The sequence below is a fragment of the Saccoglossus kowalevskii genome, chromosome 3, assembly GCF_978046115.1.
Source record: "Saccoglossus kowalevskii chromosome 3, keSacKowa6.1, whole genome shotgun sequence".
NCBI lineage: Eukaryota > Metazoa > Hemichordata > Enteropneusta > Harrimaniidae > Saccoglossus > Saccoglossus kowalevskii.
The window spans coordinates 32,498,541-32,642,719 of NC_140643.1; the positions used below are offsets into that span (position 1 = coordinate 32,498,541).

Genomic DNA, 144,179 nt, shown 5'->3' on the forward strand with positions numbered 1-144,179 from the left:
CGCACAGAGGTAAATCTATAAGTCCCTGTTTTTGGACTGCGCCCAACCGGGGACTAAAAATAGAGATTTGAATATGCAGTCACGAAATGATTAAAACCCATGGAACATGTGCACCAAATATGAAAGCAATAGAGTTAACACTTTTCAAGAAGAAGTTATGGACGTGGGACATAGGATGCAGGACGACAGATAATCACTACACCAACAGCTCTATCTATTCATGATTCCTAAGTCAGGGGTGATTATAGGTGTTAAATGATAAAATATTGGGTTCACTGTTTCCCTTTTGGTATGATTTAACTCTGTGACTTGTTCACTGCAAATGATGATAAAAATATTAAGACAATGTTGTTGAGCAAGGGTACCCTTTCAGGCAATTCTCCATCTTCCAAGATGACAACAGATATTGTTGTTGCCCTTATGGCAAGTCAATAGATGTATAAATTGATGCAGTCCAGTTTAATGAACTTTGACATGATACACAGATCGTAACTTCTGCTGTACATTAAGGGCTCCCGCAGAGCAGCAGAAAGTTTCATCTTATCACTATTGTTGTACAGCAATACTTTTATTTATTTTCTGCAAGACATTTGATTTATTGTCACGAAAAAAAAAACAATCGCCAATTCTCTGATGTTATTGATTATCCCGTGTTATTTGTGGAAAGCATACACACCATTGATATAAGGATATCACAAGTATATTATTTTTTATTATAATAATATGTATATATATGAAACATAGAAGAAATATGATAAAAATAGATAACCAGATATTAACCTTACATAACCATGTATCATGACATTGCCGTAAGGATCCCATTCCATGTGGGTTCCATGCACTTATAAATCAACTTGCTTTTACCAATATTATCACTTAATACCCCTGGATATGGTTTGACTATGAAAACAATGAGAGGTTTAATATTGTTATCAATATTAATTAATATCTATTCAAAAGTAGATAAAATCTCCTTAAAACATACAATTGGTATGAATAGGCAAGGGCACTATAAAAACCCTGAAACAAAAACTAAACATTATTATTTATGTGATCAATCAAGACAGCAGTTAAGCCATATCCCATTATCTACTTTTGATAGAATATAATTTTCGAAAAATTATTATTATATGGTCACGAAACAATCTGATCCACTGACAAGTATATCAAGTAACAGAAATGTTGAAAATGTAAAGTTGACATCGACAATGGATGACAGACAATCAGTAATATAAACAGCTCCACTCTGTCGAGAACAGAGCTAACATAACAATAAAAAAATCCCCATTAGTCAAATGTTACTATCGTTGAACATATCTAAAACAATCTTAATATTAACTCATCCTTTTAACAGTTATTTCTGGTTTGCCAATCCAAGTTCAACAAAAATGTACTACTGGTACCGATAATAATAATACTGCAGTTAAATTAATAAAACATAATTAATTGAATTTCTTGTTATGATTTCTGCAATGTAATTGAATTCATTTGCATAATACTTAAAGAATCAACTTCTCATAAAATAATTCCCACCTACATCCTACGACACTGATTTACCAAAAACTAAATAATTTACAACAGGTGATCAGACATACATGTTTGCTGGACATAATATTATGATTTGTTGTGCTAAAATGGTTTCAACTGTGTTATTCAAAAATTGTCCATGCAACTCATCTATCTCATTCCATTAAAGGGTGGTGGTTGCTGTGTATATATAATTTCATGTAAACAAACAGGGCAATGTTGACCGCAAACTATTTACACACGTTGAAAGCATGCAGACAACCACCAGCCTATAAATAAAACCTGCTACCATTAACACATTGCATGTCATATAGCCAAATGTGGTAGTTAATGTGTTAATTAACTGGACATCAATATGTTCAATACTTAATAATGTATTATACAATACGTGGGCACACTCGCAAATTATTCCCCTCTATAGCCAGCAAATCTAAACATATATTTGGGGTTGTGGTTGGCTCTTATTCCTTGTGTATAAATATCCAGCCAATATAACCAATCCAGCTCCAAAACAAAATTGTAGATTGATGTGAAAACCGAACAGATACACAGAAGCTACCACAGATATCACTAGGGCAAGTGCTGTCGTAAACAATTTCAGTATATTATCCGCATATTTTACCACCAATGCCACAAGCAGACCTCCAAATGCCTGCCAAACTACAACAAACCAAACAAGAGGAGTGTAGCCATGGAAAAACCCTTTCTCTCTGATTGCAGCTCCATCTTTTAAGAACATAGCAACAGTGCTAAACAAGATACCATAAATCCCAAGTTGTATATTCCTCAACCAAACAGATCCTGCGGTTTCCTTGAGAATTTTCTCAAAATAAACAGCAGAGAAACCAGATGACAGACACATAAGGATAACAATGAAAAGACCATATACTGTATCTTGTTGTATGTGCTCCAAGTATTTCTCAGTGTGCTGTTTATCTGTATCCTTGGGTTGTATCTGCACAACAGCAACTCCAATGAATAGAATAACCAGTGATCCCCACTGCACACGACTCAGAGTCTTCCTCAACATCAACATAGAAAACATAGCAGTTGTAAAAATCTTCATTTGCATTGATGCCTATGAACAAAAAATAGATAAAACCATGAAAATTTATTTTCATTCGCCAAAGAGCAATCATTCACAACCACTGAATTTTTGGCATAGAAAGGCATACAACATTCACCCCCAAAACTAAAACAACCGATATGTGTAATTAGCAATTTGTCAATTTATTCTTTCAATCACATGAATCTCAGAAGACATTTGATTAACCAATCAAAATGAGTATATCAGTTATAAAAATCATCATTACATTGTAAAATAAATTAAATAGGTATCATCTTTTAATGAATCAAGTGTTTTTTGAATAGATGCACATGATTTTGGTCACAGTAACAGGAATAAAAACAACCTATCTCAGTTGAGATAGCTCCACTGTTAGCAATGCACATTTCAACTGAAGATATTATTAGAAAATGAACAAATCTGAAAGAGGTCTATCTGAGGTACCTACATGTAAAACATCAAAGCAATCTGATTTGCGGTTTTTAAGTCGAAAATATCACTTTTTACCAAAAATGACAAAATATTCATCAAAATTAGAGAATTGAAGATATCATCATGAAATGAACAAATCTGAGAGAGGTCTACATGTAGTACCTATATAGACACACAATGGTCTTTTATTTACAAATTAAAGGCCATCAGCCCATAAAAGTATTTACACGTACAAGAAGAATATTCGAAAAATAAAAATACTTTACAGAATATTTAAATAAAATCACATATCTTGTTCCTAAGTTTCAATGCATGAAAGATGTATGCAGCCAGTGTTTACAACCACTGGCTGGTAGTACCTATATGTATAATAGCAAAGCAATGCTACTTGCAGTTTTTAACAAGAAGTCAAAAATTTATATCACCAAAAACGGGCAATCACTCATATGATAAGCTTGCTCGACAAAGTCGACAGCGGAGCTAAAAAAGCTAAGAAAGAACTCCTGTGTGCTGAGAGTACTGATTGCATATTTAAAAATATTTCAAAATTTAAGATTAGCCAATCACACAAGAAGCTTGGTGACTAATATTGATACTATTTGAGATGCACAAAACAAAATCAATGTGATCAACAATATTGAAGTTTATAATACAGTCTGCATTCTGATTTATTTCAGAAAATGTCTGCCCAGTTCAATTAAATCTGATTTTTTGAGGTATCACAAATTGACTAATAATTAGATAATCACGTCTGTGGATTACCCCAAGCTTCTATGTACCAAATTTCATTTGTTTTATTAGAATGTGATGATTATTTCATAAAAACTTCTGTGTGCTGAAGGTATTCAGTAACAACAAAATTGAACCTTAAACTGTACATGTATATGGCTTATCCCTAAGCATCTATGTACCAAGTTCATTGAATATTATGAGTGTATGAGATATTGGTGGAAATATTGGCTAAATAATATGCAAATAAGTCATAAATTTACATGGCTTTCAATTAAAAATAATCAGGTCTGCATATTAACCAAAAACATCTATGTTTCATTAAAATCTGTTGAATGGTACTTGAGAAACTGACAAAGTGAATAAGCTTAAAATTGGCTAATTAACAAGCAAATTAGGTTCTGATCTGTTAATTGGTTATAGAGATATCAGTGGAACAGAAACACAGACATATACACACAGACACACTAACCGCAAAGACTCCCATTGCGTGCTTAGCATGCCCAAGTCAAAAATGCCATTACTATGCAAATCAGGTAATTAGTATGTACATATTTTAACATAAAACTAATCAGGACTGTGCAGTGTCACAGGGCATCTATGTAACAAGTTTAACTGAAATGTGATTAGTACTTGAGATATCATTAGAAAACAAACAAGCAGCCTCTCGGCTGAGATAGCTCCGCTGTTAGCACTGCGCATTTCAATTAAAGAACAGAAGATATCATTAGAAAATGAACAATATGCATTGTATCAATGCAATGGGACTTGCTGTTTTCAACAAGAATTCAAAAATATAATTTTTAACCATAAATGATTGTGGTTTTTAACAAGAAGAAAATATCACTTTTTACCAAAAATGACAAAAATATTCATCAAAATTAGAGAATTGAAGATATCATCATGAAATGAACAAATTTGAAAGTGGTCCATATGTAGTATCTATATATGTAATATCAAAGCAATTGGACTTGCGGTTTTTTACAAGAAGTCGAAAATATCACTTTTTACCAAAAATTACAAAAATATTCACAAAAAATTAGAGAATTGAAGATATGATCATGAAATGAACAAATCTGAGAGAGGTCTACCCAAGGTACATATACACCAAGTATCAAAGCATTCAGGCTTGTAGTTTTCAAGAAGAAGTCGAAAAAGTAAAACATTGACACGGACGATGGAGCCGGACGACGACGGACAATCACTCATATGATAAGCTCCGCTCGACAAAGTCGACAGCGGAGCTAAAAATTATGCAAATAAGGTAATTAATATTCACAGATCTCAATCAGAAACTAATCATGAATGTGCATTATCCCAGACCATCTATGTATCTAGTTTCATTGAAATCTTGCTTAATTCTTGAGGGAAAAGTGAAAAGACTTGACATTTTCTAACTAATATGCAAATTAAGTAATTACTATACATGAATTTAAACCAAAAACTAGTTAAGTCTGTGCAATATTCCAAAAGTAAATATTGCATATTAGGTAAGTAGTATGCACGAATTGCAACCAAAAATTGAACTAGCCATGCATGGCACTGTCCCCGTTAGTTATCGAATTTCAGATATATAGTTTTATTTATACTGGTAGTAATATAGCTGGAATATAACCATGTCAGGAATATGATTACGATGATTGTTTAACATTAAAATGATTGACATTTATATCTGATTGTCAAACGAGTACTTGTCCACATTGAGAGATATTGCTCTGGAACAGCATTAATTAAAACAAAATCAGCCATTTTGAATACATGTATATATCTATAATATGATGTATAATGAATATATAAAATTTGAACATAATCAGTCAAAGCATGTCAGAGATATGGCTCTGGAAGCCCATTTTTTAAAACAAAATGGCCGCCAGTCAGCCATTTTAAATCCCATCTGAAAAATAAAATGACGTGCATCAGGAACTCGTAATGTCTAATGTTTGTTATAAGTTTGAACAAAATCCATCCATAAATGCTAGAAAAGCTTGATATTTGATGATTTTTTAGCACAAAAATGGCCACCATTCAGAAATTTTTAATAGGATCGTCAAACCAATATATCTGTACATCTATGACATGATGTGTAATGAATATTTAAAATTTGAACATAATCAGTCAAAGCAAGTCAGAAATATGGCACTAGAACCACATTCATCAAAACAAAATGGCTGCCAGTCGGCCATTTTTAATCTTATCTGAAAAACAAAATGATGTGCATCAAGGTCCTATAATATCCAATGTATCACAGTCCCTCTATCATTAGCCACTTAAACTATTGTACTGCTTGTCGCAAGTCGGGCAGATGTAGACAAAATTTCTCCGTTTAGCAGGTTCGCGTACATGTACTTTTTATATCGCCTGGAACATCGGTAGCTTTACAGGGGGGGAAAGTCTTCCTGTCCCATCACAAAATCCGAATCGATATCTTCGTCCTCGAAACCAACAAAATCATTTCCGTACTTCCACGACATGCTGCCAATGTTTTGATTCTGGTTCTGAAAACTTCTGCGCAACCGCATAATTTTCTTTCGCAAAGCATGTCGGGTAAATCATTGAACTTGAAGATGACCCCTGACAAGTTGCGTCAACTGCGGATTACGTATAGGTGTCAATGGTTTATTTACCCGCTACGCGCAATAGGACGATAGGACAGTGCTCGTTTCAAGACCGGTGATAGAGGGACTATGAATGTATATACCAAGTTTGAAGAAAATTCATCTTTGAACAGCCGAGAAATGCTTAATTTTGATGAATTTTCAGTACAAAAATGGCTGCCATTCGGCCATCTTGAATCAGATTGTGAAACAAATTGATGTGCATATGTATAATGTCATGTATGATGTACCTTGTATGTTTGAAGTTTGATTGTAATTAGTCCAGACATTTCTAAGATACAGCATGCATGCATGCATGCACGGACACACAGACGCACAGAGGTCAAAACATAAGTCCCCGTTTTAGGACTGCATCCAAACGGGGACTAAAAATAAGTCTGTATATTATTTCAAATCATGTTCCAAATTTTGTTTAAATCTGATAATTGGTTCTTGACGTATCAGTGTAAAAGACACGCATATGGACACATTCAACCTTCAAACCTGAACTCCCACAGACCCATAACACACACACACATGCACTAACAGCAAAGACTACCATTGTTCAAAACCTCCAAAAGCCCCCAAAAATTAAACAAATTATTTGGTCAGTGTGCATGTCTCATTTTTTTTGGTTTCTGCCAAAATATTGAAAAAAAAATGGGCTCAATGAATAATGTGTTTCGTGATTTTTAGAATTAGGTCTTAGGATTAGACATGTAAAGTTAAAGAATTAAAAGTGTTACAATACTCACATGATATGTAGCCACACTCAGATGACTTAACGCTTCATATATTAAATTATTTTGTAGAGCGTAAGCAAGGGCTGGTACAGATACCACTTTCAACGTGTCTAGTGGATTAGCTATGATTGTGTTGTACAAGTATAATAGGAATGTCTGAACATCGAAATATGATTGGAACAAGATGACAGTGAAACAGACTACAAGTTTTATAATTTCGGTGAGGACAACAGCAGTGGAGGCCATGTACATATGTCCCTCTGATGTTCCAGCAGTTCTAGTTTGTCGCATTACCAGGATGAGACAGGAATTCTGTATGAGTAACAGACCAAGACTTAAGTACTTCATTGGATGTGGCTCTGAAAAGAAGATGATTCGTTTGCATCATATTTCTGATATTTATATAACAAAAAATTCGTAGTATTAGGAAATGCCACTAGTGCGATATTCGATGAAGAATTGAAGAAGTTGTGTGAATTGCAAGTAGTTCACAAAATTTGAATGTGTTCTGTGATGCCATTGCTTAAAACTGATGTTCACATGCAGAAAATGGTGTTCCTTTCAAGTGTTCACAAATCACAACAGTTTGATTTTCAACTCATCAGTGGAACAGTCATGGGAAACCTAAAAATTAGTTAATTATCATGCAGTCCTATCATCACAAGTCGGTGTTAAATTGAAGTCGTCACAATGTTGTTACCATACATGCACACATACAGGCACACTACAAACTGGAGTCAACAATTAGTCAACTTCTCACCCAAGAAAAGGTGGTTGAAATTTTGTCTGAAAAAAAAATATTTGACAATTTGTTTTCCACAATGAGTTGCAACATATTTCCCCCAGCAAATTAATACAATAATATATATACTAGTATATGCATGTACTTGACAGGGTGGTGGTCATCGCGTATTTCATGTAAACAAACAATGTAGTTTATATGCATTGTGTTTGTCATTATGAATCTCACATCGAACAGGACACAGCATGATGACCACCGTCCTTTAATGAACAAATGAGAGAAAAAAGAATATTATTGACCTGCATACATTTTTTTTTCAAACACCAAAATTAGTTTAATAGTGATCCAATGAGAATGTTAACATTGAAAGTCTCCAAAGACATTTGGTTGTTCAGTATTGCATATACATATTTGTTGTATATCTGTTTCGTTATACAACTGGAAGAGAGATTACAAGATTTAACAGCAGCTTTGGTTGCTATACTGTGTCTTGAATAATAAACACAAGAAAATGTCAACAGTTCAGGTAATTGCTTTTTTGAGTGAACGTTCTATAGGCCGTCGCAATTGTTCACATTTTGTGCACATGCGCAGTGACTGGTTGGCAAGAAAAATGTATTCACATCTAAAAAAAAAATAATTGTTTTCTTCACTGCTGTTGTATTTAAATATACATGTATGTATTCCTGTTAATAAAACAACTTGTGGCAACATTGTCGAAGCAGATCTTGAGTTAGTGTTGTTCAGTGGACGATGCATGGTGATTGGCATAAATGTAAACATATGTTATCACAATGTCATATACTCGCGGCACAGAAAGTTAGCGTACAAGTAATGATAAAATAAATGTCATTGATTCATCGATGTTTACTATATGGGGACCACCATTTTGAATATGGCAAGAGACAATTTGAGAAACATGTTTTTCAGATTCCTACAAATCAGGATAAAAAAAAAAATTTTGAGCTAATCAGTGACGGCCTTAAAGTTTGATGACAATTTCGATTTCAAATACCCTGGGAAAGTGTTCTATGTTCTTTATGTAATTAGGTGTTAAGTATGCAAGAGGTTGTTCCACACAAAAACAACATATTCAGGTGAATTTTGTTAGCGGTTGGCCTAGTACAACCCAAGGGATTGTTTGACTGTGAGAGTTTGGTATTCTGATTTGTAGGAACCTGAAAAATGTGTTTCTCGACTTCTTTCTATTTAGTTTCATGCTGCATTCATTGACGTTTAAACATTTCTGGAAATAAAAATATATTATGCTTACAAACAATGACATGGGTGGAACGAACCCTGCATGGTCACCACTCTCAGCTCATTCACCCATTACCAGCAAGATTACAAGCAATTTTCTAACACATCACCTCCTGAAAGCCTGCATGGATTGCCAAAATGAGGAAAATAATAAAATAAATACTGTGGAATACTTTATTTTTGCTTGGAATTTATTTTCGCTGAAGGAATGTTCCATGAAAATAAAATCCAGCGAATATACTTTTTTCCCTATATTTCACATTAAACTCATCAAAAATCAGTGAAAATTAATTCCACACAAAACGCCCAAAAAGCCTTTTCAGCGGAAATTAATTCCAGCGAAAATAAAGTATTCTACAGTATTCTGTAAAGTACTTTATTTTTGCTGAAGGGATGATTCAGTGAAAATAAAATCCAAAGAATACCATTTTTCCTGTATTTTACATTCAACTCATAAAAATCATTGAAAATAAATTCCATACAAAACGCCCAAAATGTCTTTTCAGTGATAAATTAATTCCAGCTAAAATAAAGTATTTTACAGTATGTACAAATTACACAGCAAGCAGTTGCCAACTTACAGCTTTCATGCATTTACCATGCAGAGATTAGCATTACAGTTTAGGAACAGATGAATTGCAACAGCAGATCTTGGCCATGACATCATCTCAAAAACTCTGGAAATATAGGTAAATTCAAAGCAGTGAATATGAAAACATTGAACAGAGAGCAAATAAAGGTAGATTAATTTGCTAGCATCCTTCTGCCAATATAGTTCTGGCATATTACAAGAGTGCTGTTACTCCAAATTATTACCTCCACTGGACAATACAATGAGCATTTCTTTCTTAACACTTTTGTTTATGAGTAATAAAAAACAACAACAAGCAGCCTCTCGGCTGAGATAGCTCCGCTGTTAGCAATGCACATTTCAATTAAAGAACAGAAGATATCATTAGAAAATAAACAACATGTATAGTATCAATGCAATGGGACTTGCTGTTTTCAACAAGAATTCAAAAATATCACTTTAAAAAGACAAAAATAATCATCAAAATTAAATAATTGAAGATATCACCATGAAATTAACAAATCTGAAAGAGGTCCACATGTAGTACCTATATAAGTAATATAAAAGCAATCGGACTTGCCGTTTTTAACAAGAAGTCGAAAATATTACTTTTTACCAAAAATGACAAAAATATTCACCAAAATTAGAGAATTAAATATATCATTACAAAATGAACAAATCTGAGAGAGGTCCACATGTAGTACCTATATATGTAATACCAAAGCAATTGGACTTGTGGTTTTCAACAAGAAGTCGAAAATATCACTTTTTATCAAAAATGACAAAAATATTCACCAAAATTAGAGAATTGAAGATATCATCGTGAAATGAACAAATCTAAGAGAGGTCTACCCAAGGTACATATACACCAAGTATCAAAACATTCAGGCTTGTAGTTTTCAAGAAGAAGTTGAAAAAGTAAAACATTGACACGGACGACGGACAATCACTCATATGATAAGCTCCGCTCGACAAAGTCGACAGCAGAGCTAAAAAAAAAGCAAAAAAAACAGAAAAAATAAATTATTAAATATATTTTTTCAAAAAAGCATAGATATTTTGTAAGTAATGAACTCATAAATGACATGATTGTAAACATGTACTAATTTTCTGAAACAAGATCAGGGTGTGGTTAACCTTTTGGGCGTCAACTTATACCCCTATTCACAATATACAAAAACATTAATCAGATCCTGTAGGCAATGTAAAAGAACCCAATAAATCCTAGAAAAATACAAAAAATTTTCAAAAGATTTGATTAAAAAATGTAGCAGGGAAAATAATTACTTCCAAAAGATTTATACCTTCCAATGACGAGGTGATGCCATGGTGAATTATTAAGTATCTTATTGAAAAAGACATGAAAAGCAATATTTTAAACAGAAAATACGTTATCGATAACATATTGGTATCCATCTAATCTTTACCTGGAGCATGCATGGTCCCTTGGAATGTTCCAGATTCACTCTTGTTAAGTCCATCTTGGACTGACACTGTTATTCATGTAGATGCAAAGCGAAAGAAAAACAAATATATCACATTTATACATACCAGAGAAATTTCACTTTAAAGTTATTAAAATATTGCTAGGTATACACAGGTGAAATAAGAGAATTCCTCTTGATAGTTGATATTAAAATAAACATGATAATGTTTATTTGGGACGTGAGAGTATGACATCAATGTTTCAAGCTTCATTGTAATGAGATGATTTGTGCAAATAATTATGCAAATTAGGTGATTAATATGCACATATTTGTATTCAAAACTAATTAGGTATGTGCATAGTCTTAGAGCATCTATGTACAAAGTTTCATTGAAATGTAATGATTAGTACTTGTAATTTCAGCGGAAAAGCTAAAAAATTTATAATTATGCAAATTGGGTTAGTAATATGCACGGATATTAAACAAAAACTTAACAGCTCTGTGCATTGTCCTATGACATCTATGTACTAAGTTTCATAGTAATATGACTGTTAGTACTTGATATTTCAGAGGAAAAGCCGAAAATTGAATAATCATCATGTATTTATGTATTTTTTTATTAGACGCATAAAATACTTAGGAAAGGATAAAAAGGGTCTTACAGAAAGAAATTAAAAAACTACAATCTAAAACGAAAAACAAAAAATAAAAACTTTTCTAAAAATATAAAACAAATCAAAAACAATAAAGACAATTTGCAGCCAATGGTGAATACAGAATATAGAATGCAATATATTATGCTTTTGCATCAAGTTTCAAAAAACCAACATATGGTTCTTGAGATATCAGTGGAAGAGGTGGACACACATATACACACACAAATACAGATTAACTAAGTACAAAGACTCTGTGTGCTTTGCATACAAGTTAAAAAGGCAAACACATGTAATGCATTGTTTGCAAAAATAAGCAAGAACACTAGAAATGTACATTTTTTTGCAATTTTGTTATCTCGCAAATCGTGCGACTTCAAAACGAATCTTCATCACAATATCGCGACCACAAACCTTTTTCTTTATTTCTATAAATATTTATAAACACTGGCAGTTGAATCGACCCAGCCAATCACCGAGTGCAGGGCACAATAATGTCATTTGAAAATGTTCCAATGTTATTCCAATAGAAACCTCTTGTTTCAGTTTATAAAAAAAAAAGGGAGCAGGATTGTAAAATGTCAAGCACTTAGGGACGGATAGGGACACACAACGAGTGCTGTAACAAAGGCATTGCACAATAGAAGTGACAAATGTATCAGATGACCATATATGGTTATGTAATTCCATTATTATGCATAAGCTAAATATCTATTTAACTATTGCAGATTCTCAACCAATGTTTTAATGAAGGCATTGAACAAGAGATGAGACTGGTCATGTGATCTTATTAACATGCATAACTATATCTTGTGCATTGTTGCAGACAAATATGTATGTTAATTACCTAAATTCTCATGAAAAATTAATTAAATTTGGTGCATTTGTTTGCTGGAATAAATCACAGAAAGCAAACCAGAAATGTATACAATCGTGTTTATTCCTTTTGCTTAAAATTAGTTATAGTGTACTGTGGATCATCACAGCTATGTTTAGAAAGCTTATTGTTTAAAATACTGATTTACCCTAATTTTGCTTCACGTTCCTCCATTACCCCAGCATACAGGAAGTCTTTCTAATTTTTCTTTTCTTTTATTTTAAATCCAACAAACACAGCACTTTATTAAGCAATATTCCAGCATTGTACACACAAAAAGTGACTACTTTGCATTAATGTGATTAAAAAAAAAGTAATAAAATTGCAGTCACCTTCACTGTGACCACACAATTGGCAATAAATAATACAATCACTGGATCAAAGATGTGTAAAAATATACAGTGGCACTATCAAAATTTGAGTTTGAGTTACTAACTTGAAGCGACACAGTGGCATTGATGACCTTTGCGAAATTGTCTTCATGATTTTTTGAAGACCACTCAACATGAGGTAGAAGTGGGCGTGTCATGTCAAAAGTGGGCGTGGTCGGCCTATATCTATATATAGTATATCCAGAGAGCGGCAATGGCCTATAACTCCCAAGTTCTAAATTGAACATTAGCGGAACTTTGAAAAAATAGGATACAAGTCTTGTGACTCCGTCTCCCAGTATTTCAAACCTAAATTTTCTCACAGTTTAATGGAAGATTTGTTAAAAGTAAAACACTGCAATACATACTAATTGGTTCTCCAAGTACTAGTACTCGTAGGCAAGCATTTCATATTTTTGAAATCATGCGCGAACGTTTATTTTCTGCGCTAGAACAACAATGGGAAAGCTCCCGGGGAAAGCGGTAACCCTGGATTTCAGCTCGGGATTGTTTCATACCATTAATGATTAATTAGTTCATACAAGTCGGTTGAAATAATGCAGACACATTTTTTTTCAAAAAAAGTTTAACTGAACAGTGCCCAACATGCACGCTGCATGGAAATCTACATTTAAAGTTCCAATCCAGGGTTCTTACTGACCAGACTGTACTTACTCGATTTCGACGTGGCCTTTTGATAGGTAGCCATGTTGACAAAATGTCTGCCACAAACATGTATAATAGTCTAGACACTTGGAAACAACCATTTTATGCTAAGGATAAGCAAAAATTTCCAAGAAATGTCATCATTTTTTTTATAAAAATAATATATGTCAAATGAGACTGAGATTGTAATATTTTCATAAATCGTTGCTTATTGTTAGTACCACTCCGAAACTCAAGATAGTATAGAACCTAAAATCACCCTAATTCCAGAAATTATTTATACTGTTTTCTTAAAACTGTTCACCCCCAATTTATAATGGTCTACTCCACTAGTAGCAGTATCACGTGTTGCTATATGACCTTTCAACTCTTGCATCATGGTGATTTGACCGACCATGTGAGATTTTGAGTTTACTGATTCCTGTACTAAAACCCGTCCACATTTGATTTCAAGTAAAGATATTTGACTTACAGAGCTTAAAACATGTCGTATTGCAGAGAAGAAGGTAATTTTTTTTTTAATACTGATGAAATAATGTCAGAATGAATTGTGTTTGTGCAGTATACGTCTATGGCTTATAACCTGAATCACTGTGAAATAGTTATGAATTTATGGTATTTTTGTATTATTAAGAAACTGATTAATTAGTAATTAGAGAAAAAAAGGTAAAAAGTCGAATCTTCCTAATATTTTTAAGGTGGCACATATCTCCCCCATTTCATTTGTACATGTCCCACTTCAGGACTCTTATAGTTATTTGGGATGAAGTGTTAGGGCACAGTCCCTCTATCACCGGTCTCGAAACGCCTATTGTCTTAGGGGGGATTAGCAATAAACATCCAGTGAGTGCGTGTAGCGGTTGTTGGCGTCGCATAGTCACGTGACAGTATAGCGTCGCTTTCCATTTTGGACAACGTATGATCGAGGGCTCCGTATTTTATTCCTTGCTCTTAGCTGTAAAATTTCATATATTTAACAACTTTTTGTTATTACCGAAGCGAAATACCATTAGTTAACAGGTAAGTTATTATCCATTCTTTCATTTCGAATATTTCGTAGTTTTTTCGATCTTGAAAATTTGACCTCGATTTTCTGACCTCCATTTTGTCAAAAAGTTCATCGCTCAAAACATGTCGGTAGTTTTTCGGTTCCCTTTTCTCGCTTGATATGCTAGCAAAATCTTCAACTCGCATCGTTTTGGCGGGTGGAAGTGTATTTGCTTCGAGTGGGAGTGTTTATATCGTATTATTTTTTGTCGAATTCTTGAAAACTGTGTGATCTTGGTTATTCACATACGACCAAACATCCTGAGAATAGTCGATTGTTGCGATAATGGGTCGTGTTTTTTAAATCAGATATTCTCACGTTATGATCACTAAATTCATTATTTTATGTGCTGTTGAAGGTGCCATTCACGGTAAAAGATGTTCTGTGCTGCCAACATTTTTTTTGTGTCCCGAAAAATAGATTTTCTGTGTGTGTTTTTCGAAACTCGTGGTTCAACTCGACGCCATTTTAGATACCGAACTGTGCGTAAATACATCAACGAGAGTTTCTCGTTTCGGTTCCTTTTTTGAGAATAATACAAATCCGGTGTAGATAATAATACCCAATACTGGTTGTTATGAAGATTAACAAATGAGTTGTGGGGTTAAGGTATATTTGGGTATCTGCTGTTTCGTTATATTCGGTGAAATATCTTTGTTTACATTTTTATTTTATTTTTATATTGTCAGACGAGAACGTGCAGCTGTTGAAGCCATACAAGCTCTTAACAACCATGCCTCGTAAGAAGAACAGTTTTCGGAGGCCCAAGAGTTACTACAAGCAATTTGAAAAAAAATCCAGTGAATGTGATGACTTTTCACAATCGCATGTTACCATTGCTAATGATGCTACAATGCAACATGTAAGAATTAAATGTGGAAGTTATTATATTCCCAAAGTGCTGGAAATGCTATGTGTCTTAGTAAACAAACGGTTGATGAATTGAAAATGACTGGTGAGTTGAGTCGCACTTATTTTTATTTTATGTGAAATTGTTATTCACTGTAAAGTTTTCCAGAAATTGGTAATATGCTAGTAATTTAAAATTTATCTTACGAGTTATTTTTGTTTTGTTTTTCCCAGTGCATTCTTTTGTAGAAGTATCTAAATACCTACTAAACCATGGAGTGGATTTTATATTGAGTGAGAGGTTCCGTCAAGACCCACTACAAGCCCACTTCAGTAAGCATCGGCACAGAGGAGGAGGAGCAAATAACCACCCAACAGTTATGGCTTTTGGGTATCAAGAGAATGTCATCAGACTTCAAAAATCTTATCACATGCAGTGCATCACAGGCAATACAGGGAGACACAAGAGAAGGCCCTTACAGCATATAGTAGATGATACTCCTCCTCTTCTCTTTCCAAACAGAAGTGTTAGTATTTCTGTTTTTGAAAACAATGTAAAATAGTAAAAAAACAAGATATACTAATATATTGCTGTTTTTTGTATTTATTGTTAGATGTAAATAAGTTATAAATAAATAAATACAAATTTTAATTAATTTTGCTTTTGTGCTTTCATTGCCATTTTCTTTAAGTTGTAGGGAATGTAATCAGCAAAATATCTGAGTGCCTGCTCTTCCTCAATACTTAGTTCACTTGTGCTTGCTGCTTCAACTGTTTCAGACTGGTAGTCCATGGTGTCCCTTCGGGTTCTTGCCAACACTGCAAAGTTAAAAATGCATGTTCTGAACAGTTCATCTATATCTGTGTCACTGGGCCGAAAATCCATAAATACATTAATTATGTCATCTGTGGTTTTTCTGTCTACCCACATATTAAAAAAAGCATGCCAAACCATCTTGTGGTGTAAGGCCTTTGCAACAACAATTTGTTATACACTGCTGGGTCTGGTAAAACCTGAAACGGAAAAACTTAATTATTGCACATGGTAATTGCATTTTTTAAATTACTATATTTTTATTTTAGGATATTACAATGCTCTTCCTTCATGGATACTAGATGGCTAGTAATAATTCATATTCATAAATAATCAGGCCCACAAAAAAATTCTTTGAGCCTATCTTAAAAAAAATTATAACGTGGCTCTATGGAGATTAAACCTGTAATAAAAAAAATGTCTACCTGATCTGCTGTGTTCTTCACTGGACCTTCTTTTCACAGATTGTATATTGCCAGTTTGCTAGTGTTCAGGAACTGAAAACAATGTAATATAACCATGAAGTATACAGATTACCATAGATAGAAACTAAAACTTATAAATAAATATATTCATAATAAATCATTCATATTTTCATATTCGTCAAGACATCGTGAGGATTTTCGGTCAACAATACTCATTCACACTTTCACAAGAGGCGACAAGTTGGTAGTGATGTCGACTTCATGTTATCGTGTCTGCCCAGTTTGATTCATACACGGCGAGTCTGCCGACCCAAATAAAAAGCAATAGGCTCTTTTTCGTATAATTATTGTACTCAAATTTATTGCCTCCTCCTTGCCCAAGATATTGTCACAGGAGCGCCGTGAAACGGAAGTACATGCAATCTCAGACAACTAATAATCGTTGGAGATGCAACCAGCTGCCTGATGCAACTGTGCTAAAAATATGAAAAAAAATTCGAACAACATTTAGACCAAACATTTACTAATTCCCCTCGATCATACAGCAATAGTAACGGACATACCTTTGACGTTTGTATCATGAACATTTTTCATGTGCCCCTTGAAGCCACTTAAACTTTTGTACTGCTTGTCGCAAGTCGGGCAGACGTAGACGAAATTTCTCCGTTTAGCAGATTCGCGTACATGTACTTTCATATCGTCTGGAACATCGGCAGCATTAGAGGGGAAAAAGTCTTCCTGTCCCATCACAAAATCCCATTCGATATCTTCGTCCTCGAAGCCAACAAAATCATTTCCGTACTTCCACGACATGCTGCTCAAAAATCGACTTCCAATGTTTTGATTCTGGTTCTGAAAACTTCTGCGCAACCGCACAAATTTTTTTCGCAAAGCATGTCGGGTAAATCATTAATGGTAATGATATGCGGGTCAACTTGAAGATGACCCCTGACAAGTTGCGTCAACTGCGGATTACGTATAGGTGTCAATGGTTTATTTACCCGCTACGCGCAATAGGACAATAGGACAGCGGCCGTTTCGAGACCGGTGATAGAGGGACTGTGGTTAGGGTTAGGGTCGGTCCTTTAGAAACTCCCTACACACATACGTATAGTATTGTGGTGTAATTGGATTTTTGCTGGTGAGACACAGTTCGAGAGAATCATGGAACTATGGGGGGGGGGGTATTGAATCCCAAGTAGATAGTTTTAACCAAAGTTCCTCAACACCGAGGGACTCCATGTGTTCAATCCAGATTCGTAGTCATACCTAAATCATTTCACCCATGTGATGGTGCAATGTCAACGCCTATGTAATCGGATGACCCTGACTCAATGAATGGTCCACAGTGATTGAATACATGGCACATACTGTGTTTTTCACAATTATTGTGTTTTTTTACAATTATTGCACTATCAGCAGTAAAATTTGTTTAGTGCGATGTGTACAATAATGCGATCCATAATAGGGTATGCTCATTTATTTATTAACACACAACATCTCCCGGAGGGGATGAAAAGGGTTACATGTGGTGATGTGATCCAATTTCCAATATTTCTTCATATGCAGATCACCCATCCCTCCATAGAGCTGAAGATTAAAGATTTACTGTAATCAATATTTCTTATTGTTTAATTGTTATACAGTTAGTGGTCCATCTATACATGTTGTCAAAACAGTAGTTTGCACTTTGCAAGTATTGTTTTTCAGATATGTTCTACTTGTAGATGAGGTTTTAGTGTTTAAGTTTGAGATACGAAAGTGCAGACAACCCAAAATTGCAGTAATCAGCTTATAAACAACTGGGACTATGTGTTGTCATGGTTTTCTATAAATACAAATTATGTAGTATTGGCAACTTTCAGGTAAAGATAGAATTATATTTGTTACACAAGAAGACCATGAAGAACCAAGTACAGCTAACGTTGACTTTGAAGATGATGATGATGAGCCAGGTGAGAAAATGTGACACAAATATTTCCCCCTGTACTCTTTTCAGATTCCATATACTGTAGAATACTTTATTTTCGCTTGGAATTTATTTTCGCTATTTTCGCTGAAGGGATAAGTCCGTGAAAATAAAAACCAGCAAATTTACTTTTTTTCCTATATTTCACATTAAACTCATCAAAAATCACTGAAAATAAATTCCATACATAACGCCTAAAATGCCTTTTCAGCGAAAATTATTTCCAGTGAAAATAAAGTACTCCACAGTATATGTTTAACATATAAAGCGTTAGAGTAGTCATAACCGTCTCATGTTTAATATGGGATTCATAGCGACACAGCGCATGTAAAATGCCATGTTTATTAACACAAAATTTGAACACATCGTGCACCTTTTCATCACCATACTTTCTCGCCCAAAATTTTTCTGAATTTGTTTCTTATATTTTCCAATATTTCTGGAAGTGAACCCTAATTTTGGACTCAAAAAACACAATTTGAATCAGTTTTTACCCAAAAAATTTGCCTATTTTTGTCCCAACTTTCTTCAGAAAAAGTGTAGATGTGTAAAAAGAAAAGAAAGTGCAAACATGACTATTTTTGAATTTGTGATGTAAATAGGGAACTTGTGGTGAAAAGGTTAAGAGTAAAGAAGGTAATGTCGAGCAGATATCTGTCAGTCTGTGCGTACATGCCTGTAATTTACCAGATAGCGGTATGTCATTGGCTTTATAAACTCTGCTGCTGATGTTGTCGAGCGAAGCTTGTCATCGTCTGTCATCAGTGACAATGTTTTACTTAAGCCTGAATGCTTTGATACTTGGTGTATATGTACCTTGGGTAGGCCTCTCTTAGATTTGTTCATTTCATGATGATATCTTTAATTCTCTAATTTTGATGAATATTCTTGTCATTTTTGTTAAAAAGTGATATTTTCGAATTCTTTTAAAAAACCACAAGTCAAATTGCTTTGATATTACATATATAGGTGCTATATGTGGACCTCTCTCAGATTTGTTCATTTCGTGATGATATCTTCTATTATCTAATTTTTAGTCTCTGTTCGGACGTAGTCCGAAAACGGCGACTTATGTTTTGACCTCCGTGTGTCCATGCGTGCATGCGGACCTGTATCTTAGAAATGCCTGGACCAATCACAATCAAACTTCACACATACATGATATTATACATATGCACGTCAATTTGTTTCACAATCTGATTCAAGATGGCCGAATCATCAAAATCATTGAAATCAAGCATTTTCCGGCTGTTTACAGATGGATTTTGTTCAAAATTGGTATATACGTTAGACATTATAGGACCTTGATGTACATCTTTTTTTTTTTTCCAGATAAGATTCAAAATGGCTGACTGGCGGCCATTTTGTTTCAATGACTGTGGTTCTAGTGCCATATCTCCATCGTCCGCTTGCACGGTGTTGTTCCGTTCGGACATTCCTCCCTCTACAACACCGTGCGGTAATACCATTCATAACCGTATATGTCACGTGGTTGCACGATAGAAAGTTTACCAACCAATAGAAAGCTTTGTTACAAAGACTGCCAGAAAGCGCTTGGAGCTCTGCATTTCTGATATTTTCGGCTTCATTACTGCCGATATGTGTTGTAGTGATATCACGAGCTTTGGGGTATAACACCTACTCTTCTATAATAGTCAACAGTGGTGACAACACTATTACCACTATTATTAAGTAAAGCTTGAATAGCTTTGGTCTGAATATCAGTGAGTTGCATGATGTATGGATATTGTCGCTGTATCACCTCAACATCCAAGCCAACACAGCTTTAGCTGTGCTCAGCGACACTTATTCTCGGGTCAGGCATTTTCACCGCCTGGCAACCATCATGGTGAAACAAAGGCCAATAAATTTTCCAGAAAACGGTATTTTGGGATGGTTGTTGTCACCCCCTACATATGCAACATATTTAAATTTGATTGGAGTTCTTCAAAGTTAAGTTTGTGCTGTTTTCTCGATTTTAGCTATTTTCATCGGCTTTTTGATCAGTGCACAGCAGCTCGCGCAGAGTCCATAGAAATACATGGTAGAGTGCTACGCATCTTAAATAGCAACGTGGAGCGTTTAGTGACTTAGCTCCGCCTCGAAGATTTTGATAGCTTGGCCAAGCGCGTTGAAGAAAGAAGTTATATGATTGGCTGTTGTTAAACTGATTCTAAACTGAGAGGGCATTGTCACATACACATAATCCTAATGAAATACTTCAAGGTGATAGTCGAGTGCTTCGCCGGAACATTCACCTTGAAAATTCAAGATGCATATCTCTGACTTGCTTTGACTGATTATGTTCAAATTTTTAATATTCATTATAGATCATGTCATAGATATACAGATATATTGATTTGACGATTCTATTAAAAATAGCTGAATGGTGGCCATTTTTGTGCTAAAAAATCATCATATATCAAGCGTTTCTGGCATTTATGGATGGATTTCGTTCAAAATTATAACATACATTAGACATTACAGGTTCCTGATGCACGTCATTTTATTTTTTCAGATTGGATTCAAAATGGCTGACTGGCGGCCATTTTGTTTTAATGATTGGGCTTCTAGAACCATATCTCTTAAATGCTTTGACTGATTATATTCAAAAATTATATATTCGTTATACATCATGTTATATATATACATGTATTCAAAATGGCTGATTTTGAATGCTGTTCCAGAGCAATATCTCTCAATATGGACAAGTACTTGTTTGACGATCAGATAGAAATGTCAATCATTTTAATGTTAAAAAATCATATTGCTGACATGGTTATATTCCAGCTACATGTATATTACTATAAACAAAACTATATATCTTAAATTTGATAACTAACGGGGAATGTGCCATTGATGGCTTATGATGAATATTTTTGTCCTTTTTTGGTAAAAAGTGATATTTTCGAATTTTTGTTGTAAACAGCAAGTCTCATTGCATTGATACTATACATATTGTTCATTTTCTAATGATATCTTCAGTTCTTTAATTGAAATGTGCATTGCTAACAGCGTAGCTATCTCAGCAGACAGGCTGCTTGTTGAAATTAACCCTCTTTTAGCCAATATATATTTTGTGTTATCCTGCCGACACCATAAAAACCTTGTGAAAATAGAGGGCATTTTTGCCTGATACCTTAAAATACCATTGCCATTTTTGCACATTGTCTCTTTTGGTTTTACATCTCCCGAACTTTAGATTATGGAATATTCTTACAACTTCTTGTATGCATTATATCTATTATGATATCCTTTATGTATTATACTACTTTTATGAAATACACGAAAGGTATTTTTCTAGTCATCACTAAAAAATCACACATGGCTTTTTATGGATTGGGCCATATTGCTGTTGGTATGGATTTATGGTTTATTATGGTATTGGCTATTATGGACATTATGGTTTTTTTATGGTAAAATTTGTTACACTTGGATTGAATATGGTAATTTATGGCATTTTATTACCTTGCCCGTACCATCAAAGATGGAAGGGAAAGGTATATTAAGGGAAAAATTTTGTCCGGCGTTGTCGTCGTCGTCGTTAATAATTGTTATTGTGTGCATAATAACTTTACTAATTCTATTCCAAACTTTATCAAACTTGGTCACCTTATTCATCAGTATAAAGTCTTCCCTGAGTTTGAACAACAGATGTCCTGTATGAAAACATCATGCACAAATTGAGAAAATCTGATAAAATATTTTGACTGTTTCTACTTGACTGATCACTGGTGATACACATCAAAGGTCACTGATCTGAGTGGAAATATGCATTGTTGTATGTGTTCAATGAAGCAAATGATTTATCTTGTAATAATATCCTTGGTAATGTATCTCAGAATCCCATACTGGGTTTCAAAACCAACTCATGGAGAGATTGCACAGTCTGATACACATTTGCAAACCTACCAATAAAATCTTTACAGAAAACAAGATGTCAGAAAATCACACAATGAGGCAGTTCATATTTGTCTCAGTGAATCATTAATTTTTGACAGACACCTGTACAAAATACTTGGACTAAAGCCAGCTAAATTTTTAGCTCCGCTGTCAACTTTGTCGAGCGGAGCTTATCATATGAGTGATTGTCCGGTGTCCGTCGTCCGTGTCAATGTTTTAAATTTTCGACTTCTTCTTGAAAACTACAAGTCTGAATGCTTTGATACTTGGTGTATATGTACCTTGGGTAGATCTCTCTCAGATTTGTTCATTTCATGATCATATCTTCAATTCTCTAATTTTGGTGAATATTTTTGTCATTTTTGGTAAAAAGTGATATTTTCAACTTCTTGTTAGAAACCGCAAGTCCAATTGCTTTGATATTACGTATATAGGTACTACATGTGGACCACTCTCAAATTTGTTCATTTCATAATGATATCTTTAATTTTCTAATTTTGGTGAATATTATTGTCATTTTTGTTAAAAAGTGATATTTTCGAATTCTTTTGAAAAACCACAAGTCCAATTGCTTTGATATTACATATATAGGTACTACATGTGGACCTCTCTCAGATTTGTTAATTTTGTAATGATATCTTTAATTCTCTAAATTTGGTGAATATTTTTGTCATTTTTGGTAAAAAGTGATACTTTCGACTGCTTGTTAAAAACCACAAGTTCAATTGCTTTGATATTACATATATAGGTACTACATGTGGACCACTCTCAAATTTGTTCATTTCATAATGATATCTTTAATTTTCTAATTTTGGTGAATATTTTTGTCATTTTTGGTAAAAAGTGATATTTTCAACTTCTTGTTAGAAACTGCAAGTCCAATTGCTTTGATATTACATATATAGTTACTACATATGGACCACTCTCAAATTTGTTCATTTCATATCTTCAATTCTCTAATTTTGATGAATATTTTTGTCGTTTTTGGTAAAAAGTGATGTTTTCTTCTTGTTAAAAACCACAATCATTTATGGTCAAAAATGATATTTTTGAATTCTTGTTGAAAACAGCAAGTCCCATTGCATTGATACTATGCATATTGTTCATTTTCTAATGATATCTTCTGTTCTTTAATCGAAATGTGCATTGCTAACAGCGGAGCTATCTCAGCCAAGAGGCTGCTTGTTCTGTTATCTTGCATGTTTTATGAATCTATTCACATCTAAATGCAGCACTTTTTTTTTGCAATGAGACATTTGTTTTTATTCTAAAATATCTGAATTACTTTGAATAAAGCTGGAAATTATGTTTCTTAAAATAAGGCACCAATGTTTTTGTAAGATATTTACATCTTTTAAGAACATTCGTTAGACTGATTCCCCACTGTTGGTTCAACCCCAAAACTTGTTTGTATTCAAAATTAATTATGACAATGCATATTTATATTGAAACAAACTATGATAAAGGGAATTATATTATATAACAAAGGGCAAGGTCACCAGAGTTCAACTATGTTATGATACTTGATTGTGAAATGGTATATTATGGCTTCAGATTAAAAATGTTATGGTAATATATGGTGTCAGAGTTCACTAAACCATGTGTTACTATACCATCAAGATTTCATTAAAATTTGATACACAGGTGCAAATCTGTTTGGACTAATGACATATTTTTGCTTCTATCTGTCCAGACGTTTTTGTTTATCATATTTATACTTAGTTTTTCTTTAGCCAAAATATATCAGTGGTCAAACTGTAGAAATGTTCATTTCTTTTGATAAACAAATTCTTCTAGTGCCGCTAGTCTATAAACAAATGAAGATCATTAACATTTTCAAAATGACAGCTGTTTTAGCCCATACATGTAAAAAGGTTACTACACGGGCAGTACATGTAAATGCTAAATCTGTTGACATCATTTTGAGTTTCAAAATAATTCAGAGTTTAACAGAATTTGATCGTCGCATTTAGGTAATTATATTTTCTCAAATAAAAACCTGAAGCCATATTTTACCATAACATGGTATTTTATGGTCCAATGATTTCCTTTCCCAAGCCATAAAAACCCATATTGTCTGGCAGAATACTTATTCCTTCTGAAACCATAAAGTACCATATTTTGTGGTCCTGAGGTTATGATAAAATAAACGTGTATTCCCCAAACCATATTTTACCATAACATGGTATTTTATGGACCAATGATTTCCTTTCCCAAGCCATAAAAACCCATATTATTAAATAACTCCAAAAAGAGCTGAAAATGAGCCAAATGGAACAAAAACTACACAAACAAGTCACAAACGAATCAAAACTAACCACAAAATGGAACTCGGCCATTTTGAAAGAATACTTTGAACTGGCCGTTGGGGGGGGGGGGGGGGGCTGTTCTCATCTCCCTAATTAAGCAATGTCCCAACAACGCAGAAGTAAATAGTTCGGATTCGGAATAAATATATGTACGTATGCAAATAAATAAAAAATAAAATGATAAAGACACTAATACACAATTATAATACATCAGAAAATACATTGGTTGTTTCAAGTCATGATGAAGAAAATCATCGAGATATTTAAGCAAGCTCTCATCGATCGATTTGATAAACTCAAATTAGTATTTAAAAAAATAACGAAAAATTTTAGAATAACATAATGTTAGTGACTATTTTTTAAGAAAATTCAAAATTGTGTACCCCCATTTATAGCTTTATAGAAATAACCCTTTTTATTTTAGAATACTTAGTCATAAAGGATAACCATGTATATCACAGTACCCTAGTACATGTATATGGGCAAAAACTGCCAGTGATAGATCGAAGATTTCAATCCGCAAGATGTAAAAGCAGTTTGAGTTTATGATGACATTTTTGGGAGTCGCATACCATAACCGTTCCTACATAGTACAGCTCAACTCAGATGTTACTGTATACAGTGATTACATTCTTCATTCCAGTGCCACATATCAATTTTTTGATGATTTACAGAGCGTTACACAATGCCCCTTACCTGTTGTATAACATGGAACATCACGTTCCAACGACCCTTAGGACTAACACATCCACCAAAAAAGAAAAAATAGTAGTTCTAATTTATCAATATTACACAAGCGTAAAATAGTGTAAAAAGTGTGTAACATAACAGTTAATAAAAATAACCTTAACATAATGAAAATGACACCACCGCAGTACTGGAGTGACATCTGTTTATTACATGAGTATATTACAGTCAACCTCGTGGTTACAAACTGTGATGCAAACTATTTATCTTGACCAGAAGCATGGGAAATTTACTTCCCTTACAGTGTACACAAAATGTACTTACCAGTACAGGTTTTTTTCTAAACCGGGGAACAGAGGCGCAGCACTGGTGCCCTCTTATCGAATTACTGATTGAACTTTAAAGTCATAAATATATTTTTTGAGCCGCACACTTCCTTGCTGCTGTACAACATGAAATCTTTCTCAAATATATTTTTCTTAGTGAATCTTCCCAGCAACACCAACTGAACACCAAATATCGGATTGCGTTTTTTTTTTTTTTTTTTTTTTTTTTTTTTAATAGGCCCAAATATTAAAAGCTCACCATTTTAAGCAGTAAAAAAGTGTTTCCTCTAAAAATTAACGATCCCGGAGCGTTGTTTGATCCCCAGGGTCCCCGGGGGATAAGTGGCAACTTTGAACCTCGGGTTGATCTGTATTTGAATACAAAAGACTGAAAGAAACACTTTGATTTTTGTGTTTAATATCTAGCACAGGTTTGTACCAGATATGATATTCTTAGACACAGGTTTGCACCAGATATGATATTTTCAGACACAAGTTTGCACCAAATATGATATTTTTAGACACAGGTTTGCACCAGATATGATATTCATAGACACAGGTTTGCACCAGATATGATATTCTTAGACACAGGTATGCACCAGATATATTTTCAGACACAGGTTTGCACTAGATATGATATTTTTAGACACAGGTTTGCACCAGGTATGATATTCTTAGACACAGGTTTGCACCAGGTATGATATTCTTAGACAAAGGTTTGCACCAGGTATGATATTCCTAGACAAAGGTTTGCACCAGATATGATATTTTCAGACACTGGTTTGCACCAGATATGATATTCTTAGACACAGGTTTGCACCAGATATGATATTCTTAGACACAGGTTTGCACCAGATATGATATTCTGAGACACAGGTTTGCACCAGATATGATATTTTTAGACACAGGTTTGCACCAGATATAATATTCTAAGGCACAGGTTTGCATCAGATATATTTTCAGACACAGGTTTGCACCATACATGATATTTTTAGACACAGGTTTGCACCAGATATGATATTCTTAGACACAGGTTTGTACCAGATATGATATTATTAGACACTGGTTTGCACCAGATATGATATTTTCAGACACAGGTTTGCACCGGATATGATATTTTTAGACACAGGTTTGCACCAGATATGATATTCATAGACACAGGTTTGCACCAGATATGATATTTTCAGACACAGGTTTGCACCAGCTATGATATTTTTAGACACAGGTTTGTACCAGATATTATATTCTTAGACACAGGTTTGTACCAGATATGATATTTTTAGACACAGGTTTGTACCAGATATGATATTTTTAGACACTGGTTTGCACCAGATATGATATTTTTAGACACAGGTTTGCACCAGATATGATATTTTTAGACACAGGTTTGCACCAGATATGATATTGTTAGACACAGGTTTGCACCAGATATATTCTTAGACACAGGTTTGTACCATATATGATATTCTTAGACACAGGTTTGTGCCAGATATGATATTTTTAGACACAGGTTTGCACCAGATATGATATTTTCAGACACAGGTTTGCACCATATATGATATTTTTAGACACAGGTTTGCACCAGATATGATATTTTTAGACACAGGTTTGCACCAGATATGATATTTTTAGACACAGGTTTGCACCAGATATGATATTCTTAGACACAGGTTTGTACCAGATATGATATTCTTAGACACAGGTTTGTACCAGATATGATATTCTTAGACACAGGTTTGTACCAGATATGATATTTTTAGACACAGGTTTGCACCAGATATGATATTTTTAGAAACAGGTTTGCACCAGATATGATATTTTCAGACACAGGTTTGTACCAGATATGATATTTTCAGACAAAGGTTTGCACCAGATATGATATTTTTAGACACAGGTTTGCACCAGATATATTTTCAGACACAGGTTTGCACCAGATATGATATTTTCAGACACAGGTTTGTACCAGATATGATATTTTCAGACAAAGGTTTGCACCAGATATGATATTTTTAGACACAGGTTTGCACCAGATATGATATTTTCAGACACAGGTTTGCACCAGATATGATATTCTTAGACACAGGTTTGTACCAGAAATGATATTTTTAGACACAGGTTTGCACCAGATATGATATTTTTAGACACAGGTTTGCACCAGATATGATATTTTCAGACACAGATTTGTACCAGATATGATATTTTCAGACACAGGTTTGCACCAGATGATATTTTTAGACACGGGTTTGCACCAGATATGATATTTTAAGACACAGGTTTGCACCAGATATAATATTTTCAGACACAGGTTTGCACCAGATATGATATTTTCAGACAAAGGTTTGCACCAGATATGATATTTTCAGACACAGGTTTGTACCAGATATGATATTTTCAGACAAAGGTTTGCACCAGATATATTTTCAGACACAGGTTTGCACCAGATATGATATTTTCAGACACAGGTTTGTACCAGATATGATATTTTCAGACAAAGGTTTGCACCAGATATGATATTTTTAGACACAGGTTTGCACCAGATATGATATTTTCAGACACAGGTTTGCACCAGATATGATATTTTCAGACACAGGTTTGCACCAGATATGATATTCTTAGACACAGGTTTGTACCAGAAATGATATTTTTAGACACAGGTTTGCACCAGATATGATATTTTTAGACACAGGTTTGCACCAGATATGATATTTTCAGACACAGGTTTGTACCAGAAATGATATTTTCAGACACAGGTTTGCACCAGATGATATTTTTAGACACAGGTTTGCACCAGATATGATATTTTCAGACACAGGTTTGCACCACATATGATATTCTTAGACACAGGTTTGTACCAGATATGATATTTTTAGACACAGGTTTGCACCAGATATATTTTTAGACACAGGTTTGCACTAGATATGATATTCTTAAACAAAGGTTTGTACCACATATGATATTCTTAGACACTGGTTTGCACCAGGTATGATATTCTTAGACACAGGTTTGCACTAGATATGATATTCTTAAACAAAGGTTTGCACCAGGTATGATATTCTTAGACGCAGGTTTGCACCAGGTATGATATTCTTAGACGCAGGTTTGCACCAGGTATGATATTTTTAGACACTGGTTTGCACTAGATATGATATTTTTAGACACTGGTTTGCACCAGATATAATATTTTCAGACACAGGTTTGTACCAGATGATATTTTTAGACACAGGTTTGCACCAGATATGATATTCTTAAACAAAGGTTTGCACCAGGTATGATATTCTTAGACGCAGGTTTGCACCAGGTATGATATTCTTAGACACAGGTTTGCACCAGATATGATATTCTTAGACACAAGTTTGCACCAGGTATGATATTCTTAGACACAGGTTTGCACCAGGTATGATCTTCTTAGACACAGGTTTGCACCAGATATGATATTTTTAGACACAGGTTTGCACCAGGTATGATATTCTTAGACACAGGTTTGCACCAGGTATGATCTTCTTAGACACAGGTTTGCACTAGGTATTTTTAGTAAAAAATGATATTTTCGACTTCTTGTTAAAAACCATAAGTCTGATTGCTTTGCTATTATATATATATATATATATATATATATATATATATATATATGTATATATATATGTATATATATATATGTACTATATGTGGACCTCTCTCAGATTTGTTCATATTGTGATAAAATCTTTAATTTTCTGATTGCATTGATACTATACTATACTATACATATTATTCATTTTCTAATGATATCTTCAGTTCTTTAATTGAAATCTCAGCCGAGAGGCTGCTTGTTTATATTGCAATTTCTTTCAATTTCAATTTTTGTATTGTAGCACGTTAGTAATATATATTATATAATTATATATATACATTGTATTTCAATGCTGAGAATACATATGTTTCAAACTATAATTCCTTATCTATATTTGAAAATTGTTCTGGGGATTATTAATTTCAATGAACAATATTCAATTATCCTTCTACAACACCAATAAGATCATACTTTCAGTATGTCTCTGAGCAGTATGACAAGAATGTGTAATGCAAAGACAAAATGGTCAAATATTTGGGGTCAAAGTAAGAAACTAGGGGGAGAGCAATTTCAGAGCTCCTGCCAGAGCAACTGCACAAATCATAAGGACATATTAACAGCTCCTAAACGATGGTATTCCCAGCTCATGAAACAATAAATATCAATTCTCATCTCTGATGATGAGACCAGCTACTGCGATAAAGGATTACTCACTACAAAAGTCACTCACCAAGAAAGCCACTCATCACAAAGCTACTTAACTAGTCCTTCAAAAAAAAAAAAAAACGTTTCACAGAAAAAATGTGTTCTACTTGCTGAAGCCCATACTTATGTAATCATTTTATTGCAAGAATAACATGTCTAGCTAGAAACAAAAACGGATATTTTGTAGCCTTTTTAGTTTTTAAGTTACCGTAAAATAATTCATTTCAGCTGAAATTAATTTTTACTGACACAACATTTTGGCTGTTTTTTTTTTTCAAAGTTTATTTTCTTAGACTTTTCCCGAAGTTGAATGTGAGATTTAGGTAAAAAAGGTATTGTCACTGATTTTTAATTTTACTGATTCAATAACGAAAATAAATTCCAAATGAATATAAAGTAATTTATAGTACACAGAAAAACATGTCAGATCAACAGGTGCTTGTCAATAAACAAACCTTGACATGCCAGTCTCATAGTTTATGTAATTGAAGTGCGCCCTCATACCACATTCCTTAAAAAAAATATGGAGAAGAAAGTTCAATGGTTAACTGATCATTTTTTTCATCTACTGTGAGATCCCTCATTATTTGTGGATTTGAATGTAAAAACTGGTCAAAATTCAAAAATAGCATGGAAAATTACTTATTATTTGTGAATTTTATCATAGTTTATATAAGAAAGCATAAAATGAATGTTTATCGAAAAAAAAATGGTATTCTGGTGATACATGTATGGGCTTTGGCTGCATGCTAGTTCCAGGGCTCATTTTATTTCATAATACAGGATTGTTAACCGCAATCAAACTGTTCAAACCTGCAAAGTGTTCAGTTTAGAACAAATGTATAGAAAATTCATTCATACCCACTGTAATCACTCAAAACTAATTCTATTTTGGCAAAATAACCACAAAGTTGTTTGTCAACATGTTTTTCTTATTTAATTTTTTCATTGACCTCAGATTGACCAAGTTTTGCTGACGTGCGTGTTTCCTTTATTGGTCAGTCACCTGAGGTTGACTGAATGAATGAACTTTGAATGACTTATTCTACCAAAAGATTTATTGAAAAGTAATAGATAATAGAACAAGTAACCTGTAGAGTGCTGTGTGGGTAATATTTTTATATTGATTTTTGTTGCATTTGCAGCAAATAGTTACCAAACAATGAGAAATATATAGAATTGGATATACCTCTCAGCTGGCTTCACATGCATTGTTCAAGCCTGCCTAACCGGTGCTTACACCAGGATTTAGTTATAGCACCTAGACGGTCTGTGGTTACAGCTTCATGTTCCGAGTAATCACAAGAAATTGACATTACAATAGAAAATAAAAGACTGGCACTCCTATGCAATTAATAGCAAGTGAAATTCCTGGAATTGAAACATAGATTTTGAAGTCACTCATGTAGACATTGAATAACTTCAAGTTGGCATAAAGACGAGGTAGTTTATTTAATCAGTGCTGAACTAGAGGCTGAAATTATAATTAAGTTCATTGTCATATAATTTGTTTTTTTCAATTTCTCCTGAAGTCAAATAGAATACACTTGTGAAAGGATGTTTTGGGGGTGTAGTTTACATTGTGTATCGAGTGGTAGGGTTGGAAGTCACATAGAATTTCACTTAATTTATTTTCGATGAAAAGTTTTCAAGCATTACATGTGAATCCAATTTTCACTGTGCTGTGTCAAGTCTCAATAGAGTATGAGGGAAATTTATTTTAGCGGAAAATGTTTACAGTGAAAATTAAGTATTCCACATTGTTACATATATACTGCAGTTTAGTTTGATTCATCCCTGAAATCAAAATCGGTATTTCCACACCCCATATGCAAATGAGGTCTGAGAACAAATAAAGTAGTCCGTTCAGGAGTAGTGTTTTTTCGAAACAGAAATAAACAATATTTAGAAGTACAATATTTTACCCTTGGGTACATGAATATACTTGCCAAGTGAAATGAAATTTGAACAACAGTAACGGTACTTCTAAGCAGTCACCTAGCAATGAAATAAAATGACTTCTAATGACTGAATGTTTTTTTTGCCCGGTTTTAGTTATAAACCGACGTTAGCTCCGACGTTCATGTCCTACCATGGCAACAGCCAAAAACATATTGCTTGTTGTTTTTTTTGAGCAGAGCGGATCGCCAACCTACTGGCTTGTTTTCATTGGCAAAATCATTCAGCAACATTTTTGGCATATTAGGTGTACATCACATGGAATACTACGATTGAGAGAACTTGATGTATGTTGAGTTTTATAAACCCTGAAGGGCTCTTGGAAGATTCACCCGCAGTAAAATTAGCGATTGCCATGGAGGCGCAACCATCAACATCAAAATACCAGGAGGTTTCTGCTGGCGACGTTGCAACGTTACCCAGATCCAAATAAAGATTACCAATGCCAAATGAGCAACATTTTAACCCGTAATCAAGATTCATTCAATCCACGGCTAACAAGCAACATCACAAGTGAAGTTGTAGCGTACAGCTCAGCGAAGGCCGCTGACGACATAAGTTAGTGGAGTACTGCAGTAACACGGCATGTTTGCCTTAACCATTGTATTCAAATGAATCACGTGGTGTGCCGTTCTCCTTCAAACCCGGGATTCGATCAATAGGGAAGTTTCAGTAAAAAAAACATCGCAAATCATGTAAATTCAACATTTTCAAACTAGTATACTAAAACAGAAATGCTCAGCGATGCAAAAGAAGGATATATATTACTTTCCAGTATACACATCTCTGTTGATACTACCCCTCACATATTCTACTTCCAATTATTCCCGCGTAAAATGGACGAGCCTCTTTTCATGTTGACATTCAGAGTAAAATCGCGTGACAGGCTGTTAAAATTGGCTGTTGCATACTCTTTCGTCGATCTGGAAAATGTGTTTCATTAGCTCTCATTCAAGCAACATTGCAGATTTCCCAGTGGGAGTGAAACTATTCGACTCTGCCACTAAAAAATAGGGGTGTTTTGAGCAAAAAACGAATAACCCTGGAGTGCACACAACACACTGAATTTCGGAACAAATCTTGCATTATTTACAGCAGCAGAATACCACAAAAATATCAGACGAAACATGAAAACACTATATATTGTATTTCGGCCTGCACCCTCTTTTGCAATTCCAGGAATTTCCCCCATATGTGCATCCATTTTCTACCTTGGTATCACCCACCCCTAAAATCAAACTCTTAATACGGCGCTGAAGCGTTTGGTAATAATATCAATAACATGGATAGTACTAAAAAAAAATATTATAAATTATCTGGCTTTTTTTCATGTCTGTAGTCTAGGATAGAATATAGTTCATTGGCTTCATGTACTTGAGAGTTTGTTTTATAATTATTCTATCATTTCTATTAATAGGACTTATTCTTCCGAATGGAGAAATTAACTGGAGCTGTCCCTGTCTTGGTGGTATGGCTACAGGCCCATGTGGACAAGAATTCAAGGAAGCATTTTCATGTTTTCACTATAGTAATGCTGAAGTGAAAGGTTCCAATTGCCTAGAGGAGTTTCGGTCAATGCAAAATTGTATGAGGGAGTATCCTGAACTTTACCCTGATAAAGATGATGAAGAAGATGATGGGGTTGAAGAGAAAGATACTGTTGATATACCGAATGCTCAAGGAGGCACTGAAGAGCAAACCTCAAATACAAGAGACACAAGGAGCTAACATATATATTTAATATTTTTATTATGATTTTATGATATCATGTAATGGATAGTTATATATGTTATTTTTGTATTAGTTGGACTTGTAATCCCTTCGTTATGATAACTAATTTGAATTATTTAGAATTTCAATTGTTTTTGAAGCTGTTAATCCCTCATTTGGTTTTTAGTTACATAAAATAGGAAATGAATGACCAGTTTAGATCATCTCATGAAATGGATTATTTTTATCACTTGCATATGAGCAGCTTCTCTCGAGGTAAATCATTTTCCAAGTTGAATAAAATATTTAAGGATGTCAGATACAGTATACGTTGAAACTTCTCATTTCTTTTTCTACAATGGGAAATTATTATAATATATCAGCAATAATAACAAAAATAGAGGTCACCAACCGTTCGTCATGTACATGTATGCGTGCAGACCTGTATTTTAAATATGCCTGGACCGATTAAATTGAAACTCAATACATAATATTACACATATGCACATCATTTTGTTTCACGATCCAATTCAAGATGGCTGAATGATGACTAATTTTGTGCTGAAGTCATTGCAATCAAGCAATTCAGGCTTTCCGCAACCAGATCTTGGCTGTTTACAGATGGATTATGGAACTAGAGCTTGGTCATATATGGATGGATTTCGATCAAACTTGGTACGTACATTAGACATTATTGGTCCTTAATGCATATGATTTTGTTTTTCAGAAAATCGGATCGGATTCAAAATAGCTAACTGGCGCCCATTTTGTTTTAAGGAATTTGGTTCTGGAGCCACATATCTGATTTGCTTTGACTGAGTATGTTCAGATTTTATATAACGGTATTCATTATACATCATGTCATAGATATACAGATTCTTGGTTTGATGATCTAATTCAAAATGTTATCCATTTTTGGGATAAAAAATCATAAAACCCAGCATTTCTGGCATTCTGGAACTGAATGTTGGTCATTTGTGGATGGAATGCTTTCAAACTTGGTATATACATTGTATTATGGGACCTTGATGCACTTCAGTTTGTTTTTCTGTTCGGATCTGAAATGGATGACTGGCGTCCATTTTGTTTTTATGAATGCTGTTCCAATGCAATATCTAACAAGTTTTGACTGATCATGTTCACACTTTACGTATATGTCATGTCTCGTATATGCACAGATAATAGTTTGACTATGTTTTTAAGAAGATTGTATATTAAGCGTAAAAATAAAATCTGAAAAATCCACAAAAAATAACTATCATGTAGTGTATTATACCTTGCATACACAAAAGAATGCTGACAGTCTTTTTTTTCAACATGTGCTTCTCATTTATTTCGGTCTTACAGGCAAGATTATATTCAATGACCTTGGATTGATCAATTTTGTTAGCTGACGTGTGGGTGTTTTCTTGGGTGTGGGTGTTGACTGAATGAACTTTGAATGACTCATTTTACCAGAAGATTAATTGTTAAGTTATAAATAATAGAATAATATAAATAACATGAATAATACTAGAAAAAAATGTAATAATAAATCATCTGGCTAGTCTACACAACAAAGTTTTTGTCTGTAGTCTAGGCTACATTACAGATTACAGCCCCAGATAAAAACTATTAGAGAATATACCCGAGTCCAAAGGGAACATCCTAGGGTAACATTCTTTAAGAAAAAGGCCTCACCTAAGGGACGGGTCACCCCCAGGGTGATTATGTGCTCGACACCTTTTCCTGCCTGAGGAATGGAGTTGCCAACCACTGCTGGTACTGACACAGGGATACAAAGTGTTCCTGCTGGGGCACTGACATCGATGGCGAGTACCGAGGCGGGATCGGTACAGTCCTTAGGGGCTGAGCTGGTCCAATCCACCAAGACTTCATCGGTGGTTACGCAACCTGGGTTGGTTGTCTTCTACTGATATTAGTCAGGTGAAAGGGGCTCCTCCCATGATGATGAGATGGCTTGGATGGTTAGCTTGGCCTCCAAAGTAGACTCCCTCCTGCAGTCGCGGTGCACAACACAGGAGGAACGTTAGGGGGCAGGCTGTGCTGCCTGTCAGAACCAATCTCTCCCTAGGAGGATTGGATGGGATGGGGGAAACTCACATCAGTGGGACAGGGGGTGGATGTGTTCCATCCTTACTTTGATCTCTCCCTAAGAGGATTGGGGAGAACTGTTATCAGTGCGCGAGACTTTTGTTTTGTGTAGGGCCAGATGGGGGGCCTCTTTTGAATCCCTTTTCAACGGCACTCTCCTCTCCTACTGCCGGCGTGGAGACCACTCCCCTGGGCACCTTGTGTGCCCAAGCTGTGGAGGGGAATCAGAAGTCAATTGAAGCAATCAACCTTATTGGCCAAGGTTGCTAGCCCTTCCGGCCAGCAGTTCAAACCAAAACTGCAGTATGGCTCAGGCAATAAGTCCCCTGCTCATGACCAGAACCAGCGAGGATCAAAATGCTCTTGGTCTCTTAAGGCACAGAAGATGACCGGTAGTGAGAAACGTCAGAAGAGGTCCAAGAAACATGGCCCTGGTGGTGGATGTTATGGTTCTTCTGGGGTCCAGGGAGCCTCGAAGTCCCTTTGAAGGCTTCACCGGCTGCCTTGGCTTGGATGGTGGTACGACCCCAGGTACATTACTCCCTCCGGAGTCCTTGGGCTCCCTGTTTTTGTTCTCTTGCACTGGAGGCTGGAGGTCGGGGAGCTCAAGCAGCACACACCAGATTGATGCAGTTTCCGATTCCTGGACGCTCGCAGTAGTTTCACCGTGGTAACGGATTCCTCTCCAGTCTCCTCTGACTCCTCATCCTCCTGCTCTTCCGTCAAGGGACGAGGTCTAATCGGAAACAGTCCGGCAGGAAGTAGCCAGCCCTCTGGAGAAAATTTAGATCCATGGTTCTATTTCCACATCTTCCTTGTTCCCAAGAGTTTAGGGGTGGCATCCTCTCCTAGACCTCAGTCGGCTGAGTGGGTTTGTGGAGCTCTATTGCTTCTGGATGGAAACAAATTTGTTCATTTCATGTCAAAATGACTTCTTTTTAAAACCACAAGTCTGATTGCTTTGATATTATATATATCTGTACTACATGTGGACCTCCGAGATTTGTTCATTTTGTGATGATATCTTCAATTCTAAATTTGATGACGATGATAATTTTGGTAAAAAGTGATATTTCGAAGTCTGATTGCTTTATACTATACATATTGTTCATTTTCTAATGATATCTTCAGTTCTTTAATTGCGATGTGCATTGCTAACAGCGGAGTATCTCAGCCAACAGTCTGCTTGTTAATGAATTCCCAAGTCCATACCATGGAAATCCGCCCACCTCCCCACAAGCTTCTGAGTGACCTGCTGGGAGAACGGAGACGGGGTGAGGCCTTTCTTAGAGAATGTAACCCTAGGTTGTTCCCATTCGACCTGGGTATATTCTCGAATAGTTTCCGTCTGGAGCTGTAATCTGTAATTGAGCATAAAGAGTAATAAATTAAATTCATTATTTCCACGGATTTTCTGGTAGGTATGATTATGTAAACAAACTGGTTTGTACAACCCTACTGACTTCATGTATATGTATTTATTGGCAGTAATATTTCCTGCCATACACCTGCAACAAATAGAATTAAAAAACAAGTCCAATTGCTTTGATACTACGTATATAGGTACTATATGTGGACCTCTCAGATTTGTTCATTTCGTGATGATATCTTCAATTCTCTAATTTTGATGAATATTTTTGTAATTTTTGGTAAAAAGTGATATTTTCGACTTCTTGTTAAAAATCAATAGTTCAATTGCTTTGATATTACATATATAGATAATACATGTAGACCTTTCTCAGATTTGTTCATTTTGTGATGATATCTTCAGTTCTCTAATTTTGGTGAATATTTTTGCCATTTTTGGTAAAAAGTGATATTTTCGACTTCTTGTTGAAAACTGCAAGTCTAATTGCTTTGATATTACTACATGTGGAACTCTCTCAGATTTGTTCATTTTGTGATGATATCTTCAATTCTCTAATTAATTTATTTTGGTGAATATTTTTGTAATTTTTGGTAAAAAGTGATATTTTCGACTTCTTGTTAAAAACTGTAAGTCCGATTGCTTTGATACTATTCATATTGTTCATTTTCTAATGATGTCTTCAGTTCTTTAATTGAATTGTGCATTGCTAACAGCGGAGCTATCTCAGCCAATAGGCTGCTTGTTTGTAAATTAAATTTGCTTCCCCGCACAGCATCAGAATTTAACATCAACAAGCACCTTATACATAGAATTTTTTTTCTGATACAGGTGTGATTTACCTGGTCTTAGACTATCCAGTTTGGCGACAGGATTCTTCATGTGCCTGCCTAGCGATTCCAGACTCACCTTTGTGTCCAGTCATGACCACTCGTGCATGCCTTGTCTTGCGTGAATTGCCAAGTAGCAAATGTCACCTTTGTTTAGAATGCATTCGCGGGTCGGTTTATTGCCACAAGTGCGTGTGCTCTAATTGGGATCTGAAATCCTGGGATAGTGTCAAAGCCAACGTTTATGTTGCAGAGACTGATCATGTTGCCAGAGGTCGTGCTAGTCGCGCCATCAGTTTGGACGTCCCTACAGGCGTGACAGAGAGCAGTGTTAGTATGGGTGTGAAGTCCTCCCATTCAACTACTTTTCCTCTGGTGCTGCGGCGTCCAGGAATCTGAAGTCTCAGAGGCAGAACGCACCAGCCTCCTAGACCAGTAGACACATTTGTTAGTGGGATATAGCATATGTGTGATATTCTGCAGTGTGATCTGGCTCGCTTGGCAGGGGCTACCTATGTGCAGCGGGATGCTGTTTTGGCCAAGGGCAAGCAGATGAGACCCCCAAGTGGAGAACACACAACAGCCGGAGTCAGCACCCGCTGGCCTGAAGCAACCAGGAGGCAAGTGCCCCTACTCTCTGGCAGTGCGCCCACCAGGAAGAAGGGACTCGGTGGTTGATCCCCCAGGTCGCGGGGAAATGGGCAAGTGTTCGGTGAGTGGCAGAGTCTGAACTTTTCGATTCTTACATATCTCAGTGGAGGAGACAGTCATTCGACTACATTTTCCTCTAGTGCTGCGGCGTCTAGGAGTCTTTTGTATTACTAGTCTGAGCTTTGACAGTGTTTAAGGTTTATGACCAATTGCCATCCTCAGCACAGGGTTGACTGAGACACTAAATACGAGCGCATGAGGTTTGTGTGTCCCCCCTAGAACATGTTCAGGGGAGCTTCTGTAGACCGTTAAATGTCTTGATCAATTATTCAATTATTACCTAATAGACTCGCAACTACAATTTTAGGGTGGGTCATGTCATTGCGGGTCAAACTTTGAATGTTGACCCAGCTTGAACGGCTACAGGGATCCCTGCACATAGGCGATAGAGCAGTCTCGACTATAGATTTGCGTGGAGAAGTTCCCCGTCAGCACTCCTTGAACATCCAAGGTGTGGTCCCTCACAACCACCCCAATTTCTGTAGAGATTGGCTTTAGTCTTCATATACAGAGAAAACAGGGTAGTGAACCTAAGGCAAGATGGGCATTGACCTCTTGACCCCAGTCACGTGTTACCTGATGTGAAAGATGTAAATTTTTCTCTCCGTCATTGGCTGAATTGTAGATTAATGCCTACAGTTGAAAATAGTCATTATGACTGACCTTTTGCCTAATTCTCTAATTTTGATGAATATTTTTGTAATTTTTGGTAAAAAGTGATATTTTCGATTTCCGATTACATTGATATTATACATATAGGCTCTACATGTGGACCTCTCTCAGATTTGTTCATTTCATGATGAAATCTTCAATTCTCTAATGTTGATGAATATTTTTGTCATTTTGGTAAAAAGTGATATATTCACTACATTCAATTACCTACCATAGACTCTGGCCAGTCAAAATGACTATTTTAAACTGTCGGCATTAATCAGCGATTCTGTCAATGACGGCGAGATAAAATCTAGGTCAGGGGAAGCCCCATTACCCCAAGATTGGTTTTTCCCTCACGTCACGAACCATGTGACCAACGTAATGTGTCGACGCCACCTCACCTTAACCTTCACTCTTTCTTTATCTTCACATCAAAATGCTATTTTTGCCCTGACTACGTGCAGGGTTCGGGTTTTTGCCTTGAAGGTGTGTGTTTTTCACTGGAGTTCTGAGGCCTGGGATGTTGACCATTGTTCGCATGTCTCTTCCAGGGAACCCCCCATTCCCAGCCGCGACTCTCCCACTGATTTGGGTTCGGCCGATGCTCAGTTTAGTTGCACTGCGTCTCCTCTGGGACCTCGGGCACTGATTGCCAACAGGGATGTTGGCAGCCACTCCTCCAATTTCGGGGCAGGGCTTTTTGGTCAGGGCACACATTGTGCCTCCCCCTACTTTCAGTCAGCCAAGGTCTGTCGCATGGTATCAGACTCAGGAATCTACTCTTGAGTCCAGGTTCCGCTGTGAGTTGTGACTCACTTCTTGTCCACCCACGGGCGTCCCCAGAGGGAACCAACCCTGTCATGAGATGCACAGTCGAAAACACTCTCGCTCACATATTTAAGTTGAAAGAAAAGTTCACTCGGCGAATACAGCCAATACCTTGGGCGGCTCGTCTGAGTCTTCCATTCGTAATGACTTGATGAGCCACACCGTTGGGGGTGATGCGGAGTATCATCAATCCTAGTGATACAATGTATTTACCCCATACCTCGATCCTAAAGCAACCATTTATGGTTGCTTCATTGCTTATGGGATCACAGGTGCTGGGATCCAAAGCAACCCCATTGGCATGTCTCCCCATGTCCGGTCGAGTGCTAAGTGGGGCCCTGGTGCGCAGACGGTGTTGATGGGCAGATGTTGGTCAGCTGCAGAGGAGGTAACGCTTAAGACCCCCGGGTGGGTAAATCTTATGCAACACTTTCCGCTGGACCAAACGCTACCCGGACGGTGTGGTTTTTGGATCAGACTTCAAAGGATGTGATGAGACCAAACGCCCCTAACCAGATCCCTAAGGCTCCTTCCCAAGACCCCGGTACCACAAATTTCTGTTTGGCAAACCGAGTAAAGGGGGACGGCTGCGTTCCATGGCTGTTCTCGCAAGCTCAGCCTGAGACAAAAAAAACTCCTAGACCAGGCGACACAATGTACCAGCCTCCAGGTGACACATTTACTAGTGGGTGACTGCACAGCTACGTGCGATATCCCCAGTGTTACCTGGCTCTCCTGGCCAGAGCTACTACTGTGCAACGAGACGTGGTCTTAGGCACGGTGTGTTTTTGCCGGCAAACTGAGTCAGGGAGTACATCACCACCTAATTTACGCAGACTGGACATCTTCCACCCTCTTTGATGGGGAGATGGTGCGTGCAGTCCGGAGCTTCAGAGTGCAACAAACCAGATGGTTCAGAGCGTAACCCCTAGCCAGTTGGCCACTGCCAAGGGTAAACGGAGGACGCCCCAAGCACAGAAAACACAATGTGGAGCTAACCGCAAACCACCTTCCAGGGGTGAGGAACAGCCTAGCAGACGCCCTTTTGATTTGGCTCCGTCTCCAGAACATGGAGTGGCAGATACCCCAGTGGGTAGCCTCCAGGCTGTTTCGGCTGTGGGACGGTCCAAAGATAGACCTGTTTGCCGCACCCCGGAACACCAAGCTCCCAACGTACATAACACCCCTGCCAACTCTAGGAGCCTGGGCCTACAATTCAAGGTGACGAGCATACACTGATTGGTGTAGTGGAAGGAAGATCGATCCATACCATCCCTCTATTAGCCAGGTAGCAGACTCCTTCGTCCACCTGTTTGATGAAGTGGGTTTGTCCTACGCAGCAAACGTTGGCTACAGGTTGGCTTTGTCCCCATCCATTGAGAACAATTTGGGAACAAGACGAGCCGATTGTCCTATTATTAGGAGACTATTTACTGCTTTCCATAATCAGAGGCCGAGACCCTGAACCACCCGACTGGGATTTGTCGGTTGTGTTGTCCGCTTTAAGCAGAACGCCCTTTGAGCCTCTCTGATCAGCACCATCAGCACCACTCAAATACTGTCCCTCGCCTCAGGTAGGCGTCGGTCAGGACTGGGGGCATTGTCCTTCTCAAACGAATGTGCCGCCCTTATGGAGATTCAGGTTGTGCTAAAGGCATGAATCAAGTTTCTTGCCAAGAACCAAATCCCAGGACACAAATCTCAGCTAATCGTCATCCCCGGCTGTAAAATATTGTCGGCTCGGAGGATCAGGAGGAATTGCTTCTCTGCCCGATTTGAGCACTGAGTTGCTACGAAAACCGTACTGACATTCGAGACAGGATGCCAAGCACATGTTTTTGTGTTATGGCCCAGGCAGGCAGGATAGGCCGGCCTCCCTGACTTCCATCGCTAGGTGGATTACTACGACTGTATTAGAGGTCTATAATACTTTAACTTCCTTGAAACAGAGCTTACAGGGACACCAAGTACGAGTGCATGAGGTCCGTGCGATTGCTAACTCACTAGCGCTAGCGTCAGATGCCCCCCTTGAACATATACTGAGGGCAGGCTTCTGCAGAACGCAAAATGTCTTTATCAACTCCTACCTAAGAGACAACCAATCTATTGAGAAGGGCCTTGACCACAAGAGTTCCTGCGCAAAGACAATAAGTTGGTCTCAGCATCTTTGCATACACATTTCTCTACTTTCAGCATCCCTTGGAAGTTTCCAGTTCTCGCTTTTCGGCCTATGTCCTCATGTAGAACTGTTTCAATCTTTACTTTGAAAGCATACTACCCCCTGAATAGGGTTTGTGTCTCGCTTTCTCGGGCACACTGAACCCTGTCACTGTAGCAGCATTTTTGGCTTTTTGCACCAGGGACAGCACAGGCAAGATAAGACACCACCCTCTTTGAAGTCTTAGCTAGGTGATAGTAGTTGTAGAGTGTATCATCACGGACTGCGAAAAAAGAATTTCATCATTTTCTGTTTGCTCAGAAAACCGCCACCTATCGGCATCTGACTCTGCCTACAGTTAAAAATAGTCATTTTGACTGACCAGAGTCTATGGTGGGTAATTGAACGTAGTGAATTTAGGCAGAGGGTTCTCCTAACTTGCCTATTCACATAGTTCATACCCACCATAGACTCCGCCCCCCAAACCACCCCACTCTTTCTGTAGCATTGGTCTAGTCGTAGATGCAGAGAGAAAGGAACCAGAGTGAAGTTAAAAGTGAGGTGGCGTCGCCACATTACCTCAGTCGTGACATAAGGAGAACAAATCTTGGGGTCATGGGGCTTCTCCTGACCTAGATTTTATCTCTCCGTCATTGGCAGAATCGCTGATTAATGCCTATAGTTCCAAATAGTTATTTTGACTGATCGGAGTCTATGGTGGATATGAATTATGTGAATAGGCGGGTCCGGAGAACCCTCTGCCTAATTTCGTCTTCTTGTTGAAAACAGCAGGTCCAATTGCTTTGATATTATATACTAGTATATAGGTACTACATGTGGACCTCTTTCAGATTTGTTCATTTCATGATGATAACTTCAATTCTCTAATGTTGTTGAATATTTTTGTAATTTTGAGCTCCGCTGTCGAGTGGAGCTTATCATATGAATGATTTTCCGTCGCCGTCTGTGTCAATGTGATACCTGCTGTATATGTACCTTGGGTAGATCTCTCTTAGATTTGTTCATTTTGTGATGATATCTTTAATTCTCTAATTTTCGTGAATATTTTTGGTAAAAAGTGATATTTCCGACTTCTTGTTAAAAACCACAAGTCTGATTGCTTTGATATTACATATATAGGTACTACATGTGGACCTCTCTTAGATTTGTTAATTTTGTGATGATATCCTTAATTCTCTAATTTTGTTGAATATTTTTGTAATTTTTGGAAAAAAGTGATATTTTCAACTTCTTGTTAAAAATCACAAGTCTAATTGCTTTGATATTATATAAACTACATAGGTAATACAGGTAGACTTCTCTCAGATTTGTTCATTTCGAGATGATTTTTTCAATTATCTAATTTTAATTAATATTTTTGATAAAAACTTCTTGTTGAGAACCGTAAGTCTGATTGCTTTGCTATTATATATATAGGTACTACAGGTGAACTGCTCTCAGATTTGTTCATTTCGTTCTCTAATTTGTGGTGAATATTTCCATGTATATGGCAGGTGATTTCAACACCAGTCATGCAGGCGTTTGCTGTTGTATTTTATCTGAAATTGGAACTGTTTCTGAGACATGAATATGGCTATTCCATTCAAACTTTGAATGAAGATCATGCATATTGGGTGTAAGTCGTATTATTTTCGAGATTCGAACTAATTTTTTTTTTTTTATTTGTGTCTATGCTGATTCCTCACTACTATATTGCCTGACTCATTTGGTACTGTACTTGTTGGTATTTGGTTGACGAATTAACAATGACTATTGTTGTGCTCTCTCAAATATCTTTATTCTTCTAATATTAACCAATACAAATGTGTATTTATGCGTTAAAGGGGAGCAGAGGTGTGGCTTTTGACACTCTGTACATGAAATCTGAGATCTATGAATGAATTCTGTCGATAAAAATAATAACTTATATGTGCTGCGAAATGCCCTAAATATCGGGTACAAAACGGGCTGTGAAGCAAACGACAAACTTCCGCTTTTCCTGGCGTCATGTTGCCTCTAGAGGGCCAGTCAAATGACGTCATCAGTGAACACTGATAATTGAAGCCATTCATGCTAGTACGTCAATCCCATAGAAATGCTACTATGAAAGAGCTTGTTAACTGACTACTTAAAAGTTGAAACATGGCGAGGTGTTGTGTTATGAATGCCGTAACGATTCATGTTATGTTTCTCGAAATCCCAAATAAAAAATCACGTTGTTGGTTGCGAGAAATCGGCGGAAGAACTAACCTGAAAGTGAAGACAGTACAGCGTTCTGGCTATAGTAAACAGTGAGTGAATAAATATTCTACGGGTTAAAACTAAATGAGAAACATGCTAATATCACTTGAACCACAGTACTCATTTTGCCCAACTTCCCACTTTTTAAACGATCGCTTAATTTCCGACCGCACTGTATTTTCCGACCGGAAAACGACCACATTTTTACCGTTTTTTTTCTCTCGCTTGTATATTGAAAACACTGACCGCTCGCCCAAACACTCGTCACCGGCACAGGAGTAGTCAAAATGTTTTGGGATATACAGCAAGTGTTAACTATTATATATTCTGAACGGCTCTTCAAATCTATACCACTCTGTATCGTTCGCGAACAACTTTATCTGTGTCAAATACTAGAGCCAGTACAATATTGTAAACAAATGCCATGATATCTCAGTCATATTGCTATTGTATACACTACCTTTTTTTATTCTGGTTTGCACAAACGTTGAATAGCCGTCAAAAATTCAAATATATTTAGTTTTTAACTACTAGTATCTATAATTATATGCACGCACTTTGACCCTTTGATCTAGATTTAATTGGGATGGAATATTTTATTTTAAACAATATTCTGACGTTACTTACTGCCCCAAAAATGTTTCAACACAATTGCGGTATGACTGTCCGATTTACAAGTACATTGGGTAATATATTGATAACCATTCTCACCAATCGCTAGCTTAGGAGCGAGTAGGAAATCAAACAGCCGCAGGTCGCCCAGAAAGGACTGAGAAATTAAAAAAATTATATTTCCACAAAGTTAAATAAATCTGGCTGCATCAAAAGCTTGGAAACTAGTTATAATATTTTGCAAAAAACTTTTAAGTACTTCATTGCGTAACTTACTGCGCGGCGATGCTGACATCAAGTGTGTGTTGACCGAAGTTTGACCCCAATTCACGCACTGAACAGGCGCGTTACCTTAGCAATCTTTTTCTTTCATGCTCTGCGCGTCGATCTTGTAAAATTGTTATTAGTTCTGACGGTGCTGTACGCAAACTTGTATATTTTGAGGTCGTTTACTTAGTGCGCTGCTTTTCTAATTACGCAAATTTGTTTACAATGTTGTACCGGCTCTAAAAATTTCAACATTGTAATATATCGATTTCATAATAATTACGCAAAGTCAGTTATTTAATATTGGACACAGGTGAAGTTTCCTCCGCGAATGATACAATGTGGTATAGATTTGAAGAGTAGTTCGGAATTTAATAATAGTTAGTACCCGTTGTATCCCCAAACTGTATCACTCAAAACCACTATTTCGATCACTCCTCTGCTAATGACCAGTGTTTGGGCGACCGGTCGGTGTTTTCAATGGGTCGGTGAGAGAGAAATTACGATAAAAATGCGGTCGTTTTCCGGTCGGAAAATACAGTGCGGTCGGAAATTAAGCGATAAGCAGTCGATTAAAAGTGGGAAGTTGGGCGAAATGATTACTGTAATGATATTAGCGTATTTCTAATTTATTTTTTAACTCAATATTTATTTACTCACCGTTTACTATAGCTAGAGCGCTGTACGTGTCTTCATTTTCAGGTTAGTTCTTCTGCCGTTTCTCGCAACCAACAACGTGATTTTTTATTTGGGATTTCGAGGAACTTAACATGAATCGTTATGGCATTCATGGGCACAACATTTCGCCATGTTTCAACTTTTAAGTAGTCAGTTAACAAGGTCTTTCATAGTAGCATTTCTATGGGATTGGCTACTAGCATGAATGGGTTCAATTATCAGTGTTCACTGATGACGTCATTTGACTGGCCCTCCGGAGGCGAAATGACACCAGGAAAAGCGAAAGTTTGTCGTCTGCTTCACAGCCCGTTTTATACCCGATATTTAGGACATTTCGCAGCACATACAAGTTGTTTTTATCAACAGAATCCATTCATAGATCTCAAATTTCATGTACAGAGTGTCAAAAGCCACACCTCTACTCCCCTTTAATATGGTACTGCCATGTCATATATGTAAACATGATAAGGTATATGAAAATGGATTCATTTTAAATTATGTAATTATATTTAATTATGAAGTGGCCATAAAAACAAACCTTTTGGAAAATATGATATCAAACTCTAAAATAGCAAACGTGAGTCAGATGTGACCCAACCCACCACCAGAAACATTTCCGTCCCAGCACAACGCTCCAGAAAACAAACACCAAGTAGTCACCGCAATGGTAACGTAAGCAATTACATTTTGAAGTTGATAATAAATATACACGGATTTGAACCCAAAAACTAAGCAGGTATGTTCATTGTTCCGGATCACCTGTGTACCAAGTACATATTAGAATGTGATGATTAATTAGTGGAAAACTGAAAATTAAATAATTATGCAGATTAGGTAATTATGGTTGATGTATTTAAATCCAAAACTACTTAGAACATTGCATTGTGTTGAAGAGCATTCATGAACCAAGATTAATTGAAACAAGTTGATTAGTACTTGAGATATTAATGGAAAAGCCGAAAACGATTAATTATTATGCAAATAAGGTAACAGATATGAGCAGATTTTAATCCGAAACTGATCAGATATTTGTTTGTTCTAGAGCATCTATGTACCAAGTTCCATTGAAATGTGATGCTTAGTACATTGGATATCAGTGGAAAAGACTGATTATTATGCGAATTAGATGATTAATATGCACGATTTTTTTCTCAAAATAAATCAGGCCTGTGCATCGTCCTAGAAGACCTATGTACCAAGTTCCATTGACTGTCTAGTGGTTTTTGAGATATCCGTGGAACAGACATGCATACATGTACACACGTACCCACATACATGCATGTACACACACACATACACACAGACAGGGTAACTTCGTACACAGGTGTCAAAAATCACAAACGTTTATACATACATACATACAGACAAGCTTGTAGACTGACTTCAGATTATTATTTAATGAACTTATTAGACTTGATCACTTGATAGTATTGAACGTTCAAATGAACTTCAAGACTCAGTAAAGTTGAATGTTTTATATCTTGAACTTTTGAACTTTTGAACTAAGTGCTCGGTGTAATGCATAGAGTGTTGACCCAGTAAATGCACTGGTCGCAACTAAAAAACAAAATAGTATCATTGGACACAAACTCACGCAAAGTAAAGTGAGCGAATGTCTGAAATAATTATTAAAAGATTGATTTTAATAAAGCCACGGTCACAAATTCATATGTTTGGGCATTGCCATGGCAACGCCGGGACAGGAGTTTTTAAAAATGTTTCCACCTAGTTGCAGGTGTGGCCTGTTACCAAGTAATCGCATCACAAATAAGATTGGTTAAGCAATACTGTGCTTTTTGTGACTAGTTACACTATTAAATAATTTTAGAATTGATATTGGTCCTCTTTGTCTGTTTGCTTTGTATATAGTGGGCCATTGTCCACTACATGCCGAGGGTTAATTATAATGACCTGGATTTCAATCTCAGTGAGAGAATGTTTTGAAATCTGATATACAGTGTTGACTGCATTGAACGGCATTTTTCTTGTATTATGCCAGAACTTTTAGACATTTTTCTCTTTCTCATCAGACTGTGGTTTTTTGACATGGGTTATTTTTAGACCGATTTCGAGTTCGATTTTCAAAATTTTGAATGGCTTGGACGACACCTTTTGAGGTTTATACTTATAATTTCAATCATAAATGTTGAAATCCCCCCTTTCAAACACTTTAAAAAAATAGGTGCACATATGTATACAGATTTCCAATAAAAGTCAGAAAACCAGGGTTAGGCGGCCTTGTCACTGCCATGTCAATGTCCTATATACTGCCCTATATAGTGCCCGAAGTTGGCAAAAATACACAAGACGGTTTCGCTTTGTTTCATTACGTCACATGCACGTGTGATATGGTGTACCTGTTACGACTTGCCACTAATTACCCTCGTTTGTCTCGAATGAATGGAAGGTCGAACTGAGTTTATAAGACAACACGATCGCACTGGGACTATCATTGAAGCGCACATAAGCTGAATAGCTATTGTAGCTGTATACTCAAAACACATACAATATATTTGACAACACCACTGATATACTAAGATTATTATACTTAAATGAAATATACTTATAAAGTGAAAGCAGCTAACTATACGAATAACTAGTTGTAATTACTAATACAATGGGAAGTTAGTGTTGTGTTTCCCATGTAAATGAGATATTACAAATTGTGAATTTTTATAAACTGTTTAACAATCAAAATGGTCTTTCAGCTCACATAACTGGTCGCGTTTGCGTAGTGATACACTCTCTTTCACTGTCATTCTGGCATGTACATCATGGGCAAGCGTCGGCACAGTAGGCAGAGGGGGCGATCCCCCTCGGAAAAAAATGTTGGGTGGCCGTCGACCCTCCAAAATCAAGCTGAAACCTTTTGTGTCAGCAAAATTTGCCTCTCAAAATGCTGGAAATACCGTTTCAGAGGGTCTAGATTTCCAAATTTTTTAAGGGGGAGCTCGCCCGGACCCCCTAGTAACGTCGCGCCTTCGGCGCAAGGTTGGCGAGCAGATCTCGCCCCTCCATGCAAAGTTTTGTGCCGCCGCCTCTGTGGGCACATTCATCGAGAGAAAAATATGTCATGGGTAACCGTTCAACATGAGATTTATTAAATGAGTTGTGATTTTTCATTTGTATAGTTTTTCATATTGTAGATTCATGTTTATCCCATGCACCCGTTTCACCGTGTCGGCTTCTAAAGAATAACTGGAAATGCCAAGGCAATTTATTGTTTTCCCACCACACTATTAGGAATGCACTACAATGACCTAACACACTTTGTCGGTGTCTTAGGTGGCCATTTCAATTTTACATGAACCTGTAAAAATTTGATATAAAAAACGATATTTCCAGTTCCTTACTTTAAAACAGTGTTATTAATTTAATTACTCCTGGTGTGTCGCATTCCCGGAGTTGGTCGGTATTTGGGTCTGTGCGAGAAAGAAAAAAATACAAAGTTATACTTACTCGTATAAATATAATTTCTAAATTGTATGTCACACGATACGTATTTAAAAGAGAGAAAGGCAATTATTCACAACATATGACAGATCAAAGCAAGGTCTATGATTAAAATACCGAGAAGTGAAAAAATCTGTCTTCTTCTTCTAATATTCGATACATGAAAACGTTTCTTCACACTTAATAATGAATAACTCGTAGTGTACTCAGCTGACTCAGTACGATGGGTGAAATGCTAAAAAGAAAGCAGTCGTCATAAGGTATAATGTATGAACAATACAGGCATTGTTGTGCAAATTATGAGGTATTCCTGATCTAGACGATGAATGCAACTGTTTATTTTTTTACTTTTACGATTCATATTTTGCCTAATAACGTCAGTTTTAAAATCCTTGTGTTCTTCGGTCTTTGCATTTTAGACTGTTGTCACCTTTGCTTCAAATCGCTGCATGTCGAATGTTATGTTTAGTGTGCCCCACTTCACTGATTCTTTGCTTAACGACAATGTAACCCTGTTTTTGCAACTCAGCAATTTTAACGCCCTATCGTTGTTTGGCGCAAATCCAAAATGTTCAGCCGTAATCTAGTCTGACAGGTGTGAGTCAGGTGGATCCTTGAATGTAATTGGTCAGAATATATCATATGACACTTCGTACACCCGAGTCAAAAATCACAGAAACGTACATACATACATACATACATGCATACAGACAAGCTTGTAGGCTGAAAGGTTGACTGACTTCACATTATTAATAATGAACTTATTAGACTTGATCACTTGATGGAATTGAACGTTCAATGAACTCAAAGACTCAGTAAAGTTAAATGTTTTATAGCTTGAACTTTTGAACTAAGTGCTCGGTGTAATGCATAGAGTGTTGACCCAGTAAATGCACTGGTCGCAACTCAAAAACAAAATAGTATCTTTGGACACACACTCAAGCAAAGTAAAATGAGCGAATGTCTAAAATAATTATTAAAAGATTGATTTTGCGTGAGGCCACGGTCACAATTCATATTTTCGGGCGATGTCATGACAACGCTAGGGTAGGATTTTTTTTAATGTTCCCACCTAGTTGCAGGTGTGGCCTGTTCGTCAAGTAATCGAATCACAAATAAGATTGGTTAGGCAATACTGTGCTTATGTGACTATAGTTAAACTATTAAATAATTTTAGAATTGATGTTGGCCCTCTTTGTCCGTTTATTATGTACATGTATATAGTGGGCCATTGCCATACTGGCCCAGGGTTAATTAGAATGAAGTGGATTTCAATCTCAGTGAGAGAATGTTTTGAAATATGATATACAGTATTGACTGCATTGGACGGCATTTTTCTTGTATTATACCAGAACTTTTAGACATTTTGCTCTTTCTCATCTGTGTTTTTTTAACATGGGTTATTTAGGCCGATTTCGAGCTCGATTTTCTAAATTTTAATGGCTTGGGCGACACCTTTTGAGGTTTATACATATAATTTCAATCATAAATGTTGAAATGTAATGTTGGCTCAAAATGCACCTCGTTCCAGACAAAAAAGACCCAAATTAGGTGCACATATGTATACAGATTCCCAATAAAAGTCAGAAAACCAGGGTAAGAAGGCCTTTTAACTGCCATGTCAGTGTCCTATAAACTGCCCTATATACTAGTACTATCCGAAGTTGCTAAAAATACACAAGACTGTTTCGATTTGTTTCATTACGTCACTTACATTCCGTAGTGCGATATTGTGTACCAGTCACGGCTTGCCATAATTACCCTCGTTTGTCTCATATGTGTGGAAGGTCAAACTCACAAGTATGTACCTATTACTGCGTTAATAAGACAACACGATTGTACTGGCCTGTCAAATATACTTATAAAGTGAAAGCAGCTAACTATACGAACATTTTTGAATTGTGAATTTTTATAAACTGTTTAACAATCAAAATGGTCTTGCAGCTCACATAACTGGTCGCGTTTGCGTAGTGTTACACTCTCTTTTACTGTCATTCTGGCATGTACATCATGGGCCAGTGGCGGCGGCACGGGGAGGGGGTGTCCCTACTTCAAAATCAAGCTGAAACCTTTTGTGTCAGCAAAATGTGCCCCTCAAAATGCAGGAAATAGCGTTTCAGATGGTCTAGATTTCCATTTTTTAAGTGGAAGCATGCCACTGTAAGGCCACGCCTTCGGCGCAAGGTTGGTGAGCAGATCTCGTCCCTCCATGCAAAATTTCGTGCCACCGCCTCTGTGGGCACATTCATCGAGAGAGGACTGTGTCATGGGTAACCGTTCAATATCATATTTATTATATGAGTAGTGATTTTTAATTTGTATCGTTTTTCATATTGTAGGGCCGCGATTTGTACAAAAATACAAATTTATACTTTCTCGTATGTATATACTTTCTAAATTGTATTGTACATGATAGTATTTAAAAGAGAGGAGGGCAATCATTCACAACATATGACAGATCAAAGCAAGGTTTATAATTAAAGTACTAATTAAATATTCGATACATGAAAACGTTTCTTCACATTTAATAATGAATAACTCGTAGTGTACTCAGCTGACTCAGTACGATGGGTGAAATGCTAAAAAAAAAGCAGTCGTCATAAGGTATAATGTATGAACAATACAGGCATTGTTGTGCAAATTATGAGGTATTCCTGATCTAGACGATGAATGCAACTATTTATTTGTTTACTTTTACGATTCATATTTTGCCTAATAACGTCAGTTTTAAAATCCTTGTGTTTTTCGGTCTCTGCATTTTAGACTGTTGTCACCTTTGCTTCAAATCGCTGCATGTCGAATGTTATGTTTAGTGTGCCCCACTTCACTGCTTCTTTACTTAACGACAATATAATCCTGTTTTTGCAACTTTTAACGCTCTATCGTTGTTTGGCGCAAATCCAAAATGTTCAGCCGTAATCCAGTCTGACAGGTGTGAGTCAGGTGGATCCTTGAATGTAATTGGTCAGAATATATCATGTGACACACAAATGACGCAAATTTTTATAGAATCAATACAAATATGGTTATATAAGAACGCCAGTTTTCTCTTTTGGTATTCAGTATTGATCAAAACCTGCTTCAATCATGGCTGACCAGAGAGACACGGTTTGTATCTCATTTTAATTATTTTTTTTCAGTTCAGGTTTTCAAAATATGATTTAACTCACTTTACCATTGATGGGAGTATCATGTGGGCTCCGATATAACAAATAATTCGTAGCACATTGTATTAAGTACTTTTTTTGAGAATTCAAGTGTATACCAAGAAAGTAAGCCCGCTGCACCCTGCATGCCCCTACGCACCTCATCTGCGTAGGCACAAAATCCTCCAAACCCGTTTTTTTTTCTATACGACGCCACATAATCGGATTCTATGTAGTGTCTAGGTAATAAGCTGAATTTGATCTAGGCACAACACAACCCTATTCGATAGTTTGAAGAACAAATAGGTTACATGTTGTGCGATAATTTTTTTCTGAAGCCAGTTTGTTTTTTGCAGAGTAGGTTATTTTGGTGTAGAAAAAGTGTTAAACTTGTATTTAAAATGCTTGTAAATGGTTTTCCGAAACGACTTTAAATTGATATTCCTCTGTAATTCCGGATTGAATTTAGATCCTGGCTTATGAATTGAGACTAAATGCTGGAACTCCATGATTTGCGAGATGTACTTGTCCATGCTTCACTATTTCATTGCAAGTTTTAACTTCCTGCTGATGCCTTATTATTCTTCAAGCATTAATTGGGTCTGTGGTTAATGACGGCCATGTGAATTTCTTATATTTTCTGGATTCTAACATTTTTGTTTTTTTTGACGATTTTTCATTTGATGAATTGGCGGTAAGTGATCGCAATTTAGATTTTAGCTTTGATTCTCAAAGTTCCACATTCCTGTGGTGGCGACAAAGAATAAGATTTTAAAACGAACGCCAAAAATCAAAACCCTAGGCTCATTATGGGACGTTTCGTTTTATTGAATTACTAATTGGAAATTGAGGGAAATGTTTACGCTGAGTTTATCAGTGTTCTTGTCAAACTGTTGGTATATCGCATTGAAGAAAACGAACCATGTCCGGGAGAGGGGCTACTTCCACATTAAGTGGGTAAGGGTGTGCAGTCTTCCTCTCGTAAACCATACTCACTTCTAAACCATTTTTTTCTATCTATATACCCACTTCTAAACACAAGTATTTTCAGCAAAAAAAATGCACACCCAGCTCACAACTTTTTCAACCAGTGAGCACATCCGGACGACGCATTTTATTCAGCCTTTTCCGGTATTTGGCTTTGAATATAAGGACCTGTGAAAAAGTAAATAAATGCTACACACTTCTAAACCAAAACATTGATAAATGACTACCCACTTCTAAACCAAACCATTGATAAATGACCACCCACTTCTAAACAAAATAACGTGAAATGACACCACAGTCGGGCGGCACATACCCCTCCCCCGGGGGGACCATGTCTCATCGAGACAATAGATTGAGTTAGACCTGAATGTCGTGGGTGTAAATTGCTAAAACCGGTTTGCTGCACAAATGTTTGTCTTCACATTCTAGAAACATTTACTGCTACACTCTTCCCTGTCGACTTACCTGCTCATATTCAGCTTAGCATAATTTAAAGCGGGGGAGTTTCACCTGCGCGTGCGTCAGACGGCCATAGCGTGTCATTGTTTACAAACAAGCGTCTACCCATAAGCCTTTGCGTTTTTAGCGTGTTTTGTTATCCGGAGGGGGGGGGGCTACTTCCACATTAAGTGGGCAAGGGTGTGAAGCCCACCTCTCGAAAACCATACTCACTTTCTATTTATATACCCACTTCTAATCACAAGTGTTTTCACCGAAAAAAAACACCCAGCTCACAACTTTCGCAACCAGTGAGGGCATCAGGGCAATGCATTTTATTCAGCCTTTTCCAGTATTTGGCTTTGAATATAAGGATCTGTGAAAAAGTAAATAAATGCTACACATTTCTAAACCAAACCATTGATAAATGGCTACCCACTTCTAAACAAAATAACGTGAAATGACACTCCAGTCGGGCGGCACATACCCGTATTGCACTTCTATGGAAGTAGCCCCCCCTCCCCCTCGGGGGTTGTTATCGCTTGGAACTCAATTCCCGAAAACTGAATTTTCTAAATTATCGTCGATATGACGCTTGAATTACATAGAAATAATGTGTCAAGCTATTCTTCAAATTAATATTCACCATGCGATGCTTTCGTTTCAGTCGTCAGGGGAATGGGTCTGTCCATTATCTCAGGGGTAACTCGCTATCCAGTATTCACACGGTCTGCCTCGCATTTCGGGCAGGCAAGCGATATGATTGAGAATTTGGCACACAGATCGGAAGACACGATTTGTTCATGTATTTGACACCCATCCTCTATGATTTTCAGGGGGAGATTGGAAAGTTCACACATTGTTGCGTAGGGATAATGCACTTGCTAATTTATACATACCAAACTTGCATGACAATCAATCACTGACAGTCTAACTGATACACCAATGTAAACATTAATATAGCTCTGAGGAGTCTTAGCGGCGTCCTGTTCAGACCCATCGTCTCCACTTACAAACCGAACAGCGCTTATCTACCTGGTTTGGCAATGTTTATGTATGTTTTCGTTATTTATGATCCACGTAACTGCCATTACAGTTATATATCTATTTTTAGCTACTAATAGTTTATGCATATTTTTCCGTTTCCGAATAATTTAGTGTCAAATGTATCGATCATTTGATGATTTAATAATATTCTGTTAAAAGTGTTGTCCCACACACATATAGCTTCTCAAAGATTGTTTGGAGTTGGACATATTCACTGAGTGCTGATTATTCTTATATAGATGTGATTAACTAAAAGTAGATGATTATGAATCACTGAATATGTACATTTAGATCACGTGTTCATTTGTACTGCGTAGCTTAATCTGGTTATACCGAAAATGTGTTGTTCATTATTGTGCAATCGTTCTCATTATTGTGAAAAAATTTAAAATTAATTATTTAAATTATTTTCTGTATTTTGATTTGATTTTCTAATGTTTATTCCTAAAAATTAATAACCTATTTCTATTAAGTTGAAATTGAGAGATTGACGCCAAAAAGTGAACATTGAGAAAATTTTAAACAATTATGCAAAAACCGCAAACCCTTTGAACTTATTTTGCTCGCTGATATATTACAGAAATTCGTGTTAACTGAATTGCATTGCACTGACTCATTTTCATAATATACTTACGTAAACTCAAAATAATTTGGCAAACTTACAACTTTTGATACAGTTTAACATGTTTCTGCATACATCAGCAGCCAATTGTCAAAGTCAAAGTCAAAAAACGACCTTTTCTTGTCGACGGAGTAGCTATTTTTGTGCATCTGACAGTGACGCAAATATTTGGCATAGCGTTCACTTCAACACACATGAACACAGAAGTTCGCCCCTTTATAGAGTTGATCATAGTTCCTGGGCTCCCTGTGAGTAAACAAGTGCGCAGATGCGTCACCTTTTGTCACTGACATGACGCTAGACAACGAGCGCTAAAAACGTCACAAAGTAATGACTCAGCCGTATCTCACGAATGATATTTGAACGTCCAATTATTTAATTGAAAGCTTTGATCATGAAACATTGCAACCACATATTTTCGGTCTGGGTATGCAGCTTGTCTATTGTGGTAATCAGAAGAATATATACGCTTTCTATCATACTGAATTGGTAACACGTGTAGATCTGTGTGAGAAGAAAAAGACTTCAACATTTTATAGCGCCGCCATCGGAGACTTTCCCGGCCCAGGTGTAGGCCGAGTGGCGCCCTCGCCGGCCGAGCGGCATCAGACCACTCTAACTGTGTTAGGTTTGGAACACATGGAGGGCGCAACTCACGCGACCTTGTTAGGCTATATCAGGTGCAACTCAATCAGATTATGTGTATCCGAAATAATCCGGAGACCTGATTAAAAATGTGCAGATTAAATACATAATTTGTATAATTAGCCGCGTAAACTTAGATTTCTTGCAGTATTGTACATGTACATCATCTGTAGTACAGACCAAGATTAACAAGATGTATGCAACAATATGACATTGTTCGGATTATAAATATATAATTTGTATATTTTAGATTTTAATCACTGGAGAGGAGCTGACACCGGAACAATTAATGGTTCTTGGAAAGGGTGGTGCAATCATTGAGGTGGGTACCATAGACCACTATACCAACTCTAATATATGAGCAAAGGAACGAAATGTTTCGTTTTTATCTTCTACACCGAGTAATGCAACCTGACATATATCTTAGTTTTTTTACTCACTGGTTTGAAACTTTTATTATTTCCAGCTGTCAGCTGATGCATTGTCAAGTGTCGAACGATCGAAGGAGGTCATAGACGCTATACTCAATGACGACACCAGAGGTAAAACGTGCTTGTATTTTGTGATTTTATGAAATTATTGAAATGTTTTGATTTTATGAAATTTTGTTCCATATATTATATTATATTATATTATATTATATTATATTATATTATATTATATTATATTATATTATATTATATTATATTTTCAAGTAATATATGGCGTAAACACTGGATTTGGAGAGCTGAAATCAGAAGTAATCCCAAGAAACAAACTTTGGTAAGAAAATGATTGATGGAAAGCATACATATATATATAAATATAAATACCGAACATCATTATAATTCTGTGAGGGAACTTTATTGACACAATGAAATCATTGTATCATTCAATTCATCTTAATACTTAATGCTAAGTTCACGTTACGACCCCCACCCTTGTCTTTTAAATATAACAGAAATGTCTGCTCTACGTTGCAGTGAGCTACAAGAAAACCTTATCCGATCACATGCATCTGGAGTAGGAGAGCCGCTGAGTCCTCAAAAGACACGTATGTTGATGGCGATTCGAATCAATGTACTGGCCAGAGGAAACAGCGGAATATCTGTTGAAACATTGCAACGTTTCATAGACGCTTTCAATAGTGAGTTCCAAACATTTTAAAAACTGACAATTATAAAATTAAATATAAACTGTTGCTATGATTATAACATAATTGTTTTTCGTTGTATTTTAAGAATCCCTTTTACCATACGTACCCGAAAAGGGCACAGTTGGTGCTTGTGGTGACCTGGCGCCGTTGGCACATCTGTCTCTAGGAATGATGGGAGAAGGAGACATGTGGAACCCAGATACAGAACAGTTTGGTAATGCAAATGAGGTATGAAGTGAGTTTTTGATATTGGACTGACCCAATTATTGTATTATGAATAATATTTACAGAAACCATTGCCACTATATCTACAAATGACTTAACCACGATAGCCATCTACAAAGACCCAGGTTAACCATGATGACCATTTTTAAAGGTCCAGGTTAACCATGAGAACTATTTTCAAAGGTCCAGGTTAACCACGTGACCATCTTTAAAAGTCCAGGTTTACCACGATAACCATCTTTAAAGGTCCAGGTAAACTGTGATAACTATCTGTAAAGGTTCAAGTTAACCAAGATGGTCATCTGTAAAGATTCAGGTTAAGCTTGATAATCTGTAAAGGTCCAGGTTAACCTTGATGACCATCTGTAAAGGTCCAGGTTAACCTTTATAACTATCAGAAAATGTTTAGGTTAATCATGATAACCATCTGTAAAGGTTCAGGTTAACCAAGATGGTCATCTGTAACTATCAAAAAAGGTTTAGGTTAACCATGATAACCATCTGCAAAGGTACAAGTTAACCAAGATAGTCATCTGTAAAGATTTTAGGCTAACCATGATAACCATCTGTAATCATCCAGGTTCGCCTTGATAACTATCTGTAAAGATTCAGGTTAACCTCGATAACCATCTTCAAAAGCCCTAGTTAACCATTATAACCTTATACAAAGTTAACTACAATAATCATTTCCATTTAGGGTTTTCATCATAGTATGACTATTTGTTCTGATAGGTACTGGAATCGCATGGACTGCAGGCGATAGAACTTGGCCCCAAAGAGGTAAAACATTTCTTGCCATGCTGTTCGTATGTTCATTTTGTTCTAATAAACAGCACATTATTAGATTCAAATTACAAGTCTACATATACGTAACATCTAATGTTCACGCCAAGAGTTTTATATTTATTCACAGGGTTTAAGTCTCATCAATGGTGCCCAGTTGATAACAGCCATTGGAACATTAGGTTCGTTACTCATAATGTATTAATACATACGATTGCATATCCAGTGTCTTTCATAAATCGGTGTCGTTAAAGAGTGTTCTATCTCATCCTGACATGAACTTTGCCGATCTTCCGTATGTATGTTCTTGTTTTCTTGTTGCAGCTTTAGAAAAAGCAAAAGCTATTGCCAGACAAGCCGATGTGGTTGCAGCCATAACTTTGGATGTGTTTCAAGGCACTAATGCTGCTTTTGACCAACGTAAGTGGTGTCACGTTTAACACTGTATGTATAATTTGACATGGTGTCCGTCCGATTGGTGTGTAATTCTGCTGTTGTTTATCAATTAATGCAAATGTAAAAAGTTGAAGATAGGACTGGAAAACCTTTAAACTAAGTGAAATCTGACAAATAAATGAATGCACACTATTCAATATATATACTGTTTATTAGATTTGCCTGCAAATTTCAGTGTTGTGTTTCAAGCTGATGATGAACTTCATTTAACTATACGTTGTATATTCAGGTATCCATGATGCAAGACCACATATTGGTCAAGTGAAAGTAGCACGCAGATTTAGATCGCTCATCCATTCCAAGGTGTTTCCTTCCCAGATATTTGAGTATTATGAGTCACACAAGAAGGTTCAGGACAACTATTCGCTCAGATGTATCCCACAGGTATATATGACCGCATGTTGGCGCTACTCACTAAAACCTGAGATCAACCATGTGCAACAACTGAGGGGAAATAGTATCCATTGTTCTTTAGAGGACATATCTAGCACTGGAATCGTGCAGTTCCTCTATTGATTATATTTTAGAAGTGTGAAGTAAAGACTTTCTACAAATAAAAAATACCAACACATCTGTTAGCGCTGCTAGTTTCCATGCGTCCATAATATCATTATTAATGTTGCTCATTCAATATAATTTATAGAAATTTATATCAACAGTTCGTAAGATTGTAACAATATTATAGCTCAATTATCGTGGAATAAAGTAAGTGTTGTTTCACCTTCAGTCGCGTACATTTGGACTGTTGATACTCATAGTTTCAATTGCACTGAATTAACTACAATACAACATATCTGTTCTCCAGGTCCATGGTATTGCAAATGACACAATTGACTTTGTTTCCGGAATTCTGACTACCGAAATGAATTCTTCAACCGACAACCCTGTATCCTTTAGGTTGATCACATTGCATGCATATTTCATTTGTTAATGTCTATTTACTAACAACCACCCAAACGCACTTATAGTTCCCGACTATGAACCCCACATTCAAGATATTCAACGAATATGTATTTGTTTGTTCCAAGAACAACCGCGCAACAATAATAATGAAGTGTAAAGGGTGGTGTCAGTGTCTACATCAATAAAGAGAAAGCTGACTGAATCACTGAGTGAGTTGATTGGATTTGATAGAGAGGGTGCTTTATTGATGATTGTTTTTTTTCTTAATCAGTGTGATAGTTGGTATTCATTAAGGAGAAAGAAATCATATCAGGGGGCAATTTCCACGGAGAGTATCCGGCAAAGGTATGATTCATACTGTCTCACGTGAGACGAGATTTCATGACGGAAAAGTTTATTATTTATCAGTGTAACATATAATTTATAATAACCCTATTCTTAATTAGACGGTAAACATTGTAAAAATGATGGCCACGGTACCGGTATGTAATATCGTATTTATTTATTTATTTATTTATTTATTTATTTATTTATTTATTTATTTATTTATTTATTTATTTATTTATTTATTTATTTATTTATTTATTTATTTATTTATTTATTTATTTATTTATTTATTTATTTATTTATTTATTTATTTATTTATTTATTTATTTATTTATTTATTTATTTATTTATTTATTTATTTAATTTCAATTCACAGGCACTGGACTACTTGGCAATTGGTATTCATGAAATTGCTAATATGAGCGAACGTAGAATAAATAGAATGTGTAACCGAAGTAAGTATATAATCCTTGTATAGCACGCCATTGTGTTTGCTGAATGGATTACAACGTATTAACCCCGAATCAATTTCTATATTATTTTACAGACTACACGCCAGACGAGATTCCCGCATTTCTGGTCAAAGACAGTGGTCTGAATTCGGGTTTTATGATCGCTCATTGCACTGCTGCGGCTTTAGGTAGGTTGTTGGACAAACACACCAAAGACGATAATCGCAACATATTTCATTCTACGATTTCGTGCAAGTTAAAAATGTGCAATGATATTAATTTACACGTGACTAAAACAGTCATGCAGAATTTCATATTAATAAAAAAATATATAATATGCTTATGATTTCATTTAGTGTCTGAAAATAAAGTCTTGACGCACCCATCGTCCGTGGATTCCATTTCAACCAGTGCTGGGTCTGAAGACCACGTATCAATGGGTGGATTCTCTGCAAGAAAGGCGCTGACCGTGGTAGAACACGTGGAACAAGGTATTTACATATTTACTTTAATTTGACATTGTATGTGTCATGCCGTTTATTCGGCGATGTTTACATGTTTACAATTATAGCACCGTGGTCGTCACTTCACGTCATATTCAATATAGGTCTGATACGACGCACACAATACGTGAAAAAATGTATTTACACAAAGTGTTGACCATTGTGAGGCTTACATTTAATATATTATTTTTAACAGTTATTGCCATTGAACTACTAGCTGCTTGCCAGGGACTTGAATTCTTGAAGCCTTATAAGACTACTAAACCATTACAGGCTGTTTATGACTTGGTGCGTACAGTGGCTAAGTAAGTATTGCCTTCATTATTGTGTTTTGCTCCGATGATTTATTTGAGCGGTGTGGTCATAATGGACCATTGAAAATACTAATAATCGGCGACAGCATAAGTAAGAACAATATAGTACTGGTACAATGCAAGAGAAAGTGGGCCAGCTTAATACAACGTCGAGATATAAAGCAGGAGCTGTGATAATTAGTTTTAATATTCAAGAAATTTGCCATGCATATATCCCGACTTCATCAAATGTCACTGATATGTATTTGTAATATGGAGTTTCCATGTTTGTCACCAGACCTTGGGATAAAGATCGTTTCATGGCTCCTGACATTAATGCTGTCACAAAACTTCTGCAAGAAGAAAAGGTAATGTATTATCATTGACAATGACAATGAATTACTCATACATACACACAATGTAAATTTATTTACGTATTTATTTATAGTCCATTCATAAATGAGTTCATGTGCGAAATGTACATTAAAGTGGCTATACGGTATTTGAAAGAACGTGTGTGAACGGTGTCATGGTAACTATGAGAACAGACAATGGATAAGATGACTTGTTTGCGCATCTTCTCGGGAATACAGTGCCTGTCTTTTGCTTGAACAGGTTACACCGTGACATGAGCCACATCTTCTTTGAAAATAAAAAAAAAATAGTATTTGCATTTTGTGTAAAAGGTCACAAGTAAATCATTGGCATATATGTAGTAAAATGTCGAATGTGATTTTTTTTAGGTATGGGCGTGTGTGGAGCCATATATCCAAGATTACAATAAAACTATGGACGTAAAAGACCACAAAGAGTAGATGTATGAAGCGAAGAAGTTATTGTAATATTTTAGTGCTATATAAATATTGTGCTAATGTTAAACTTTTTTATTAATACATTCTGTAATATATATGGCTAATGCAATTTTAAATAAACAGAAATATGTTAATTACATTGATCAGATGTAAAACCGTGTGAGATTTCAACAAAACATTGTATTTATGTGTGCTTTGTGAAAGTAAACAATGAAACCAATAGATTTGATTTATATTTACATATTACATACATAACTGAATTCAGATAAAGTGATGCAGTTATTGTGTTATTTTTTAGTGTAAACATTATCAATATAAAATTATGTAATACCAAGATGGCTAATGCATTTGTTTAACATAAATGGCTAACATTTAACGTGCTGATCTGATGCCAAATGTGTTGATGGCGTATATTAAGCTTGTTGTTGATATTAAATATATGAAATGGCATTTCCTTCGTTTTTGAGAGGAGTTCAAAGGAAAAAACAGAAACTTTAACATAACTGCTTCAGAAAATACTTTATTGGATGAAGACGAAGTTGAGTAAATTCGTAATGAAATGGCCTCCAGATTTGAATTAGTCTTTGATGAATGTTGGAAATATATATGAAAAGGTTTATTGTTTATTATTATTACTGATATTGTATCGTTTTATTATACTGTTATATATATATCGTTTATACCGCCTGGGCTTGAATGTGACAAAACAGGACCTTGAACACTGTGTTATGTGCGAACGTGAGAGGCAACACCACATATTTTTATCGACCAATCACAGTGTTGTATATTTGTATCAAAGTTTTCCGCTTCATAATCCCTAAGAGGGTGTATAAGCACTCGATGTACTTGATTCAGGGCTCTTCTATGATATGTTCACGTAGTTCAAATAAACAACTAGTTATACGCTAATAAGTACGTGTCGTGTCTGACTGCTGGATATCTGATTATATAAAGAATATTACGTCCAAATATACGATTTCCCCACAATATAAAGCATATATAATCGTGTTCTAACCCTTTAGCCTTGTGAGTCTTAATTCTTAACTTAACACTTAATATGATCTTAATATTCTTAACCAATGATCTAACAGCCATAGCAGTTTGAATTCTTACCTTACATCTAACTGCCTTACCAGTCTTAACTTATTATATTATCAATACATAATAGAGGGCCTTATCCGTGCACGGGATGACTTAAGTTTAACTATAGGTTGATCACAGATGAAAGAGGAGGGTTTGCATACAGATCTGGTTCATGCCTTGTCATTTCGGATTCTGTACACAGAGACTTTACAATATCTAGCGAGAAAGGCAGGTTGTCAGACGGTTAGGTCTAATTTTTCAAGACCCCTGGGCTTCCATCTTTAGCCGAAGACAATTCAACGGGTTCAGATTGTCAACAAGTTAAATGGAATGGTAGACGTTTCATCGTGCACAAACACGTAGAACAGTTATTTTAGGAGTATCAGTTTCAAGGGATTTGCAATAATTACAAATTTGAGGGGTTGTTGAGGGGTTGCTTGTGTTCTCAGTGCCCTCTTTTGCATGTTTGAAGTTATTGCAGGAAAAACACTTGATAGGCTGTATGACGCTCTACCGTTTCCTGTCTATAGAGTTAGTTCATTGGGAATAGCAGAAAGTCTTTTTTTATAAAGTGCTCGCCAATTGTGGATCTATCAGCCCCACATGATCTGCCTGGTGTTAGGCTTGTGTTTGGCAGCAGATCAAGTCATCAAGATTTTTGACCAGATTTTGAAGACAATCTGCTGGATTGTTAAAGGTAAGTATATCATGAATTTTATTATCCACTTGCTTGATGATTTTGTTGATAATTGATGCATTTGAGGAGGATGGCATTCGTACTATTGCTATGATAGCCATGTTTTCATCTTTGAACATTCTATTGGCAGCTCACAAAACAGTCTGTTCTTCACTTGACCTAGAGTACCTATGTATAATTTTGAATTTCACAGAAATGGTTGCCTTTCAACTGGACATTGGTATGTTTTGTATATGCTGCATCTGGACGCATCTATGCATAAACTTCATCACAGTGTGCCTTTAAACAAAGATTGACGCATGGAATTGACTATGTGGAAAGTCTGTTTGCAGAACTGGATTGGAATGTATTTGTTTCTCAATGCTGAGCTGGTTGATGCATCTGATTTCAATTTTATTCAGATGCTTCATCCACAGTGAATTTGGTTTGTATAGGTTTCTTCTAGATATGGCTCAGCGAGTTGTGGCCAGTGAAAATGAAATGATACATTTTCCTTGGCATTTTTAGAGTTGTACCTTATCGTCATTGCTGCCTAGTTGTGGGATAGCTATTGATCACAGAGGCGTATTGCAAATTATTAAGGGCTTATGGGCCATCTGACATTTGCAGCCATGGAAAATAATTTCATTATCTCCACACAACAGCTACCTGTATTCAAAAATGATATTGCTATTGCGCTCTCCCATTCGCAATTGCAGATGTTCCTGTGCCAGAAACCTACAGCTCAGCTGCAGAAAAGTTTATAATACTATGACAGAACCCCACACCCTCCCGGTGGCTTTCGTTGCGTATGGAAGTTATTTTCACGAGTGATGCGGTGTATCCTGCGGCCGTACTTTCACGAGCGAAGCTTAAATCACCGTACAATATGTCTCTGACCTTTTTCTGGTTTGCGTAGGTAACGAGTGAGGGTTTGGTATTTATACTTCTGTGATGGGTATTGTTGTAAGAACGTACCATGTCATCTAATACAGGCAGAAACATTTTTCCCTTGATGGTTCTGTTGTATCTCTCCACAATGCTGGCTTTAGTCTCATTGCCTGTAGTAAAGAACTTAATGTCTTTGCTCTTGAGGTAGTTTTGAAAAAGTCTGTTGGTGAATTCAGTTCCTCTGTCCGTGTGCAAAACGTCGGGGCGATGCCCCTTTTCGAGTATTTTCCGAAATGCCTCGACCAAACTCGCCCCTCTTTTGTCTTTCAGAGGTACGACGAAAGCATATTTTGAAAAAACGTTGATACACATCAATAAGAACTTGTATCCTCTGTTGTATCTGGATATCGAGGAGAGATCGCATAGATCAGCCTCTCACTGCTTGTCCACTTGGAAAAACACCACCCTCCTTCTTTTAAAGGACCGTCTAGAGGGTTTGTGCATAGTATATGTATCCTGTTTACTCAACCACTTCTTCACGTCTGACTTGGTTATCTTTTTTCCTCTCTTTGTTTTTTTTACGGCAGCGTAAAGGGAATTCAAACCCCCGTAACTTCCAGGACTTTGAACATCGTAAAACAGTTCGTCTAGGGTGTGGTTATTTCACATGCGCAGAGGCAGTGGATACATTCGATAAACGAAAGCAAAGCGGGACAGCGTGGATCCATCACGACCGACTGCACCAAAGTGAGATTGAGGGGGTGCGACAAGGTTCTATTTAATATGTTACCCACATGTGTCGAGGATGAATGGGAGTGGAAACCACATGGGGTCCACGTCTCTGCAGAACTCTCCCCTTGAGTGTGTTGGTATGCATGTAAGACTACCGATCTGTATTGCCAACAAGATCTTGAGGAACATTTGACATTTTCATAACTTCATAGCAAATTCTCTCCAACCTGTGGGGGTGAAATTCTTCCTTTTACGCAAGAAATCATTGACTAAATCGATGGCGTGCGTGCCTGGCATGGATTGTCCATCAATAAGTAATTCACTGTTTTCACCCAAGTCGACCCGTTGGTTCTGTTTAACTTTCTGAAATAGAAGTTTTGCTTTTCTCTGCATGCTCTTGGGAACATTTGTAAGACTTTGGATGTAATTTGATCTGGCACACCATCTTTGTTGGGTTGAAATTCCCGATCAGCTACAGCGACAGCACTGGGTAATTGCTGCGTAATGGAGATTGGAATCGGTTCCCGCAACAACAAGTACTTGTGTAGAACTTGTTGGTACAGTTTGACTTTTTCGTCTTCAGGCAGCTCTTCCATTTGCGTTATGTCGTTCATGTCTCTATCCAGCGAAGTCATTGATTTCACCACAGGTCTCGTCATTTGAGCATTCTGGCTTTGGATGGTAAATAATAGCTCAGCAGGGACTAAAGCCATCTTCTTCACGGATTCCATCTATTTAAGACCGTGTAGGGGAGGGAGTATGCTCGAAATTAAGGAAGCAATCAAGGCGGCCAGGAAACCCCCTTTCTGAACCAGAATTTTTCTTTTTCTTGACTGGAGTTTTCTTATTGGACAGTGCTTGAAGATGTTTCACGTACTACGCCAATTTTCTTCTCTGACTAGGTGATAGCTGGACGTTCCCTTTCAACACATTGAGCGAGCATTCGCACAGACACTGTATCAAGTCACTAGAGGCTCCATCAATTATCCCCTTTTGTTGTTTCGAGTTGGCCTTGTGCAATACGGAGAGAAAATCAGCGTTCTTTCTCATACGGGATGACATGGTGAAATGACTGACGATGAAAGACTGTCTTTTTTTTATACCTTTCTCACGTACACTATCGGTACTTGAGATGAAAGTATGTTCGTTCGAATGCGTACTTTTTCAGGGATGTCTGGCATCAAATCCACGAGGAGGTATCCGTGATGTTCTTGGGTGGCATCAGTGAATGCCTCCTGAAGAAACTTAATGTTTCTGGGGTACATTTGCTTTGCCAGAACGTTGACTTGTGATGTGTCCCTTGGATTTTTAAACAGGAAAATGTAGTGCGTGTTGAGACTGATGATTTTCGATTGCCTGCCCTGATGAAAGAGATTTTACAAAATCAGTATCACGGATAAATTTCGATGGTGAGATCCCTTCGTGAAGAACTGGGCGATTTGTTTATCGTTACCCGTTTCTGTCAACAGATCATCTATCACCAACAAGTTTCTTTTAACCGGGTCGATTATACTACCAATATCTGGAGGTATCCCTTCGATAAAGCGAATTCGAGGCATTGTCTTCATCATTTCCAAATAGGCTGGCTGAAACTCGCCGTAGCACCAATAGATAACGTCTGGTGGTGGAGATCTGACGCTGTCACATTGTTCTAATATCTGTTTGACTAAAAACGTCCCAGACTGCGTGGGTCCGCACACGAGAGAGGTAAATGGGTGTTTCAATCTTGCATCCATGACGATATAATAGGACCTCGCTCGTTATCGCGTCTCTTTTTACGTTCTTCAATGTACTTTTTCAATATCCAGTTTAAAACAAAATAAGGCAGTGTACATAAGCCAGAATAGATGAGTTTTAGAACCATGTCCGATTTGGTAGAGCCCATGCCAATGTGATTGGTCAAGGTTCAAATGGATGAATGATGGGTGACCAACGATCTAGCTTCTATTTATATATTTTTTTGTTTTTGTTTTTAGAAGCCGTATGGGAGGGTACAGTAATCATCTTGTATCACCCGTTTGTCATACACTAAACTGTACATTTTAACTTCTTCTCTATTGAATATTCTATCTCCCTTGTGCGTTATTTTTCGAGGGTCTTTTTGTAGAGGACCGCTTGTTTTCCGAACGAGTTGATTCATGGAGTCAAAATTAATTTCCAGTTGATTTTTGTAATTGAGGGTGAACACTCTCACTTTACACACCGTTTGGTTCCCACTTTTGTTCAGTTTGTGTAGTCGGTACGCGTAATTCTTCGGTCCTCCCGATACGAAATGTGTGATGTAATTATCCGTCAGAGTTATTTATCTCGTCAAATCTCCGAGATAATCACCCGTCGGTGGATCCCATTCTCCAGCTCGCTGGATGTAAATAATGGAATCTGTGTCAAAGTACAAGACTCTACTACCTAATTTCTCCAGAACACTGTAGAGTTTAAGTCGGGCATAGCTCGTCGTCATGGCAGCCAGTACAACGTTCGTATTGGGTGCTTCAGTAATGTAGTCTTCTTTATCGCAGTGCTGGACAAGAACCATTTCGTCAGAGACAAAAGAAAGATCTGTGACGTCCTTTGTACTATCCATCAACATTTCCAACAGTTTGCCGGGCGTTTCAACATACGTGCTCTGTCCAAAGTTTGATCTCTGTCCCAGCTTTTCCCCCAGAACGAGTTGAGATTTAGCTTGGCGAGAGCTCTGAGGCCTGGATTGGTGGTTATCTTGCTTCTGTCCAAGACGATACCTTCTTTTTCGTGGTACCTTTGGATGTACATGATTCAGTCTTCCTCGGTGTGACACCACTCTGGAAAACCGGAAGACTCTTGTTTAATTTTCAGAAACATGTTGATGTACTCGGTGAACAACCCTCCTTCTCCAGTCTCGGCGTTGTATGTTGCCGACTCATTGTAATCCCAAACTTTGTATACCTTGGTGATGCGATACCCTACTTCTTCTGCCTTTTCCAATTCCGGAGTGCACCAAACACCAGTCAGCTGGCGTTCATTGACACCATGATGACATTCGTCTTGATTCAATGTTTCCGCGCATTTGGAACAGAGTGGGAACATCAGTTTGATGTTCACCCTGAAAGGTAGAACTGGTATATACAATCTCCTCGGAGGTAAAACGTCGCACTTGATAATACCGAAATAGTCTGTGGGTTTGGCAATAAAGTCTTTAGTTATGACTGTCGGGTGGCGAACTGGATATCGCGACGTCTTATTGATGTACAGGTAGAGTCTGCAAAAGTCAACATATTCTATCTTTTCGCCTTCCTTGACCTCGTAATACAGACGCAGGGCATTGGTACGACCCCCGAGAAAAGCCTCCCTGCCTCTGATAGGATTTGAGATATCTAAGCTTCCGACAAACCTCTCGACTTTGTGATTGTTCTTCATCAGGTTTTTGAAATTGCATTCCCACATGGTGACTAGCGAGTATCCTTTCGATTTCAACCACTCTTCCCTCACCAGTAGCCTTTCGTGGAGGGATGTCATACTGAGTTCATTCTTGCGATTCGTCTAATTCCTTCTGGGAAAACACTTTGGGCAACCATGGAAGTAACAACCGTAGTACTCATACAAGGTTTCCGTAGAAGCATCATATTCGTCTACGTAATAAGGTCCAATTTTCATCTCCCTTCTGGAATTACGAACATGTTGAATATGCGTGTTATTGACGTGTGCCTCGTATTCCATCCATCTTATAGCATCTGCGGATTGATTCTGGGCGCTGAGTTACCCTTTCTCAGGCACAACCCCTATTGTGTCAGATGTCAGGAAATTCTTTCGAAATATGACGTTGCACACGGAAGCGATCGTGATGCAATGGCTGAAGGGGTCAACTTTGGTGAGATCCATCATCATCGATCTAAATGCCAAACAACACTCCTCGAGTATGCGCACGTCGCTTCGACAGCACTTGAGTAGTTCTTTATGTAAATCATAAACAGAGTTCTTTTCTACTTCTCCATTGTACCATGTGTAGAATGTCTTTCTAGTCGCCTCCTTCATACCATCTGGGTCAAAATAATGAGCCCCGGGTATCGGTCCTCTGTAATTGTCTCCAGTGGTTCTCGGAAACAGGTGAGGAAAAAACCCCTTGTGTAACTTGTCTATGCAGAAGGTCTTAGGAAGTTTAGATAGAGCCATGGGCAGGAAATTCAAGCTATCAATGAATTTGATATCTGCACGACGGATTCCCACAACTCAAACACCCAGTCGGACACATGTGATCATAACAGTTAGAATAAGACTTGTCACATCGAGTGCAATAGTAGTCCTTTCCCAGAAAACCAGTCATTTTTGTGATGACATTGTAGTGTTTATCTTTCAGAAACAGATATATATGTCTTTGGAACCTTCTGCGGCATCGCCCACAAAGATGATGGAGTCAAAATGATCGTGCGACAATACGTGTATTCTGAAATCGGTTAACATGCTCTGGAATTTTTTAATCTCTTCGATGCCACATGGTCCATGTTCAACTCCGGCCTTCTGTAAAAGTTCTCTAGCTTGGACGGTTTGCATAGAGTAGTTCGCCGTTTTTTTCCTCTTTATAGAATCCCACACCGATGGTTGATTTTCGTCTTTTGTGGCGTGTGCCATGGCAACCACGATCGCTCTTGCGCAACACATCTGGTCATCAGAAACGATTTCAATGACAAATTTGGAATTTCTCAACCTGTCTGCGATCTTCGTATCAAACTGTCGCTTCCTCCCTCGTGTTTTGCCGGCACCAAGGGGCATTTCAACAGATACCGTCCTGATGGTGATGTTTTCCTCGAGGGATATATCTTGGTAAAATTGTAGAATCCTCTCCACTTTGGACATCACCTTGTTGACATTCATGTCCTCAACCGGTATAAATGGTAGCCAAATTTCGTTGTTCAAGTTGGGTACGTTTATGGAAATGCGAATTTGGTCACGTCCGTCAAGGTCAGAGGTGACCAGCTCGAGCAGTTGATGAAAAGTAGCGTGTAATACGCTATGCACTTCATTGAACGTATTGGCATTTGGATGCGAAACTTTTATGACCCAGTCCGTTCCACTCACCTTAAACTTTTTGACAAAACGTTTTCTCTTACTGACAAGATTGAAATTAATCTTGTCGGTGATATTCTCGTCACTATCATCCCTGTCAGTATCACTGTAATAAAATTCAAATTAAATAAATAATTAAATAAATAAATAAATAAATAAATACACAAATATATTAACAAATAAATAAATAAATAAATAAATAAATAAATAAATAAATAAATAAATAAATAAATAAATAAATAAATAAATAAACATACCTTACATGGTCTTTACGACCCCCACGTTGATATCCCGAGGTAGATGGACGGTTAACAGGCCCTATTGGACTTGGAGGGTGGGTAGGCATGTTCATTTCTCCATATATAGAGTACAAACTTTTCTTAGAGGACTTGGGTGTTGCAAATCCAGTACTTGTAGAACTATAAAAACAAACAACAACAACAACAAAGATTAAAGAAAAAGAAGAAAAACAAATTTCAACTTACCTCACGTTTTTTTTGTTTTATTTTTTACCAAGTATACTTATGTTACATGTGAGTCGGAACCAGATTTAATAAGACATTTCAACTTCTGATTGAAATCTGGAGTAGCTATACTGCTGGATGGAGACCATGAACTATGTAAAAAAAAATACAACATCGTATAAATAAATAAATAAATAAATAAATAAATAAATAAATAAATAAAAGAAAAAAATAAAAGAAAAAAATAAAAGAAAATAAATAAATAAATAAATAAATAAATAAATAAATAAATAAATAAATAAATAAATAAATAAATAAATAAATAAATAAATAAACCCTATCTTTCGTAGGTGATTTCTAAGGTGTGTCGTCTTCACTGAAAAAAATAAGAGTTATATTATTTTTATTATTCATATTGTTTACTAATTTTCACATGCATATCGAACAAATTATTCATATAGTATTCGAGTACACACCTGCTTATAAAACCATATTCATGTCCTAGGTCTGACAAAGTTTGAAGCTGTGAATTGCTTTCCCTGTAAATTCAAAAAGTTAAAAAACATGTTTTATTCTGTTTTATTTTTCCTCACATAAAATTGGAAAATGGTTAATAAATAAATAAATAAATCAGTTACCCTTCATCTGAATTGTCGCTTTCTTCTGTTTGTCTGAAAATGACAAGAGTTTTGAATCAGCTACAACTTTGTGGTCAGTTCAAAAAAAAAACTTACTTAGACATAAAGGGCGTGCATTCATACTCTGATTAAAAAACAAAAGATTTTTACAAGCTAAGGTTGGAAAATAACGTTGCTATGTTCAAACATGTTGGCGGGTAATGCTATACAATATGTTGAGCTTCATGACAAAATAAAAGGTCAAGTCTAGTGAAAAGACACCCTAACTAATTGGGATAACACTGCACATAATCATAGTTTTAAAGCTGGGTGGTATGCTCGATGATTGAGTCCAATCATTGATTCGCTATGTCAGGGCATTCTTTGCGAATGACCATGGTATGACATCATTTGAAAATATTGTAGTATTCGTTTTTAGTAAAAAAGTCTTTATTATTATACATTTTCTACCTACTCAGACTTTCTATTTTCTGTGCCAATTTATAACAATGTCTCTCATAGCATAAAAAGATAAGTATTCTTTAAAGACGCAAAGGCTCATTGGTAGACGCTTCCTTAGTGGTTTCAACTAAAAGTTATTTCAAAAAACAAAAAACTCACATATCCCGAATTATTGGGTAGTGTTTACAACATGAAAACAAAAAAGTAAAAATGAATCCCTTACCTTATATTATCTGTGGATGCCATTTCATTCCGTGTAACGAGTGTGGTTCGTTTAGACATACTGACTAAGCTATGAAGTCACTGGGATAAATACGCTCCAACGATTTGTGTTTTTGATAGCAGGCCTGACACCTCAAATGCCTTAGATAGCGGACATTCACAATCCCCTCCTGGATCCAGAGACAGATGTGAATCTGTTTATTTTACTATAAACATCTGTGTGTCTGTGTGGTCTATTTGTGTGATAAAATTGGATCATGAGGACACAGGTCTGACACCCATCGCTCAACACCTTAGCGAACTCAGCATTGATTTTCCCCTGGATTCATGAACAGGACATGTGTGTGTCTGTTTGTGTGATAAAATTGGATTATGACGACATAGGTCTGACACTCATCGCTCAACACCTTAGCGAACTCGACATTGATTTCCCCCCTGGATTCATGAATTGTTTCTGAATGGGAGAAACCTGTTTATTTTACGATAAACATGTGTGTGTGTGTGTAATGAATCTATAAATATATTTGACTTGGTTGGGAAAAATGTGAACATGATGTAAACATCCGGGGCAACAGAAATGGGAATTTTTTAACACGACGCGTGGGTATTGCAATAATTTTATCACTGACTAGCGTACTAGCGACATGGCTTCAAATCAGCTCAACACCTATCTCAATGATTTCTCAGGCAGTCTCCTACAGGACGCGACTTCTCCCATGTATGATCATACTCCTGGTATGTCTACTCCAGCTACAGCACAGCCCGTTGTTTCTGAAAATTCAACTCGCCGTATTAAACGGCGCAAAGTCACGAATGCGCTGCCTACACCTAAATCATCTGACAGTGGTACAATGCGTCCATCAGCTCGTGACGACTATGTAACACGTCCATCACCCGCATGCCCCCGGAGAGGTGAGGAAATTTTTACATATCTGCTATGTCCTGTCAAAAATTTGTTTGTCACGGTAAATACTTTTCGCAGACAAACTTATGTACATATTCGCGAGCACTATAACGGTCACCCAATGAAGCGCGGTGTGTCCTTAAGGATGAACCAGTTCAGAGTATTGAATGACATTATGCCGCAAATCAATCGTGCTGTCAGGTATGTTCGTTTTCATTTCAAAAATCCAAATATTCATTGCTCATTTTCCTCAACTCCTAATGTTATATAATTTAGTCCAGAGTGGACGCGACTAAGTGCAATTTTATATACTAATATTTTATATTTAATTATTCACTGGGTTTTAATTTTGCTTATTTCGCTGACTGGAAAATGTAAAATGGAAATGTGCTAAATTGAAACCCAGTGAATATATAAAAATTAGCATAGAACACTTTATCTAAACGATAAAACCGTGAATTTAAAACCCACTGAATATGCCTGAAATGGTAAATCAGTGAAATTTAAAGCCAGTGAAAATTAGTCCTTTACAGTATTTTTGTATTTTTTCACTTGTTTCAAAGAAAATCGTCGCTGAATTCGTTTGTAGACAAGTTCGCAATATCATTCAAGCCAATTGACTCGGATGTGAAATAGAGCATCCGTCACAACGCCAACATTTGTGTTTATCTTATGGATTCGCCGATAAAAATAGCCAGATCAATGAAATCCGCTTTTTTATTGACCCAGCTTTATCTGAAATTAATAGTGGTAAAATTGCCACGTGTTATGACACATTTCAACGCATTCACTCAGATTTGGTTGGAAAATTTTCCAAGCGATAGACACGTATTCTGTTTCGACGGTATAAATCTAACCCTGAAATGTGTTTAGTTTCCTGTGAAATTACGCTATCAACTTGTGAAATGGATTCCCAACTTTTTGACATTATACAACATCATATATAGAATAAGAATGTCAATCATACTTTATCAATCATTCTCTGTAGTACAGTGAAAGACACTCGGTGAGTTTCTACTGACCCCTAACCCTATTTGCTGCGCAGATGTCGAGGGGAACCTATGAAGTCAATAGCCGACTCTTTTACGCGTGATAGACATTTGAACGACCTCTATGTGAACAGATATATCGAAAACTTTATGTATATATATATATATATATATATATATATTATTTCTCTTTTTTTCTTTTTATCACAGATGAGCGATTCTGATTAGAAAAAAAAGTGTGTATTGACTTTTTGATGTTACTCGTTTTTTCTTGTTTTTATTATAATCGAATACTTATCCGCTTTTAAAAATGTATACTTTATATACTTAAAATGTCATTTTTTATTCTTATATTACTCAGTTTTTAATCCATTCTTTTTGATTATTTACTCAAACAAAAAACAAACAAAAAATGTATACTCTATATATATTCTATATCTCAATTACTCAGTTTTTAATCCATTCTTTTCGATTATTTACTCAAACAAAAAACAAAAAAACAAAACAAAAACAAATGTATACTTTATATATATTCTATATCTCAATTACTCAGTTTTTAATCCATTCTTTTTGATTATTTACTCAAAAAAACCCCCCAAAAAATGTATATTCCATGTCACTGATCTTAGTAGTTTTACCCTTCTTTGTGTAATAAACTCCCTTATTTTTCAAAATGACGTGTATTTATTAGCCTGTGTGTGTGTGTTTGTGTGTGAGCGCCCTCTATGATACATTCTGAAAAATCTTTTGTGACGTCCATGCTCGTCCAATTAAAAATAAAATTAAAAAAATCCAATTAAGAAATAATTTTAAAAAAATTATGGTAATTTATGCAAATGTATTCACGATGATCTGGACACGACCTCCTATTCACATCTATTTTATGTATGCAAATGTATTCACAATATCCCATTGTGACGTTATTCTCATTCAAATGAACCCCTTTGCGGCCATGGTCCTCATTTATGCTAATTTATGCACGAATTCCCATTGTGACGTCATTATTTATGCTCATCTATGCACGGGCACACATTGTGACGTCATCCATCCCCGTATGACATCATCGCATCCGAGTGTGAACAGCGCCCTCATGGTCGTCCCTATCCTCGGGGCGGACATCCGGGCATTTTCTACCGCCTGGCAACCCTCGCGGTGAAAACAAAGACCAAAAACTCGCAGAAAACGGTACTTTGCGATGGTTGATGAGAGTCCCCTGAACAGTGTAACAAGATTAGCCCTACGTGTGTAACATATATGAATTTGGTTGTTTCGGGATTACTTCAAAGTTGAGTTTGTGTTGTTTTCTCGAGTTTTCACCGGCTCCACCAGCATTCCACAGCAGCGCGCACAAAGCCCATAGAAATACGTGGTACAGTGGTGCGCGTCTTAGCAACGTAGAACGTCCGTGACATAGCTCCGCCCCCGAGGATAGTCCATCCTAAACTATTTCCATACCTGGTCAAATGTTGGCGCAAACCATGGATATGTTAATTAAGCATCAAAGAATATTGAATTCACTTCACACTTTTTAGCATCTCCATTTGACATAGTCAGCTGTCGTGTATTATATACTTCACCAGCGGATATCTTCTAACTGCTAAGAAAATCACAGAACTCGTAACTCGTTTTTTTTTTCTGTCACATCTCGTACTTTATAGCAAATACGTGTTGAAACACTTGATGTCGTTACTCTTTACTACCTTCTTAAAGAAAATACGTAATCTTGATTGATCCAATTGTAATTGATGCAAAATTTCCACGGATTTCCAGCATCAGAAAATATGCACAGAATTCTGTTAGTAAATCGCACTGTGTAGAAAGACATTTCGCCAGACATGTACCCGCAGAAAATGAAATATGACTCATCATCAATGTTGTGCGTGTAAATTGCAAAAACCGATTTGCTGCACAAATGTTTGTCTTCACATTTAGTTCCACACCCTTCCCTGTCGACTTACATTTGGTGCCACACCTTTCCCTGTTGACTTACATTTAGTGCCACACCCTTCCCTGTCGTCCTACTGTTATATATTCAGCTTGGCAAAATTTGAAAAATCAATATTTTTGCGCAAAGTGGAATTCCCTAAATTATCGTAGATATGACGCTGGAATTACGTAGAAATAATGTGTCAAGCTATTCTTCAAATTAATATTCACCATGCGATGCTTTCGCTTTCGTTTCAGTCGTCAGGGGTATGGGTCTGTCCATTATCTCAGGGGTAACTCGCTATCCAGCATTCACAGGGTCTGCCTAGCATTTCGGGCATGCAAGCGATATGATTGAGAATTTGGCACACAGATCGAAAGACACGATTTGTTCATGTATTTCACACCCACCCTTTATCATTTTCAGGGGGAGACTGGATTTATGCATACCAAACTTGCATGACGACCAATCACTGACAAATAATAATCAAACTGTTCTGTTTAGACCCACCGTCTCCACTTACAAACAGAACAGTGCTCATCTGTCTGGCTTGGCAATGTTTATGCATGTTTTATATCTATTTTTATATACTAATAGTTTATGCTTATTTATTTTTGTTCGTAGTAGTAGATGATTATGAATCATGTATTATTAGGTTAGTCTGGTGTCGCCGACATGGATCCCATGTACATTTATACTGGCTAGGCCATTTTGATGACACTGACATGGATCCCATGTACATTTGTACTGGCTAGCCCATTTTGGTGACACTGACATTGGATCCCATGTACATTTGTACTGGCTAGCCCATTCTGGTGACACTGACATTGGATCCCATGTACATTTGTACTGGCTAGCCCATTCTGGTGACACTGACATTGGATCCCATGTACATTTGTACTGGCTAGCCCATTTTGGTGACACTGACATTGGATCCCATGTACATTTGTACTGGCTAGCCCATTTTGATGACACTATCATGGATCCCATGTACATTTGTACTGGCTAGCTCATTTTGGTGACACTGACATGGATCCCATGTACATTTGTACTGGCTAGCCCATTTTGGTGACACTGACATGGATCACATGTACATTTGTACTGGCTAGCCCATTTTGGTGACACTGACATGGATCCCATGTACATTTGTACTGGCTCGCCCATTTTGATGACACTGACATGGATCCCATGTACATTTGTACTGGCCAGCCCATTTTGGTGACACTGACATGGATCCCATGTACATTTGTACTGGCTAGCCCATTTTGGTGTGTTGTTAAATCTTGTACAATCGTTCTCATTGTTGTGAAAATAAAAAAGTTTAAAAATTAATTATTTATATTATAGTTATTTAAATTCTATAGTTTGATTTCATTTTCAAATGCTTTTACTAAACATTAATAAACTATTAAATTGGAATTGAAAGATTTTCGCCAAAATGTGAACATGAAGACAATTTTAAACAAATTTGCAAATATAGCAAACCTTTCGAATTTCTTCTTATTTTGTTAACTCACACATTACAGAAATTCGTGTTTACTGAATTGCATTTCACTGAATCATTTTCATAATATACCTACGCAGTCTCAAAATAATTTGGCAAACTTACAACTTTTGATACAAGTGATATGACGCGATAACCGGGATTTCCCTAATTAAAATGTAAAATTGTCAATGTATGGGATATTAGTTGGTTAGAATGTATCACGTGGTACACAATGACGTAATGTCTGATTCCATGGGTATTACGATCTGGTCACTGTTTCTTGGAATTAATACTCACATTCACTACAAAAACGCTAGTTTTCAATTTGGACATTCAGACAAAATCAAACCTTGCTTCAATCATGGCAGACGACAGAACCACGGTTTGTAATTTTGTCTTTTTATTTTGTTCAGTTTAGATTTTTACAATTCGTAAACATTTCAAATTCATATTCAAAAATCAATTAGAGAATAGTTTCCGCATCTATTTCATTAGTATTTCAAACTATTAGTTCTGAGTTGTAACTGGACCAACTAGATTTCAGGACTGTGTGGCCGTCTTCCTATCATACTGTCGCAAAAGCCCTGCAAAGACAATTTCATGAGTTAGCCTGACTTCAACAAAGCCCATTCCAGCGATTACTGGCACCTGCGGACCTTACATCGTACAATATCTCCCGAAGTCGCATATCACAGTGATTTAATTTCAGCCAATGCGTTTACATGCCCAGTGATTGGGGAGGGTGCTGCGAAGGATCGACCCATTTATTGTGTTTATACCCCAGTTATGAATTGTTATCAGTCTGATTCAACACGTGACGATCGGTTTCATCAAGTTCTAATTCCAACTAGACATCATTTTATCCTTTCGCGCGTTGTGTCCCGTATCTCGAACATGCTTTGCCAAAAAGAGGACACAAGATAATTATTGATTATTTAATCAATGCTGGTCCAGATATCCCAGAGAATTTCATGGTTTTGTTGTACCTGGACGGTTAGACAAGGAGCCATGCACATAACACGTGCGCCATTTCGATCACTATAGTAACATTACCCTGCAAAACATAGTTTTTACTGAAGTCTGACATTAATAAATAGTTCGGATGTCACATACGTTCCATTTTTTCCAGTTTTTGACTCCCGTGTGCGAAGCACAAAAGGGAGTCTTTGCAGTTACCCTGTCTGTATGTATGTATGTATGTATGTATGTATGTATGTATGTATGTACATGTACTGAGAAGAGTTCCTGCAAAAATCGTTTCTTTTGCGCTTTAGCTGCACGTTTGACTTTAAATCTGTGAACTACCATATCCGTGAACATTCACCGAACATTCTGGTACGTTTTTGGAGTTTACAGATAATTTATTGACGTATAGTCGTGTTTTATCTCGTGGACCTTTTCAGGTCCGCGAACAGCTGATTTCCAATATGGCGGCCGCCATGTTGTCTTCTGATAATGGTGATAATCTGTTTACTGGATTAACACCTAATCACGGGATCAAATGCGAAGCTCTTTATGGTGTGGACATTGAAGCTTATGTACAGGCAATTGCAAACACGCTTGCACCACAAAATATTATTGCTGCAGCTCGAGTAAGTAGCAGAGTCATTGTTTTTCTTGACACCGTGAAAGCAGTTGAAAAGGTGTGCTCTACTGGTTTTGCTATTGGGCATTCTAGTGTATATGTGGAGCCCCTGGTTAAGCCAGCAACAAAAGTTGTGTTATCGGGAGTTCCTCCGTTTCTACCGAATGATTTACTGAAAACTGAACTGTCACATTATGGTCGCACTGTTAGTGCTATCAGGTCAATCCCTTTGGGCTGCAAGCAACCGACATTGAAACATGTTAAATCTTTTCGCCGACAAGTATTCATGATCTGCAATGATGGTGAACTCGATGGCGTAATCAATGTGCCATATGGGGGACAGATCTACCGTATATATTTATCAACTGATGAGGTTACATGTTATAGATGCAACACAAAAGGTCACATTAAACGAAATTGTAAAGACAACTCAAGAACAAAACAAACTTCAACAGTTGACAGCCAGATTGCAGTGGAAAGTAATGAAAACGCAAATGAATCACATGATACTAATAAGGACAATGTTTTAATACCCACGGATCATTTAGTGGATACAGAAGAAAATAAAAACCAGTCACAATGTAACGATGTAAATCAATCACTAGAAATGAACACTATTGAAATTGAAAACAACTCGATTGCCACACTTCCAGGGAAAGACAAAAGACTTGACGTGTGCATAGACGATTGTAATGCTAATGAAGATACTAAAAATAACGCCAATACTGACAACATAACTGTACCCATGGTAACTGCAACAGGTGTGCCAACTAGTGAAACAGATATTGCTGAGACTGATAACTCCACACTAACTGGAACAACTAACGACAAAGAGATGGTAGAAGCCTGCCCTTCGTTCTCAATGCCGCCGGGATTTAAATGTTCATTTACTGTCACCAGTGACGCAAATGAGGATACAAGTACAACTAAACAAGGTATTGTGCCAGTTAGAGTTGCAACAAAGGCAAAGGTACGAACGCCACCCGTGTTTTCACTACCCAGTACCATTTCATGCTCTTCATTCGCATTTTCTAACAACACAAAACGTACATCAAACGTTTCGGAAGTTTTTAATACAAAAAACACTGTTCCTGCCGATATTTCAGACGATGGAGATGACATAGAATCTATGTCTTCTGATATATCAAACGTATCCTACATTACAAATGATGAAAATACAATTGAAAATGAAAGGCTATTATCAACTGAATCACTAAAGAACTTCCTAGAAGACTCCTTCCACTCGAAACGAATTATTGAACACGCAATTGAATTTTGCCCTGACTTGAAACTTCTAATTAGATCGCTAACATGTCTACGCAAAAGTACGGAAACTAACAGTAAGAATAAGTTACGAATTCAAAGAATTACATCGAAGCTTAACAAACATTATATCGAGGCGTGTAAAAGTCGGGGAAAACAGAGTGCAGAAAGCACCAATGAAGAAATTCAAAAAACATTACACTAGACGTGGACACAATTTTAAATAAAAATGAACAGTAATGAACTGAAAACGAAATTAAATAACTGATTGATTACTACTCTGTTATTATATACGTTATGTATTATAAGTTATATATATTTGAAATCATTTATATATCATTTACATATCACGCTCGAGACATTGTACATATATATTATTTGTATTTTTCATTTTAATTGCATTGTACATTATCAATTATAGTTTTGTCCTTACCTGTACTGGTTGGAAACCACTTATTCAATTAATTATTTGTTTACTTATGTATTACCATTAATATGCAATAGTTATGTAAATATTTCATAGTACCAGATCTTATAACTCGAGAATAAATACAATATCATGTATGTATGTATGTATGTATGTACATGTACATGTACTGAGAAGAGCTCCTACAAAAATTGTTTCTTTCGCGCTTTTGCTGCACCTTTGGATTCAAATCTGTGAACTACCATATCCGTGAACATTAACCGAACATTTTGGTACGTTTTTGGAGTTTACAGATCATTTATTGACGTATTATAGTCGTTTTTTTTATCTCGTGGACCTTTTCAGGTCCGCGAACAGCTGATTTCCAATATGGCGGCCGCCATGTTGTCTTCTGATAATGGTGATAACTTGTTTACTGGATTAACACCTAATCACGGGATCAAATGCGAATCTCTTTATGGTGTGGACATTGAAGCTTATGTACAGGCAATTGCAAACACGCTTGCACCACAAAATATTATTGCTGCAGCTCGAGTAAGTAGCAGAGTCGTTGTTTTTCTTGACACTGTGAAAGCAGTTGAAAAGGTGTGCTCTACTGGTTTTGCTATTGGGCATTCTAGTGTATATGTGGAGCCCCTGCTTAAGCCAGCAACAAAAGTTGTGTTATCGGGAGTTCCTCCGTTTCTACCGAATGATTTACTGAAAACTGAACTGTCACATTATGGTCGCACTGTTAGTGCTATCAGGTCAATCCCTTTGGGCTGCAAACAACCGACATTGAAACATGTTAAATCTTTTCGCCGACAAGTATTCATGATCTGCAATGATGGTGAACTCGACGGCGTAATCAATGTGCCATATGGGGGACAGATCTACCGATCTACAGATCAACTGATGATGTTATAAATGCAACAAAAAAGGTCACATTAAACGAAATTGTAAAGACAACTCAAGAACAAAACAAACTTCAACAGTTGACAGCCAGATTGCAGTGGAAAATAATGAAAACGCAAATGAATCACAAGATACTAATAAGGACAATGTTGTAATACCCACGGATCATTTAGTGGATACTGAAGAAAATAAAAACCAGTCACAATGTAACGATTGTTAAGCGTCCGTAGGGGTTTTTAACGCCGTAGGGAAATCGGCACCATTAAACAGTGTTCTAGGTAGTCTGGTTTTGGTTGTATTGAGTCAAGCTATCCACCAATAAATGCCACAATGCAAGTCGACAATAGATAAACACAGAAATATCTATATGATAAAGTGACACATTATTGATACACCCAATTGGGAAAATAAGATTTTTGCAAGTCTATGAAATAGTTGGGGTATGTATAACTAAAAACCTGATTCCACACTGAGTATCAGATGTGTGAGATGGAACTTGTGGAATAATTTTTTTCTTTTTTTTTTTTCAAATTTTGGAAATGACCTTAGAAATACTGATACACATCTTAGCATGGACAACTGTTGAAAAACACTTTTCCAAAATTTTGTATTGACCTTTGACCTACTTTCGCAGTTACACGCATTAACATGGATGATGCACCTCATTGAAATATTGGAAATTTTGGAAATGACCTTAGAAATACTGATACACATCTTAGCATGGACAACTGTTGAAAAACACTTTTCCAAAATTTTGTATTGACCTTTGACCTACTTTCGCAGTTACACGCATTAACATGGATGATGCACCTCATTGAAATAAACCTGTTTGCCAGATGATGCATGACTCATTAATATGCTAAATGCTGGTCTAGGGTGGAATTTGGGGGCGACAATTGTCCTACTTCAATCCAGTAAATCAGCATCTGCATCATTTACAATCAGGGTCCAGCAGAGACTTAGGCAAAGTTCATGGAGATCAATTCCATCCATACCAAATAGGTTTTGCATTAGTTCTGCTCGTTTCTATCCAATTGTTACCTTACACTAGTGGTATGTACTACATTTAAATGTAATGAAACGGCACAGGTTGACATCAACAACTATTCCAATATTGCAAATAAAGATGTTAATTTTATTGAATCGCCATATTGGGCATGATATGGATAATCGATATTCTGCAGCTATGTTATAGAAACTACTCTGAGACACCAATAACAATAATATGAATAACTTTATTACACAGCTGTAAAAAAACATAACAGGAACACTCAATTAAATGGGATGCAAGGCTTTCCCATCCAACAAAATGTTTTTCATGGCATTATGTATCCTGGACACCTGGAAGACCCACTATTGACAAACAATATTACCAGTTAATATTACCAGTTTGGTACAAATGACTAATAAACTTGCAAGATTATAATCTACGAAATCCAGACAAACAAATAAAACCATATCAACCAGGGATACCAGATAATACGAGCCATCAAACCTAATAATTGCAACCCTAAGGTGTTGCGATAATGATTGACATACATGTAACTGTCACTACCAGTTTGGTACAAATGACTTATAATGCAAGAATGTACTCTACACACAAAATAATATTGTAATTATTCCAGTACTTTCATATATATCAGGGATACAATAATAAATGAGGGCAAACCCCTATGGCGTTAAATGTAGCCCCTAAGGCGTTACATATCTTATTTGTATAACTATCATTACCAGATTGGTTCAAATGACTTATAATGCAAGATTATACTTAACACACTCTTTACACACTAAATAATATTGTAATTATTCAAGTACTTCCATATATATCATGGATACCATAATAAATGAGGGCAAACCCCTATGGCGTTAAATGTAGCCCCTATGGCGTTACATATCTTATTTGTATAACTATCATTACCAGATTGGTTCAAATGACTTATACTGGAAGATTATACTTAACACACTCTTTACACACTAAATAATATTGTAATTATTCAAGTACTTCCATATATATCATGGATACCATAATAAATGAGGGCAAACCCCTACGGCGTTACATATCTTATTTGTATAACTATCATTACCAGATTGGTTCAAATGACTTATACTGGAAGATTATACTTAACACACTCTTTACACACTAAATAATATTGTAATTATTCAAGTACTTCCATATATATCATGGATACCATAATAAATGAGGGCAAACCCCTATGGCGTTAAATGCAGCCCCTACGGCGTTACATATCTTATTTGTATAACTATCATTACCAGATTGGTTCAAATGACTTATAATGCAAGATTATACTTAACACACTCTTTATACACTAAATAATATTGTAATTATTAAAGTACTTCCATATATATCATGGATACCATAATAAATGAGGGCAAACCCCTATGGCGTTAAATGCAGCCCCTACGGCGTTACATATCTTATTTGTATAACTATCATTACTAGATTGGTTCAAATGACTTATAATGCAAGATTATACTTAACACACTCTTTATACACTAAATAATATTGTAATTATTCAAGTACTTCCATATATATCATGGATACCATAATAAATGAGGGCAAACCCCAATGGCGTTAAATGAAGCCCCTATGGCGTTACATATCTTATTTGTATAACTATCATTACCAGATTGGTTCAAATGACTTATAATGCAAGATTATACTTAACACACTCTTTATACACTAAATAATATTGTAATTATTCAAGTACTTCCATATATATCATGGATACCATAATAAATGAGGGCAAACCCCTATGGCGTTAAATGTAGCCCCTATGGCGTTACATATCTTATTTGTATAACTATCATTACCAGATTGGTTCAAATGACTTATACTGGAAGATTATACTTAACACACTCTTTACACACTAAATAATATTGTAATTATTCAAGTACTTCCATATATATCATGGATACCATAATAAATGAGGGCAAACCCCTACGGCGTTACATATCTTATTTGTATAACTATCATTACCAGATTGGTTCAAATGACTTATACTGGAAGATTATACTTAACACACTCTTTACACACTAAATAATATTGTAATTATTCAAGTACTTCCATATATATCATGGATACCATAATAAATGAGGGCAAACCCCTATGGCGTTAAATGCAGCCCCTACGGCGTTACATATCTTATTTGTATAACTATCATTACCAGATTGGTTCAAATGACTTATACTGGAAGATTATACTTAACACACTCTTTACACACTAAATAATATTGTAATTATTCAAGTACTTCCATATATATCATGGATACCATAATAAATGAGGGCAAACCCCTATGGCGTTAAATGCAGCCCCTACGGCGTTACATATCTTATTTGTATAACTATCATTACCAGATTGGTTCAAATGACTTATAATGCAAGATTATACTTAACACACTCTTTATACACTAAATAATATTGTAATTATTAAAGTACTTCCATATATATCATGGATACCATAATAAATGAGGGCAAACCCCTATGGCGTTAAATGCAGCCCCTACGGCGTTACATATCTTATTTGTATAACTATCATTACCAGATTGGTTCAAATGACTTATAATGCAAGATTATACTTAACACACTCTTTATACACTAAATAATATTGTAATTATTCAAGTACTTCCATATATATCATGGATACCATAATAAATGAGGGCAAACCCCAATGGCGTTAAATGTAGCCCCTATGGCGTTACATATCTTATTTGTATAACTATCATTACCAGATTGGTTCAAATGACTTATAATGCAAGATTATACTTAACACACTCTTTATACACTAAATAATATTGTAATTATTCAAGTACTTCCATATATATCATGGATACCATAATAAATGAGGGCAAACCCCTATGGCGTTAAATGTAGCCCCTATGGAGTTACATATCTTATTTGTATAACTATCATTACCAGATTGGTTCAAATGACTTATAATGCAAGATTATACTTAACACACTCTTTACACACTAAATAATATTGTAATTATTCAAGTACTTCCATATATATCAAGGGTACCATAATAAATGAGGGCAAACCCCTATGGCGTTAAATGCAGCCCCTATGGCGTTACATATCTTATTTGTATAACTATCATTACCAGATTGGTTCAAATGACTTATAATGCAAGATTATACTTAACACACTCTTTATACACTAAATAATATTGTAATTATTCAAGTACTTCCATATATATCATGGATACCATAATAAATGAGGGCAAACCCCTATGGCTTTAAATGTAGCCCCTACGGCGTTACATATCTTATTTGTATAACTATCATTACCAGATTGGTTCAAATGACTTATAATGCAAGATTATACTTAACACACTCTTTATACACTAAATAATATTGTAATTATTCAAGTACTTCCATATATATCATGGATACCATAATAAATGAGGGCAAACCCCTATGGCGTTACATATCTTATTTGTATAACTATCATTACCAGATTGGTTCAAATGACTTACAATGCAAGATTATACTTAACACACTCTTTACACACTAAATAATATTGTAATTATTCAAGTACTTCCATATATATCAAGGGTACCATAATAAATGAGGGCAAACCCCTATGGCGTTAAATGCAGCCCCTATGGCGTTACATATCTTATTTGTATAACTATCATTACCAGATTGGTTCAAATGACTTATAATGCAAGATTATACTTAACACACTCTTTATACACTAAATAATATTGTAATTATTCAAGTACTTCCATATATATCATGGATACCATAATAAATGAGGGCAAACCCCTATGGCTTTAAATGTAGCCCCTACGGCGTTACATATCTTATTTGTATAACTATCATTACCAGATTGGTTCAAATGACTTATAATGCAAGATTATACTTAACACACTCTTTATACACTAAATAATATTGTAATTATTCAAGTACTTCCATATATATCAAGGGTACCATAATAAATGAGGGCAAACCCCTATGGCGTTAAATGTAGCCCCTATGGCGTTACATATCTTATTTGTATAACTATCATTACCAGATTGGTTCAAATGACTTATAATGCAAGATTATACTTAACACACTCTTTATACACTAAATAATATTGTAATTATTCAAGTACTTCCATATATATCATGGATACCATAATAAATGAGGGCAAACCCCTATGGCGTTACATATCTTATTTGTATAACTATCATTACCAGATTGGTTCAAATGACTTACAATGCAAGATTATACTTAACACACTCTTTACACACTAAATAATATTGTAATTATTCAAGTACTTCCATATATATCATGGATACCATAATAAATGAGGGCAAACCCCTATGGCGTTACATATCTTATTTGTATAACTATCATTACCAGATTGGTTCAAATGACTTATAATGCAAGATTATACTTAACACACTCTTTATACACTAAATAATATTGTAATTATTCAAGTACTTCCATATATATCATGGATACCATAATAAATGAGGGCAAACCCCTATGGCGTTAAATGTAGCCCCTATGGAGTTACATATCTTATTTGTATAACTATCATTACCAGATTGGTTCAAATGACTTATAATGCAAGATTATACTTAACACACTCTTTACACACTAAATAATATTGTAATTATTCAAGTACTTCCATATATATCAAGGGTACCATAATAAATGAGGGCAAACCCCTATGGCGTTAAATGCAGCCCCTATGGCGTTACATATCTTATTTGTATAACTATCATTACCAGATTGGTTCAAATGACTTATAATGCAAGATTATACTTAACACACTCTTTATACACTAAATAATATTGTAATTATTCAAGTACTTCCATATATATCATGGATACCATAATAAATGAGGGCAAACCCCTATGGCTTTAAATGTAGCCCCTACGGCGTTACATATCTTATTTGTATAACTATCATTACCAGATTGGTTCAAATGACTTATAATGCAAGATTATACTTAACACACTCTTTATACACTAAATAATATTGTAATTATTCAAGTACTTCCATATATATCAAGGGTACCATAATAAATGAGGGCAAACCCCTATGGCGTTAAATGCAGCCCCTATGGCGTTACATATCTTATTTGTATAACTATCATTACCAGATTGGTTCAAATGACTTATAATGCAAGATTATACTTAACACACTCTTTATACACTAAATAATATTGTAATTATTCAAGTACTTCCATATATATCATGGATACCATAATAAATGAGGGCAAACCCCTATGGCTTTAAATGTAGCCCCTACGGCGTTACATATCTTATTTGTATAACTATCATTACCAGATTGGTTCAAATGACTTATAATGCAAGATTATACTTAACACACTCTTTATACACTAAATAATATTGTAATTATTCAAGTACTTCCATATATATCATGGATACCATAATAAATGAGGGCAAACCCCTATGGCGTTACATATCTTATTTGTATAACTATCATTACCAGATTGGTTCAAATGACTTACAATGCAAGATTATACTTAACACACTCTTTACACACTAAATAATATTGTAGTTATTCAAGTACTTCCATATATATCAAGGGTACCATAATAAATGAGGGCAAACCCCTATGGCGTTAAATGCAGCCCCTATGGCGTTACATATCTTATTTGTATAACTATCATTACCAGATTGGTTCAAATGACTTATAATGCAAGATTATACTTAACACACTCTTTATACACTAAATAATATTGTAATTATTCAAGTACTTCCATATATATCATGGATACCATAATAAATGAGGGCAAACCCCTATGGCTTTAAATGTAGCCCCTACGGCGTTACATATCTTATTTGTATAACTATCATTACCAGATTGGTTCAAATGACTTATAATGCAAGATTATACTTAACACACTCTTTATACACTAAATAATATTGTAATTATTCAAGTACTTCCATATATATCAAGGGTACCATAATAAATGAGGGCAAACCCCTATGGCGTTAAATGGAGCCCCAATGGCGTTACATATCTTATTTGTATAACTATCATTACCAGATTGGTTCAAATGACTTATAATGCAAGATTATACTTAACACACTCTTTATACACTAAATAATATTGTAATTATTCAAGTACTTCCATATATATCATGGATACCATAATAAATGAGGGCAAACCCCTATGGCGTTACATATCTTATTTGTATAACTATCATTACCAGATTGGTTCAAATGACTTACAATGCAAGATTATACTTAACACACTCTTTACACACTAAATAATATTGTAATTATTCAAGTACTTCCATATATATCATGGATACCATAATAAATGAGGGCAAACCCCTATGGCGTTAAATGTAGCCCCTATGGCGTTACATATCTTATTTGTATAACTATCATTACCAGATTGGTTCAAATGACTTATAATGCAAGATTATACTTAACACACTCTTTATACACTAAATAATATTGTAATTATTCAAGTACTTCCATATATATCATGGATACCATAATAAATGAGGGCAAACCCCTATGGCGTTAAATGTAGCCCCTATGGAGTTACATATCTTATTTGTATAACTATCATTACCAGATTGGTTCAAATGACTTATAATGCAAGATTATACTTAACACACTCTTTACACACTAAATAATATTGTAATTATTCAAGTACTTCCATATATATCAAGGGTACCATAATAAATGAGGGCAAACCCCTATGGCGTTAAATGCAGCCCCTATGGCGTTACATATCTTATTTGTATAACTATCATTACCAGATTGGTTCAAATGACTTATAATGCAAGATTATACTTAACACACTCTTTATACACTAAATAATATTGTAATTATTCAAGTACTTCCATATATATCATGGATACCATAATAAATGAGGGCAAACCCCTATGGCTTTAAATGTAGCCCCTACGGCGTTACATATCTTATTTGTATAACTATCATTACCAGATTGGTTCAAATGACTTATAATGCAAGATTATACTTAACACACTCTTTATACACTAAATAATATTGTAATTATTCAAGTACTTCCATATATATCAAGGGTACCATAATAAATGAGGGCAAACCCCTATGGCGTTAAATGTAGCCCCTATGGCGTTACATATCTTATTTGTATAACTATCATTACCAGATTGGTTCAAATGACTTATAATGCAAGATTATACTTAACACACTCTTTATACACTAAATAATATTGTAATTATTCAAGTACTTCCATATATATCATGGATACCATAATAAATGAGGGCAAACCCCTATGGCTTTAAATGTAGCCCCTACGGCGTTACATATCTTATTTGTATAACTATCATTACCAGATTGGTTCAAATGACTTATAATGCAAGATTATACTTAACACACTCTTTATACACTAAATAATATTGTAATTATTCAAGTACTTCCATATATATCAAGGGTACCATAATAAATGAGGGCAAACCCCTATGGCGTTAAATGGAGCCCCAATGGCGTTACATATCTTATTTGTATAACTATCATTACCAGATTGGTTCAAATGACTTATAATGCAAGATTATACTTAACACACTCTTTATACACTAAATAATATTGTAATTATTCAAGTACTTCCATATATATCATGGATACCATAATAAATGAGGGCAAACCCCTATGGCGTTACATATCTTATTTGTATAACTATCATTACCAGATTGGTTCAAATGACTTACAATGCAAGATTATACTTAACACACTCTTTACACACTAAATAATATTGTAATTATTCAAGTACTTCCATATATATCATGGATACCATAATAAATGAGGGCAAACCCCTATGGCGTTAAATGTAGCCCCTATGGCGTTACATATCTTATTTGTATAACTATCATTACCAGATTGGTTCAAATGACTTATAATGCAAGATTATACTTAACACACTCTTTATACACTAAATAATATTGTAATTATTCAAGTACTTCCATATATATCATGGATACCATAATAAATGAGGGCAAACCCCTATGGCGTTAAATGTAGCCCCTATGGAGTTACATATCTTATTTGTATAACTATCATTACCAGATTGGTTCAAATGACTTATAATGCAAGATTATACTTAACACACTCTTTACACACTAAATAATATTGTAATTATTCAAGTACTTCCATATATATCAAGGGTACCATAATAAATGAGGGCAAACCCCTATGGCGTTAAATGCAGCCCCTATGGCGTTACATATCTTATTTGTATAACTATCATTACCAGATTGGTTCAAATGACTTATAATGCAAGATTATACTTAACACACTCTTTATACACTAAATAATATTGTAATTATTCAAGTACTTCCATATATATCATGGATACCATAATAAATGAGGGCAAACCCCTATGGCTTTAAATGTAGCCCCTACGGCGTTACATATCTTATTTGTATAACTATCATTACCAGATTGGTTCAAATGACTTATAATGCAAGATTATACTTAACACACTCTTTATACACTAAATAATATTGTAATTATTCAAGTACTTCCATATATATCAAGGGTACCATAATAAATGAGGGCAAACCCCTATGGCGTTAAATGTAGCCCCTATGGCGTTACATATCTTATTTGTATAACTATCATTACCAGATTGGTTCAAATGACTTATAATGCAAGATTATACTTAACACACTCTTTATACACTAAATAATATTGTAATTATTCAAGTACTTCCATATATATCATGGATACCATAATAAATGAGGGCAAACCCCTATGGCGTTAAATGTAGCCCCTATGGCGTTACATATCTTATTTGTATAACTATCATTACCAGATTGGTTCAAGTGACTTACAATGCAAGATTATACTTAACACACTCTTTACACACTAAATAATATTGTAATTATTCAAGTACTTCCATATATATCATGGATACCATAATAAATGAGGGCAAACCCCTATGGCATTACATATCTTATTTGTATAACTATCATTACCAGATTGGTTCAAATGACTTACAATGCAAGATTATACTTAACACACTCTTTACACACTAAATAATATTGTAATTATTCAAGTACTTCCATATATATCATGGATACCATAATAAATGAGGGCAAACCCCTTATGGCTTTAAATGTAGCCCCTACGGCGTTACATATCTTATTTGTATAACTATCATTACCAGATTGGTTCAAATGACATATAATGCAAGATTATACTTAACACACTCTTTACACACTAAATAATATTGTAATTATTCAAGTACTTCCATATATATCATGGATACCATAATAAATGAGGGCAAACCCCTATGGCGTTAAATGCAGCCCCTACGGCGTTACATATCTTATTTGTATAACTATCATTACCAGATTGGTTCAAGTGACTTATACTGGAAGATTATACTTAACACACTCTTTACACACTAAATAATATTGTAATTATTCAAGTACTTCCATATATATCATGGATACCATAATAAATGAGGGCAAACCCCTATGGCGTTAAATGCAGCCCCTACGGCGTTACATATCTTATTTGTATAACTATCATTACCAGATTGGTTCAAATGACTTATAATGCAAGATTATACTTAACACACTCTTTATACACTAAATAATATTGTAATTATTCAAGTACTTCCATATATATCATGGATACCATAATAAATGAGAGCAAACCCCTATGGCGTTAAATGTAGCCCCTATGGCGTTACATATCTTATTTGTATAACTATCATTACCAGATTGGTTCAAGTGACTTATACTGGAAGATTATACTTAACACACTCTTTACACACTAAATAATATTGTAATTATTCAAGTACTTCCATATATATCAAGGGTACCATAATAAATGAGGGCAAACCCCTATGGCGTTAAATGAAGCCCCTACGGCGTTACATATCTTATTTGTATAACTATCATTACCAGATTGGTTCAAATGACTTATAATGCAAGATTATACTTAACACACTCTTTATACACTAAATAATATTGTAATTATTCAAGTACTTCCATATATATCATGGATACCATAATAAATGAGGGCAAACCCCTATGGCGTTACATATCTTATTTGTATAACTATCATTACCAGATTGGTTCAAATGACTTATAATGCAAGATTATACTTAACACACTCTTTATACACTAAATAATATTGTAATTATTCAAGTACTTCCATATATATCATGGATACCATAATAAATGAGGGCAAACCCCTATGGCTTTAAATGTAGCCCCTACGGCGTTACATATCTCATTTGTATAACTATCATTACCAGATTGGTTCAAATGACTTATAATGCAAGATTATACTTAACACACTCTTTACACACTAAATAATATTGTAATTATTCAAGTACTTCCATATATATCATGGATACCATAATAAATGAGGGCAAACCCCTATGGCGTTAAATGTAGCCCCTATGGCGTTACATATCTTATTTGTATAACTATCATTACCAGATTGGTTCAAGTGACTTATACTGGAAGATTATACTTAATACACTCTTTACACACTAAATAATATTGTAATTATTCAAGTACTTCCATATATATCAAGGGTACCATAATAAATGAGGGCAAACCCCTATGGCGTTACATATCTTATTTGTATAACTATCATTACCAGATTGGTTCAAATGACTTACAATGCAAGATTATACTTAACACACTCTTTACACACTAAATAATATTGTAATTATTCAAGTACTTCCATATATATCATGGATACCATAATAAATGAGGGCAAACCCCTATGGCGTTAAATGTAGCCCCTATGGCGTTACATATCTTATTTGTATAACTATCATTACCAGATTGGTTCAAGTGACTTATACTGGAAGATTATACTTAACACACTCTTTACACACTAAATAATATTGTAATTATTCAAGTACTTCCATATATATCAAGGGTACCATAATAAATGAGGGCAAACCCCTATGGCGTTAAATGAAGCCCCTACGGCGTTACATATCTTATTTGTATAACTATCATTACCAGATTGGTTCAAATGACTTATAATGCAAGATTATACTTAACACACTCTTTATACACTAAATAGTATTGTAATTATTCCAGTACTTCCATATATATCAGGGATACCATAATAAATGCTGAAAACATAGCTTCTACAATTGTTAAACAATTGGAGAAGCTATGTTTTCAGAGCAAGTACATGTAATTTGAGGAGCGTGGTCATTATTGCTAAAAGCATATCTACTCATTTCAAGGTGTGATCCTACCACATATAAACTAAATTGGCCCAATGGTTGCTGGGATAAGAGCAAATAATTGCATATTTTTGGGAGGATGTGGTCATTATTGCCAAAAGCACATCTACTCGTGCCAAGGTGTTATCATACCAAATATGAATAAAATCGACACAGTGGTGGTAGAGATAGCAGCAAATAACTGCCTTGATCTAATTTGCATACTTTTGGGAGAGTTTGGTCATTACTGTCAGAAGCACATCTACTCGTGTCAAGGTGTAATCCTACCAAATACCAACGAAATCAGCTCAATGGTTGCTGAGATCAAAGGAAATAACTGGATTTAGCTAATTTGCATATTTTTTGGGTAGGGTAATAATAACCTAAAAGATGACTTTTGATGACAAGGAAGCTATTTTGAAATTGGGTTCTGAAAATAACTGCATTGATCTAATTTGAACAGGGACTAAATATTTTACTTAAATGACCCAATTTGGGCTGCCATCATCAGTAAGAGGATGGCTATAGAAATGTAGATCATAACAGTTATTTTCATTACAAGCAAATGCATCTTTATGCATAAAATAAATCCTTTATGGCTGCAAAAAGGTTTGGAAAAAAATAAAATCCCTAGCTAGTTTACTGGAAACAGAGATTTCCTTTGGCCTAATAATGCATAAATATACTGTATACACCAAAGCAAGTTACACAATCATGTTGTCAACTAATAAGCACATTTTTCTGTCTCTTCACATAATTTATCTGCATCTTTTAGAGATATGTTTTTTTGTTTCTTCACTAACAGTGCAATGACCTCTTTCACCAAGACATCTGCAATGAACCTTACAGCAAAACTGAAAAGAGAAATGTTTATAAAAATTGATTAAACATTTTAGGGTAACCTGTAAAAATCAAATATGATATAATATTTGTAATTAACAAGGTTTACATACTGGATAGGAGACTTTTTAGCTTCTTTCACCATGAATACTGTTTTTTCTGTAGTGCATACCATAGAAGTGCTTGCATCAAATATGCTGAAATCAAAACCAAAAGTTTTTCAAACGAACACTCTACATCTTTATATGAATATAGCACAATTTACATACACATACCTTTTGCCCAGTCTCTTTTTCACTAGGTGCTCTTTCATTAGACGCTCTTGAACTTCCTCATAGGCCTGCAATATATGCATATATGAATATACTTTCAATTTCTGTGTAAAACACAGAACCTTGTTAAAATAGCTCTACAGAATAAAGATCGATACCGCCCAAGGTCCTTGCATCGCAAATATGAAACAAAGAAATAGTCCAAAATATCAGGTTTGACTCAAAAAGACAAAATTATTTGCCAATTATTTCTCTCTGGTAGACTACATTACAACTAAGGAACAACTGACTTGATTGTAATAGTTTTTGATTTTTAAGAAAAATAATTTGACACACAGGTCGCAGATACATGTTCAACAAATTTCAGTGCATTTTCTGTCAAACGAGTTCAGAAAAAAGAGAATAAATGAAAGATTCTGAAGAAATTTGTAAAAAATGAAAAATGGATATGCACAGATTTTAGCAATTAAACTAATATAAGTAGTTAAAATGACTCAAATGAGAAATACACTGCCTCAATAGGCACAAACAACTTTTCTCTCAACCTCTCAACTCACCTGAATGGATATATGGTTCATGCCATATCCATATTTGATAAGGGCTCTTCTCCCACCGTAAAGTTTCTGATAATTCTTTAGAAACACTTTATGTCTGTCTAGGTGATCATCACACCTACTATAATTACACTGAATGACTTTATTCGTGTGTGACAATATGTCTACACACTGTGTGGATAAACAAAAATTAATCAAGGAAAGCTGAGAAAAGAATCCCATGCATAGGAGATAAATAACAAGCAGACTGAGTATTATTTTACATGCGTATTATTTGATTGGAATACAGTTAAAATTCATTTTATTTGGAGAAAAATGTAGCTGCATGCGTTTGAAACATTGGTAAAAGCCAACTTTGATCTAATCACAAACAATACAGCATTTTCAAAAACATAATGGCTGCCAGTTAACCATCTTTTATAGGAGAATAGAAAGGAAACTTGTATTCCAACTTATATGATATACATGTGTAAAACGTGAATGAAAATGCATAATATACTGGTGGTCAAAATGCAACATGACAACGCCCACTACTAATCACCACTCTCCATGCCACAAAAGCGTGATAAACACAGGTACCAGTAATAATAATAACAAAGGCACATCAGACTACTGACTAAAATACCGGTCGCAACAATGAACGCCTCGTTGGCACGCGAAAGAAAACCATAAATCATAAAATGAACAATAAAAATCTTCCACCTTAGTATCATGTGCAACTTCAAACCAAACTAAATTAAAACCACAAGTACCGATAGAATCACTCAAGGTACAACCAGTGAGCAGACTTACAGTAGAGAGACCGAAATATTTTTTCAATAAAACAGACCGCCAGTTTTCCTAAGCGGGAGCTACAGAAATCAGGTCCAAGGTCATTGAGAAACAAAAACAACTGATTTCCAATATGGTTCGCTATGCATCATGGGTCAGGGAGTTGTGAACTTTGACCCGTAGAACCTCATTCAAGCAACCCAGAGCTAGGACACCTAAAATAAGGGGATGCAGTGTTTTTGTTTCTGAGAGATCAAGACAAGGACTTTCATTACTAGAGAAAAAAGGTAGGAAGGGGAATGCATAATAAATCAATGATTTTATATTACTTAAATGACCATTGGTTGGGTATATTGAATCTGATCTTGAAACAGATTGGTGTGCAACATGTATGTTTCAGGTTGAATGTGAATGGACAAAATGTCTCAGATATATATAGGTGAGGATGGAGTAGAACACATCGAAATGTATTCGAAAAGACTAAAAAATGAATGTGACTTAATGATGAATACATTTCATTATCAAATTCATATAAATGTCACAAGAATTAGACAACAGGCACACTCATCCGCTAATATACAAAACACTGCAATTATATATCGTAACTATAACTGTACCTCGTCATTTGTGATTGCATTTATTTTCTCACTTTGACCTTCATCTGAGACATCTTTCAAACTGTCCGACTCTGAAATGTAAACAATCTATTTGAAATATTTTTTGTTGTGTACATGTATGTAAAAAGGTAGACATCGAACACCACAACGAGAAAGTAAGTTGTTTTAGAAATATTGCGATTGAATGTACCCATAATTTTGACACGTGTGAAATATTAACCTGGTATAAGAATCTTTTCATGGACTGTTTCTTCAGGTTCTATTTTCCTGAATAAAAAAAATGAACAAAAGCTTTGATAGGAAACTGTCAATTACGTTTTGACAACATGTCTGCAATCTATGAAAAGGGGTAAACACTTATGTATGAAGCATGTACATGGAGAAACCAATTTTGTTTTTACAAACATTTGGTTAATACATTTGGACTAAACACACACAAATATGTAACAAAACCAGGTAAAAATGAAAGTATAATTTTTTTTCCACAGAACGTTCTTTCAGACATTTCTCAACAAAAAGCAAAGACGTACTAACAATTACAATTATTAAATTACAAATTATGAAACTTCTCATACTATGGATAATTTTAACTATGTGTCTTTAATGTAAACATATTTTTACAATGTTTTTATTTATTCATTCACAAGGTAAGTATATCATTTTTGTTTTTAAGTATGTGTTATTGCCATGAGTATATTGCCATACATTATTTTAAGGATAGTTAATATCAACTTAAAAAAAATGTGAAGTACCAAATTGGTGTAAACTTAAAAATATAGTTAGCCTTTACTTTTATATTTGAATAATAATAATAATAATGATAATAATAATAATATACTCACCACTGCAGCAAATCATTTTTCAGTTCTTGTCTCAATGAAGACGATTCAGCCTACAAAAATAAACACAGAATCCATCATTTTTTATCAAATCATTTTGTTGTTCAATGAGTGTTACATCAACAAATATCAAAGTTACATAAAAAGCTGCATACTACAACTCAGATATGTTATTTCTCACCTGAAAGTTTATGTCTTCACCAAGCAAACAGCATTTCAAATACTACACAAAAAAGTATAACAGAGTAATGGTGAATCTCTAAAACTTGTATTCATGCAGTATTTGGCAAAATATATTTGAACTTGGATGCTTTATACATAAATACAGAAATGTAGATATGCAAATTCAGACTGATGTGTTCAGGTAATAGAAGTTAATGAAAACTATTTTCTAGTTAAACATAACATTTTTTACTAACACATTCAATTCTTAGCAACACTATACACTGAAATTGAATATTTGGTGAACATGCAGCTTAACATACCTTCAAAACAAACACACCACAGTCACTGTCATTATTTTGGCATGGTAATCCCTAAATAAATCAAATGATAAAGAAACAAGTCATTGAAAATGACACAGTCCCCGTTAAGTTCTCTTTGTGCTCGTCATATTAAAGCGGAGGGGTTGTCGCGAGCGTGTCCTTTAAAGTTGAGTTCCAAGTGGCGTATACAACAGATTGTTTATTTACATCAAAACACGTGTTTCGTGTCATAGTAATATGGCCAAAATAAAAAAGCCGTTATTCAGCCATCTTTGATCTGATTATGAAACACACTGATATGTACAACAAACGTCACAATTGCGTGAAATTAGTCAGATCAAAACGTGTCCCAGTGTCGGTGACAGGCTTTGTAAACGGTTATGTTTTGGTTAGTAGAGTAGACATTTATGATAAACAAATACATTGTTGCAAACATAACGGCCAACCGTCCACTACATGTTATATAAATAGGTGACGGTAAATGTTGTATTGGCGACGCACATTTGTGTTAGGCTAGTTTATAGAGAGGCATAGCTCTTCAGTGTCGATAACAATGTATGAAAATAAAAATTTGATGACACCAACTAAAAACACACCACAGAGACTAAACGCCGACACAACTTGAAAAGAGCAACTGATCCAGGGGCGGATACACGATTTTTCATGGGGGGACCAAACTTTAAAATGGCCAGACTTATATTATACAAAAACAAATTGAAAACATTTTTCAACGGTTGGGGGGGGGTGTCTGGACGCCAAACCCCCCTAGATCCGCCACTTGTTAGAACACGGTATATCTCTTTCTGGAGAATGTGGTGGCCACAAAAAGGGCAGTTTTGTTCAGTTTCTGAGCTAAACGCTAAACGAACAGAAATCCTGCTGCACTAAAGAATGACCTAGTGTCAGCTGGTGTAATTTGCTCAACGGCAGAGTATATAGAATACGGAAAATTTCCGAAGCTGATTAAAGACAACGGTGGTCGCTCTAAGTACTTTTTGATTTTGTTAAAACAAAATTCCCTGGACTATTCCACACACAAAAACGCTTTTCAAAACAATGATGACTGAACACAAATGGGTGCCACACTGGGTTGCCAGACCGGGGTGCCAGGCAGCTCCAGTTTATTACAGGATTTAGTTATCGGTATATTTCGAAAATTGTTGAACTGTAACCATCCAAATCTTGTTTTTATACGAACGATCCCTGTCACATTCTGGGTTTGTTCGACACAAATGACATCACAGTTACCACTCCTTTGAGTAAAATGGTTTGTCTCATTAACCTCCGTCTTTTCGTCACTGATTGTTTTTAAAATGTAGCCAGTTTGTTGTTACAGTTATACCGGCCAACAAGCAATCGACGGCACCGAGCGTCTGGCAGGACAAACGCACAATCAATCAAACGGACCGAACGTTCCAAACTAATTTCACGCAATTATGACGTTCGTTGTATGATGTATGTGCCAAATACAAATGAAAATGGTACATAAATTGTGGAAATATAGTAGTAAGGCCAAAAAGTCAGACGGCTGTCAATCGGCCATCCTTGATCAGATTTTGATGACAAATGCATCCTAACATGTATAAAGTACATGTATGTGCCAAATTTGAATGAAAACTGACAGAGCACGTCCAAGATACCGCATAAAAAAACAAAAACAAGATGCCTGCCAGTCGACCATCTTTGATCCAATTGCGAAATAAATCGTCATGGACATGTATCCTAACATGTATAATCTATGTACCAAGTTTGAATGACAACTGACAAAGCATGTCCAAAATACAACATTTTCAAAAAACAAGATGGCTGCCAGTCGGCCATTTTGAATCGAATCGCTAAACCATTGCATGTGCATATGTCCCACATAAAGTACTAGGCACATGCAAAGAATAAACGGAATCGGTCCAAGGGATTCTGAGATATGACTCCGGACGGACGCACGGAGACCGAATTATAAGTCCCCGTTTTCGGACTTCGTCCGAACGGGGACTAATAAGTAATTACAGCTAACAATGTAATGAGTCAAATTCATTGTTACTATTATCATATTATAATATATTAACACTATTAAACTAAACATTTTTGATTTTTTTTACACAAAACAGAAAAAAAAAATTGTGGTTATTATTGTCGAATGTTTGCAGTTTTATGACCAAAACATCTGAAAATTACACTTAGTTCCTACAATTGTGTACCTTAACATAATGGTATTTCCATTTGGACTTTTCACGTGTCATGATCGTATCTGAACTTTGAGAATCTCCTGATATGTATTTTCTGAAAAAGGATAAATTGTAGTGTGTGTTAAATAACACAAAGTAGTGAATACAAATGTGAACAAGAAAACTCAAATACATTTCACATTGCTCACAAACACATTGAACTCTAGACTTGCAGCTCGAGGTTGAGGTCCCATTGCAGACACTGCAAGAACTGTTCATTGAGATTGTCTACTGACTGAACATAAAAACAGGTCTTGAACTCCGCTGGCCTAGATTCCAAAAGTGATATTTTTGGTGCCATATGATATTTAAAATCAGAATTCAAGGACTTGAAAATGAATGACCTCAAAATCACGAGGTTCAAGCTCTGATAGTACGGTACTGCAGTCCGTGATTAAAATAATACTTTAGGTGTAGGATTTCTATTATCCAGTATTTCAACAAGGTGAATTGTCAAGGCCTAATCAACAGTGAGTGCAATAGTTCATAATTGTTGAGTTTGATTTGTGAGATATCAGTGAAATATTTTTGTATCAAACTAATAATAATAATTTGTTACCCAAAGTAATCAAACATGTGAATTTTTCAAGTGTGTCTAAATTACTGTCAAGTTTTATTCAAATCCAAATGGTGGTTCTTGACATATTCATGAAAGTATAATTGCCAATAAACAAAGTAATTAAACTGATTAATATGCATAAATCTGATTTCGAAGAGAATAAAATTCGAAATGACAACTGGTTTTTGATATCAGGAAAGATTAAATCCCAATTTAGAAACTAGTTAACCCTAATATTAATATACACACAAACTTTTAACAAAAACTAATTGGATCTGGCAACTATCATATAGTATCTTACTGTACAGTTTCATTCAAATCTAATCATTGGTTAATCTAATCTGATCAGTGGAATAAGATCATACACACAGATGTACACACAGAAAGACACTGCTATGACATTAGCTCCAGTTTTTGTGCTGAGCACAATGGCAGTTAAAAATGTTCCAATATGTTAATTAACTCACCTAAGTGAATCTTCCACATAAGAATACTCTGATGAGAGGGAGTTGTAAATATCAACGACTTGCTTTTCTACATCAATTTTCTGCAATTCAATAATATAGTACATGTACATGTATTGCCATATTTGCTCTATTACATGGTTATTACTAACAGAAGTGCATCTAAACCAAATATTGCATTAATTGTGTACTGTAATGTTAAAATATCTTATTTTTAACAATAAAATCACCTCTGCCATTTACATAAGCATATACATGTCTAATAGTGCAAATACGATTATAGGTTCTAATAAATTCCTAAGTAAATCATTGGTGTGAAGTTGATTTTGCATGGCAAACTTAACACAATACTCAATAAATTACATTGACAATATGTTTCAAATTTATGTTCACAAGTATATAGATAGTATCAGTTTACAGCAAAAACCCAATGACAACAATTTCAATGATAAGTCATGCTTACAACCAATACCCAATGACTTGCAGAAGGAATATGTACAGGTACATACAACAGTTTCAGATTCCAGAGAGATAAACTCTGTAAGGTAAAAGCAGAAAAAACATTTGGTTAAATTTTCCAACAAACACCGGACACAGCACCATCCCAATAGCTCATTGGACATACAGCCTATTGAGCTAACAGGTAATCAGATGACCGATCCAAGGAAATTATTAAATATATATTCATATTACATTGTATAAACAGGTTAATTTTTCCTGAAATTCATTCATCTTATCTATAGGGCTACTTAAAACACAAATCACTCTGTTTATCAAATGACAATTCACTTAGATCTACTGTTACAAATCGCTGGCAAGATGATGGCGAATACATAGCCCTTGACACAATGGGCATGGAACCAGTCTCGTTTTAAAACACTTTTTAATAATTTCAGACTAGCAATGTATAACTTTGACTACAGAATAAACAGCTGAATTCCATTTTAAAACATTGGACTGTGGATGAATTAACACAAACTTGACTGGACAAGGATTCAGCAATTGTTACCTTAACAAAACCTATTGTACCAAACTGCGTGCACTGAATACGTTTTAAGACCAATGTATGATTTTTCACTATTTGGATCTGTTTGAAGTTGAGGTTATTATTTTTGGAGCAATTTGCTAACTAATTTCTCAGCTAAGGTTCAAGCATACTTTTTGTAATTTCAGTGTCAAGGATGCCTGCAAAAAAATCAATTTGGATTTCATTTGGGGTCCATTAATTAGAGGAATGATATATTGTTACAATCAATCACAATTTCTTTCGAGATTGAGGCTGTTAATTATAATGAAATATGCAAAGTTGGCATCAACGATTTTCCATTATGTTCACAAACACATATACTGTACAATATGCATAATACACAGTGATGTTTTACAGAATACAGCATTATTTAGATTTGAAAGTATGTACATACATTATAATACACAAAAAATAGTATAAATATTATTAGCTTTCAACCTGTTGATACACAACTAGATTAAAAAGTAAATTGTGTCATTTTGTAAATTTGACTTTGATTACGTAATTACCTTTGTGATGTAAGACTTGTACTTTGCTGCAGCTGTTCCCTTTATAACTGCTGGTATTAGGAAAGTAGAAGCAATACCAATATAGTCACAACTTCCATCCTGAAAAATGTACATTTCATGACATTTTTACAAGTGAACATATACAAATAATACATTATAAATATTAGAAAATATTGCAATAATATACAGGATATATAAACGCCAAACAAATCTAACTCTATAAATCAGATATCATATAAAAATCAACATATATTGGGATTATTAAAGTAACTGATTTCCTGTTTAACCAACTACCAGTGTACAATCCTTAGAAATGCCTACCGGTAGTTGAAAGTACTATTTCACATATTTTTTATACTCGCCTTACTACAAGCATGTGTGTGCAGCAATTGGCAGTACATGTTCATTATCTATAATAAAAGTAAAAATCAATTAAACCTTTTTTATTTGATAGTTTTCAACCCTAATCCGATAAAACAAAGCAGCAGCTGTATTATAAATTATATTATATGACAAGAAACATTTCACTTATTGACTAACATTAAATGCTCACATGAAAATATATACTGCAGTAGTAATAACACCACTCAAAATAAAATACTTACATCAGAATTTAACTGCTTATTGTCAATGATATCCTCACAACTCTCAATTTTACTATGTTCTGAAAAAGTATTCAGTTTAAAACTTGAGAATGAGTGTTATTTCATACAAATCTCGGTAATTAGTCGTGACTAGAGAACATATCATGTGATCTAACCATTTGTAAAATTAAAGTCAAAAATCGCAAATACACACTGTCATGGTGTTCTGATGATTGATCAAATTAGATTCATTTCAAATATTGCATATTTAAACAGAGAGTGAAATTTTCAAATTTAGTTAAAACATTTGATGGTTACATACCTATTGTCAATGCACTTTTGTGACTATTGTTTGTTGATAAGCCACCTGCTGCATCAAGACCACTATTAACGGAACTCCTGAATAATAAACAAATTATTATTATTGTTGTTGTTGTTTAGACCCAAGATATTCCATAATTTTGCAATCATAACTCATGTCACAAAAACTATTACATTTGTTAAACTAGTTTATTTCAAACAACCAATATTATTAATGCTTCTTTCAAAATACATCTGGCCTTTAAAACATTAAACATACAATGCATAGTGAGTACAACATCATGAAATGCCCTATGCAAATGAATAAATTGCAATGTTGATCTCCCACTCAAGCAAGTTTCAAGTGCATATTCCATTATAATTCCATATACCTTTTAGGATCAACAGTTAACCAGCTTTTAGAGAACCGTTTCTACAGTAAATAAAGGAAAGATTATTAAAAGAATTCCAGTGAATATATAGTATATAGTTGAAAAATAAGCAGCAATTACCTGAAAATGGTTCCAGTTTTGATTATTTAAAATGGTTATCTGCGATTAACATGCACGTCAAAGAAAAAAAACAGACAGGCCGATTTATGAGAGCATTTACCTTCGGTGGGAAGTTTCTCAAATCATATGTAGTCCGTTTCAATGATGGTTCTAAGACAATGAATGAAAATGGTGTGTTAAATTCAAAGAATGCAACTAAAAGCATGAACATGATGAAGCAACACATTTTGTGGTTGAAAACAATTTATGATGAGATTTTGTTTTTATTATCATTTTTTTCTGGTTTGAAATGGTATCCTCTAGTGTGATTTAAGCAGCAAATGTAAATTCCACCAATTAGTTATTCTGGATTGAATCTTGCACAACTTGACATGCATCTAACTACCAATTAACATAACACAAAACAAACTTTGAACAAAATCTGTCAAAGGATGTTATAAATGACTAGCAACACATGAATAGACAATTGTATGACAACAATTCAGTTGTTGTTGCTAAACATGATGTAAGTTATGTACAAAAACTAAGCAAATACAAGCAACACTGTACCTGAAATCTCTAAACTCATATAATGATTTTCGCTAAGGTGTCCTAACAAGAGCGTGGTATTCTCAATAGAATCATGTGGACTGAATATGATATCATAAGCATCGGATTCTGGTGAGGCAGAAGTGATTATCCTAATAGGAATTTTCAGCATATCACTTGTGGCTTGTATTACAACATGATCTGCCCATGTTCCATTTTTCGCCATCTTTGATAGATATCTTTTCCAACTTCCAATGACATGGTCCTTGCGATTTATACCTTCATACTGATATGAACAAATAAAAAACAATGTATTCAAAATTGAACCATCCACTCTGGAAGAAAGAAAGAAAGAAAGAAAGAAAGAAAGAAAGAAAGAAAGAAAGAAAGAAAGAAAGAAAGAAAGAAAGAAAGAAAGAAAGAAAGAAAGAAAGAAAGAAAGAAAGAAAGAAAGAAAGAAAGAAAGAAAGAGAAAGAGAGAAAGAGCGAAAGAGAAAGAGCGAAAGAGAAAGAGAAAGAGTTTAACATTTTCAAAAATATATCGAAAATATCAATTTTGACCAAAAATGTCAAAAATATTGAAGATATTGCAACCAAATGAATAAATATCAGAGAACTGCTTATGTTCCGATTTACTGAATCAAATAAATCTAGGTAGTGGCTCAACCTACAATTCACTGAGCTAATGATAAAGATACCTGCCACAAAAAGAAAGTATTAACAATTCAATGGCCTAATGTGAATCACTTTGACTTACTGTTGTAGGATGTCCTTTCAAATAATTAACAACTTTCTTTCTTATTCCTGCATGATTAAGAATTGGATGGAATGGGAATCTTTCTAACTGATCCTGTACTGCTCGGAAAAAACAGTTTCCATCACCAATCACAGAGTTTCGGACAAATAAACCTTCTGATCTTACTCTCTGCATCAATCTTTCTTCATGTGTTTCAATGCTTTTTAATGCCTCAGAAAGTTCATGAAGATAGGCAGCTGCAGAATATGAAACAAAATAAGGAGCAGTCACTAAATGATATTGGAATATAGTGACGTTAAAAATAGCAATCAAACTGGGCTTAGTCTGCCGTATTTTACGGAACGACAAAAAAAATTGACATGAATGCATTTGCATGTAAGACATCATACATTTTCCATGAGTCAAGTTTGAATGAGATCAGTCAAAACATGTCCGAGAAATGGCTCCAGATGGACCCCAAATAAATAGTCCCCGTTTTTGATTTTTGTGGTGCTGGTGATTACTCCTAAACTGTAGATGTGTCATTTCATTACTATTCATAAAGGTGTTCTATGCATAACAATAGGTTGATTTCTATAACACGTACCAGTATCATCACTTTTTGTTTTGAATTTGTCACTCTTATCACCATCTGTACATTTTGTGGTTACTGTTTTCTTTGAACTTTGAACTGTTTTCTTTGAATCTTTCTTAGCTGTGTGTGTAATCGTGAAAAATTATTGAGACCTATTCTTTTAAATTTATATTTCACCACAGGAATATGGTTTTGTCTGTGTCAGGATTAAACAACTAATGGAGAGGTGGGCCATGTACCATGAACCAAATCTTTAATTATTTAATTTCACCACACATGGGTTGCCCTGTTTCCTTGCAAAATCCATGAAATTATTTGACACGTTCAAATGATTGAAATTTTCACTCATAAATTTGAATTCATAATAGAAATAAATGCATGAACATGCATATGGAGCTACAAAATGTACAGCTACAGATAAAAAAAGCATTGATTGGGATTCAGCTGTCAGCATTTGTCCTTAATGAGGCCAACAAAACACAGAAATAAGCCCCTTGGACCATTTGGTTTGTTACACCCCGAAGCTCGGCGACTGCACCCGCTATCTCCCCATCAAAGAGAGTGGGCGATGTCCATTCTGCGTAACTGATGCTATGGTGTACTCCCTGACTCAGTTCGCCGCCGAAAGCACACGCGTCTAAAACCGTGTCTCGCTGCACAGTAGTAGCCCCGGCCAAGAGAGCCATATGACAATGGAGGATATCGCACATAGCCGTGCGGTGGCCTACCATTAACTGTGTCGCCTGGTCTAGGAGGCAGGTGCGTTCTGCGTCTGAGGTGTCAGAGTCCTGGGCGCGCACAAGAAAGTGCTCAAGTGTGGCGGCCACGAATTCTAAGAAATTGATGGGTCGCAACTCTGCCCTCAGGGCGTGTTGGATAGTCTCAGACTGGGTCAATGAGAATGACAATGGAACGCAGCCGTCACCCTTTACCCGGTTAGCAAAACAGAAATTTGTGGTACCGGGGTCTGGGGAAGGAGACTTGGGGTCCGGTCGGGGCTTCTGGTTTCGTCCCACGAATTGGGGTCCGAATCCGAAATTGCCCCGATAGGGTAGCGTTTGGTCCAGCGAAAGGAGTTATGCAAAAGATTACCCCAGGCTTTTGGCGTTACCTCCTCTGCGGCTGACCAATGACCGCCCCTCAACACTGTCTGCACGCTCAGCTGGACCAGGGGAGACGTGCAGGGCCCCATAGAAGGAAAAAACCTCTAGGGGCGCAGCCTCGCTGTTGCCGGTAAAGTCGGGTAACCCACTGCCTGAAAAATTTGACTGTGCAGATGCACTCTGATCAGCGGGAGGAAAACGAAATACGTTGGTTCCTCCACCATCAAACCTTTTGCTTGGTATCCCGGTACGAGTACCGGTAGCCGAGCGCGAGGACTTCTCACTCATGCCAACGCACAACACACACATACCTATGCCGGTTCCACTTGCCGAGCGATCTTTTTGCGAGCAACGCGGTCAGTCTTGGCAATTTTTACAAACCGCTGGAAAGAATCCCAGGCTTCAGAACCCCAGTGATTGCAAATATTCTCTGGGCAGACACCGGAACCCCGAACGCAGGTAATACATCGGTAGCATTTAGCATGTGGGTTCCAGTCTTGCAAGTTCCGTGTACAATGGTTGCAGGTCCGCCTCAAAAAACTGAGGGGACAATACCGGCGGCGAGCTTCTGGCATTGCCAGTGCATCTATCCATTTCTAAATACATTGTAAATAAAAGACGACATGCATGAGGGGAATGAAATACAGTTGTCAAAGGTGCCGCCATGAAACCAACAAGTGGCTACGTGGTGGCACCGGGTTTTAATTTCTTTGTTGTGGAAAAGCATAACACACAAAGGGGAAAACGACATGAGGGTAAAAAGACAAGAAAAACATATCCTACCAGCTAGAATGTCGGATGTCGCGGCTGCGGCAATGACCCACGCTAGAAACCCGGACAGGAAAAAGCAAATGAGCCAGGCAGAGCCGCTCAGAATCTTTCCCGACGAGGTGGAGATGAAAGAAGAGTGATTGTACGGCCGTCTATGGTGCTGCCATGTGGCCTCGGTCATGTGAGTTCGTGACGTAAGGGTAAAAGAATCTTGGGGTCATGGGGCTTCCCCTGATCTATCTCTCCGTTACCGGCAGAATCGCTGATTAATGCCTACAGTTCAAAATAGTCATTTTGACTGACCAGAGTCTATGGTGGGTAATTGAACGTAGTGAATATGCATTATTCACTATCCACTATGTTTTTATCTTAAATGTGTATGATTAAATCAACAATAGAAAAAAGAAAATGTTACACTATTTTTTCTGTCTAATTATTTTTTGCCTGAAGGTACCCGACTAAATTTCTAAATAATTGAAGGTAATTGATTACAGTGTGAACATTGGGGGGGGGGGTACATATGTAATTTTGTTTCTGAAAACAAAAATTATACGGCTTACCAGATCTGTTTAGCATGATTATGCTGCTTGATGCTACATGGGCCATCTTTAACAGTTCTCTTACAACAAACTTTATTCATACTATAAGTACACTTTCTACTTGCAATCTTCATACATGCTTTCTTGCATTTACATCGAACTGGATCTGCTCAAAAAGTAGAGACATAATGACAATCATTAGATGTCTTCTTCATGAGAATTTTATAGGCATGCTGTTTTTGATTAAATAATAACGCATGCATATTCATAAGAAACTTCTTAAAATTGATTAGATAATATAAGAACAACAATAATATCAACTACTAAATGTTAGTTCTGAGTAAACAAACAAAATGCAAAAAGCAGCAACATAGACAATATTTGGCCCTTACTGTTGCACAGATATCTTAGTACATGAATGTCACAACTTAAAATAGTTGGTACATAGAAATAAAATCCGACAACAACAAAAACAAGAAAAAAAGGTTACAGCTTTTAACCCTCTTCCTACCGACGCCATAAAATACCATTTGAAAAATGGACACCTATTCTGTCAGCATACTTTTCACACTAACTAGCCAAGACTTTTTGTGTAATTTCACCCAATTTCAATTTTCAATTACTGCATTTTAATTAATCAAATAGACACTAAACTTGGTTTTCCATTTAGAATAGATTATTGTCTCCTCATTTCATGAAATTCAGACACATAAATTAAATTGTACGATTAGAGTAGGGTTACAAAAATATGCTAATTAAGATAACATGACAGCTGTGAATTTTGTTAATAAATCATGAAACCAGAGAGAAAAGTGACCTTGCCTAAAAGAGTAAGTCATGGTTTATCAAGTAACTATGCTACTGGAGAATTTGAATTCTGGGGGGTCCAAAAAAATGCTACCCCCAAAATATGGTTTTGTATGGCTTGGGGTGTTTCCAGTCTAAAATCAATTATATGGTATTTTATGCGTTCAGATTGTGCAGTACGTAAGGCATTTATCTTATGGCATTATATGGCTACAGTAATAATTAAAGATATGGTACTTTATGGTTTCAGAAGGAATAAGTATTCAGCCAGACAATATGGGTTTTTATGGCTTGGGAAAGGAAATCTTTGGTCCATAAAATACCATGTTATGGTAAAATATGGCTTCAGGTTTATCTAGACATTTGGGAGAATATAATTACCTAAATGAGACAATAAAATTCTGTTAAACTCAGAATTTATTTTGAAACTCAAAATGTTGTCAACAGATTTGCCATTTACATGTACTGCCTGTGTAGTAACTTTTTTATGGGCTATAACAGCTGTCATTTTAAAATGTTAATGATCTTCATTTGTTTATAGACTAGTGGCACTAGAAGAATTTGTTTAGCAAAAGAAATGAACATTTCTACAGTTTGACCACTGATATATTTTGGCTAAAGAAAAACTAAGTATGAATATGATAAACAAAAACGTCTGGACAGCTAGAAACAAAAATATGTCTATAGTCTAAACGGATTTGCACCTGTGTATCAAATTTTAATGAAATCCTGATGCTATAGTAACACATGGTTTAGTGAACTCTGACACCATATATTACCATAAAATTTAAAATTTGAAGCCATAATATACCATTACACAATCAAGTATCATATAAAATGACATAAAATACCATATTCAATCTAAGTGTAACTAATTTTACCATAAAAGGCCATAATGTCCATAACAGCTGATACCATAATAAACCATAAATCCATACCAACAGCAATATGGCCCAATCCATAAAAAGCCATGTGTGATTTTTTAGTGATGACTAGAAAAATACCTTTTGTGTATTTCATAAAAGTAGTATAATACATAAAAGACATCATATTAGATATTATGCATACAAGAAATTGTAAGAATATTCCATATTCTAATGTTCAGGAGATGTAAAACCAAAAGGGACAATGTGCAAAAATGGCTATGGTATTTTAAGGTATCAGACAAAAATGCCTCAAAAATGTTTTTTTATGGTGTCGGTAGGATAACACAAAATATATATTGGCTAAAAGAGCGTTAACCTTGGATCTTAGCAGACTTTATCTTTGGAATAACATACTGATATTACTATTGGCTGTTCTTAGGTGATTTAATTGGCTTTGGTCTTGAGTTCTGGTAGTATACTAGTATAAGTTGCCCATAATAGACAGTTGTATGCCATATAGTCAAAGCAAAGTCTCTACTTTTTAAGGAGCCTGGACCTGGGTGAAACCTTCGCAGCTATCCGAAATTCATGAGCATTCACTCGGCCACTCAAAATGTCAGGCAACATGCCAAAAATTGTATACACCCGAGTAGAAACTGTGGTGCTGCTTAAAACCCAGTATTGCACAAAGCAATAATAACAAGCAGCTTGGTGTGATTTATTTCTTGTAGATATCACCCAGATCCTCCCTGTTTTGTTACAGTATGTTCCAGTGTCTTCATTGATCAAGTATATTAAATACATTAAATTAAAATGAACTTTAATAACTTGTTAACATTTTAAAATCCATAAATTGTCTACCTTTAGACCTGTTCTCTTTCTCTTTCGCCCTACACATACTGGTCAGTTCTGAGACTGAAAACCACTTGGTGTTTCCTGTTTGTAACTCAATTTTGTACATGGATGTGTCATCATTAAAATCAACTACTTTTCCCTGTGTCTTGTACTTTCCTGACAATTTAGTTTTTGGCTTAACTTTCACCAACACATTATCATTGATGTCATACATTGATATAGCATGCTTTGACATTTCTCTCTGAACCATTTTGTCAGATTCATTTTTGTTTGATTGAAGAGCTTTACCACGTACCACATCTGCCACTGATATCCATTCTGACAACATTTTTGAAGGTGAATTCTCCCCATAGGATCCAGGCCTGGAAAACTCCACTCTTCCCTATGAATTCCAATTGGGTTTTCAATCAATCAGTACAAGTAAAACAAGTAACCCCCCCCCCCCCACACACCAGCTGTTTACAAACAAATACCGGCACAGGGCTTGAACTTTATAAGTGTGAGGGCACCCATTTTCAAGGCCAAAAATTATAGCAGTACTTTGGTCTCATTGAAATTGTATGGCGAAAATTTTCAAATTTCAAAGGGCACCAAGGCAATCAGGTGGGGCATCTAGGCAATGGCCTCCGTGAAGTTCAAGCCCTGCAAATATGACCACACCCACACACAACGATACATGAACAAATCTGAGAGAGGAGAGAGATCCCCCTAAGAACCTGCAAATTAAATTTGAAACCCTTCTGAATTATGTTATCACAAGAATTTGCAAATATCAATTTCGGGAAAATTTGCTTGCAATTGAAACAGAATTCAAATTTGAACAAAATTAAATCAAACATTTAAGTCAAGGAAAGATATTCAAGGGAGATATTACAGTAATAATATTAGAGCTTCAATTTCACTTGAAATTACAATTAACTGTATCAAAATCTGATAAATTAGCATAACACTCCATTGCACACAACCTACCTTCTCATTTGGAATATCAGGTTGCCTTGAAAATTTATTATTTTGTCTAGCAAAAAATGCTTCAAATGGTGACATCTCTGAAAAAGTGACAGAAAGACATGTTACAGGATGTTTTTATATATACAAATGAAGAGATCTTATGACCTAGGTGCAATAAATAAATCCCCAAAATGACAAAACATTCAACAAAAAGTTGAAACAAGTGAATGAAAATTACACTGTCCACTTCTTTCAACCCTAGTTGTTATGTGCTCAACACAACATGTACCATTTAGAACACAGGCAGAACACATTCAAGGGCGATTCAGTTTAATATGCATTATATAAATAACAAGCAGCCTCTCGGCTGAGATAGCTCCGCTGTTAGTTATGCACATTTCACAAGAAATCTGTACCACAGTATAAGAAAGATGACCTGTATGCAGAGTGAATTTAAGGCATAAATTTGATGTAGGGGATATTTATAATAACAATCAAAATTTAAAGCTGTGAACAGCGTTACACAGGTTCAAGCATATGAACATGAACCAATTGAAAACCCCCATCAATTGATAGACAATCAAGAGAATTGAAGATATCATCACGAAATGAACAAATCTAAAAGAGGTCTACCCAAGGTTAATATACACCAAGTACCAAAACAATCAGACTTGCGGTTTTCAAGAAGAAGTCGAAAAAGTAAAAAGTTGGCGTGAACAATCAGTAATTTGATTAGCTCCGCTTGACAAAGTTGACAAACAAACATGTTCAACTTCAGCTTTGGAAGGGGAGATGGCCAGTTATCATTTAAATCTAAACAAATTATAAATTACTCATGTTCATATCATTATGTATTGTAAACCATCAGGTCTTTGTACAAAATCATGTATGAGAATTAATAAACATGTGTTCCTATACGTGCACCATGGTATGAGTGGGAACAAATAACACAAGTTCAAATACCAATCACTTACTTATAGCTTGGTGATATGTATTGTTGTACAGCTGTTCACATGCTGGAACACTGTCCACCCATTCTATACCTTTTGTTTCAGATAGCTTACTAAATTCATCAAATCTTAGTCGAGATTTAATGGTTCGATGGGAACGCTCAACCTAAAAGTAGTATACATCAAAGAATGCTTAGAAATTTGCAATCAATAATTTTATACTGGATTGTACCAACCACTGTTCAACAAGCAATTTATAAATTTAAAGAAGAAAAATGCTAGTTGAATTGTTTATTTACATGAAATTCAAAAATGCACTACCCGACAACAACCAACAATTCAATGTTTAACTGAAAATTACACAGAAACAGCCTGGATTGACACCGATAAACCCCCACCACCAATCATCACATACATACATACACACACACATGCATGCACACCCATATAATACATACCTTCCCCTGAGATTGAGGATGTCTACTTCGACTTCTGATCATCCGTATATTGAAACTGCTACACAGTATAGGGAGATCGCCTTTAAACTCATTGCCCTGATCACATTGAAGTATTCTGGGGGGACCATAGGAATTGTAAATGGGAAGTAGAACTTCAGCAACTGTAGTTGGTTCTTTGTTGGACAAAGCACGCAAAAATATAAACCTTGAAAATATGTCCTCCAAAGTTAGAATGTAGCGGTATGTAATGCCATTCCGTTCACATGGATGTTTGGACATATCTATGAGATCTATCTGATGAATATCCATTACAGACTGTGCTGTCACAGGTACTAAGGGTGCCTTCCCATCAAATATGGGCTTTTCTCTACCATGTGTTTTACTTTTGTTCAACTCCACTTGGACTACCTTTTCACTGATCCCTGCAAACACTGAATTGAGTCTATAGTGAATTGCACGTGCACCTGACCCTTTCATTGTAGTATGCAGTGTTTCATCTAGGATGAAGCCATGAGGGGGGATTGTCCCCCTTTGGTGTAAAAATTGAGGGGGACTTCACTTTGTCAAGGGGGGAATGGAAATTGATGACAAAACAGATTTTGCTATTAACACAGGTTACGGGTATTGTATTTTTTTATTAAAGTTGGGAGTATAACGGTAAAGTATTATTAACATAATTGTACATGTCTATCTAAAACTGAGAGTGGATTCAAGACAATACTATATTGTACCAAATGACGTTGTAATATGCAAATACAGTAAACCTATCTGAAATGCACTGAAGATTATTATTAGTTATTAGTTACTAATAACTACAGTTCCTGTGCTGCATCATGGCTAAACAGTAATTGAATTTGTGCATGGTCAATAAAATATTTTCACCCTTATCAGTCAGAGTGACTTAATGTAAATATATTTGGTACACAATATACAATAAACATAAAAGGATATGTTGGAATTATGAATATCATGGGTAAGTATATTAATGTTTCTATTCAAATAATAATTATACTGCTGTCATATTAAGAACAATTTTCATGGACCAACTTAAGTTATAAAATTATTTAACTGACAAAAAATTGGATAATAATAAACCATTAGTCAAAAATTTTATATTCATTGTATCAAATAAAAATAATTTCAATAAATTAGTATGGCAAACACAATATAAATTGTGATGACACAATATTATGAGATTTTTGAACCACTGATTTTTTATTTGCCTGCAATATCTAGGTAGAAATATGCTAATTTATTCTATTTGCAAATTTTCTCATCATGGTGAAAATACTGAAACTCAATCAATTGTGTACCACTGCTGTGCTGATTTATTTGATCAATGCTCTGAAGCGGAGAAAAACAGTCAGCCAAACTGAACGAAACAAGCTGAACGGTTCAAACAAAAACAGAGCTGTAACATAGTTGGAATGATTGACAGGTGAACGTAAACACGCAAAAGTTTGCAACATTTTATCTTTTGATCGTGCCGACTAGAAATTTGGGCACGTTGAATTGGCAACGCAACCGGTCAAAACAAATTTATTCTTTCAGGAATATGCGCCGCGATTTTTGGATTCTCCACTGGCGAAGCGATTCCTCATAATCAAAATCCTTGAGTGGGGGACCTTCAATCAGAATGGTCATCAGGCGATTCAATGCGCGCTCCTCAATTCTATTGCGTAGACACGTTTTGATTTTATTCTGGGCTGAGAAGCCCCTCTCGCAAATAGCCGTGTTAACTGGCAGCGTAACGGCAATCTTCGCTAAGATGATCAAATTTGGCACTGTTTGACGGTGGTTGTTGTTTATGAGTTTCCACAACAATGATAGGTTATCACGTGGATAAGCTTGTTGTAGGACGAGCTTTTTCACAACGGACCATTCGTGTCGGGTCTCATCAGGGACAATGATCGGGTCGCAGGGCTTGCCTTGACTGTCGTACTTCGTCTCGCCATAATGACAAATCAGTACTTCGATTCTATCATTGCCGTGGTGGGAGAGTTCGTCAGCTGGTACGAATGACAAGTCACGCATTGCGAGAACATCAAACGCCGATACTACACTGGTACTATCATTTGGAAAACGACTTTCGATGTTCTTGATAAGGTTATCGAGGAATTCGCGTTTGGTCTTCTCAACATAATCGACGTGTTGACGATTTTGTAGTTTGTGTCCCATAAGCTCGCCGTCTTCATTGATTTGCTCTTTTAATTGGGCTTCATAATACCCATGCAGAGATCCACTACGTACATCTTTCAGTTGCTGGACTGTCGTGTCTACGGTAGGTTTAATTGCCGCGACGTCTAAACTGTCCTTTTGAAATATTAAGTTCAGTTTAGTTACAATTGGAATGACATCCATCAAAAACCATGTTATGGCGACGAACTTGTATTGCGTCAGTTGCTTATGTAAACCAACCCCTTTTGGATCTTTATGTAGAACACTCTGATCGAAGTACGTAACAAGTGCGTTCCATGATCGGTAGACTGTTTGCAAAGAATCGTAAAATGCAAACCAGCGCACTGCGTGAATCTCCTTTATCTTCAGCTCAGGGCTATCAAGAATTTTCTCTATCCCCTTAAATCGTGATGAACGGAGCGAAGACTGCTTAAAATAATAAAACAAACTGGTGAGAATTTCTCTGTACTGCTTTAAATATTCAACACCGCCGGCTGCTTGGCTGGTACATAGCGCAAGTCGGTGAGCGACGCAATGAATATTTATTAAAAATGGGTTTGTTCCTTTTAGCTTGGCACTAACTCCATTATTTTTTCCTACCATTACCGATGCTCCGTCACTTCCCAGGCCCATCATTTTTCTAGCATCGAGTTCTCTTTGTTGCACTGCGACGACCAGTTTGTCGGTAATTGATGCCGCATCTTTTTCAAGGAGGTGATAATTACCGAGGAAATGAGATTCCACATCGAATCCTTCATTTACCATACGTATATACATAACCAGCCTCCCAGTCACCGATATATCAGTGCTTTCGTCTGTAAGGATGCTGAACATATCACAGCTCTGAATACGTTTCGAGACTTTAGTTGTTATAACGTCGCTAATTGTTTGCTGTAAGTCTTCGGCTGTCGTGGACGACTGATAGGTAGCATTACCGCCAACCTGCAAGTTGCCAACATGTTCGCAACCAGACTCGCGCAATAACTCTAATAATGAAGAATATTTATCGGTAGCAATAGCCTCTTTAGCTAACCAATATACGGTTTTCATTGCTGTGATAACGGCGTCTTGCTTTTTGGTAAGGACGGTAGAGACGGCTGCTTCCATGTCCGCTCGCATTATCGTAGCTTTTACAGCTTCCAAATGCAAAGCGCTGCTGGCGTGTCGTGCAACAGTCGATGTGCGGTAGTTTTTACAACCGTCGGCGTCAGTGAATGGGTTTCGCTTTCCAGATTTGAGACATATTCTGCACTTCATGCCCGTGCCATCTTTCGGTTGTTCCAGCCATTCAGACCATCCCGGTTTACTGAGCCATGACGACTGAAAATTACTTTGCTTCCCCCTTTTAGCAGGTGGCGACGACGGGTCTACACATGACTCCAGATCGAGAGGTCCTACAGCGTTGTCAGTTTCTTCGTTTTGCGTTGCATTATTTGCATCATTGCTTTCGTCGACTTCGTCTTCATTTTCATCGACGTTTTTCTTGAAAAACGTTGTTATTAGTCGACCCCTTTTCATGATATTCACGTAGTAAATAACTAGGATGCCGCACAGAAAACCAGGACACAGAACGTAAATTTGAAACTGGCGCTCAATGAAAACCAGAATCACGTCACAAGTTTAATTAAAAATTAAAACAATGATTTCACTCCCTCGGATAATTAAGGAATCGTACTTCAAAATAGTTTATTCATCACAAATTTAACAGGGGAAGCACCGTTTTTTACGGAGCGTTGATGGAATCTACTTGATAAAATGTAACAACAAAAAACACACACGCAATCACACGTAAGAGTTTATTCATCACGTACTAGTATCAACCAGGAAGGCAACATTTTTTGGAAGAGCTTTGATGGAATATACATCATAAAATGTAACAAAAACAATTCCAGGCACGTGGCATTCACGCACACTACTGCCCTGGAAGCAATTAACTTCCCTCGCGTAGGATATACAATGTTGCATTTGCAATATTACTCGTGCCCAATACGTGCTATGTAAGTGGTTCAGTCCAAAAAGTGTGTGTCAGACGCGTGTTCCGTCTCATTTGAGGGAGTGGCTGGGAGTGGTAATAAGATCGATTTTGCGCGATGATCGCCCCGTCCTCCTTTGAGTGGCGGCGCTGAGTTCAAGTATTTGCGCGAATCGCGCAATCGCGCGCCCTGGATGAAACACTGAGTATAGTAGTACATAACTACTTTGGACACATCTTCCTTTGGCACCAAAATTCTACCATTAAATAAAATCAGTTCAGTTGTTTTCCCAGTCAAAGGATAAATTGTATTATCAACAGTGTAGCCATGGTCAGCTTTGTGAAGTGTTTTGTAAACACTCCTTCTGATTGGCCCCTTTGGTAAGTCCGTCAAGACTTTTTGCTTAGACAAAATATCAAGCATGACCTTGTACTTTTCACATGTTGGAGAGATCACAGAGCCTAAATTAGGCATGCTGAAACCTAAGGGAATAAAACAAATTAGTAAACGATTAGAAAATCAAATGAACCAATAATTTCAGCAAACATGTGACAGAGCTATAGGTACCTCTCCTTATTACAAGCCTATAATGACTCACAACCTGGAGCCTGTGTTTTAGAATAGGGATATTTCACATTTTAGGGAGGTACACATTTACACTTGTTACTAACATTTATACATATTTTATGCTTGAACTCAACATTCTGGCCAATTCTCTGACAAATGTATTGTTTTAGAGGATACCCCCCTCCCTAAAAGGCATGCAATAAAAAAAAATATATAAACAAGGTTTACTTGAGAAAAAAAACAGGAAAAATAGTTGGTCAATACTTGCTATTTAAACCCTCCACTATGAATGTGATTGGTTCATTAGTGATTTGAGAACTCTAAAGCAGCCCTCTAAGTAGCTGTGGCAATCACATTTTCAGACTGGCCACAACAAATATTTTCTTGGTAGCCAGGTGGCCACTACATTTATTTTACTTGGCTACCAATACTACATATAATTTTCAAGGCTAAAAATTAACAGTAGTCTAAGGCACATAGGCTACCAGTTCTTCTCCAGGGGCCACCATTGTTGAACATTAGTAGCCCAATAGGACTACTAGAAATTTATAAAACTAGAATTTATCATCAAAACAAAGTATGGAACAACAAACTGGATATCATTCATGAAATGAGTATTGACAGTCACATCTGTTTATGACTTGAACCACAAATGTTGGCTACTAAAAATTACTATGGGCTACCAGTTTTCCAATTTACCAGCTACCAACAGAATTTCAAATATTTTGCTACAACCATACGCTGCCCCCCCCCCCGAGACTACATATGATTTTTTTCAACATAGGTCAACAAACATATTTTTCAGATATGATGGGATGTTTCTGTCAAAGGAACCAATTATAAACTGCCCAAAAATGAATTTTGGGTCATTTTGTGTGTGTGGAATAAGGAGTTAACATAAGAGTACATTAGAGTAAAGCAAATCCCTTCTCACTGGTTTTCCAGGATCACTCAGTTTTGTTTCAAAATGGTAGCGAACAGTCGGATAGTTTAGCGCAAGATGTTGTGTTGCCCGATATCTTGACGGATTTTTTTTCAGTTGTAAACGGGTACTGTCAGTGAGTCGACAGTAATCAAAGTACATTGCGCTGTTCAGGTCGACATGAATCAAACTAATAACATACTACAAAGTAATACAATGAACACGGAATATTTCGCGGGCTCGAATATTGCTTGACACAGCCCGTACCACTTGGCCTGTACTGTACAGTGCGCCCGGGACACTGCCGTTCCAGCGAATAGATCCGTCGGTCAGACAATCAGACTGATTCACTTGCCCGTTTTTCATATGCTGGAATTTCCACTAATTATGAATAACTCACCTGTACTGTGTTGCTTTATGTCACCTCTCTGTACACCTATTTTATCGTATGGCGATCTGAAATCCGGTCTGCAGGTTTCGCGTTCTGAGAAAATAAAAAAAAAATGGCGACCTTGTATGTGCGCCCTAGGTAACTGAAAACTCGTAATTCGGCGTAAATTAAATGGATAATTGCACCAATACTGTTTGAGAAGAAAAAATATTAAAACAATTGGTATACTATCTCACTTTTGGTAGAATATGTATAAATTTTCTACAAAATTGTATAATACGTTCATTCCATGCAAAATAATTACGAAAAACTAATGAAAACTTCGAAATATAATGTAATGTAGGCCCCTATGGCGTTAAAAACCCCTACGGACGCTTAACAAACGATGTAAATCAATCACTAGAAATGAACACTATTGAAATTGAAAACAACTCGATTGCCACACTTCCAGGGAAAGACAAAAGACTTGACGTGTGCATAGACGATTGTAATGCTGATGAAGATACTAAAAATAACGCCAATACTGACAACATAACTGTACCCATGGTAACTGCAACAGGTGTGCCGATTAGTGGAACAGATATTGCTGAGACTGATAACTCCACACTAACTGGAACAACTAACGACAAAGAGATGGTAGAAGCCTGCCCTTCGTTCTCAATGCCGCCGGGATTTAAATGTTCATTTACTGTCACCAGTGACGCAAATGAGGATACACGTACAACTAAACAAGGGATTGTACCAGTTAGAGTTGCAACAAAGGCAAAGGTACGAACGCCACCCGTGTTTTCACTGCCCAGTACCATTTCATGCTCTTCATTCGCATTTTCTGACAACACAAAACGTACATCAAACGTTTCGGAAGTTTTTAATACAAAAAACACTGTTCCTGCCGATATTTCAGACGATGGAGATGACATAGAATCTGTGTCTTCTGATATATCAAACGTATCCTACATCACAAATGATGAAAATACAATTGAAAATGAAAGGCTATTATCAACTGAATCACTAAGGAATTTCCTAGAAGACTCCTTCAACTCGAAACGAATTATTGAACACGCAATTGAATTTTGCCCTGACTTGAAACTTCTAATTAGATCGCTAACATGTCTACGCAAAAGTACGGAAACTAACAGTAAGAATAAATTACGAATTCAACGAATTACATCGAAGCTTAACAAACATTATATCGAGGCATGTAAAAGTCGGGGAAAACAGAGAGCAGAAAGCACCAATGAAGAAATCCAAAAAACATTACACTAGACGTGGACAAAATTTGAAATAAAAATGAACAGTAATGAACTGAAAACGAAATTAAATAACTGATTGATTACTACTCTGTTATTATATACGTTATGTATTATAAGTTATATATATTTGAAATCATTTATATATCATTTACATATCCCGCTCGAGACATTGTACATATATGTTATTTGTATTTTTCATTTTAATTGCATTGTACACTATCAATTATAGTTTGTCCTTACCTGTACTGGTTGTAAACCACTTATTCGTTAACAATTAATTATTTGTTTGCTTATGTATTACCATTAATATGCAATAGTTATGTAAATATTTCATAGTACCAGATTTTATAACTCGAGAATAAATACAATATCATGTATGTATGTGTGTGTGTGTGTGTGTGTGTGTGTGTGCGTGTGCGTGTGCGTGTGCGTGTGCGCGCGTGTGCGCGTGTGCGCGTGTGCATTTGTGCATGTATGTATGTATGTCACTTTTTTTGTTCCACCGTTATCTCAACAACCACTAATCAAATTTTGATGAAACTTGGTACATAGATGCTCTGGGATAATGCGCAGAGTTGATTAGGTTTTGGTAAAAATCTATGAATATTAATTACCTAATTTGCATGATAATTAGCTGATTTTTAGCTGTTTCAAGACTGTTCCACTGATATCTGAAGAACCACTCATTGGATTTTGATGAAATTTGGCATATGGATGCTCTGAACTAGTGCGCAGATTTGATTAGTTTTGGGTAAAAATCTATGAATATTAATTACCTAATTTGCATGATAATTAACTGATTTTAAGCTGTTCTATGACTTTTCCACTGATTTTTGAAGAACCACTCATTGGATTTCAATGAAACTTGGCTCATGGATGCTCTGAACTAATGCACAGATTTTATTAGTTTTGGGTAAAAATCTGTTAATATTATTAATTACCTAATTTACATAATGATTAATCATTTTTCAGCTTTTCTACTGATATCTCAAGTACTAATCATAACATTTCAATAAAACTTGGTACATAGGTGTCCTATGACACTGCACAGACCTGATGGTTTTTAGGGTAATATCAGTACATATTAATTACCTAATTTGCATAATTAATTAACTTTCAGCTTTTGATATTTCGAGTAGTAATGATCACGTTTCAATGAAACTTGGTACATAGTTACTTGAGGACTGTGCAGAGACCTAATTAGTTTTTTGGTAAATATTTGTGCACATTAATCACCTTATTAGCATAATTAGTTAATTTTCAGCTTTTCACCTGATATCTCAAGTACTAATCATCACATTTCAATGAGACTTGCGACATAGATATTCTAGGACTATGCAGAGACCTGATTAATTTTGAGATAAAAAATTGTGCCTATTAATTACCTAATTTGCATAATTAGTTAATTTTTTGCTGTTCTATGGCTGTTGCACTGATGTCTAAAAACCACTCATTGGATTTCAATGAAACTTTTAAATAGTACCCATCACATTTCAATGAACCTAAGACTATGCACCATATTAGTTTTTGGTAAATATTTATGCTTCTTAATCACCTAATTAACATAATTAATACTAATATCTCAAGTATTGATCATCACATTTGAATAAAACTTGGTACATAAATGCTCTAGGACAATAGACAGCCTGATTAATTTTGGGTTAAAATCTGTTCATATTAATTCTCTAATTAGCATAATAATTAATATTTTTTTGGTTCTAATCACATTCCAATGAAACTTGGTACATTGTGCAGACCTTATTAGTTTTACACCTAAATCTGTTCATATTAGTTACCTTATTTGCATAATTAGTTTTCAGCTATTCCATCAATATCTCAAGTATAAGTAATTTTGAATTAATTTTTAATGTGTCTCCAAAACTCTCAGCACACGGGAGTTCTTTCTAAGCTTTCTTTGATTGTAGTTCGGTTTCAAATGAAACAACCGCGGAAAATGGCCGTGCGTAGTGAGGAGATTGACCACAAAATTGAAGGCTGCCCGTGGCAGAGGCACTATTGCGTAAAGCGCAAAGGCCTCTGGGAAGGAGATTGGACACAACGGTGTCATTGTTCACAAACAAGCGTCTACCCATGAGCGTTTGCATTTTTAGCGTGTGTTGATATCGTCGCTTGGTCCTCAATTCCCGCGCGTGCGAAGGTGACGACCCTGTGACACACTGTAATTATATGGAAATAGTGTACAAGACTATTCTCCAAATTACTATTCATGAAGCAGTGCTTTCACTTTCGGTCAACTAATGAGGAGAATGAACCCTTATTGGGGTCGGCTACCTATCCAGTATTTCAAGCAGTCTGTCTAGTATCTCAGACATACGATCTATATGAATGGACATTAACACACAGACAGAGGGACGTGATTTGTACTGTAATTGATCCAAGCTCGCAGTGATTATCGCCTAGTGACTGCAGAATATTGCTCACGGTCTTCTGTTAAATCATTCCGAGTTTTGAAAATAATATATAAATATTTGAAAATAAATATAACATACATGTACTTACATTATTATTACATCATTGTCAGCTCTACTGAAAGGCGATACTTTCGAGAGCAGCAAGCACACAGAGTCAGAAAAACGCAATATGTGCACATAAAGCAGTCGGGTACAGAATATTCAATTATAAATTAGTAAACGGATTTGTCTGGAGTCGGTTTGTTGTGAAGTAGATCCCATGGACGAGTTATATAAATATATAAACATTTGAAAATAAATATAACATACATGTACTTAGATTATTATTACGTCATTGTCAGCTCTACTGAAAGGCAATATTGTCGGAAGCAGCAAGCACACCGAGTCAGAAAAACTTGTCAAAATTTGAAAAATCAATATTTTTGCGCAAAGTGGAATTCCTAAATTATCGTGGATATGACGATGGACTTAGATAGAAATAATGTGTCAAGCTATTCTTCAAATTAATATTCACCATGCGAAGCTTACGCTTTCGTTTCATCGTCAGGGAAATGGGTCTGTCCATTATCTCAGGGGTAACTCGCTATCCAGTACTCACACGGTCTGCCTCGCATTTCGGGCATGCAAGCGATATGATTGAGAATTTGGCACACAGATCGGAAGACACAATTTGTTCATGTATTTGACACCGATCCTCTATCATTGTCAGGGGAGACTGGAATTATGCATACCAAACCTGCATGACAAGCAATCACTGACAAATAATAATCAAACTGTCCAGTTCAGACCCACCGTCTCCACTTACAAACAGAACAGCGCTTATCTATCTGGCTTGACAATGTTTATGTATGTTTTATATCTATTTTTATATACTAATAGTTTAGCTTATTTATTTTTGTTCGTTTCTAAATAATTGAGTGTCAAATGTAACAATCATTTAATAGTAATCTGTTTTTCAAGGTTAAAAGTGTCGTCCTACACATGTGTAGTGAACAGATCAATTGAGTTACGTAACAGCTTCTTAAAGATTTTTTGGAGCTCGAGATAGTCACTGACTGCTGATAATTCTTAGATAGATGTGATCAAATAAAAGTAGATGATTATGAATCATGTATTATTAGGTTAGTCTGGTGTCGCCGACATGGATCCCATGTACTTTTATACTGGCTAGCCAATTTTGGTGACACTGACATGGATCCCATGTACATTTGTACTGGCTAGCCCATTTTGGTGACACTGACATTGGATCCCATGTACATTTGTACTGGCTAGGCCATTTTGGTGACACTGACATGGATCCCATGTACATTTGTACTGGCTAGCCCATTTTGGCGACACTGACATGGACCCCATGTACATTTGTACTGGCTAGCCCATTTTGGTGACACTGACATGGATCCCATGTACATTTGTACTGGCTAGCCCATTTTGGTGACACTGACATGGATCACATGTACATTTGTACTGGCTAGCTCATTTTTGTGACACTGACATTGGATCCCATGTACATTTGTACTGGCTAGCCCATTTTGGTGTGTTGTTCAATCTTGTGCAATCGTTCTCATTGTTGTGAAAATAAAAAAAGTTTAAAAATTAATTATTTATATTTATAGTTATTTCATTTTCAAATGTTTTTACTAAACATTAATAAACTATTAAGTTGAAATTGAAAGATTTTCGCCAACATGTGAACATGAAGACAATTTTAAACAAATTTGCAAATATAGCAAACCCTTCGAATTTCTTCTTATTTTGTTCGCTCGCACATTACAGAAATTCGTGTTTACTTAATTGCATTTCACTGAATCATTTTCATAATATACCTACGCAGTCTCAAAATAATTTGGCAAACTTACAACTTTCGATACAGGCGATAACCGGGATTTCCCTAATTAAAATGTAAAATTGTCAATGTATGGGATTTTAGTTGGTTAGAATGTATCACGTGGTACACCAATGACGTAATGTCTGATTCCATGGGTATTACGATCTGGTCACTGTTTCTAGGAATTAATACTCAAATTCACTACAAAAACGCTAGTTTTCAATTTGGATATTCAGACAAGATCAAACCTTGCTTCAATCATGGCAGACGACAGAACCACGGTTTGTAATTTTGTTATTTTATTTTGTTCAGTTTAGGTTTTTACAATTCGTAAACATTTCAAATTCATTTTCAAAAATCAATTAGAGAATAGTTTCCGCATCTATTTCATTAGTATTTCAAACTATTAGTTTTGAGTTGTAACTGGACCAACTAGATGTCAGAACTGTGTGGCCGTCTTCCTATCATACTGTCGCAAAGGCAATTTCGTGAGTTAGCCTGACTTCAACAAAGCCCATTCCAGCGATTACTGGCACCTGCGGACCTTACATCGTACAATATCTCCCGAAGTCGCATATCACAGTGATTTAATTTCAGCCAATGCGTTTACATGCCCAGTGATTGGGGAGGGTGCTGCGAAGGGTCGACCCATTTTTTGTGTTTACACCCCAGTTATGAATTGTTATCAGTTAGATTCACACGTGACGATCGGTTTCATCAAGTTCTAATTCCAACTAGACATCATTTTATCCTTTCGCGCGTTGTGTCCCGTATCTCGAACATGCTTTGCCAAAAAGGCGACACAAGATAATTATTGATTATTTGATCAATGCTGGTCCAGATATCCCAGTGATTTTCATGGTTTTGTTGTACCTGGACGGTTAGACAAGGAGCCGTGCACATAACACGTGCGCCATTTCACTACAGTAACATTACCCTGCAAAACATAGTTTTTACTGTGTCGCATGCGACTTGTTTACCACTTCCGTGTCACTGAGAATGTTCTAGAAACGTACTGTGTCGGTGTAGAATATTTTAGATTTTTAGGAACTGGTTGAATAGGTAATAGAACACTGTAGAAGGCAATAGAAGGTAATGGAACATTCTAGACATTTGTTGTAAGTGTCAGACTCATTATGTATGCTAATGTACTGGTCTATTTATAGACAGTGTGGGTATATATAGGGGAGTTGTTCAGCACTGAGTTCAGATCGGAGATCTCGTTGAATTGTATTGGAGTTTAAGTATCTAGTTATTGGAGTAGTGGAGTTTTACCGCGTTATTGTACTTGATGTTTGCAGAGTATAATAATACCAGTACCAGTTGAACCCTCATCTGTTGGCTCCGTGTTCGTGTTTTATCATCGCCGCCAGGGAAATCTTTCTGCTACTGTTGCCATTTTGGTATTTGAACCATCACACCTGTACTATACCAATTACGGTAATATTACGTTGCGTGTGACATACTGAAGTCTGACATTAATAAATAGTTCGGATGTCAGATACGTTTTTTTCCACTTTTTGTAGTTCGGTTTCAAATGAAACAACCGCGGAAAGATGGCCGTGCGTCGTGAGGTGATTGACCACAAAATTGAAGGCTGCCTGTGGCAGAGACACTATTGTGTAAAACGCAAAGGCCTCTGAGAAGGAGATTGGACACAATGGTGTCATTGTTTACAAACAAGCAGTGCTTTCACTTTCGGTTAACTAATGAGGAGAATGAACTCTTATTGGGGGGCGGCTAAGAATTGAAAATAATATATAAATATTTGAAAATAAATATAACATACATGTACTTACATTATTATTACGTCATTGCCAGCTCTACTGAAAGGCAATATTGTCGAGAGCAGCAAGCACACCGAGTCAGAAAAATATATGTACATAAAACAGTCGGATACAGAATAGTCAATAATAAATTAGTAAAAGGATTTGACTGAAGTCGGTTTGTTGTGAAGTAGACATGAATTCAATACTTGTTAAAGAATGCTTTTAGGGTATGGAGGTTTGTGGCTTGGTGTTGAGAAAGGAGACACGCGGTAGTAATCACGTAAAATTTATGTTTAATATGTAAAGCTGTCAGTGAGATAAAGCAATGGGTAAAAATAATGAAAGTCAAACTCAAAAATCAATATATTTTTTGATAGCAAGAACTACAACGTCTTATTAAATTTTGAAATTATATCACTATTAGGTGGTATTATGATCATTTGCATTTCGGTGAGTTTTCAAAACCGACATTTACCATTAACATTTTTTTAATTTAAAGAAAGATAAACATTAAGCTATGCACTACTCTACAGTTTCAAAAATACCACATTTCATAAAATAATTACCGGTAAACAACATTCCAAAGCACACAACAGTTGATTTCGGTGGGCACCGATGTCAGCCGTCTGGGTTGTTCTGTGTACATCAGCCAGCCATTTGTCAAAGGCATTGGGACTGAATCGATGCGTCTTTCATGAAGCTCAAAAAACGACCTTTTCTTGTCGACTTGGTAGCTATTTTGGTGCGTCTGACAATGGCGCAAATATTTAGCATAGCGTTTACTTCAACATACATGAACACATAAGTTCGCCACCGCAGATTTACCTCTAAAATATGAATACGTATCAGAGTTTTCGCTGCAGCTTAGTAAACAAGTGCACAGATGTGTCACTGACCTCATGACGTTGGCAGGGACGCATGCGTGGTGCAATACTAGACAACGAGGCCGAGCATGCGCAGTACGTACAAACGTTAAAAACGTTACTACGTAATGATGACTCATCTCACGAATTATTTAATAGAAAGCTTTGATCATGAAACATTGCAACCACATATTCTCGGTTTCCGTATGCAGCTTGTCTATTGTGGTAATCAGAAGAATGCATACGCTCCCTATGATACTGAATTGGTAACACGTGTTGATCTGTGTGAGGAGAAAAAGACTTCGATATTTTATAGCGCCGCCAGCGGAGACTTTCCCGGCTCTATTCGTTCAGTCTTGAGTGGCTGCATTTACTTTTTAGCTGGAGCGGAGCTGGGCTATTCATATTACTGATTATCCGTCATCCGATGGGCTTCCAAATGAGTTTTTTAAATTTTCGGCCCCAATTATTCTTCCTGTTCTAACCCTTCTGTTCAACTTTATTTACAATTCAGGTGACTTTCCGAAAGAGTGGGCATCGGGTGTTGTTATTCCCATATTGAAGCACGGGGGGAAAAATGATGTAAACAACTACCGAGGGATATCATTATTAAATGTTTTAGGAAAGATTTTTACAGCAATCTTAAATGAAAGGCTAAGTTTATGGGCAGAACATAATGGCGTGTTATCCGATTGTCAGTCGGGTTTTCGAAAAAATCACAGTACTATAGATAATATTGTTGTTTTGTATGCTATTGTGCAGAAGTATTTGGCTAAAAGGGGTGGTAAATTTTATTGTCTCTTCGTGGATTTTTCTAAAGCATTCGACAGGATAAATCATTCACTATTATTATATAAATTATTAACAATCGGTATCCATGGTAACATGTTTTGTATCTTGCGTTCTATGTATAGTAATGTTAAGTCTTGTGTCAAATCTGAATCGAGTCTTTCAAGTTCCTTTGAATGCCCGATAGGGGTCAGACAAGGATGTATGTTGAGCCCTATTTTATTTAGTTTCTTTATTGAAGAATTAAATTTGATGTTGGTTAACTCGGGAAATTTGGGGATTCAACTAACACAGGACATTTATAATCTGTTCGTTTTACTTTATGCAGATGATGTAGCCATTTTTAGTGACTCAATTCCAAACCTGCAGAATTTGATTAATATTTTATCGCAATTTTGTAGTAAGTGGTGTATGAAAGTTAATTTACAAAAAACAAAAGTTATGGTTTTCCGCAAAGGCGGTCACGCTTCACGAAACGAGAAGTGGTACCTTGAGGGAGGCGAGTTAGAAGTTGTCTCCTATTATAAGTATTTAGGTCTCGTGCTTTCTTCCAGGAATATTTGGTCTAAAGCAGTTTCTACTTTAGCGGACCAGGCTGGGAAAACGCTTAGGATTCTTTCATCGGTATCTGTTAAACTTAATGGGGTTCATTTTGACACTCATTTCAAATTAATTGATTCAATTATATCTCCTATTCTGTGTTACGGATCTGAAATATGGGGATTTCAATACTACGACCAAATTGAAAAAGTACATAGGACATGGTGCAGGAGGCTTCTTGGGCTCCCCCAAGGTACTGCCAAAGAAGCTATAGTTGGAGAGTGTGGGCGACTTCCAATCTTCGTTTCCACACTTAAACGTTGTATTAAGTATTGGCTTAGACTCTTAGAACTCCCCCCGACGAGAATTCCCAGGCATGCCTATTCAATGTTGCGTAATCTCAATGACCTAGGTAGAAATAACTGGGTGACGGCAATTAAACACATTTTGTATTCATATGGCTTTGGGTATGTCTGGCTAGCTCAAGAAGTAGGTAGCAAGGACGTTTTTCTTTCTGAATTTGTACTACGAGTCTCCGACACACAGAGACAGCTTTGGAAAGCAAATGCGTCCTTGAAACCTAAATTACGTAATTACATTGAGTTCAAGAGTACCTTACAACCGGAGAAATATTTATCTTTAAATTGCAATCTGAAACTCGTCCGCATTTTTGCCTGTTTTCGTTGTGGGGTTTTACCACTTAAAATTGAAGAAGGTAGGCGCGAAGGTTTGCCTTCAACGGAAAGATTCTGTAAAGTATGTCGTGCTAATTTTGTTGAGGATGAATATCATTTTCTGTTGATTTGCCCAGCCTATAACACATTAAGACGAGAGTTAATCCCCCAACATTTTTCGTTCCAACCAAGCATGGATAAATTTCAAAGGCTTGTTCAAGCAACAAATGGTGTTATTCTACGAAATATTTGTGTGTTTGTGCACAGAGCATTTGAAGTTAGGAAACAATTGTTAACAAATTAATTATTATTTAATTCCATGTGATCATTAACCGAGAATATTATCATATTCTTCTTGTACCCGTTACATTTTAAGCATTGGTTTGATATGTTTGTATATGGGCCGGTGGCCTAGGAAAGCAATAAATACTTATTATTATATATTATCCGTCATCCGTTTTTGTGGCGGTTCTAACTATAACATATGCGAATGAGTCGATTTCGTACCCGTCTTAGCTATTCACATTGACCATTGTTGTCCGTCAATCTTTTAATTTTCAACGCCTCAACCATCAGCCAGATTATTTGGCACACACACAAAGAGGCATATTTTATGTGTACTTTGGATGGTTTTCACGGATTTGTCCATTTCATGACAAAATACATAGTTGACTCCCGTATGCGAAGTACACAATGGGAGTCTTTGGAGTTAGTGCGTCTGTATGTATGTGTGGGGGTGTATGTGTCTAGATCCGTCCCACTGAACCATATATATGTTGTTGTTGTTTTTTATAAAACTTGATATTTAGATGCTCTGGGCTGCTGTGCAGATTTGATTAGGTTTTGGTAAAAAATTATGCATACTAATAATTAGGTAATTTTTAGCTTTTCCATTTTTTCACTGATATCTAAGGAACCACTAATTGGATGTTGATACAAATTGGTACATAGATTATGTGGACTAATGCACAGATTTAATTGTTTTAGGTAAAAATGTAAGCATACAAAGTACCTAATTAGCATAATTAATCAATTTTCAGCTTTTTCATGAACATTTCAAGTACTTATCATCTTATTTCAATGAATCTTGTTATATGTATACTCTAAGACAATGCGATGATTTAATTAGGTTTGAGTATATATGCATTCATAAGAATTGTCCATGAATGGATAGTAATTGATTAATAAGTTCATTAGGGTAATCCACAAACATGTTTAACTTTATGTTGAAAAACATACATATTGATTATCTAAAAAAACAGATTTAAATTGAGGTGCTCTGGAATTAGTGTCATAAATTAGTTTTCGCGTATCTGTTGACCGACTTATTTAGCTGGTTATACAAGTGAATAGCTGTGTTATATCTATCATCATTTAGGCTCATGCGAGGTCCTGGACGGAACTTGACTCAGTGATTTGGAACTAATTACGATACGCCATCCGGACCGCTATTTCTGACAGTTGGGTATTCGCAGTTATTAATATAGTAAACGATTAATCAAAAGATATGACGTGTCCAGTACTTTGTGTGATTGGCTATGTGCATGAATGTGTGAAGGCCACGCCTTAGAGTCCCTAAACTTCTTTGTAATTGGTTAAGTTTTGATACGTAATAAACGGTCTAAGTCCTTGGTCCCAGAAAGAGCTCCACGAGGCGAGATAGTCTTGGTCAGTCCGGGGCAGAGTCTCCGATGAGACAGTTGCCTTGAGGCGTTCTCGATGTGGCTAAAGAGGCTAGCTATTGAAACGTATTTCGTTGTGTGCGTCTGTTTGACTGTAAAGCTTAAGTGACCTTCCCGGTTCGGTACCTCAAGAAGACGTGTATAGAGGCAGACGAGGATTTTCCCCCTGATATTAGACTGAAAACCACAGTTGTAAAATAAAATGTATTTTCTGTAATATTATAAATGTTGCTAATAAGGTTCAAATATTTTTCATGTTGTGCATCTCAAATAGCAGACAAATATTAGTTGCCAAGCTTCTTGTTTGAAAGGCTAATCTTAAATTTTGCAGGTTCGTGGGCACTAGAAATGAATTTTGTTTTTGCTCATTCTTACCCAGACAGTCATGGCTAGATAGAGTTATTGTCAATGTTGGAACATACTCAAAAATCGATTTTAAAATATAGAGAACCGAGGCACGCGTATGTGATTAAAAGTTCCGAAATGAGTTGCTAGCCTCAGTTACGATGCGGCGATGTGTTACGACCCTGTTTAACTTACCTCAAGTCTTGCAAACTACAAAAAAACAGACAAGACGTAGACGTTTCCAGCATGCAAGTGGAATACAAAAAACATACAGTTGTAAATGATAAGTAAACTTGTTCACGCTCATCTCGCAACATGTTGACAACTTCTAGCCTGGCATCTTCCAGTGGTGTACTGTTAACTATTTTTTTTTCTCCGAAGTCATAAAACTGACTAATTATACATGTTTCGTTTTGCCGAACAATCACCGTGCTGATAGCATTGCGATGCAATGGATAAACACCATTGCTGTGCTGTCATCGATAACTAACTTTTCAGTGGCAAAATACACAAACGTAAAATGCTCGGTTTATTAAAAATAAAAAGTACCCCGGAAATTACAGAAACATAGGCAACGAGATGCTGTTTTTAAACACCACGGAAAAATCATGCCCTCTGCGATGCCATCTTGGTTACTTTAATCGGTAACCCTGTTGCCAGCTAGCATGTATCTGTAGCGGTGTCGCAAAGTACGTTGTACGGCCGTGCTAGGCAACCTCTGGTATAAGGCACTCTATATGAATGAGGTATTTCCAGAGGTCAGGGTTCGTTTTAATTTGTATCGACCGTTCCGTCTCAACCCAGCCAATGACGATCGCTATGTTTATATAACTGTATGAATATCTCATCGGCTTTACGTAATCCATTGTGTCCCTCCCTAAGTGGAAATGATAACACGGCGCCATGACAGTTTTCACGCAAGGTTTTGACACCGCGGACGATTTTACGTCCGTTTCCCTGGTATTGTAAATATTTTTATTTTATATTTTTATCTGACGATTGAACATCAGCAAGCGTCGGTGTGTGATGGATTTTGACATGTCGTCGTGATGCAATAGCCATTTTTTGTGGACGATTAACGTCACTTTCATAAAACAGGCATTATCTCCGTTCCCGTTTTCTGGTTGGTCAGAGAGATCTTTCGCACTCGGGAGTTCTTTCTAAGCTTTCTTTTGTAACGAATATGTTTGTGAATGGATCGCCAGCCACATTGCGTTGACATTTCTCATGTTTGTGTATCAGATGCAACTCAATTAGATCATGTGTATCTGGAATAATCCAGAGATCTGATTAATGTTTGTTAAATATATAATTTGTATAATTAGCAATTGTTGATTGTCCACGTTTATATCTAGAATCGCTCTTTGATTGAACTCATTGCCGCACAAACTTAGATTCCTTGCAGTATTGTATATCATCTGTAATACAGACGACGATTAACAAGATATATGCAGCAATATTACATTGCTCAAATTATAAATAAATAATTTGTATATTTTAGATTTTCATCACTGGAAAGAACCTGACACCGGAACAATTAATGGTCCTTGGAAAGGGTGGTGCAATTATTAAGGTGGGTACCATAGACTACTATACCAACTTTAATATATGAGCAAAGGAACGAAATGTTTCGTTTTTATCTTCTACACCGAGTAGAACCTGACATATATCTTAGTTTTTTTACTCACTGGTTTGAAACTTTTATTATTCCCAGCTGTCAGGTGATGCATTGTCAAGTGTCAAACGATCGAAGAAGGTCATAGACGATATATTGGAAGACGTCAACAAAGGTACAACTTGCTTGTATTTTGTAATTATGAGATTTTGTTAAATTTATATTATATAATATTATATTATATTATATTATATTATATTATATTATATTATATTATATTATATTATATTATATTATATTATATTATATTATATTATATTATATTATATTATATTTTATTTTATTTTATTTTATTTTCAAGTAATATATGGCGTAAACACTGGATTTGGAGAGCTGAAATCAGAAGTAATCCCAAGAGACAAACTTTGGTAAGAAAATGATTGATGGAAAGCATACAGATACATATAAATACCTAACATCATTATAAGTCTGCGAGGGAACTTTATTGACACAATGAAATCATTGTGTCATTCAATTCATCTTAATACTTAATGCTAAGTTCACGTTACGACCCCCACCCTTGTCTTTTAAATATATCAGAAATGTCTGCTCTACGTTGCAGTGAGCTACAAGAAAACCTTATCCGATCACATGCATCTGGAGTAGGAGAGCCGCTGAGTCCTCAAAAGACACGTATGTTGATGGCGATTCGAATCAATGTACTGGCCAGAGGAAACAGCGGAATATCTGTTGAAACATTGGAACGTTTCATAGACGCTTTCAATGGTGAGTTCCAAACTTTTTAAAAACTGACAATTTTAAAATTAAATATAAATTGTTACTATGACTTTAACATGTTTGTGTTTCGTTGTATTTTAAGCATCATGTTTATCGTACGTACCTGAAAAGGGCACAGTTGGTGCTTGTGGTGACCTGGCACCGTTGGCACATCTGTCTCTAGGAATGATGGGAGAAGGAGACATGTGGAACCCAGATACACAACAGTTTGGTGAAGCAAAGGAGGTATGAAGTTTTTTATATTGAACTGACCCAATTATTGTATTATGGATAATAATTACAGAAACTTTGCCTTTATAACTACAAATGTCTTAACCACAATAGCAATCTACAAGAGTCCAGGTTAACCGTGATAGCCATCTGTAAAGGTCCAGGTTAACCATGATAGCCATATGTAAAGGTCCTGGTTAACCAATGATAACTATCTTTAAAGGTCCAGGTTAACCATGACAACCATCTAAAAAGGTCCAGGTTAGAAATGATAAACATTTTTAAAGGTCTTGGTCAATCGTGATAACCATCTGTAAAGGTCTGGCTAACAATGATAACCATGACATCCGTCTGTAAAGATCCAGGTTAACCTCAATAACCTTTTCACAAAATTATCTATAATAATCATTTCCATTAAGGGTTTTCATCAAAGTAGTTGCACAATTGATTACATTTACTATTTGTTCTGATAGGTACTGGAATCGCATGGACTGAAGGCGATAGAACTTGGCCCCAAAGAGGTAAAACATTTCTTGCCATGCTGTTTGTATGTTCATTTTGTTCTCATAAACAGCACGTTATTAGATTCAAATTACAAGTCTACGTATACGTAACACCTAATGTTCACGCCAGGAGTTTTATATTTCTTCACAGGGTTTAAGTCTCATCAATGGTGCCCAGTTGATAACAGCCATTGGAACATTAGGTTCGTTACTCATAATGTATTAATACATACGATTGCATATCCAGTGTCTTTCATAAATCGGTGTCGTTAAAGAGTGTTCTATCTCATACTGAACTATGTCGATCTTCAGTATGTGTGTTATTGTTTTCAGCTTTAGAAAAAGCGAAAGCTATTTCCAGACAAGCCGATGTAGTTGCAGCCATAACTTTGGATGTGTTCCAAGGAACCGACGCTGCTTTTGACGCCGGTAAGTGGAATCACGATTAACACTTTATGTGTAATTTTACACGGCCTGGAATGGTTTCTTCAATCAGACAATGTGACGATTGTTGTGTAATAGTATGTATGTGAATGTAAAAATTTAAAGAAAACACACTACTCAAAAAGCAGTCTCCGTGACACCAATTAGATTGTGCATGCTAATCTATGATCCAAGTGAAACATTACTGGTGAATTTATTTGTTTGGACTGGTTCACATGAATATTTCTGTAAAAGAAAAAAAAAATTTTGAGGTTTTTATGTCATATTTTAAAGAATCTTTGCGTGTGAAAATTACATTGTAATAGAAGGTACGACATCTTAGGAAGCGCGGCCCCAGACTGCTATATCTGAGATAATTTTATTGTAAGACAACTATACAGATGTAATTTCGAGTAGAAAGCACCCAATTACAAGTTTTTTAAAAACGAATAGTAGATAGCAGAGAGTACATATACAATTTTTGAGTGAATTTTGTTTTTGTGTTTTGTGCATTATTAAATATTGTCTTTCAAATTTGAAATTAAAAAGCCATTAACAGGAAGCAATAGTTAAACAAATAGTTCGCCAATAAACATTTTCAGTCAATATATTTAAGACTGGAAAACCTTTAAACTAAATGAAATCTGACCAATAAATGAATGCACACAACCCAAAATATATACACTGTTAATTAGAAATGCCTGCAAATTTCAGTGTCGCGTTTCTAGCTGATGATGAACTTCATTTAACTATACGTTGTATATACAGATATCCATGCAGCAAGACCACATGCTGGTCAAGTGAAAGTAGCACGCAGATTTAGATCGCTCATCAATTCCGAGGTGTTCCCTTCCGAGATATTTGAGCATTATGAGTCACACAAGAAGGTTCAGGACAACTATTCGCTCAGATGTATCCCACAGGTATATTTGACCGCATGTTTGCGCTACTCACAAAAGTCTGTGAGAACAATTTATGGGAAATAGTATCTATTGCTCTTCAGAGGACTATCTAACACTGAAATCACAAGCACTGCAAGTCTTCAATTGATTTTTTAGCGCTGCTAGTGTCCACACGTCCATATTCTTTAACATTTATATCAGTTCGTAAGATTGTAGCAATATTATAGCTCAATTATTGTGGAATGAAATGAGAACTGATACTCATGGTTACAATTGCACTGAATTAACTACAATACAATATATCTGTTCTCCAGGTCCATGGTATTGCGAATGACACAATTGACTTTGTTGCCGGAATTCTGACTACCGAAATGAATTCTTCAACCGACAACCCTGTATCCTTGATGTTGATCACATTGCATGCATATTTCATTGTTTAATGACTATTTTAATGACAATCATTCAAACACACCTATAGTTCTCGACTATGAACCCCACCATCCAAGACTGTTATCACGATATTCGATTTGATGGGAGCTTTATTGATAGTTGTTGTTTCTTAATCAGTGTGGTAGTTGGTATTCCCTGAGAGGCATGAAATCTTATCAGGAGGCAATTTCCACGGAGAGTATCCGGCAAAGGTATGATTCATCCTGTCTCACCTGAGACGAGATTTCACGACGGAAAAGTTAATTATTTATCAGTGTCAGTATCATTAATTTATAATATCCTTTTATGTAGAGGGTATACATTGTAAACATGACTGTACCGCTATGTAATATCGTATTTTTCTATTTATTTAATTTCAATTCACAGGCACTGGACTACTTGGCAATTGGTATTCATGAAATTGCCAATATGAGCGAACGTAGAATAAATAGAATGTGTAACCGAAGTAAGTATATAATCTTGTATAGCACGCCATTGTGTTTGCTGAATGGATTACAACGTATTAAACCCAAATCAATTTCTATATTATTTTACAGACTACACGCCAGACGAGATTCCCGCATTTCTGGTCAAAGATAGTGGTCTGAATTCGGGTTTTATGATCGCTCATTGCACAGCTGCGGCTTTAGGTAGGTTGTAGGATAAAAACACCGAAGAAGATAATCCCAACATTATAGTTGAATTGATGATCAAAATGTGCAATATCATTATTTGACACGTGTTAAAAGCAGTCATGAGATTGAACAAAAAACAATCAAATCAATTATGGTTTTGATTTCATTTAGTGTCTGAAAATAAAGTTTTGACGCATCCATCGTCCGTGGATTCCATCTCAACCAGTGCTGGGTCCGAAGACCACGTATCAATGGGTGGATTCTCTGCAAGAAAGGCGCTGACCGTGGTAGAACACGTGGAACAAGGTATGTATATGTTTACTTTAATTTGACATTTACCATGCCGTTTATTCAGTGATGTTTACATATTATATTTTTGCTCCGCTCAAAGGGTTTGAATAGCTCGTCACTTCACGTCGTATTCAATATAGGTCTGATACGTTGTACGCAGCAGGTAAAAAATGTATTTGCACGAAGTGTAGACCATTTTGAAGCTTACATTTAAAATATATTACTTTTAACAGTTATTGCCATTGAACTACTAGCTGCTTGCCAGGGACTTGAATTCTTGAAGCCTTATAAGACTACTAAACCATTACAGACTGTTTATGACTTGGTGCGTACAGTGGCTAAGTAAGTATTGCGTTCATTATTATGTTTTGCTCCGATGATTTATTTGAGCGGTGTGGTCATATTGGATCATTGAAAATACTAATAATCGATAACAGCATAAGTAAGAACAATATAGCACTGGTACAAAGCAAGAGAAAGTGTGCCAGCTTAATACAACGTCGAGATATAAAGCGGGAGCGACAAACACACGGAGGTCATTCTGCCGTTATAACTATACATGGAAAACGCTGGACTCTCGGTTGGCTGCTCATGTGATAATTAGATTTAATATTCAAGAAATTTGCCTTGCATATATCCTGACTTCATCAATTGTCATTAATAAGTATTAGTAATAATGAGTTTCCATGTTTGTCACCAGACCTTGGGATAAAGATCGTTTCATGGCTCCTGACATTAATGCTGTCACAAAACTTCTGCAAGAAGAAAAGGTAATGTATTATCACTGACAATGAATTACTCATACATACACACAATGTAAATTTATTTACGTAATTATTTATAGTCAATTCATAAATAGGTTCACGCACGAAATTTACAACATTAAATGTAGTATTTTGGAGTATGTTTTTGGTGTTACGACCGTGCATGACAAAGTTATCGTGTATTTTCAATTCACTATTAATTCTAGATAGTGTAATGTTGCAACGTTGGTAACGGTGGTAACCATGAGAACAGACAGTAGATGGAATGACTTGTTTACGTAGTTTCTCGAGAATATAGCACCTGACTTTTAGTTGGACAGGTTACACCGCGACATGAGCCACATGTCCTTTGAAGATAACAAACAAATATTATTTGCATTTTGTGTAAAAAATCACATTAAGTAAACCATATATGTAGTAAAATGTCGAATGTGATTTTTTTTAGGTATGGGCGTGTGTGGAGCCATATATCCAACATTACAATAAAACTATGGGTTGAACTGGCGCCATCAACAGCGAATATTGTGAATGATGTCACAAAGCGAAGAAGTTGTCGTATTATTTAGTGCTATATAAACAAAGTGCTATTATTAAACTCTTTGATTAATACATTCTGTAATATATATATATATGGATAATGAGATTTTAAATGGACAGAAATATGTTAATTACTTTGATCAGATGTGAAACCGTGTGATATTTCAACATTATTATAAACATTATCAATATAAAATTATGTAATACCAAGATGGCTAATGCATTTGTTTAACATAAATGGCTAACATTTAACGTGCTGATCTGATGCCAAATGTGTTGGTGGCGTATATTAAGCTTGTTGTTGATATTAAATATATGAAATGGCATTTCCTTCGTTTTTGAGAGGAGTTCAAAGGAAAAACCAGAAACTTTAGCATAACTGCTTCAGAAAATACTTTATTGGATGAAAACGAAAGGTTGAGTAAATTCGTAATGAAATGGCCTTCAGATTTTAATTAGTCTTTGATGAATGTTGGAAATATATATGAAAAGGTTTATTGTTTATTATTATTACTGATATTGTATCGTTTTATTATACTGCTATATATATCGTTTATACCGCCTGGGCTTGAATGTGACAAAACCGGATAAGATCTTGAACACCGTGTTATGTGCGAACGTGTTGTATATTTGTATCAAAGTTTCCCGCTTCATAATCTCTAGGAGGGTGTATAAGCACTCGATGTACTTGATTCATGGCTCTTCTATGATATGTTCACGTAGTTCAAATAAACAACTACTTATACGCTAATAAGTGCGTGTCGTGTCTGACTGCTGGACATCTGGTTATATAAGGAATATTATAAATAAATAAATATAAAGCATATATAATCATGTTCTAACCCTATAGCCTTGTGAGTCTTAATTCTTAACTTAATACCTAATATGGTCTTAATATTCTTAACCAATGATCTAACAGCCATAGCAGTTTGAATTCTTACCTTACATCTAACTGCCTTACCAGTCCTAACTTATTATATTATCAATACATAATAGAGGGCCTTATTCGTGCACGGGCTGACTTAAGTTTAACTATAGGTTGGTCACAGATGAAAGAGGAGGGTTTGCATACAGATCTGGTTCATGCCTTGTCAATTAGGATTCTGTACATAGAGACATTACAATATCTAGCGAGGAAGGCAGGTTGTCAGACGGTTAGGTCTAATTTTTCAAGACCCCTGGGCGTCCCTCTTTAGCCGAAGACAATTCAACGGGTTCAGATTGTCAACAAGTTAAATGGAATGGTAGACGTTTCATCGTGCACAAAAACGTAGAACAGTTATTTTAGGAGTATCAGTTTCAAGGGATTTGCAATAATTACAAATTTGAAGGGGTTGCTTGTGTTCTCAGTGCCCTCTTTTGCATGTTTATTGCAGAAAAAAACACTTGATAGGCTGTATGACGCTCTACCGTTTCCTGTCTATAGAGTTAGTTCATTGGGAATAGCAGAAAGTCTTTTTTTATAAAGTGCTCGCCAATTGTGGATCTATCAGCCCCACATGATCTGCCTGGTGTTAGGCTTGTGTTTGGCAGCAGATCAAGTCATCAAGATTTTTGACCAGATTTTGAAGACAATCTGCTGGATTGTTAAAGGTAAGTATATCATGAATTTTATTATCCACTTGCTTGATGATTTTATTGATAATTGATGCATTTGAGGAGGATGGCATTCGTACTATTGCTATGATAGCCATGTTTTCATCTTTGAACATTCTATTGGCCGCTCACAAAACAGTCTGTCCTTCATTTGACCTAGAGTACCTATGTATATGTAGAGTCTGTTTGCAGAACTGGAATGGAATGTACTTGTTTCTCAATGTTGATGCATCTGATTTCAATTTCAAATTTATTCAGATGCTTCATCCACAGTGAATTTGGTTTGTATAGGTTTCTTCTAGATATGGCTCAGCGAGTTGTGGCCAGTGAAAATGAAATGATACATTTTCCTTGGCATTTTTAGAGTTGTACCCTATCGTCATTGCTGCCTAGTTGTAGGATAGCTATTGGTCATAGAGGCGTATTGCAAATTATTAAGTTTTGAAGGGTTTATGAGCCGCCTGACAGTGCATTTGTAATTGCAAAATCCTACAAACTTGGGTTGTTTTTGCTATACGACGCCACATAATCGGATTCTATGTAGTGTCTAGGTAATAAGCTGAATTCGATCTAGGCACAACACTGCCCTGTTTGATAGTTTGAAGAACAAACAGGTTACATCTTGTGCGATGATTTTCTTTCTGAAGCCATTTTGTTTTGCAGAGTATATTAGTATAAGTGTTAACCTGGTATTTAAAATGCTTGTAAATGGTTTTCCGAAACAACTTTTCCGAAACAAATAGATATTACTCTGTAATTCGATGAATTGAATTTAGATCCTCGCCTATGAATTAAGACTATAATGCTAGAACTCCATGATTTGCGAGATGTACTAGTCCATGCTTCAATATTTCATTGCAAATTTTATCTTCCTGCTGATGCCTTATTATTCTTCAAAGCATTAAAGGGAAAGGCAAAGTAGATATCATAATGCTCCCAGATGAAAGAGCTCCAAATCTTGGATTGTGCAAAGAATTGTGGGCCAAGTGTCCATATTAACTATATTAAAAGTTAATTCAATATAGCAAGTTAATTCAATGTTTGTCGTTACCACGACGGCAAGACGTGCAGGTTAGTTCATGTATATAGCAAATCTCATGCCACAAATATCATAGAACGACTGGGTTCATTATCATGATACAATTTAGTACACAGATACATTGTGATAAACTCCATACCTGGTCAAATGTTGGCGCAAACCACGAATATGTTAATTAAGAATCAAAGAATATTGAATTCACTTCACACTGGAACACTTTTTAGCATCTCCATTTGACATAGTCAGCTTTCGTGTATTATATACTTCACCAGGAATAGTTTTGTAAGCGGATATCTTCTAACTGCTAAGAAAATCACAGAACTCGTAGCTCAGTAGCTCGTTTTTTTTCCAGTCACATCTCGTACTTTATGGCAAATACGTGTTGAACACTTGATGTCGTTACTCTTTACTACCTTCTTTAAAAAAAATACGTGATCTTGATTGATCCAATTGTAATTGGTCAAAAAGTTCCACGGATTTCCAGCATCAGAAAATATGCGCAGAATTCTGTTAGTAAATCACACTGTGTAGAAAGACATTTCGCCAGACGTGTACCAGCAGAAAATAAACTATGACTCATCATCACGATAGATTGAGTTACAGCTCAATGTTGTGCGTGTAAATTACAAAAACCGATTTGCTGCAAAATTGTTTGTCTTCACATTTAGTCCCACACCCTTCCCTGTCGACTTACATTTAGTGCCACACCCTTCCCCGTTGACTTACATTTAGTGCCACACCTTTCCCTGTCGTCCTACTGTTATATATTCAGCTTGGCAAAAGTGGAATTTCCTTAATCATGGCAGACGACAAAACCACGGTTTGTAATTTTGTTATTTTATTTTGTTCAGTTTAGGTTTTTACAATTCGTAAACATTTCAAATTCATATTCAAAAATCAATTAGAGAATAGTTTCCGCATCTATTTCATTAGTATTTCACACTATTAGTTTTGAGTTGTAACTGGACCAACTAGATGTCAGAACTGTGTGGCCGTCTTCCTATCATACTGTCGCAAAGGCACTGCAAAAACAATTTCATGAGTTAGCCTGACTTCAACAAAGCCCATTCCAGCGATTACTGGCACCTGCGGACCTTACATCGTACAATATCTCCCGAAGTCGCATATCACAGTGATTTAATTTCAGCCAATGCGTTTACATGCCCAGTGATTGGGGAGGGTGCTGCGAAGGGTCGACCCATTTATTGTGTTTACACCCCAGTTATGAATTGTTATCAGTCTGATTCAACACGTGACGATCGGTTTCATCAAGTTCTAATTCCAACTAGACATCATTTTATCCTTTCGCGCGTTGTGTCCCGTAACTCGAACATGCTTTGCCAAAAAGACGACACAAGATAATTATTGACTATTTAATCAATGCTGGTCCAGATATCCCAGTGATTTTCATGGTTTTGTTGTACCTGGACGGTTAGACAAGGAGCCATGCACATAACACGTACGCCATTTCACTACAGTAACATTACCCTGCACAACATAGTTTTCACTGAAGTCTGACATTAATAATTAGTTCGGATGTCACATACATTTTTTTCCACTTTTTGTAGTTCGGTTTCAAATGAAACAACCGCGGAAAAATGGCCGTGCGTAGTGAGGTGATTGACCACAAAATTGAAGGCTGCCTGTGGCAAAGGCGTAAAGCGTAAAGCGCAAAGGCCTCTGGGAAGGAGATTGGACACAACGGTGTCATTGTTTACAAACAAGCGTCTACCCATGAGCCTCTTCATTTTTAGCGTGTGTTGATATCGTCGCTTGCTCATCAATTCCCGCGCGTGCGAAGGTGACGACCCTCCCGCTTTAATCGTGGCTATGACACACTGTAATTATGTGGAAATAGTGTACAAGCCTTTTCACTTTCGGTTAACTAATGAGGAGAATGAACTCTTATTGGGGTCGGCTACCTATCCAGTATTTTAAACAGTCTGTCTAATATCTCAGACATACGATCTATCTGGATGGACATTAACACACAGACAGAGGGACGTGATTTGTACTGTATTTGATCCAAGTTCTCGGTGATTATCGCCTAGTGACTGCAGAATATTGCTCACGGTCTTCTGTGAAATCATTCCGAGTTTTG

At 36.0% G+C, this 144,179-nt stretch overlaps 8 protein-coding genes and 2 long non-coding RNA genes across 13 annotated transcripts; 4 read left to right on the plus strand and 6 right to left on the minus strand.

Moving 5' to 3' along the window:
* Positions 1-566: 566 nt before the first annotated feature.
* On the minus strand, positions 567-13,707 carry LOC100367979 (UDP-galactose translocator-like). Of its 2 annotated transcripts, XM_085496576.1 has the most exons (4): positions 13,668-13,707; positions 11,092-11,157; positions 7,104-7,450; positions 567-2,605 (listed from the first exon to the last, which is right to left on the minus strand). In XM_085496576.1, the coding sequence occupies exons 1-4, from the start codon at positions 13,699-13,701 to the stop codon at positions 1,958-1,960; spliced, it is 1,095 nt and encodes a 364-aa protein (XP_085352702.1). In that variant the 5' UTR covers positions 13,702-13,707; the 3' UTR covers positions 567-1,957. The 2 variants fall into 2 exon arrangements, with proteins under 2 accessions (XP_085352702.1, XP_085352703.1); XM_085496577.1 differs by lacking the exons at positions 11,092-11,157; positions 13,668-13,707 and adding an exon at positions 9,107-9,177.
* A 328-nt stretch (positions 13,708-14,035) lies between these two features.
* LOC100367824 (mitochondrial intermembrane space import and assembly protein 40) lies at positions 14,036-34,404 on the plus strand. The gene is made up of 3 exons (NM_001184925.1): positions 14,036-14,164; positions 18,660-18,749; positions 33,620-34,404. Exons 1-3 carry the CDS (start codon positions 14,143-14,145, stop codon positions 33,928-33,930), a joined length of 423 nt encoding a protein of 140 aa, NP_001171854.1. The 5' UTR covers positions 14,036-14,142; the 3' UTR covers positions 33,931-34,404.
* Positions 14,543-16,139, plus strand: LOC146747833 (uncharacterized). Its single transcript, XM_085497063.1, has 3 exons — positions 14,543-14,678; positions 15,396-15,661; positions 15,790-16,139. Exons 2-3 carry the CDS (start codon positions 15,580-15,582, stop codon positions 16,116-16,118), a joined length of 411 nt encoding a protein of 136 aa, XP_085353189.1. The 5' UTR covers positions 14,543-14,678; positions 15,396-15,579; the 3' UTR covers positions 16,119-16,139.
* On the minus strand, positions 16,144-17,690 carry LOC146747834 (uncharacterized). 2 transcript variants are annotated; one of them, XR_014928984.1, is made up of 3 exons: positions 17,358-17,690; positions 16,795-16,866; positions 16,144-16,569 (listed from the first exon to the last, which is right to left on the minus strand). It is a non-coding gene; the product is annotated as an uncharacterized LOC146747834 (long non-coding RNA). The 2 variants fall into 2 exon arrangements; XR_014928983.1 differs by having other exon boundaries at positions 16,144-16,374; positions 17,358-17,687.
* A 4,189-nt stretch (positions 34,405-38,593) lies between the features above and the next one.
* Positions 38,594-63,490, plus strand: LOC102808174 (histidine ammonia-lyase-like). Its single transcript, XM_085496578.1, has 18 exons — positions 38,594-38,914; positions 56,940-57,011; positions 57,156-57,231; positions 57,385-57,451; positions 57,652-57,815; positions 57,910-58,052; positions 58,782-58,829; positions 58,963-59,014; positions 59,157-59,252; positions 59,518-59,672; positions 60,094-60,174; positions 60,471-60,536; positions 60,895-60,973; positions 61,066-61,158; positions 61,327-61,461; positions 61,670-61,778; positions 62,065-62,134; positions 62,510-63,490. The coding sequence occupies exons 1-18, from the start codon at positions 38,900-38,902 to the stop codon at positions 62,579-62,581; spliced, it is 1,593 nt and encodes a 530-aa protein (XP_085352704.1). The 5' UTR covers positions 38,594-38,899; the 3' UTR covers positions 62,582-63,490.
* Positions 63,491-68,262: 4,772 nt separating this feature from the next.
* On the minus strand, positions 68,263-69,452 carry LOC146747835 (uncharacterized). Its single transcript, XM_085497455.1, has 2 exons — positions 68,809-69,452; positions 68,263-68,758 (listed from the first exon to the last, which is right to left on the minus strand). Exons 1-2 carry the CDS (start codon positions 69,450-69,452, stop codon positions 68,263-68,265), a joined length of 1,140 nt encoding a protein of 379 aa, XP_085353581.1.
* Positions 69,453-94,241: 24,789 nt separating this feature from the next.
* LOC146747836 (uncharacterized) lies at positions 94,242-104,385 on the minus strand. The gene is made up of 14 exons (XM_085497456.1): positions 104,380-104,385; positions 103,582-103,680; positions 102,509-102,583; positions 102,049-102,128; positions 100,996-101,077; positions 98,801-98,851; positions 98,497-98,538; positions 98,319-98,368; positions 97,697-97,743; positions 97,477-97,547; positions 96,092-96,259; positions 95,538-95,602; positions 95,376-95,459; positions 94,242-95,276 (listed from the first exon to the last, which is right to left on the minus strand). The coding sequence occupies exons 1-14, from the start codon at positions 104,383-104,385 to the stop codon at positions 95,147-95,149; spliced, it is 1,050 nt and encodes a 349-aa protein (XP_085353582.1). The 3' UTR covers positions 94,242-95,146.
* An 11,287-nt stretch (positions 104,386-115,672) lies between these two features.
* LOC146747837 (uncharacterized protein C17orf113-like) lies at positions 115,673-117,829 on the minus strand. The gene has a single exon (XM_085497457.1). The coding sequence runs from the start codon at positions 117,827-117,829 to the stop codon at positions 115,673-115,675; it is 2,157 nt and encodes a 718-aa protein (XP_085353583.1).
* A 264-nt stretch (positions 117,830-118,093) lies between these two features.
* On the minus strand, positions 118,094-120,282 carry LOC146747838 (uncharacterized). The gene is made up of 2 exons (XR_014928885.1): positions 120,174-120,282; positions 118,094-118,766 (listed from the first exon to the last, which is right to left on the minus strand). It is a non-coding gene; the product is annotated as an uncharacterized LOC146747838 (long non-coding RNA).
* Positions 120,283-125,826: 5,544 nt separating this feature from the next.
* On the plus strand, positions 125,827-140,290 carry LOC102803445 (histidine ammonia-lyase-like). Of its 2 annotated transcripts, none has more exons than XM_085497064.1 (18): positions 125,827-125,955; positions 133,838-133,909; positions 134,051-134,126; positions 134,313-134,379; positions 134,574-134,737; positions 134,832-134,974; positions 135,433-135,480; positions 135,614-135,665; positions 135,775-135,891; positions 136,654-136,808; positions 137,102-137,182; positions 137,363-137,428; positions 137,604-137,682; positions 137,774-137,866; positions 138,023-138,157; positions 138,376-138,484; positions 138,843-138,912; positions 139,352-140,290. In XM_085497064.1, the coding sequence occupies exons 1-18, from the start codon at positions 125,935-125,937 to the stop codon at positions 139,403-139,405; spliced, it is 1,602 nt and encodes a 533-aa protein (XP_085353190.1). In that variant the 5' UTR covers positions 125,827-125,934; the 3' UTR covers positions 139,406-140,290. The 2 variants fall into 2 exon arrangements, with proteins under 2 accessions (XP_085353190.1, XP_085353192.1); XM_085497066.1 differs by having other exon boundaries at positions 135,796-135,891.
* The last annotated feature ends 3,889 nt before the right edge of the window (positions 140,291-144,179 follow it).

Excerpts from the sequence above, each read along its gene's own strand:
- LOC146747833 (XM_085497063.1), top strand. The coding sequence starts at position 15,580 with ATGTGGAAGTTATTATATTCCCAAAGTGCTGGAAATGCTATGTGTCTT. Across the intron at positions 15,662-15,789 it reads TGATGAATTGAAAATGACTG|TGCATTCTTTTGTAGAAGTA; the intron begins GTGAGTTGAGTC and ends TGTTTTTCCCAG.
- LOC146747836 (XM_085497456.1), bottom strand. Across the intron at positions 95,603-96,091 it reads TGAACCATATATCCATTCAG|GCCTATGAGGAAGTTCAAGA; the intron begins GTGAGTTGAGAG and ends CATATATTGCAG. Across the intron at positions 95,460-95,537 it reads AAAAAGAGACTGGGCAAAAG|CATATTTGATGCAAGCACTT; the intron begins GTATGTGTATGT and ends TTTTGATTTCAG.
- LOC146747835 (XM_085497455.1), bottom strand. The coding sequence starts at position 69,452 with ATGACATCCCTCCACGAAAGGCTACTGGTGAGGGAAGAGTGGTTGAAA. Across the intron at positions 68,759-68,808 it reads GAAGGAGGGTTGTTCACCGA|AGTGGTGTCACACCGAGGAA; the intron begins GTACATCAACAT and ends CCGGTTTTCCAG.
- LOC102803445 (XM_085497064.1), top strand. The coding sequence starts at position 125,935 with ATGGCAGACGACAGAACCACG. Across the intron at positions 134,975-135,432 it reads AGTTTGGTGAAGCAAAGGAG|GTACTGGAATCGCATGGACT; the intron begins GTATGAAGTTTT and ends TTGTTCTGATAG. Across the intron at positions 137,429-137,603 it reads ACGGAGAGTATCCGGCAAAG|GCACTGGACTACTTGGCAAT; the intron begins GTATGATTCATC and ends TTCAATTCACAG.
- LOC146747837 (XM_085497457.1), bottom strand. The coding sequence starts at position 117,829 with ATGAAAAGGGGTCGACTAATAACAACGTTTTTCAAGAAAAACGTCGAT.
- LOC100367979 (XM_085496576.1), bottom strand. The coding sequence starts at position 13,701 with ATGGCTACCTATCAAAAGGCCACGTCGAAATCGA. Across the intron at positions 11,158-13,667 it reads AAAGGCCACGTCGAAATCGA|TGTCAGTCCAAGATGGACTT; the intron begins GTAAGTACAGTC and ends CATGAATAACAG. Across the intron at positions 7,451-11,091 it reads AGGGACCATGCATGCTCCAG|AGCCACATCCAATGAAGTAC; the intron begins GTAAAGATTAGA and ends TCTTCTTTTCAG.
- LOC102808174 (XM_085496578.1), top strand. Across the intron at positions 58,053-58,781 it reads AGTTTGGTAATGCAAATGAG|GTACTGGAATCGCATGGACT; the intron begins GTATGAAGTGAG and ends TTGTTCTGATAG. Across the intron at positions 58,830-58,962 it reads TAGAACTTGGCCCCAAAGAG|GGTTTAAGTCTCATCAATGG; the intron begins GTAAAACATTTC and ends ATTTATTCACAG.
- LOC100367824 (NM_001184925.1), top strand. The coding sequence starts at position 14,143 with ATGTCGTATTGCAGAGAAGAAG. Across the intron at positions 14,165-18,659 it reads GTCGTATTGCAGAGAAGAAG|GTAAAGATAGAATTATATTT; the intron begins GTAATTTTTTTT and ends GGCAACTTTCAG. Across the intron at positions 18,750-33,619 it reads AGATGATGATGATGAGCCAG|GACTTATTCTTCCGAATGGA; the intron begins GTGAGAAAATGT and ends TTCTATTAATAG.